General features: G+C 39.9%; 2 protein-coding genes and 1 long non-coding RNA gene across 4 annotated transcripts; 1 reads left to right on the top strand and 2 right to left on the bottom strand.

Moving 5' to 3' along the window:
• Positions 1-7,387: 7,387 nt before the first annotated feature.
• Positions 7,388-91,300, top strand: LOC129397471 (uncharacterized). The gene is made up of 2 exons (XR_010111470.1): positions 7,388-8,526; positions 90,290-91,300. It is a non-coding gene; the product is annotated as an uncharacterized LOC129397471 (long non-coding RNA).
• Positions 91,301-96,566: 5,266 nt separating this feature from the next.
• Positions 96,567-100,456, bottom strand: RPL22L1 (ribosomal protein L22 like 1). 2 transcript variants are annotated; one of them, XM_003831927.5, is made up of 4 exons: positions 100,311-100,456; positions 98,579-98,671; positions 98,294-98,415; positions 96,567-96,827 (listed from the first exon to the last, which is right to left on the bottom strand). In XM_003831927.5, the coding sequence occupies exons 1-4, from the start codon at positions 100,317-100,319 to the stop codon at positions 96,683-96,685; spliced, it is 369 nt and encodes a 122-aa protein (XP_003831975.1). In that variant the 5' UTR covers positions 100,320-100,456; the 3' UTR covers positions 96,567-96,682. The 2 variants fall into 2 exon arrangements, with proteins under 2 accessions (XP_003831975.1, XP_008955554.1); XM_008957306.3 differs by having other exon boundaries at positions 98,579-98,668; positions 100,311-100,439.
• Positions 100,457-115,796: 15,340 nt separating this feature from the next.
• EIF5A2 (eukaryotic translation initiation factor 5A2) lies at positions 115,797-132,536 on the bottom strand. Its single transcript, XM_003831926.5, has 5 exons — positions 132,352-132,536; positions 131,446-131,645; positions 130,793-130,897; positions 118,087-118,218; positions 115,797-117,212 (listed from the first exon to the last, which is right to left on the bottom strand). Exons 2-5 carry the CDS (start codon positions 131,608-131,610, stop codon positions 117,153-117,155), a joined length of 462 nt encoding a protein of 153 aa, XP_003831974.1. The 5' UTR covers positions 131,611-131,645; positions 132,352-132,536; the 3' UTR covers positions 115,797-117,152.
• Between the last annotated feature and the right edge of the window lie 11,643 nt (positions 132,537-144,179).

The following is a 144,179-nucleotide window of genomic DNA, read 5'->3' on the forward strand; positions in this document are numbered from 1 at the left end:
TATTAGTAATTATAATGACATAATGCAGGTAGAAGTACAGGCTTCAGAGTCAGATGTGGGTTTAAATCTAGACTTTAAATAATCTGAATCTCATCTGAAAAATGAGGATAATGGGGTTGTCGTGGGTGAGGACTTAATGAGATAGTGTACGAAAGCCCTCAGCAAGTGCCTAGGCCATAACAGGTACTCAATAACTCTTGAAAATTAAGGATTGAAGAGTCAGAGTTAAAACTGAGATTAAAAAGTCTTTCAGAACCCAAATCTCGTACATTGTAAAGGATTGTAAAGGAAATCTCAATTCTACCTGTGGCTTTTCTTTGGTCTAGACAAGATTATAAATTGTATAAGTTTGCTTTGCAGTTTGGGCCTCTATATAGAAAACAATTGTAATGAACCTTCACCGGTTCCTATTTACAGAAATTAGACACTCCATTCCCCCACCCAGATTTTAAAATGATTTTCATGTGGGATGTCACCCCATGTGATCTCATGCTGGCCAGATGAAAGACAGCAGGTGTAGGCCCTGGTGAACCAACCTGGTTAGGGATGCAGCCTAGACACTGGGACTTTAAAATCTCTCTCCTCTAATGATTCTAATAATAAGCAGCCCAGTTTGAGACCTCTGATGTAGGGAGGGCACAGAGCATAACTCTGATGTTTGTTAGCTGTGTGGCCTTGGAAAGTCATAGCACCTCTCTGAGCCTTTGTTCTTTTATCTATAAATTGATATCATAACCACCCTGCAGCACTGCTGCAAGATTAGAGATAATATGTGTTTTAAAATGTCAGTCAAATAGCAGTTTCAATATATAATTGCTACTTTAAAAGTTTTATTGAGATGCAGTTTTCATACAAAAAGTCACCTGTTTTAAATATACAATTTGATGAGTTTTGACAAGCATAGTCTTATAATTACCCCTCAGTTGAGATATAGGCAGTCCTTGCTTGGCACAGTAGCACGGGATAGTAAAAGTGACCATGCAATCTGAGACCACGCAAAGCCAAGTTAATACATAATGAGGAAAATTTCAACTGGTCTCTGACTTACAAACATTTTTGTCAAAACATTCAAAACACTCATGTCAGTGAATTGAGAAATAAAAAGTAGTAAAGCAAATGTTTATTTAGTACACTGTAATTTAAAACATTAGAAACACTGAGAATTAAAGAATTTTATTTATTTGTGAAAAGCTTTTGAAGAGCAGCAGGAGCAGTGCTTGCCTCCTTCTTGTCCTGTAACCTATTTTTTTTTTTTTTTTTTGAGACAGAGTCTCACTCTGTCACCCAGGCTGGCATGCAATGGCACGATCTCAGACCACTACAACCTCCGCCTCCCAGGTTCAAGCAATTCTCCTGCCTCAGCCTCCCGATCCCAAGTAGCTGGCATTACAGGCACCTGCCACCACGCCCAGCTAATTTTTGTATTTTTTTAGTAGAGATGGGTTTCACCATGTTGGTCAGGCTGGTCTTGAACTCCTGACCTCAGGTGATCCATCGGCCTCAGCATCCCAAAGTGCTGGGATTACATGCATGAGTCACCACACCTGGACTGTCCTGTAACCTATTATACAAAGTGAGCATCTTTCCCATGCCTTGGTGAATTGCCAGACTCCTTTCTAGGTCTGGATCTGCTTCCAAACATTGTATCTTTTGTATTTTCAAGGTCATGAAATAGCTCTCTGAGAATGCCTTTTATGTGAAGTCTGTTTTTTACAAATATCAACTTTACTTCTTCCGGGACATCGTCATCTTTTTCATCACAACTACTTTCCTCATTGATGTCAATAAGCTCACCTTTTCTAAATTCCTCTGGCTGCAGATCTAGAGTCTCTCAAACAGCCAGCTATTTCTTTTAGAACATCATTTACATTCAATTCTAATTTCATGTCCAGCATTATCACTTTTCATTTATTTGCTGTTATTTCATCTCTGTTGGCCAATTCCCTCTTTTGATTAGCTCATTTTTGTAAAATGTCATATGGATTTTATCACTGGGACACAAGCAGTCAACAGAGAGATATGCTTTGTTGTCTGCAAGTCACATGGATATCAAGTGTGCTGTGACCAACAGATTTTGATCAGTCACAGACGGGATGTGGCCAGTCACTGATCATGTGTACATCTGTTATTTACACAACAATTTGCAGACTGAAGAGCTAGCAGCAGAATTTGTACTTTATGCAATTACAGTTAAGAGAACTGTGGCAACTGAAATTTGGAACTATGTTGTTGGGGAACTCATGTTTTTCAACCAAACTATGATAAACTGAAATTTGGGCATATGGAAAACATGCAAAGCAAAAACTGCCTGTATTGAACTTTTCCAATGCCCCGAATAGCTCCCTGCTGCCTGTTTACAGTTGGTCCCTTGCCTCACCCCCAGGCCCTGGCAAACACTGATCTGCATTCTGTTACTATAGTTTTGCCTTTTCTAGAATCCCTTACACATAGAATCAAACAGTATGATGTCTTTTGAGTCTGGCTTCTTTCATTTAGCATGACACTCTTCAGATTCATTCATTTTGGACATATTTGATGGCTATTTTTCTCTCTTTTCTTTTACATCACTATACTTATCTCTCATCTTAAATACAAAATACAATAAAACAACAAACAAACTTCCTTTGATTATACACAGCCTCCCTCCAGCCCAGCCACTCCTGTCTCCCCTTCCTAGGCAAACTTTTAAAAATAGTCATCTCTTCACTCTCTCCTCCCCTCTTTCTTCAACCCACTGCATTTTGGTTTCAGTCCCCGCCACACCTCTAAAACTACCCTTAACAAGATCACAAACAACTCCCTTTTTGCTGTATTCAATGGTCACTTCACCTTTTCCTTTTCTTACCCCTTTGGCCACACTTGTCACCATTAAGCACTCCTCCTTTAAGTCTCCTGACTCTCTTCCTCCCTCTCTGGCATCTCCTTCTCAGCCCCCCTTGCAAGGTTCCTTTCCTTTCTCATGAGTGCTCCTTGAAGGGTAGTCTAGGACTTCTGCTGTGCTCACTCTGCAGCTCTTCCCCGGACAACCTCAACTATCCTCGTGGTTTTCTCCAGCTCTGATGTCTTTCCTGAATTCCAGGCAAGTGTATAATACTATCTAATAGAATCTGTATTTGAATATGTCAAAGCTACCTCAGAATCATATAGTCAAATCAAACTCATCATTTCAATATCTGCCACCCAGACAAAATTACAGTCCCTCCACCTGTGTTTCCAAGTTTAGTGAATGGTCTCAGTATCATCTCATTTGTCCAAACTAAAAACCTAGATTTCTCTCTTTCCCTTACTCCCAATCCCCCATAGTCAGTAAATCACCTAGACTAGTCAATGCTCCCTCCAAAATCTCAGGAATCGATATACTTCTCCCCATTTCCGTTCACACTACCCCCACTCTAGCCACCATTATATCTCCCATTGACTACTTTGCCATAATCTACTTTCAACACGGAGTGATTTGCTAAGGCACACATCTGATCTTTCACTTCCTGTTTAAAATTATTTAGTACGTCCTCTCCCAAGCTCCTCAGCAAGAAAGGCCTTCCATGCCTAGGCTCCTATCACATTCCCTGGCCCCAGCCCACCACCTCAAACTTTACAGAAAATCAATAACTTTGTAAGTCAGCCACTTGGGTGAGATCATCTGACCCTCTGTCCACTGGGTCCTAAACAGCAGAAACTAGGAATATAATGAAGAGGGAGGTTCTTGGCCATGTCCCACAGGCTAGATCTTGGCAGGTGGCTGACCTCCTGTTTGCTTTCTGCTTCAGAGGAAAGGATAAGTCTCAGCCCAGAAGGCAGAAGAGCTGTGTTCAGATGGTGACATAACTTTCAAGGAAAGAAAAAGGCAAGACAATGGGAAGAGAAAGGGAACTCAGAGGCCCCATGCTGGAGGTACAGGCCTCAAGTGAATCAACAGGGCCTTCCTCACTCTCTTCTTTGTACCACCTGACAGCCCCATAACCTGAAGGACCTGATCAAAGGGCTCCTGATGAGGACAAGAATATTACTGATCTGATATTTTCTCATAATAATGCACAGAATCTTTTTAATCAGCCAGCTTGGGTTTAGAGTAGGGATCAGAGAGCCCATGAGACAAACACCACTCCCTTCCCAGCTATCTGAATCAAAACAAGGACTTGAGATCTGAACGTGAGCTGGGACCATGGGGTTCAGTTTATCATTGAGTGTTTACTTTCCTGGGTTCATTTCTCCTTCACATATCATGCCCCAATTCCTCTTCTCTGAGCAGAATTATCTCCTCTTTGTGGTGGAGGCTCAATTACTGGCAGAATCCCTGCAGAGACAGCAAGATGGTCTTTCCAGTGTTGAGTTAACCAGGAATAAACACACATTCTTGTCTTCTGCAAATCAGAGGCACCAAAACAATTGTTTTTTAAAGAATTTGGTTGCTATTTCCAAGAAAACATTTCAAAAAAGATTTAATTGTAGGAAAAAATGAGAATTGAATTGTACTTCCTAACACTTGCCTTATAGCTTCATACTGCTTTAATTTTAAATTACATATGAAGGGACACAAGAGGTATTATAGAGCCTATTCTGCTCTGTGGTACCTATTCCAAGACCAAACTACCTAGGACTTGAAGGAAGTCAGAGCAACAAATGGTGCTCCTGAGCAAAGGTGATTTCCTTCTGAATGAACTCAGAAGGAACTAGACAGGGCTAGGGTCATCAAGAGGACCTTAGACATCACCTAACCCATCTCACATTTCACATTAAGTTTCCTTACTTATGGTTGGTAAGGTCAGGTGACTTGCTCATGATAATACAGTTAGGCTAATGTCAAAGCCAAGAATTAAAACCTGGTCTGACTCTGGAATAACATCTTTCCAACAATAGCACATGTGGCTCAGCAACAGTCCAGAGTCTCCTTCCTCACCTCTACACCCAGATAACAGACTCATCTCATGCTGGAATTTGCAAACTGCTTTTGAATAACCAGTAGGCATGATCCTATCATCCTCAGCTTACAGAGCACGGTAGTGTGGTTTCCTTCTCGTTACAGGGTGTCAGGGTGGAGTGGGGTGCAGAGGACTTCACCACAGACCACGCAGTGAGTCAGGGACTGAGACAACTCCCCAGTTCCCAGCTCCCTGATTTTTCTTTCTGTTTCTGAGTCAACTGAGCTGGTCAGCCTCCCACACTGTAAACACCACACAGAGCAGGAAAACAATGAAGCTGCTTATTTAGAAAAGACCTGCTTCCCTGCTGAGTGTCACTACATGTCTCTTTTTATGCACTTGAACAGTCTGTTCCTGCGGTTGACTGCTAGGAAGACAGACAAGAGGATGACTGTGAAATGGCCCACTTACAGGGTCTTGGTCCACATATTTACTGACAAAATAAGCCCACCAAAGTCTCAGGTGAGAGCATAAGTGAGCAACAGAGCTGAAATTGACGCCTTGCGCCAAGGTCCAAATCATTAGGACCATTTAGCCAAGTGTGCCTTTATTAGATCATGCCATGTGACACACTCAGGAAATAAGCATTACCTCTGCCCCAGAAAAAATACCTGCCATCTTCCTGGACAAAATGAAACCTCAAAGTTACAAGGTAGACATGAATGAGGGAAAAATTCACCTCCCCTTACTCTTCTCCTTAGGCAGTGCCATTTATTTATTTACTTATTTTCTGTGATGGAGTCTCGCTCTGTCGCCCAGGCTGGAGTGCAGGGGTGCAATCTCAGCTCACTGCAACCTCCACCTCCCGGGTTCAAGCGAGTCTCCTGCCTCAGCCTCCTGAGTAGCTGGGATTACAGGTATGTGCCACTACGCCCTGCTAATTTTTGTATTTTTAGTAGAGACAGGGTTTTGCCATGTTGGCCAGGCTCGTCTCGAACTCCTGACCTCAAGTGATCCACCCGCCTCAGCCTCCCAAAGTGTTAGGATTACAGGTGTGAGCCACTGCGCTGGTCCAGGCAGTGCTTTTTAAACTGTAGTGAGCATGTCTTCAAAATGCAGAGATTTAGGCCTCACTACTAGAAGGAGGCAGGTCTAGGGGAGGGCAGGAGGCCTGGGCATGTGCATTTCTAACAAGCACTCTAGGACCATACTGCTCCATCTCTACTGCTGCCACCAGGTGGCACCTAAAAGGGTGCTGCTTATATTGACGTGTCTCCCCTTCCAGACAAGCCTGGAACATTTAAACAAGACTGTGCTAAAGGCCTTGTAATGAAAATTAAAAGTAAATAAACACAGAACAGCTTACAACTAAGTAATCTGGTTTACAAGAGGTAGTTTTCCCACCTTTAGTGTGGAGTGCACTTCAGGGAGTCTTCCCAGGCAGACTCCAGGCTGTCCATGCAAGACGACATTTTTTACCACCCAGGTGGACATGCCCTCATGTATATGGAGACACCTTGAAATCCGGACCCAGCAGAGAAAAGCTTAGGAGAAGGTTAGAGTTCCCTCCCTGGGCTGCCAAGCAGACCACCTTCTGATTTTCACTGTCCTGTCTGTGAAACTACTCATCTCTTTCCTCAGCAACTGATTCTAGAAAAATCTAAATTGGTCAGGGAAAAAGATACAATGCCCTAAATGCTCATGGTTTTACCTCATCCAGTACCATATCTGGATAAACCTCAATTCCAGAAACTAAAAATAGGAGGGAATTTGGGAGGGCTGGTGGTAGCCGGCGTCAGTTCCTCTCAACTCATTCCCAACTAGTCTTGGTGATTTGAGAGGCAGCAGCTTGTGAACTAGGCCAGGTTCGATACTTCAACTTAGGATGTGTTATTCAACCAGTAATTTTTGGAGCACCCGCTATGCCCTAGATCCCATGCTAGGCATTGTAAGTACCGTAAAACAATGAACAACACAGACTGCCACCTCTGTCTTCCTGCCTCCCCCAAATCTGCCTCCCTCTGAAAGTGAGGCTTAAATCTCTGCATTTTGAGGACGTGCTCACTACAGTTTGAGAAACAGAGCTCTGCAGAGAAGACAACTAAAGCAAATCTATATTTCATTGGATGGTTAACAGGCCACATCTGGGCCCACATAGCATGTTAAATAAACATCGAGGCATTTCCAACAAAAATATAGATTTCTAACGTCTCTTTAAAAATAAGAAAAGATGGCAAAAGTAGGCTTGTAGTCCCAAATGGCAACACTTGCCTGGAGCTGAGACAATGACTGTCTATTTAGAAAAGATGCACTCTACAATTTGCTACTCTCCACTACTCTGAATTGTCTCATATAGAGTCAGTTTCACCTGTCTGATTTATCAATCTTGCACCTGAACGTATTTGAGTTGAAGACTCTTGTGTAGAACTATCTAGAAGAGGACCTAGTCTGGAGACATTAGGGATGAATGGGGATTTCCAGGCGATGAGGGGCAGGAAAGGGAGGGTGGGAATGTGAGGCGGCGGAAGCAGCAGATGGAAAGGCTCAGAGATGAGCCTCAGCGCAAGGGGACAGGTGTGTTTAAGGAAGGTAAAATGTTGCTCACAGCCGGAGCTCTAAGCGGGAGGTAAGAGATGGAGCTGGAAAGGTTAGGCAAGGAATAAATCATATTTAAAATGTTGGACTTTGGCTGGGTGTGGTGCCTCATGCTGTAATCCCAGCACTTTGAGAGGTCAAGGCGGACAAATCACCTGAGATCAGGAGTTTGAGACCAACCTGGCAAACATGGCGAAACCCCATCTCTACTAAAAATCCAAAAAATTAGCCGGGCATGGTGGGGTGCACTGGTAGTCCCAGCTACTCAAGAGGCTGAGACAGGAGAATCGCTTGAACCCGGGATGCGGAGGTTGCAGTGAGCAGAGATCATACCACTGCACTCCAGTCTGGGCGACAGAGCGAAACTCCATCTCAAAAAAAGAAAAAAAAAGCTGGACTTTATCCCAAGTTACTCAGAGCAAGACACTGAAGGGTTTCAGCTGGGATAATGACTCTCATCTGATTGGTATTGGAAGGCTACTCAGGCTGCTGTATGGAGAGTGGATTGGAGGAGGCAAGATTGACTTGAGAGCAGATATTTTAGGACATTCATGAGCAGCCCCCCTGTACAGAGGCCATTCAGGAATGCTGAAGGACTGTGCTGCATCTTTTCTTCCTGTGAGTCCCTACACCAAGTGTATAGCAGAATCCTGGACACAGAGCAGGTGCTCGAGGAAGGGTTCTGACTCAGACCTCGGGCAGAAACAATGGCAGAAACGTCTCAGTCCAGTGGTCATCTGTCTTTGCACAAAGAGGATGCTCAGGACTTGCATAGAAATGTTACATTTTCTTCTTGATGCTATCGGAGGGGTAAATTTTAAAAAATAATTTAAAAAATGTAGCCATTCTAAAGCTAATGACCTTCTTTGCCAGCTGTTCAACTCATCTTTGATTTGAGGGAAAGCCATGTCTGTCTCAGGCATGACATTCCCGAGAGAGAGCTTCCAAGTCATCCTCAGACGTCCATCAAGTTTAAGGAAAAGGCATAAAAATACTGCAGGCTAATGAGAAGTGAAAGAGGCATACACAATGTGCAAATAAAGCAGAAAATGATACAGACATCTAGAATAAGGTAAGATTTTCTATATCTGGTAGTGGAGAGGGGAATATTTCCAAAGAAACTTTGTGTTTTTCAGCCTGCTACAACAGATTGGTCTGGAGGTGTAGATCCATTAAAGTAAAATTGATTTAGAGAGAGAAAATACTGTTCATTTCAAAACTATCCCAACCCCACCTCCACCAAAGTCTCAAATCTCAGCGTGGGAGAAACCCATTAGAATTCCACTTTGTAGTGCTAGAGTGGTCTGCTTAGATTTCATCTACTGGAATATTTACTTTGGATAAAATGCAAGTTCTTTGTAGCAGTCTGGGGGAATTACAATAGATGAAACAAGAAAAGAATTTTGAAGATGAGCCCAAACCCCAAGTGGGATGTTTCAGTGTTCAATTAATTGACTCTCCCACATCCACACTCCCCTTTGCTTAATCTTGGGTCATTGGTTTTTTATTCTAGGGTCTCAAAGCTCTTTTCAAGCAGATGTTTTTCTGCTCAAGTTATTGCAGAGATAAAATGAGTTGCAGCTAGTCAAATTAAAACATCCACTTGCCTGTTGGGAGTGAGTGGCGAGGGTTGCAGCCCATAGAATAGAGCTCCCAGATGGCTTTGACCTGTATGCAACTGGCTAGTATCCTTCAAGAATTCCTACCCATCTAAAGGCTTACAGTGTCTGAAAGGCCATTGCCCTTGGTCATTCACACCCAGGTATTAGGAGTTCTTCCTCATTTACCACAAGAGGAAAGAAATTAGTCTGCCAGGAAGCATCTGGTGGTCTACAAACCAAGGAGTGCCCAGGTTGGTTCTGATGTTTATTCTTTTAGCTGAAGAACACTGATCATAGGCCTAATACCCCAGCACCCATCTTGTGTGCTTGAAACCAATAGAGTGAATCCTGAAAACATCAGTAAAGCTCCCAGAGGAAGCCCTACCCTAATTTTCATTCAATAAATACTTAAGGACCTTCCGCTATGTTGCAGAGGATGGCTGTTCTGGGGACCAGCAAATCCCTGTTCACACAGAGCTTGCCTTTTAGCATGGAGAAAATAGACAATAAACAAGTAACAACATAATAAGTAGTACTACTTATTATGCAGTGATAAGTGCTAGACAAGAAGAATAAAGGGCAAGAATAAAGACAAGGGGTCAGAGGTAGTCAGGAAAGGCCTCCCTGGCAAGCTGACCTTGAGCAGAGGAAAAGGGGAGCAAGGGAGCAAGCCAGAGTCTGCTGGAAGAGCATTCTGGGGATAAGGAATGGCAAGGACGAAAGTCCTGAGAGAACAGAGAATGTGACTCCTGTCATCCTATTATACAGTCTGTGGAACATAGACTCCTTCCACTGGCAAATTAGAAAATGGTTTACCTTTTTTCTTTCTTTTCTCTTCCTTCATTTTCCTTATTTATTTTCACATTTTCTCTCCCCCGTTTCTTCCTTCCTTTCTCCCTGGTCCAAATCTTTGTTTACTGAATCAGCCTCTCCAACTACTTTGCTCTGGGATACGAGCATTAAAGATGATAAACCTCAAATGCTTTTGTGGCAGGACAAGTTTCCCTTTTCTGGTGACTACTGAGGATAAGAATTAGGAGGAAGGCTTTAAGGTTGAGAGAGAAACAGACATTCATTGATCACAATAAGATTTGTAGCTGTTCTGATAGGAAATGTGTTTGTAGGGATTCTCTCTTATGTCAGGATCTGAAGAAGCATGTCCCCACTTCCTAGTCCCTGTGGAGCAGAAGATGGCTGATGTGCTATACTAAGTGGAAAGCTGGTCATGAAATGACCTAAAAGGGCTTGGGGACTGTGTGTATGTGTGTGTGCATGTGCATGTCTGTGTGTGCGCATGTGTGTGCGTGTGTGTGTGTGTATGTAGTGGGGGAAAGAGGTTGGAGCAAGGAAGATAGTGCAGGTAAAACGAGCTCTGCTGACTGAGGGCTTAGCCACAGGGGGCCCCTAAGAGTCTAGGGTTAAGTTCCTGTGTCTGTGGATGGATCTGAGAACAAGATAGATGGAATAAAAAAGCCATCTCTGAACCTCCACAACCCTCCCCTACTTTACACCAAGCCCCATACCAATTCCTTGTTGACTTAGTATTATGTAAGTAGGAATATATCCCTTGAGCCCAAAGAATTGAATTCAGAGTTTTAGAATTCTGAGTATTCGCTTGACTCACCCCACTATAACCTTTCTTGTGACTTATAGTACCACCCTTTCATTCAGTGTTAAGGAAGATAGTGTATGGGTTGCACCCTTTAAAAATGCTTTAGTTTACATAAGCAAGTCAACCCAGAAACTGGTACCCTTGTTTTCCCAGAATAAAGAATGATGAGAGCTTTTTGTTATTTTTCTACTCTCAGCTTTTTTCTATCTTTCTTCACCTGCAAAGTTTTTCATTTAAATCCACTTATAACTCCCTTAGCATTTGTTAGTTAAATATGCAACATCATTGTCCCTCCTTAATGCCAGCCTAAAACATAATTCTATTCATTTGAAAGAATGGCATGATGCTGAGTTTAAGGGCATCAACTGAGTTTTATTCTACATCTTTACAACCTAATTGCCTAGTCCTATTTCACCCCTCAGCCTCTTAGCCATCAGCTCACACACACACAAAAATCACTGTAGAATTTTTTGGTATTCATTCAAGGCATTGAGCGATACCATGGATTATTATTAGGGACACCTGTGGTGGTACATTCATCTAGGGTCTTTCCTGCAGTGTATAAACTGATTAACACAGAGAATTATCAGGTCAAGCCTTGGGAAATCCTTTGTTAACCCTGGATATAGGGCATCCCTGTATTGCCAGATGAGATATAATTATTACATGTTGAATGTCAGGATGTTCCACCTAACTCTGGCATATTTGGATTGCTCAAAATTTCCCTTATTTGCTCTATTTCAGTACAAGACCTATCCCTTAGCTGAAATAATCCTTATCTACATGAGCATTGATTATCACCTTTCAGTCTTATCATTTTTTTTTTTTTTAAGACAAAGTCTCGCCCTGTCACCCAGGCTGGAGTGCACTGGCGTGATCTCAACTCACTGCAACCTCCACCTCCCTGGTTCAAGCAATTCTCCGGGTTCAGCCTCCTGAGTAGCTGGGACTACAAGCATGAGCCACCACGCCTGGCTAATTTTTGTATTTTTAGTAGGGACAGGGTTTCATCATGTTGGCCAGGCTGGTCTTGAACTCCTGACCTCAGGTGATCTGCCTGCCTCAGCTTCCCAAAATGCTGGGATTACAGGCGTGAGCCACTGCACCATGCCCAGTCTTATCTCTACTAAGTTAAATTACCACTGTTCTGGCCATCTTATTTTCTAACTATTTATGCACCTTGAATACCTCCTTCCTGGGCCCTCCACATTGAATTCAGTTTGCTGTGATGCATAGCCTACCTTATGATTATGTGCCCTAGATAACAGGATGCAGGTCAATTGATCACATAGTCAACTGATCACAGGATGCAGGTCAATTGATCACATAGTCAATAGTACCATGTGCCAAGAACCTCAGAGGCAAGTAGACATGTAGTTGGTCAATTTATTGTGCCTAACCCAAACCTCTGATTGCCAAAGTGGTTCGAAAGAATGCTTTTGTATTGGTGTGAGAGGATGTGACTGCTCCCATAGTGGGAACAGCCTCTTCCCTGGGATACATGTAAGAACTGCAGGATGGCTTTCTCTTTCAAATTGCACATCTGTTTACTACTACACATCTGCCATGGCAGACCCCACTACATCCATACCCATTGGGAATTGCTTTGTATAATGACTGATGTTATAGACAGGAATTTGTTACATATATAAAGCATCTAGGGTTCGACAAGAGGTTGGAAGTCTTGGGCTTAAGATATGGGCCCAGAATACAGATTAAGGAAACAGGTTGGTTTCACTCTCACTCCCAAGGAGTTCCAGTGGATTCCACTGAACTACTCTTTCTTGAGGCTCCACCAAATGAATTAAAGCCCATCAAGTTCAAACTAGCTAGTTGCCCAGAGGAATCCCCAGATATAAAGTTCATATGAAGATATGAAGTTCAGCTGTGTTCAGAAAAGATCTTTCAAGAACACTCTAGCCCCAGGGTCCATTGCAAATCCAATCTAACCCTCTTAGGTACAACAATAAGATCAGAGATAAGGTGTGCAACTGTTCTGGTATGCCCAGGACTGAGGGGGTTCCTGGGATGCATGACTTTCAGTACTAAACTTGGGAAATTTCTGGGCAAATCAGGATGAATTAATCTCCCTATCCAAGACTGTAATTATGTAAACGGTAAGCTTTGGTGCTGCCCTTCCATTCTCAGTGCTATAACAGCAACAGAGAGACGCATACTTGCCTATAGATATGGAGAGCCATGGTACTCATGTGTAAACCACATATATTCTGATGCATATTTCATTAAAAAAAACAACTTAAGATATCTTCTGCAAATACTTGGAACTCAATCAGTGACATTCCAAAATTAGCTTTAAGTGATAAAATTTTATGTAATTATGACAACCATCTCTAAAATAAGTGATTAAGTGCTTCAATTACAAAAAGGAATGGTCTGAAAACAAATCTCTCAGGAATTATAAATATCCTCTATGATATTGGCCAAATTACAAGCTCATGATTCTTGTTTTTAGATTTTTTGCCAACAAAGGTTGCTTAGCAACAGTCAGCCATCTCTTTTCTCTCATCAGTTTTCTCTTTTTTCCTCTCCCACCTTTGCTATTGCATACTAAAGAGAAGGAAAGCCACTGCTCTGTGATGACCTCCTCTTCTCAGTTTATAAACATAAAAATGAGAGTTTCTAAGCGTAACAATTACTAATGTTTGTACCAAGGTTTGTACAGTCTGAAGGATGTGTTCCTGAAAGAAGCTGCATCTGACAGTGCCTTAACTCGTTAAAACCCATATAAGAGTAAGAGGGGTTAATGAGCCAAGCACCATGGAAGGGCCATTGCTTAGTCTGGTATCTTTGTGCACCAGAATCTTGATCTAGTTAACAGCTGGTGAAGAGGGATGGAAACTAACACTGTTGAGGACCAACTTTGTTCCATCCTTCAATTAGGTGCTAATTTAATTGGGCTCCTTGTATTATACCTGGCTTAGCTCAAGGAGGTGTTGGGGGTTTTTTAGGGGAGGGGCCAGTAAGAAAGGAGTTAGGAAGGAGACAGAGATCATGATTCCAGGAGCAGGGGCCACAGCAGAACCTGGCCTCATGGGGCCTGGAACCATATCCTGGTCATTTCCAGGGGCCTCGGCTGTGATACTGAACCTATTTATCCTCTAGTGCTCTGCCTTCACTTAACTCCACTGCATCAAGAATGCAATCCCATTTACAATAGCCACCAAAAGAATAAAATACCTAGGAATACAACTAACCAGGAAGGTGAAAGTTTACTATAATGAGAATTACAAAACACTGTTCAAGGAAATCAGAGGGAACACAAACAAATGGAAAAATATTCCATGCTCATGGATAGAAAGAATGAATATTTTGGACATACTGCCCAAAGCAATTTACAGATTCAGTGCTATTCCTATCAAATTCCTAATAACAGTCTTCAAAGAACTAGAAAAAAACTATTTTAAAATTCACATAGAATCAAAAAAGAGCCCGAATAGCCAAGACAATCCTAAATAAAAACAACAGAGCTGGAAGCATCACATTACCCAACTTCAAACTATACTACAAGGCTACAGTAACCAAAACACCATGGTACTGGTACAAAAACAAACACATAGACCAATGAAACAGAATACAGAACCCAGAAATAATGACACACACTTACAAGCATGTACTCCTTGTTATGTGTGTGTTTGGGATGGAATATGTATCTGAGCTTGGGGAACCTATTTTGAAGATTTTGAGATGAGGCTTTTTAGGGATGGAATATCAAGAAATGGCACAAAGTTTCAGAGATACTATTCAATGGCAAAGAAAGACTCTAGAAAATTCCTAAATGGCAGTCTGAATACAGCAGCCTTTCTCTTTACAGCATTAGAGAATCAGGAGAAGCCCAGCATGGACTGGCAGAGGTGCCCAAAGTGGCTGCTTTGTGGGGGAACATATCACTGTCATCAGTCAAGGGATCCTCCCAATGCTATTTTCCAACTGACGGATCTCTGCAAGTATTAGCCAAATATAATGCCTTCATGAATAAAGGGTTTAGCATTGCTTTGAATCTAAAGAACAAGGTACTGTGGATTCAGCCAGGGGACATTCTGGAATAGATGGAGAGCTGAAAACAATAATCTAGCAGATATTTAGCTATTATCTCAGAAGGAACTTGGGAACTATGGCTCAGAGACCATGAGAGTAAACACTGTGAATGTTTTTTTAAAGCTTCATAGCCTCTTCATAGTTCATTTTTAACCCCTTTTTTTTCTTACAATCTCCTAAAGACAAGGATGTTATAATGAAACAAACTGTGCATTTGCAGGAGGGATAAAAAGCCAAGCATCCTGAGGGGTTTGGGAAACCCAAAGCCAGGAATATCACAGAGAAGAGTGGAGGGTGGCAGCTTCGAAACTCCCAAAGAGAAGGGATATAGACAGCCTGTTCCTGAGACATGACTCTAGGACTTGGTAATAGAAACACCTGAGGAGTTCTCCAGTGTAGGTGGCAATGTTTGTTGTCTCCTGATAACTCATACCCAATATCCTTTTCCCATACTGGGAGAATCATATTCTGTTCCATGACCTCCCAGGGATAGATATTGATTAAACTAAGCTAATCAGAGTGGTCCCATTTCCCTTGTCACTGATTAACTTACTGTTGTGTTTGTCCTGGCCAATGAGATGTTTGCGTGTGGAATGTTACTAAAGAGCATCTGGGAAAGTTTTTCTTCTAGCTCTTAAAAACATGCATACAAAAAGAAATACACCTTCTTTTTTTATGGAGTGTTGCATCTTCATGTGGTCTGGTCCCATGGTGAACATCTTAGAAACATGAAGAAAGTAAGTGTGAAGAATATGCCAGAATAGCAGAGCAGAAAAGTGTAAGGAAGCTAGGTCCCTGCTGACATTACTGATTTGACGTATGTGCATGTGGAATCCCAAAACAAAAGAAAGGAACAAAAAAGTATTAGTAGAAACAATGGCATATTTTTTTTTTCTAAATTTGGTAAAAGGCATAAATTTACAGATTCAAGAAGCTCAATGAATCCAAGCACAACTGTTGCAAAATATACTACATTTAAGCGCATCAAAGTCAAAATATAGAAAGCGAAGGTAAGGAGAATTATCTTGAAAGCAGCCAGAGAAAGCAACTCATTATGTACAGAGAAACAAAGACATGAATTACCATTGACTTCTCACTGGAAACAGTGGAGGCCAGAAGACAGTAGAATGTCTTTAAAAGCGTGACAGAATGGAACTGTAAACCTAGAATTTTATATTTAAAACAATAGAACTGGGCATGGTGGTTCACACCTGTAATCCCAGCACTTTAGGAGACCAAGGTGGGAGGGTTGCTTGAGCCCAAGAGCTCCAGACCAGCCTGGACAACATAGGAAGACCCTGTCTCTACAAAAAAATTTAAATAATTAGCCAGGAGTGCTGTAGCCCCAGCTATTCGGGAGGCTGAAGTGGGAAAATCATCTGAGCCTGAAAGGTTGAGGTCGCAGTGAACCATGATCAAGATACCATTCCAGGCTGGGTGACAGAGAGAGACCTTGAGAAAAGAAATAAGGGGAAGAAAAGAAGAGAGAAAGAAAGAAAAGAAAGAAGAAAGAGAGAGAGAAAGAAAGGAAAGAAGAAAAGAAAGAGAGAGAGAAAGAAAGAAAGGAAGAAAGAGAAAGAAAGGAAGGAAGAAAGGAAGGAAGGATCCTTCAGGAATGAGGATGGTAGAATTGTTAAAAGATAAATGAGTACAGAGAGAATTAGTTGCCATCATACCTGTACCATGAAAAAATTCTAAAGGAAATTCTTTTTTTTCCCACCCAGTAGTTTAAGGAGGAAATTCTTCAGACTAAAAGAAAATCATGCTGTATAGAACCTCAGATATTCAGGAAGGAGAACACTTTCAAACTGATTTTATGAGTTCAGCATAATGTTAATTAACACCTGAAAAAGAAATCACACACACACACACACACAAATACAAGCCAAAATCATTTGTTCATAGCACAAAAATCCTTAACAAAATTTAGCAAATAGAATCTAGTGATATATAAAAAGGATGACACATTATGACAAAGTTGGCTTTATAGGAAATCAAGTTTGGTTAAACACTCAAAAGTCCATCAACAAATTCAGTATATCAACAGGAGAAAGGAGAAGAACATTGTCATCTAAATAGACACAGAGAAAACATTTGACAGAATTCACCACTCATTCATAATTGTTTTTAAACCTAACAAATAAGGAGTAAACATCTTTCAATCTAATAAAGAACATCTAAGAAAAACCTACGACTAATATTATACTAATGTTGAGGTACTGTATCTTTTCCCTTTAAAATCAGGAATAAGCATGTATATTCATCCACTTCTGTTCCATACTGTCCTGGCAATCCTGGGTAATGCAACAAAATAAGCAAAAGAATTAAAAGGCATAGAAATTATAACAGAATGAAGACAGTTATCTTTATTTACAGATAACATGACTGCTTATAGAAAATACTCAGGATCTACAGAAACATTAATAGAACTAACAAGTTAATTTAGCCATATCACAGGACACAAAATCAATATACAAAAATAAATCATATTTTTACAAAACAATGGCAAACAATTTGAAAATAAAATTTCAAACAATACTATTTACAATAGTATAGAAACGTAAATGTAAGATTTGGAAATAAATGTAACAAAACATGGACATAATCTTTACACTAAAAACTCAAGCCATTGATGTGAGAAATTAAAGATTTAAATAAATGGGAAAATGCCAGGTTCATGGGTTATAAGACTCGATATTTTGAGATGTTAATCATTCCTAAATTGATTTATGGATTCATGCATCTTGAATCAGAATTCCACCAGATTTTAGGTAGAAATGAATAAACTGATATTTAAGTTTGTATGGAAGTGCAAAGAAGACCAAAGCCAAATGGAATAAGAAGAATGAGGTTGGAGGACTCACACTACTTGACTTCAGGACTTGCTATATACCACAGTAATCAAAAGTTTGTTACTCATATACGTAAGGAAAGATAACTAGATCAATGGAACAGAGTAAAGAATTCAAAAATAAACCCACACATATATAGTCATTGGATTTTCAACAAAGCCGCCAAAGCAATCCAATGAGAAAAGGAAAATCTTTTCAACAAATGATTACTGAATAACTGAATATGCAATATGGAAAGAAAGAAAGTTCAACTTCTAGCTCACACGATTCACAGAAAAATAATTCAAGGTGGATCATTCCCCTAAACATCAAAGTTAAAACTATAAAACTTCTAAAAGGACACAGGAAGCAAAAATCATAAAACAAAAAATTTAAACTTCTGCTTATCAAAATATATTAATAAAATGAATAGACAAATCATAGACTGAAAGAGAATATTAGCAAAACGTATTTAAAAGAAGACTACTATCTGGAATATAAAAAGAAGTCATACAATTCAGGAATAAAATGACAACCCAGTAAAAAATTAGGGATTAGTACATAGGCATTTTGGGATGGAGTGGGGGGTTGGGGGAAGGGGAACATGATGGCATTATGTACTAATCCCTAATTTTTTACTGGGTTGTTTGTCAATGGGCAAAACATTTGAAAAAAAAATGCAGAAGAAAAATATGCAAATCAATAGGGCTGAAAGTCACCAGTCATCATGGAAATGCAGATTAAAGCCACAATAAAACATCACTAATATTCACTAGAATGTCTAAAACAGACATTTGCAAATGTTGACAAGGATGTGGCATAACATAACCAGAACTCTCATACATTGTTGACGAGAATATAAAATTTTATAGTCACTTTGGGGGAAATTTGGGCAATTTTTTAAAAAGTTAAACATACATCTTCCCTATGATTAGCAATTAATTCGACTGTTGACTATTTACCTGTGGTAGGCAGCATAATGCCACCATGTGCCCCCTTCACCCCCACTCCATCCCAAGATGCCTATGTACCAATCCCTAAGACCTCTGTTGCATGGCAAAGGGGAGTTAAGGTTGCTAATCAGCTGACCTTAAATTAGGGAGATTATCCTTGATTATCCGGGTGGGCCCAGTGTAATCACAAGGTCCTTAAAAGTGGAAGAGGGAGGCAAAAGTATTAGGGTATGAGGGCAATGTCATTAGAGAAGAAACATCAAAGAGATGCAATGTTGCTGGCTTTGAAGATGGAGAAAGGAGGCCACTAGCCAAGGATGTGGGCAGCCTCTGGAAGCTGGGAAAGACAAGGGAATGGATTCTCCCCCCAGGGCCTCCAGAAAGGAGCACAGCCCTGCCAACACCTTGGTCTTAGCCCAGTGAGAGCCCTGTTGAATTTCTAACCTGCAGAATTGTAAGTTAATACGTTCATATGATAAACTGCTAAGTTTGTGGTAATTTGTTGCATCAGCAATAGAAAGCTAAGCTAATACAGTAACAAAGAGAAGGCCTGGAATGGTGGCTCACACGTGTAACCCCAGCACTTTGGGAGGCTGAGGCAGGCGGGTCGCTTGAGTCCAGGAGTTTGAGACCAGCCTGGCCAACATGGCAAAACCCCGTTTCTATAAAAAATATAAAAATCAGCCAGGCATGGTGGTGCACGCCTGTAGTCCCAGCTATTCAGGAGGCTGAGGCAGGAGGAACGCTTGAGGCTGAGAGGCAGAGGTTGCAGTGTGCTTAGATCACATCAGTGTACTCTAGCCTGGGCAACACAGACCGTATCTCAAAACAAAACAAAACCAACCAAACAAAAACAAACAACAAACAAACCAAAACCAAAGAGAAATGGAAACGTACGTCCCCCAAAAAAATTGTTCAAAAGTGCTCTTAACAGTTTTATTCTTACAGCCCAAACCTGGAAATAGTCTGGATCCCCATTAATAGGATAATGGATAAACAAACTATAGTATGTTCATATAATGAAACATTGCTCCCCAATAAGAAGGAATAAACTATATACATGCAACAACATGGATGAGCTCACAAACATTCTGAATAAAAACACTGAATACATATTGTATGATTCTTTTTATATGGAGTTCTAGAACAGGCAAAGCCACTCTAGGGTGAAAAAAATAAAGAGAGTGGTTGTCTCTTAACTGGAAAGTAACCTAGGGAACTTTCTGGGATGAAGGTAATAGTCTATATCTTAATTAAAATTTCAGGTACGTACGTGTATGTACTTGTGAAATCTCGTGAAATGAGTTTTGCACTTCGTTGTGGATTGAATTATGTTCTCCCAAAAGTTATTTAAAGTCCTAACTTCTGGTACCTGTAACTATGATCTTATTTAGAAATACAGTCTTTGCAGATGTAATCAAATTCAGATAAGGACATGCTGGACTAGGGCGAGCCCTAGCTCCAATGACTGGTGACATTACAAGGAGGCCATGTAAAGCCTCAGGGATACAGAGACACATGGGAATACCATGTGATGACAGAGACAGATATTGGAGTGATCCAGCTGCAAGCCAAGGAACACTGAGAATTATGGGCAACAACCAGAAGCCAGGAGAGAGAACAGGCATAGAACAGATTATCCCTCAGAGCCTCCAGGAGAAACCAGCCTTGCCAACACCTTGATTTCAGACTTCTGGCCTGCACAACTAGGAGAGAATAAATTTCTTTTTTTGTTTGTTTTTGGTTTTGTTTTTTTGAGACAGAGTTTTGTTCTTGTCACCCAGGCTGGAGTGCAATGGCACGATCTTGGCTCACCGCAACCTCTACCTCCCAGGTTCAAGCAATTCTCCTGCCTCAGCCTCCCAAGTAGCTGGGATTACACGTGCCCGCCATCACACCCAGCTAATTTTTGTATTTTTGGTAGAGACAGGGTTTCACCACGTTGGCCAGGCTGGTCTCGAACTCCTGACCTCAGGTGATCCACCTGCCTCGGCCTCCCAAAGTGCTAGTATTACAGGTGTGAGCCACCATGCCAGGCCAAATTTCTGTTGTTTTAAGCCATCCAGTTTGTGGAAATTAGTTATGGCAGCCCTAGGAAATTATAATACACACTTAAACTTGTGCATTTCACTACCTACACATTTTACCTAAAAAAAAAGAACCAGAAGAATTGAACTCTAGTTTATAATATGTATGTGAAGCATTTAGTAGTTAAGTGCCTGAAACTTAGTTTGAATTGTTGAAACTAAATGGTGGACATATGAGTGTTTAATTCTTTTAGGTTTTCTATATATTTGAATATTTTCATAATAAAATATTGGGGAAATAATTGTAAACCTTGACAACCTAAAGGGCGGTAAAATAAATTTAGAGAGTAAGTAAGCATTTTTTTTAATGGGATAGAATAGACTAAAACAGAACACATAAAAGTGTTTTTGAATGAAAGTTAAATTTTAATTATACATAATACACATGCATGTATGTATGTACTGGATCATGATGTAAAATTATTTTTTTACTGAGGATCAAGTCAAAACCACTTAAAAAAATCTGCCTTAGTCTCACAGGTTTCCCAACATCTCACCTTTTCCTTTCCACCAACAGTTTTATACCCACACCTAATCTATGCATCATCTGCACAGATTCAGGGCTCTTGCTATGAAAATGCTTCCATATCCATCTCTCTTTGACCTATTATCATAGTTAATGAAGCACATTTTCCTAAAACGATGAGTTGCTTCCAGGGAAATTCACAGGGCTCTTTGTAAGCTCTATTTATGCCTTCAAAATCCCAGGGTAGCATTTAGTAATTTTCTGCATCAGGACACTAAATGGAAACTTAGAAGAATCAGTAAAACTATAAACAGATGTTCTTCCTTTGTCATTTTTTTTTTAAGGCATAGCCAAAGTAAGCTAGCTCCTCAATAAAAAGTTTAGCTGTAAACACTACAGCTAGAGATTAATTCAGTCCATAAAGTATGTGAATTCATAGTTACTGTCATCATTCATATTTAATAATAGCATAAGTGAGTCTTAAAGACGCTAATTAAATTAGAAATAGCTATTTTGATCCACTATAATGTTATGTGTAAGTTCTCAATAATGTAATGAGTGTTCAACTGAGTTCAACCAAAACTTATTGAACTTCAACTACATGTCAGGCACAATACTATAAGTGCAGAAGATACAATAGTAGTGAAGACTGGGCCCAGTCCTTGAGGAATTCACAGTGTAGGAGAACAGACACATAAATAGTTCATTTTAAGAGTCAGGTATATATACGCAGGGTTCTAGAGGTGTGCAGGTGTCAGGCCAAGCTGGAGCATACAACATCTGAATCAAGTCTTGAAGAATATACAGAACTTATTTAGGGGAAAAGGATCTGGATAGGCAGGATGTGTTTCTGATTGCCTTTTAAAGATGGTGGTTCTGTCTAATTGTGGAGATTTTATTTTGCTGAATGGAGTTTGCAAGCTCAGGGCCAGAGCTGAATTGCTCCAGACAATAGAGTCTCAGCCATGTGCTGTCTATCTCTCAGGCTGTCCATCTCTACTTTCCTTTCTTCTATCAAACACTTGCCCCCTCTCTCAAATATTGGACAAATGTTTAAAGACTATCAGTTTGAAGACTTGACAAATCAATACTCGACCTAAGTTGTTCAGCTATTTTGTTATACTCTGAAATTAGCATGATACAGAATAAGCAAATAGAAACATTAGCAAGAAGGGGTGGTGGCAAAGACCAGGCAGAATTAGAATGCAGCACCACTCTGTGGATCAGAGAACAGTAAGGAGGAAAATTCAAGTATTGGAGAGAGGGGGGCAACTACCTCAAAGAATTGCCAAGAACCCCAAGGCAGACCAGGAAACTCTTGGGTACTGAAAGACAAGAGGGGGATTTGTCTTCTAATAATGACGCTGAGTGAGGGTTCAAGAGTCAAAAACTGTTCCTTAAAACCAATATGGGCTAGGGAAACAATGCTTGTATTTTTACCTCTAGGACCAAGAACTACTTAAAACCTTATAAAGACATATATTGAGAACTTTGGACAGTCTGTCTTGAGAAGGAGAGGTTAGGGTGGGTTAGGGATAAAGAATGTCACATAACTAAAAGTCCTCTAGCTCCTATTAAATCTTAAAGATTTAGTGCAGCCACTTCTCCCTCCAGAAGGACAGATTGAAGAATGTGTGCAGGAGTATGCTTTTCCAAATGGTGAAAAATCAGAACCATTGTTGACAGATTTCTAATACATCCCTGGTGGAAGACAGATGGGAACAAAAGTGAAGTACCAGTTGACCTTAGTAACAGGACAATACAGTAAAGGGGAGGCCCAAGGAGGGGAGGCCAAGCAAGGACAGCCCAATCACTGTCTCTATGGGGAGGATTCTCTGAAGTCCAGGAAAGGCACACAGCATTGGCCGCAGACATCGTCTCAAATGGATGACAGTGGCCAGAAATAGAGTCTCACCAAATTTATAAAACATCATTTATAAAGGTCTGACCAATGTTTATAAAACATGCTGGAGCAAAGGAGGTTGTTTCAGCAGTAGCAAGCTACAGAAGACCATCAACTGGGGACTGGTAGGAAAATGGATCCAAGCCTAAAGAAAAGGCAAACAGGCGACTCCAGGTCTTTTCAATGTCATATTGGAGTATTGTCTAACAGCCCCATTGAGGCTTATTTAATACTCTGGCTCATAGGCTGGCCACATGTTTTTGTAAATAAAGCTTTGTTGGAACACAGCCACATTCATTTCTTTGTATATTATCTATAGCTGCTTTGGGGCTACTACAAGAGAGTTGAGTAGATGCAACACAGACTGAATGGCCTGCAGGCCTACAATATTTACTGTCTAGCTCCTTAGGAAAAACTTCCCAACCTCTGCTCTAGGGGAATGCACTTTTGCTTGACTTAGTTTTTGCTATTGATTAGAGGGCAGATTTTGTGAAGCTATGTGTTAATATGCAGAAGATTAATATGTTGCAGATGATTTCTGTCTAGTAAAAAAGATAACCCTAGAATTTGTTTTATTTCTTTGTAGAATATTAACCAGTTTTATAATCAATCTAGCAATTTTATCCTAATATTATTTCTTCAATACCTATATATACTTAATCTCTGGAGTATTTTGACATAAACTTTTCATTTTAGAACAGTTGTGGAGTTACAGAATTATTGCAAGGATAGTAGAGATTCTCCACATACACCAAATCCAATTTCTCCTATTATAGAAAACTTCCATTAGTATGGGACATGTATCATAATTAATGCCCCAGTATTGATATATTACTAACACCCATGCTTTATTCAGATTTTCCCAGTTTTTCTCTAATATCCTCTTTCCTCTTCCAGGATCCTATCCAGGATACATTGCATTTAGTAGTCATGTCTCCATAGACACCTCAATTACGACGGTTTCTCAAACACTTCTTGTTTTTTATGACCTTTATAACTCTGAGGAATACTGGTCAGGCTTTTTGTAGATGTCCTTCAATTAGAATTTGCCTAATGTTTTTCTTATGATTAGGCTGGGATTATGAGTTTGGGGGAAGACCATGGAGATGAAGTGCCATTTTCACTGTATCATATCCAGAGTACATAATATCAATAACACTTATTACTGTTGATGTTAACTTTGATCACTTGGCTTGTAGCAGTATTAGTCTGGTTTCACCACTGTAAAGTTACTCGCCACTCTGCTGCAGCTCCTGTCCATACTGTACTCTTTGGAACGTCATGTGTATACATTACCTGCACTTAAGGAGTAAGGAGTTTTGCTCCATCTCCTTAGGTACTAAAAATGTACATGAATTATTTGGAATTCTTCTGCAGATGTGATTTATCTATTTTCCCCTAATTAATTATTTGTTCAATCATTTATTTTATTTTTTATTTTTTGGAGACAGAATCTTGCTCTGTCACCCAGGCTGGAGTGCAGCGGCACAACCTCGGCTCACTGCAACCTGCACCTCCTGGGTTCAAGTGATTCTCCTGCCTCAGCCTCATAAGTAGCTGGGACTACAGGCGTGCGCCACCACGCCCAGCTAATTTTTGTATTTTTAGTAAAGATGGGGTTTCATGATATTGGCCAGGCTGGTCTCGAACTCCTGACCCCAAGTGATCTGCTCACCTCGGCCCCCTAAAGTGCTGAGATTACAGGTGTGAGCCACTGCTCCCAGACTATTTGTTCAATCATTTATTTATGTCCATATGCATTCATGGATATTTATTTATACTTTGGGTTATAATTCAATACTACTTTATTTATGTTGCTCAGATTTTTCCAACTTTGGCCACTGGGAGCTCTTTTAGTTGACTTCTGTGTCCCTTTAACATATTGTCATCATTGTGGGTTTTTATATTTGAGCATTTTTTGACGTTCTGACATTACAAGATGCTCTAGGCACATATTGTGTATTTCTGGCTCTATGCCTAGAAGCAGCTATTTCTCCAAGGAGAACTAGTTCCTTTTATGGGAGAATGCTATTGGAAACCAATATCTGGGTGCAAGGTATGTTCATTGCTATTGGGGTGTCATTGCTTTTAGGCCTTCTCAGCTGCCAGAGCAAAGACATATATGTGTGTACATATTGCCTTGTGTATATACTTCCTTGTGTATATATACACATCTACACATATTCCTATATGTAACCGTGAGTATCTATGTTAAGCCAAACATAAGTTCATATTGATATCTCCAACTTAATCTATTATCACAAGGATCATCTTTGCTTCCTTCCCTTTTAACCTCTCATTGCATCAACAAGAAACCTGGATCACATCATCTTCCATTCATTTGCTTAATTATTCAGTTTCAGTATACATGTATACTGGTTTGAGAATTGTTATCCTCTAACTCTGTAGGGGGAAAATGGTTATCAACTAGCATACTGTCCTTATGTATAGTTAATTTTACCCTTAGTTTTACAGACTCTACTCATTTCCAAAGTTACTTAGATCAGCACTCTAAGTAACCTCCTTAAATGAAGTGGCTTCCTATACTTAAATAGAGTTAGATTGTTTTGTTATGCTCTATATTCCATCCTGGGATCCTCTGACTTTCTAAAGTTTTTAAAAACTTGTATACATAAAGGTTTACTTTTTGTGTTATAAACTTCTATGAGTTTTGATAAATGCTCATGCTCGCCTTGGCAGCACACATACTAAAATTGGAATGATAAATGCTTTATAACCTTCATTCACAATTACAGTATCATATAGAATAGTTTTGCCTTCCCAAAAATTTACCTATACTTTGCCTGTTCAAACCTCCTGGCCCTACTCACCCACCCTCTGCTGAACACCTGGAAACCACTGACCTTTTACCATTGCTATGGCTTTTTCCTTTTCCATAATGTCATAAAGTTGAAATAATATACAACCTTTTCAGACTGGCTTTTTTCACTTAGCAATATTCATCGAAGAATTATCTATGTTTTTGCATAGCTTGCTAGCTTGTTCCTTTTTATCACTAAATGATATTCCATTGAATAGATGTACCACAGTTTGTTCATTTGCCTACTGAAAGACATCATTATTGCTTCCAGTTTGGGGGGAATTATAAGTAAAACTGGTATAAACATTCTCATGAAGGTTTTTGTATGGACATACATTTTCAAATCATTGAGTAAATACCGAATAACGTGGTTACTGGATCATATGGTAGGACAATTTTTAGTTTGTAGGCAACAGCCAACCTGCCTTCTAAGGTTGCTGTATCAATTTGCATTCCAACCAGCAATGAGTGAGAGCTCCTGTTACTCTGTTAGTAGTTTTTGTTTGGTTTTGTTTTAGCTATTCTGATTGGTATGCAGTGACTTCTCATTGTTGTTTAATTTGAAATTCCTTAATAACAAATAATGTAGAGCATCTTTATATATACATATTTGCCACCTATGTATCTTCTCTGGTGAGTTGTCTGATGAGGCCTTTTGTCTATTTTTAAATTGGATTGTTATTTTCTTATTATGTATTCTGGATGCAGATATTTTATCTGATATGTGCTTTGCATATCAGATGAGTCTGAGACTTGTCTAATTTTCTTAATGGGTATTTTGCAGAACAGAAATTTTTGTTTTTAAGAAAGTTCATCTTTTTGTTTTTGCATTACTATTGGTGTTGTATCTAAAAATTCACCACCAAACCCAAGGCTGTATAAATTGTCTCCTATTTTTTTCAAGGAGTTTTATACCTATGCATTTTGCATTTATGTTTATGATGAATTTTGAGTTGATGTTTGTGAAAAGTGTAAGGTGTGTGTTTGAGTTCCTTGCTTGCATATGGACACTCAATTGTCCCAGCACCATTTGTTGGAAAGACTATTCTTTTTCCATTGTATTGCCTTTGCTTCTTTGTCAAAAATCAGTTGACTATATTTGTGTGGGTCTATTTCTGGGCCCTGTAGTCTGTTTGACTGATCCTTGGGTCTATTCTTTTGCTAATACCATGCCAAAAAAGCAAAATAACTGTAACAAAATATGTCCACAACCTTTATGTTTTGTGTTGTAAAGTTCTATGAGTTTTGACAATTTGTATTCGCTATTGCAATATCATACAGAATAATTTTGCCACCCTAATAAAGTACTTGTACTTTGCTTACTTAAACCTCAACACCCCCCACCCTACACCTACCTGAATATTCTGGATAAGACCTAAATCAGTAGAGACATATAACATGTTCATGGATTAGATAACATAATTATTGTTATTATGTCAAATTTTTCTAAATTGATGTAAAGATTCAGTGCATACCTAATCAAAATACCAGTGTACTTTTGTGCTGAAAGTGATCACCTTAGTCTAAAATTTATATGGAAATGTCAAGAACATAAGATATCCAAAACAATCTTGAAAAAGAAGAACAAAGTTGAAGTATTCACACTTCATCATTGTAAAACTTAGTACAAAGGTACAATAATCAAGACAGTGTTGGAATAAGGATGAAATTGAGAGTTCAGAAATAATCTTTGCATTTATGATCAATTGATTTTAAATAAGGATGCCAAGACCATTCAATAAGACTAGTCTTTTCAATAAATGGTGCTGGGAAAACTGGATATCTACACACAAAACAGTAAAGTCAGACCCCTACCTCACAACATATACAAAATAACTCAAAATGGATAATACAAATAAATGTAACCACTAAAACAATAAAAGCCTTAGAGGAAAATGTAGAAGTAAATTTATATTTTCTGATTTCAGGTTAGGCAATGGTTTGTTAAATATGAGACCAAAAGCACAAGTAACAGCAAAATAGATAAATTGTACTTCATCAAAATTAAAAATGTTTGTGTTTCAATGGACGACGTCAAGAAAGTGAAAAGTCAATTCAGGCAAAAACCCCAAACAGGGACAACATTAAATGTTGGCAAGGATGTGAAGCAACAGGAATTCTCATTTTTCTAGTTTTTTACATAATGAGACATACTTTTACCAGCAATTGTGCTCTTGGTGTTTATCCGAAAGGGTTTGTATTGGTCCATTCTCATGCTGCTAAGAAGAAATACCCAAGACTGAGTATTTTATAAAGGGAAGAGGTTTAATTGACTTATAGTTCAGCATGGCTGGGAAGGCCTCAAGAAACTTACAATCATGGCTGAAGGGGAAGCAAACACGTCCTTCTTTGCATGATGGCAGGAAGAAGTGCTGAGTAAAATAGGGGAAAGCCCCTTATAAAACCATCGTATCTCATGAGAACTCACTCACTATCACGAGAACAGTGTGAGGGTAACCCCCACCATGATTAAATTACCTCCCCCTGGGTCCCTCCCTCAACACGTGGGGATTAGGGGAACTACAATTCAAGATGAGATTTGGGTGGGGACACAGCAAAACCATATCAGGGTTGAAAACTTATGTCCATGTACACACAAAAAAAGACAAGCCCACGTGGATGTTTATAGCAGCTTTAGTCATAATCGTCAAAATTTGGAAGAAACCAGGATGATTTTCAGTATGTAAATGGACAAATAAACTGTGATGCAGACAATGAAATATTATGAGTGCTAAAAAGAAATGAGCTATTAGCCATTAAAAGATGTAGGGGAAACTTAAATGTATGTCATTAGGCAAAAGAAACAAAACTTAAAAGGCTACAGACTGTATGATTCCAGCTGTATTACATTCTGAAAAAGGAAAACTATGATGGCAGTAAAAAAAAATCAGTGGTTGCTAGGGGTTGAGAGGGAGAAGGGATGAATAAGTGAAGCACAGAGGATTTTCAAGTCAGTGAAAATATTCTATATTGGTGGATACATGTCATTATACATTCGTCCAAACCCATAGAATGCACAACACCAAGAGTGAACCCTAATGTAAACTACAGACTTTGGGTGTTAATGATGTGTCTATGTAGATTTATAAATTGTAACAAATGTACCACTTGGTATGGGATGTCGATAGTAAGAAAAGCTGTGGATGTGGGCACAGGGGTTATATGGGACATCTCTAATTTCTGCACAATTTTCCTCTGAACCTAAAAAAGCTATAAGCAATTGTCTATTTTTTAATGAAGATCAACCCAAGAATGGGAGGAAATATTTGAAAATCATATATCTGATAAGAAACTTATTTCTAAAATATATAAAGAACTCTTACAACTCAATAATGGAGACAAATGGCCTATTTAAAAGTAGACAAGTAATTTGAATAGACATCTTTCCAAAGAAGACCCACAAGTGGCCACTATGTATATGCAAAGATGCTTATCATCATTAGTCATTAGGTAAATACAAATCTAAATAAGACACCACTTCACATCCGCTAGGATGGCTACACTAAAAAGGACAGACAATAACAAGTGTTGGTGAGAATGTGGAAAAATTGAAACCCTCATACCTTGCTGTAAAATGATACAGCAGTTTTGGACAATAGTTTGGCAATTCCTCAAATGTTAAACAGAAAATTATCATATGACCTAGAAATTCCACACGTGGGTATATACCCAATATAATTAAAAATAGGTGTTCAAACAAAAAAGTATGCACTAATGATCACAGAAACACTATCCACAACAGCAAAAGGTAAAAACAAACCAAGTGTCCATCAACTGATGAATGTAAAAACAAAACATTGTATTTTCATACAATAAAACATTATTCAGCAATAAAAAGAGACAAAATACGGACACATGCTACAATATGGATAAACCTTGAAAACATTATGCTGATTGAAAGATGTCAGACACAAAGGCCACATATTGTTTAATTCCATTGATATGAAATGTCCAGAATAGGAAAATCCAAAGAAACAGAAAACAGATTAGTGGATGTGAGGAGTTAGATGGAGGGGAGAATAGGGAATGACAGCTAATGTGCAGTTTCTTTGAAGGGAGATCAAAGTGTTCTGAAATTAGATAATGTTGAAGGTTGAACAACTCTGTATATATACTAAAAACCTCTGACTTTTACATCATAAAAGGGTGAATCTTGTGATATATGACTTTTGTGTCAATAAGGTCATTATAAAAATTATATCTTTGGGCTCACAAAAATTCAATAGCTAGAGTGTGATGATAGCTTAGTAAACTATTCCAGGGGTTCCACAGGATTATAAGCCCACTTTCCATTTCTAGGAATATGTATATTGATAAGTAAATCAGATAAATGCTTGATTTGTGTTTTAAGGCAAACAAATTGAGAGTCAACAGCCCTGTTCCCCAACAACTTCACAAAGATTATTGGGTCTGTTGTTTGGCAAAACTTACATACATTTTCCTTATAGAAGAAGTTCTTTAGACAGATACTCTAGAGCTAAATGTACAGAAGAATTAAATTCTGGCTTATTTCCTAAAATTCTATGGGAAATTTAAATGACCAGCTTGCAGAATAGCTAATTCAAAAACTTCTTAATCTGTACTGAGCATAAAGCCATAAAACACTGGCAAATTAGGTGAAAATCTCCTCTCCACTGTATCTTTTATTCAGGAACATAATTTATTGCCTGATAAGCCATATGTATGATCTGATCACCTTATCAACTGCCTTTATTTTTATTTATTTTATTCAATAGGTTTTTGGATAACAGGTGGTGTTTGGTTACATAACTAAGTTCTTTAGTGGTGATTTCTGAGATTTTGGTGCACCCATTACCTGAGCAGTGTACACTGTACCCAATGTGTAGTCTTTTACTCATCAGCCCCTTCCTATCCTTTCCCCAGAGTCCCCAAAGTCCATTGTATCATTCCTATGCTTTTGCATCCTCACAACTTAGCTCCCACTTATGAATGAGAACATATGATGTTTAGTTTTCCATTCCTGAGTTACTTTACTTAGAATAAGGGTCTCCATTTCCATCAAGGTTGCAGCAAATGCCATTATTTCTTTCCTTTTTATGGCTGAGTAGTATTCCATGGTATACCACAATTTCTTTATTCACTCGCTGATTGATGGGCATTGGACGGGTTCCACATTTTTGCAATTGTGAATTGTGCTGCTATAAACATGCGTATGGAAGTATGTTTTTTGTATAATGACTTCTTTTCCTCTGGGTAGATACCCAGTAGTGGGATTGCTGGATCAAATGGTGGTTCTACTTTTAGTTCTTTAAGGAATCTCCACATTGTTTTCCACAGTGTTTGTACTAGTTTACATTCCCACCAGCAGTTTTGATTATGGTCATTCTTTATCAACTGCCTTTAAAAACAATTTCAGATGGAATGTCTATCCACAGTTTGTATCTATTCACTCCACTCTCTCACTTCTTGTTGCTAGGATACCACTTACTGAAATATTAAAAATTTATTTTTAATCAAGTTTTTATTCTACATGGCCTTAGGAAAAGAAAAAAAGCAAGGTCCATGCACACATAAAACAGTTTCCAGAATGACTTTGAATCTTTGGTAGTAATTCTAAAGTCTTCTTTTTTTAGTTTAGGAATTGAAAAAGCTGACTTTATAATTAAAATTGCAAGTTTTCACTTTGTGTATTAATTTGTCTAAGTGAAAGGGGAGGTCATATCACAGAAACCTTTCCTTCCTTCTAAAATGGCTGATTCATTTTGTCTGTCAAAGACAAAGTCTCCAGGGTACAGAAAAGGTCTTCCTTCAGAGACGATTCATCTTCATAGCCCTTATTTCTTAGGGCTCTCAAGTTTAAAACTAGAAACTGGAACAGTCTACTTTCCTGACTTCTAAAAGTTACAGAGATTAGAGTGTAAAAAAAAGTTGTTATTATTCTACTTATTTTTATTCCAATTAATTTAATTCAGTAATGTGTATTAAACACCCTCTATGCACAATTCACTGTACTAATCAATGCTGAGAGTGTTAAGATGAATGTGTGACAGTCACTGTCTTCAAGATGGTCATAACCTAGTGAGGAAATGGACAATACCCAGTACCAGTCTCCAAGGGAGCAGTTCTCCAAGGGAGCAGTTCTCCAAGGGAACTAAGTTACTCCAGGCCCAGGGGATAGAGTTCCAGCACTTACTCTGGGGTCTGCAGAAACACAGGTCTAGAGCCTGCATTGGTTGGGTGTGAACAATATGCAGCATCCAGTAGGGTACCAGATTAGCACCGGAAATGGTTACCACACGAAGGAAGACAATGTGTGAGAAAATTCATAGGTCGGGGCTCAGTTGGGCATTCCTAGGTGGTGCCTATGGTCTCTGCCCTGGACACTGAAGAGGGCTCAGAAGGGTGGACATTAACCCAAACCTGACCTGAGGTAGGCTGATCAGTACCATGGGGCAGGTTTATTTTCTGGGGGAGAGGGTGGAGTTTGAAAACGCTTTGTAAGCAGTATGGCAGTTGAGCTGGGTTCTAAGGACTGGTGAGACTTCATTAATCTGAGGTTACTAGAGGTAACATACAAAGTACAAAGAAGAGGTAACAAAATACGACGGTGGGAGGATGCTGCTGTATTAAAGAAATGCTGATGCTGGTTGACAAGGAGTGTAAAAGACACACGACTGTGGGGTGAGGAGACAGTGGAGAGGGAGCTAAAGCTGGCATCTTGGGCCAGATTAAGAAGGGCTTTGGAATGCCATGCAACATAATTTGGACTTTATTCTGTATGTGCAATGAGGGTCTATCCAGGGTTGTTGAATAATGCAATGTTATGAAATATTGCCTTTTATTAATAAGCTGACTTATCAACTTGGCTTAGCAATATTTTTAAGGGATTTGTTTCTAAACTTGTCCTAGTTATTCTCCATTTTCCCCCTCAGATCCATTCTTCACCTTCTGTCTCCTACTCTGTGCCATAGGAGGCTTACTTCACCCAGGATCCCTTGGCCTCTGCCTTCCAGTAGAGTGGCTATTGGGAGGCACCAGCAGGATATTGGAGGTCCAGAAGAGACAGAGAGGGATGTGTTTGGTCAGTGGCTGTGTTTCTCCATAGAGCTTCAGTTCTTGTAAACTGTCCCCCACTTTCTGCAGCTCCAGCTCTCACAGAGGTCTAGTAACGGCTTCCTTCTCTTGCCCCTTCCTGGCATTCCTCTTTTGCTAATCACCGGAGGCCTTACCATCCTTTATTATTTCCCTTAATCCTGCTGTTTACGGGGGTGGTGTCCCAAAGATCACCCCCAGCTTAGATGATTCACTAAGAGGACTCACATGACTTAACATATTGTTGTACTCATGGCTAAAATTGATTGCAGTGAAAAGATACACAGTAAATCAGCAAAGATAAAAGACACATGGGGTGATGTTGGGGGAAGCCAGGCACAAGCTCCAAGAATCTTCTCCCATTGGAATTGCACAGCACATGCTAAATTCTTCCAGCAATGAGTTGTGACAACATGCATAAAATGTTGTCTTCCAGAAAAGTTCATTGAGACTTAGCACCCAGGGTTTTCACATACCAAAATTCCAAACTCCCAGAAGGGAAGCAGATTTTCAGTGTAAACCACATTGTTTGCATAAATAGTTTAGGCACTGTGAGCTATTCCTATCAGGAAATATTGGGGAGGCCCAGCGTGGTGGCTCACACCTGTAATCCCAGCACTTTGGGAGGTGGAGGTGGGTGGATCATGAGGTCAGGAGTTCAAGACCAGCCTGGCCAAGACGGTGAAACCTCGTCTCTACTAAAAATACAAAAATTTGCCGGGCGTGATGACAGGCGCCTGTAATCCCAGCTACTCGGGAGGCTGAGTAACGAATTGCTTGAATCCAGGAGGTGGAAGTTGCAGTGAGCTGAGATCGCGCCACTGCACTCCATCCTGGGCAACAGAGCGAGACTCCGTCTCAAAAAAAAAAAAAAAAGGTGGGACTGCTCACCCATCAGTTTGCTAGTCTGAGTGCAACTTAAAGAAAAAGGCAGATCACAAGACTCAGGGAAATAATCACTGCCCTCACTCTGTATGACCTATCTGTAGTTTAAATTCTGTTCCCTGAAGGACAACTGTTTTCTACATTATATGGACAAATGCCCTCACATTGATACTGAGGGACCTGTCATTTTTTGAAGGTTTGCAAGTTTTGCAGGGTCTTCTTGGGAGTCAGCTATGCCTCTGCCCTTTAAATCTCTGCCTCCCATCCCAATTTGCGAAAACTAAAGTCTTTCGTTCACAAACGAACTACATGTTCCTTATTTTTGATAAAACAGCTGCATGCCAAACATGATTCCTTTCATCTCCTATACATTACAGTAGAGATTTAAAGTCTACTCACTGATGTGTTTTAATGGTGCTAAGAAAAATTTCTCAGATGAATAATCCAAAGCTTGCTAACATTTCTGTTAGAGAATGGGAATGGGGAACAATTTTCTTCCTTCCTTTAAAATCTTGCCCAGTGACCAGAAAAGTCCATTTCAATTCAAATTCAATCTCAGATGACTTTTTTTCTTTACATTTAGCTAAAGCTAAATGTAAATTAGTTCAACCTTTGATCATCTTGAAGGTAGGTAAATAAATAAATAAATAAATAAATCACATTTAAATTTTCCTTTTCTGCTTTAAAGGCTTAATGCACAGAATATTTTCCCTACTTCTTTTAAAAGTAACTAAAATGGCCTCTTTATCAAAAATCTAACTAGCTTCCCCAAAAGTCATCATCTTTTTCTTTCTACTTTGTTTTTTTAACCACATGTTGTTATGACAATCACCCACTCTATTTTAAACAAGCTTTGCAGTGCAAATGTGATGATTTACTGAGGAACAAGAAAGCTGTTTGGTCCTTTGAGCTGAAAAAGGGTGCCATGTTTATGGTCTGTAGATCAAAGCCAGAGCACTAGATTAGGAGTCAGGAGACAGTTCAGACATCTATCAGCCATGTGACCCTCTGGGTTCCAGCCTCCTCCTCAGCTGAGAGGGAGCCAGGCTTGTCTAAGGTCACCTTCAGCCCAGAAGATCTATAATTCCATATGCTAAGCCCTTCATCCTGGAGGAAATCTACAGAAAGTTCCATGAAGGCTCAGTCTGCAGTGCTTCTATCATAGAAGCAGCAGTTTTCCTCCCTCTTGCTCTGCAAGCGAGAAGTAAAAGCACAGTGAGATGCATGTAGAACAAGATCATTTCACTACATGTAGGAGAATGAAACTGGATTATCGTCTCTCACCTTATGCAAAAATCAACTCAAGATGGATTAAGGACTTAAACCTAAGACCTGAAACTATTAAAAATTCTAGAAGATAACATTGGAAAAAACCCTTCTAGACATTGGCTTAGGCAAGGATTTCATGACCAAGAACCTAAAAGCAAATGCAATAAAAACAAAGGTAAATAGCTGGGACCTAATTAAACTGAAGAGCTTTTACACGGCAAAAGGAACAGTCAGCAGAGTAAACAGACAACCCACAGAGTAGGAGAAAATCTTTACAATCTATACATTTGACAAAGGACTAATATCCAGAATTTACAACAAATCAGTGAGAAACTCAAATAAATCAGTAAGGAAAAAAAATCTCATCAAAAAGTGGGCTGAGGACATGAATAGACAATTCTCAAAAGAAGATATACAAATGGCCAACAAACATATGAAAAAATGTTCAACATCACTAATGATCAGGGAAATGCAAATGAAAACCACAATGCGATACTACCTTACTCCTGCAAAAATGATCATAATCAAAAAATAAAAAAGCAGTAGATGTTGGCGTGGATGCAGTGAACAGGGAATACTTCTACACTGCTGGTGAGAATGTAAACTAGTAGAGCTGCTATGGAAAACAGTGTGGAGATTCCTTAAAGAACTAAAAGTAGAACTACCATTTGATCCAGCAATCCCACTACTGTGTATCTACCCAGAGGAACAGAAGTCATTATTTGAAAAAGATACTTGCACATGCATGTTTATAGCAGCACAATTCACAATTGCAAAAATATGGAAGCAGCCCAAATGCCCATTAATCAACAAGTGGATAAAGAAACTGTAATATATATATATGATGGAATATTATGCAGCCATTAAAAAGGAATGAATTAACAGCATTTGCAGTAACCAGGATGAGATTGGAGACTATTATTTTAAGTGGAGTAACTCAAGAATGGAAAATCAAACATCGTAAGTTCTCACTGATATGTGGGAGCTTAGCTATGAGGATGTAAAAGCATAAGAATGATGCAATGAACTTTGGGGACTTAGGGGGAAGAGTGGGAGGGGGTGAGGGAAGGAAGACTACAAATATGGTGAAGTGTATACTGCTCAGGTGATGGGCCCACCAAAATCTCACAAATCACCGCTAAAGAACTTACTCATGTAACCAAATACCACCTCTACCCCAATAACTTATAGAAAAATGAAATAAAAATAAAAAGAGTTTTGCAGTACTGTGAAATACTGGAGAAACATCAACAGTGTTTCCTACTATTACCTATGTAAATAATACCAGGGAAGTGTGCATTTCTGAAAGAGATAGCCCAATGACTTCAGAATAATGAATGGTAAAATGATGAGATTTATTGCCAAGTATTTCTTTTTAATTTTCTTTCTTTTTTCTTTCTTTCTTTCTTTTTTTTTTTTTTTGAGACAGAGTCTTGCTCTGTCATCCAGGCTGGAGTGCAGTGGTGTGATCTCAGCTCAGCCTCCACCTCCCGGGTTCAAGCAATTCTCCTGCCTCAGCCTCCTGAGTAGCTGGGGTTACAGGCACATGCCGCCATGCCCACTGCTTTTTGTATTTTTAGTAGAGACAAGGTTTCACCATGTTGGCCAGGATGGTCTTGATCTCTTCACCTTGTGATCCACCCACCTGGGCCTCCCAGAGTGCTGGGATTACAGGCGTGAGCCACTGCGCCTGGCCTATTGCCAAGTATTTCAAAGTACCCTGAATAAGTCAAGATATCTTATATAGGGTGAAGGTCAAGTGATGTCTCCTAGCTGAGTCAACTGCCCCTAGAACTGAAGAGTTTTCCCTCAAGCATTTAGATGAGAGTAAATCAACAGAAAACTTGAAATCTCTCTCTCCCAAGCAAAGGCTTAGGGTATTGATAAGACACTGGGGAAGGCAAGGACAGACCTCAAATGGCACTTATTCCCAATTATAGTCCTTTCTGGCACTGCAGGTGTTCCTGTGATTAATATGTATTTTTTACCAACGTCCTTCAAGGAACAACTCTGGGAGAGGCTCTGTGGAGGAAGCACATAGCATGAGCCTTCAGTCAAAATAGGTGCAACGTAAACAGTTCAATGCTGGAGAAAAACTTTGTTGACTTGCCAAGTATCACTGAGCTGAGGACAGTGTGCTCCACATGGTGACATATAAGTAATAAACTCCCACAGCTGAGAGATTAGTCTTTGCTTCTTTCTTCCCTGATGAACAAAGATAGATTGTTATTTAAATTCCTGAGGAATGAAAACCTTTGGCTATTCTGTGAGTTCCTCCTCTGGAGAAACTGAAGCCAATGGCCAGTGGCAAATTTGGCTCTGAGCCTGAATTTGGAACACCTCTGCGATGCATAAATACTGAACAAAATATGCAGAAACCATATTCCATGCTCACCTTGGCCCCAGACAGACATCACATAAACACCTGAGTCTTCGCTGAAACTCAGGGAAGAAGATAGAATAGAGAGGAGAGGAAACTCCACCAGAATGAAGAGCTATTTTCCTGGTTACATCAGGCTGTGGTGAGCTGCAGACCAGTAGCTTAATCATTTCAAACCTCATTTACTCCATTTCAAAAATGGAGACACTAATTTGTGATACCAGTCTAACTCCACAGAGAAATTCTCCAAAGAATATTAAATAAGAGACATCTATAAAGTAGACCAATTATCCTACAGTCAAGATAAAAAAAACTTTAGAAGTACAGTCAGTGTCCTCCAGTTAGCCATGAAAAATTCACTGGGGCTCCTGCAGTGTGACCTTGGACTCCAGCTGTATTCTTTCAAGAGGGTACCTTTGACTCCACAGTTGACTTTCCTGCCGTTCAGTGTCTTCTTCACTGTTTCTCATCTCTGTGCCCTGTTGCAAATAACTCATTCAAGCCATGGATCTCTTTTCTTGTATCCTTATAACTTCCCCTGGCAGATACCCTGCAACGTGTTGCCAAAGGCGTCTGCCTTTTCTTCATCAAGGTGTTTCTCCATTTTTCAGTGACTATTTCCTTGGCAATCACATGCACACACACATACACACAAACTCACACAAAAAATAACTGTCTCCAACCTCTACTATAGGTTTAAAAAAACCTTTTGGCCGGGCGCGGTGGCTCACGCCTGTAATCCCAGCACTTTGGGAGGCTGAGGCGGGCGGATCACGAGGTCAGGAGATCGACACCATCCTGGCTAACATGGTGAAACCCCATCTCTGCTAAAAATACAAAAAAATTAGCCAAGCGTGGTGGCGGGTGCCTGTAGTCCCAGCTACTCGGGAGGCTGAGGCAGGAGAATTGCGTGAACCCTGGAGGCGGAGCTTGCAGTGAGCCGAGATCGTGCCACTGCACTCCAGCCTAGGTGACAGAGCGAGACTCTGTCTCAAAAAAAAAAAAAAAAAAAGACTTTTAAAATAAATGTTAGTGGGGAGACAAATTATCTTAGTGAGGTGGTGGTGGGATTTGTTATTGTGATGACATTCCCAAACTATAGATCTTAGGAAGAGAACAAAATTAAATCAGAGTGTCTGATATGGTTTGGCTATGGCCCCACCCAGTTCTCATCTTGAGTTGTAATTCCCATAATCCCCACATGTTGTGGGAGCGACCCGGTGGGAGGCAATTGAATCACGGGGGTGATTTCCTCCATGCTGTTCTCATGATAGTGAGGGAGTTCTCATGAGATCTGATGGTTTTACAAATGTCTGGTATTTCCCCTGCTGGCACTCATTCTCTCTCTTGCTGCCCTGTGAAGAGGTGCCTTCCACCATGATTATAAGTTTCCCAAGGGCTCCCCAGCCATGTGGAACTGTGAATCAATTAAACCTCATGTCTTTATAAATTACCCAGTCTTGGGTATTTCTTCATAGCAGTGTGAGAACAAACTAATACAGTGTCTCTGTAGCAAATTAACAAATTGAAAAAGTAAACAAAAACAAAAAAACCTATATTTAATCTAGTGGGGAAGAAAAGAAGCCATGTGCATAAATCACTAGCCCTTTTTCAAGTGCAGTGTCTTGGAGGATCCTAGAGACAGACTTCCTGTGTTCAAACCCTGGTTCTGCTATGTATCAGTCTTGTGGCCTTGGGCAAGTTATTTAACCTCTCTAGGCCTCAATTTCCATCTACAGATAATGTAAAGTACTAGTATTAATCCATAGGCTTATTTTAAGGGTTAAATAGAATAACATATTCAGGACACACATATATGCCTGGCACATAATAAACACTTGTACATATTAGTTATTATTAAGGTGAATTGGGTTTGAGAGATTGGTTTGTTTAAACAAAGATAATTAAAAGCTACTTGAAGGTAGAATAAAAGAGCTGTATGTTTGTGAGGTATTATGGGCTTAACAAAGTGCCTGGCACCGAGTAAAAAGAACAAAGATATTATAACTACCATGACATAGCCAAAAACTCAGTTGGCTGGAAGAGAGTGCTAAAAAGCTCTGTCCCTTATGAGCACAGCTGCGGGACTGCAAGGGCGTACGGTTGAGAGTGCGCGATAGGTGAGCGAATTATGTCAACCATATAAAACCTACCTTCGCTAATGGTAGGACAACAATATTGTTCTAGTTTGCAAAGATCAGCATATTCTCCAGACAGAGAACACTGCTAAAAAGACAGTAGCATAATGCATCTCTCTGGAATACACACATACAACCCTCTCCTCCACGTCCCAACCAAGGTAATCAAGTTCTTTCATTGTAAAGAGTGCAATGAAAATGCCAGAGGCATCATCAAATTGTGAATCATATAATGCCAAAAGGTACTCAGGGATGACCTCACCTAGCCCCATTTGTGGGAGGAGGAAATGGGGGTGGGTGGAGGTTGCTGACAGAACAGTTGTCCCGAGGCCACACAGCCAGTGATCGGCAGAGCTGGACTAAGAAGACTTACTGATTCTAACTCTTCGCTGTGCTACACTGTCTCCCATTCCCACACCCATCTCCACCCACCTCAAAATCTTAAACCAGATGGCAAATCCAGCTTCTCCGGGACCCCTAGAAGATACTCCTTCTCTGAGCTGTCACATCCTCGGGGCCTTCTAACGCCTTGTTCACTGCTGCCACCTAGGGAATTTCAGTGAGTTTTCCTCCTTAGGCTGTTGCCTTAGGTGCTCAACAATGGCCATGCACCTCTGTCCTATTCAAGGCCTATCTCCTTAATTAATCATCCAAGTCACTTCATGCTCAGCTCACCAATTAGCAGAGCTATTCACAGTGCAGGCATTCAGATGATACACATCTGACCTTGCTGATGAACACAACTTTTTGTTTGTTCTTTGAAATATTGTTAGGGAACTACTCAAATGCTTTTGGTTTAAAAATATTACTCCAATAATACTGACTAGTTGCTAAGTTCTAGTTTAATATCTGATTCTTTTCAAGGTGCTGGTGAGAAGGAGCTCATCTACTTCATCCCCAGCATTGCAAGCAGGAGAATATCAGACCTATTTACTCAGGTTCAATGTGTCCAGATCTATTAACTGAAGTTCAGTGTTAGTCATACTTCCACTTTCCCCTGACCACTCCCTCTTTCCTCATTTTATAGCCAGATGCTAGCGTTTAGCAATAAAGTAGCCATTCATTCCCTCAACCTTAATTACTTGATAGTATCCATTGAAACAGAAACACACATGAACTAAATCCCTAGTGATTAAGTCCATTGCTTGACCATAAAAATGATAAAACAGACTCCTGACAAACAATAACAGTCCAGGTTGACTTCCTATGCAATTAAAACCAGACTCCTGGAATTTCCAATTCAAGAACAGAATACATGGAAATAATCAGAGTTGATTATTTTTCTAAGCAGGGAAGGTTAGAAAGCTTCCTGTTTTAGAATGTAAGCACTCTTTTCCAGCTTCATCATTATACCATGCCACATAAAGATATGACTATACCCCTTTTCGCTATTCTTTCAGTTTTTAAAGATCTGATTAGTAGTACTATAGCCCTGAGTATTTCTCCATAGATTCAATTATCTCCCTATGCACAGTATAGCATAGTGGTTTAAATACTTGGGCTTAGGGGTAATTAGACCTAGGTTCCAATCCAGGCTCTACTTGGATGTGTAATCTTGCAAAAATTTCTTAACATTCCTAAGCTTCAGGTGCCTCATCTATGAAATGGCAGTAAAAATACTAACTTCATGGTAAATTTTCTGTGAGAATTGAAGATATAAAGGTTTGGTGTTGAGCACATTGCTTGGCCTATAGTAAGTAATCAGTAAAAGTTAGCTGGTATTGTAATTATCATCATCATCATTCATATAACCATTGCCAATGTAAGATCCTCAATTACAAGGAGAAGCCAGAGAAAAGGGAAGGAGATTTCAAGTAGTTCTGGTAGACAGTGGCTTTGTAGCTAGGACTAAAAAATACATTCGATTTTAACTCAGAATGCCTGAATTTAAATCCCAGATCTATATGAAGGTACTTAGCTTCTCTGGTCCTCAGTTTCCTTATCTGTAAAATGGAGGTGGTAATAGCAACTGGCAGATTGTTGTAAAAATTAAATGAGATAATGACACTGAACGTTTCAAGCCCAACACCTGCCCCAATGGCAGGCAAACTTTCTTGCTTTTGCCTAATGAATATTTTAGGGCCCTTGCCCATGGTCTAACTTCTGCTTCTGACTGTCACCTCCTGCAGATGAGATGAGGGTGGCAAATCTGGATGCAGGACGCTCTGGGAGAACCTGGCAATCACACTTTCAATCTTTTGATCCGATAATCCCAAATACAAAGAAGAAGGCCCTCAGCAGTTCTCTACTAGGTATAAAAGGGAAGAAAGCCAGTTACAATGGCTGGAAGACCTTAGAGGAAAGGAGGCCCCGGGAACATGGGGACTAACAGCAAATCCTGGTACTGGCCACAAGCCACAAATTTGTGTAGGGGTAGGGAAGAGGATAGGGGATGGCTGGAGCCTGAGACCTGGTGTTTCCTATGATCAGTGCACCTAGCTTGATGACTTATGTTCTTCTAGCTTTTGGCAGCCTAGACTGGAATGTCACTGAAATTTAAAAGCTCCCTGAAATATAGGCAGCATTTTCTCTCCAGCTGTATTTTGAAAAGATGACACAATTTGGATGCAACCTTGTTTTCCAACCTGAAGCAATATTCAGACAGTGTGTTGATGTTTTTAAGTCAGTAGGTGTGTCTGTTTAGTATGTGTGTGCATGCGCGTAAAACGCTCTCCTTCGTGATGCAAAACATGCCCTTTTTCTAATGCCCACGAAAGAAAGTTATCTTAAAGTGAACAATTATTTGTTTGGGATATCACACTCCAGAACTCTCCACCAGCTGGTCTATTGGGCCCGCTAGCTTCACAGAAGTCAAGGCCAGGTTAATGCATACTATATTATTAGCGAAATAACTAGGTCTTTAACACCTCTCCCTCCAAAAAACAAACACACAAAACAGCTTTAACTTTCATCCCTCTCCAATACCACACTGAATGCCCCACCCTAAGCCATAGCCCTATAACCTCCTCCTCCCCTCTCCTCTTCTGAATGAGAAACCATGAGTGCCCCCTAGTGGTTCAATGGCCGTAATTGCACTCCCCAGCTTTTTGTTTGCCTAATTACTAAGTTTTACCAGCAGGGTTGCGGCCAAGTTCAAGTGTCAAGTTCAAGAACATTTTTTGTACTGCCATGTGGTGATTCTGTTGCAGCTAATAAACAGCTTAAAAGTCTTTGGGTCTGTGAAGCATAATCTCAGCTTTTTCTGTTTGGCAGATCTTCTTAGGTTCTCCTTGGTTCTGCACAGCTGATAATGTGAGAGGGGTTGCTGGTCTCCTCTTGCCGCAACCCCCACCCCAGGCCTTCTCACTCCCAAAACCTACCAAAACCTACCAAGCTGCCTCTTTGAATCTGCTGGCGTGGTAAGGGGAATGGTGTGGCGCATATGAAAGAGATTGTCCCAAATGGGCAGAACCTTGGGACCCCAGCAAAATCCTGTGTTTAAGTTCTGGCCCAATTGCCAAAGTTCATCCCCAGTTCTTGTTTCAGACTAGCTCAGAAATTCGTCTCATTGATCCCTTTAAGGGCTTTTGTATGCGACTCTGCCACATCAAGAAAATAGCTCTACTACCACCCACTCAGAATATTTGCAGAATTTGCTTTCTTGAGATACGATCATAGCAAAAGCCATGCAGGAATCCCCACTTACCACGGAGGTCCATTTCCAGACATCTCATTGTGACCCCACTCCTCTGATAGCTGCAGACTCAGTCCCCAGAGGAGGAGCTCCTTGAGGCAGGGGTTGAAACATTTTTATAAATTATTATCCCCAGCATGTGGCACAGGGCCCAACATGTAGTAGGTGATCACAAAATTTTTTGTCAGGGAAAGTGTTAAAGTACTGAACTACTCTCCCAGTCCCCAAGCCCATTCTGATGTTAAACTCCTAATTCCCAATGTGACTGTTTTTGGAGTTCAAGCCTTTAGGGAGGTAATTAAGATTAAGTGAGGTCCTAAGGGTTGGTCTATAATCTGAAGGACTGGGGTTCTTATAGGAAGGAGAAGAGACACCAGAAATTTCTTTCCTTGCGTGCTCACAGAAAAAGGGTTATGTGAGGACACAGGAATAAAGTGGCTGTCTACAAAGAACAGGAAGAGAGGCCTTACCAGAAACCAACCTGATCACACCATGATCTTGGACTTCCAACCTCCAGAACTGTGAGAAAACACATTTCTGTTGTTTAAGCCATCCAGTCTATGGTATTTTGTTAATGGCAGCCCTAGCAAACTAATACAGAAAGGGAAGCTCTTTAATGAGATTCCTGCAACCAGACCATGGCACAGTTCTAAATTCCAAAGGAGGGAGGACAGACACTAACACGTGTTGAGAGCTGACGGATGTGACAGCACTGAAGCAGCTGTTCCTGGAAATTCACCAGTTGTCTTCTGATCTAAAAACACTCCTGGGGAAGCTCGTGAATACCCACGGGTGAAGTGTTTTCCCCTGTACTATTCCCCCCACTAGCCCTTCCCCAGTGCCTGGCTTTCAGTGATCTCTGGGTATGTGAACTCGAAACCAGCATTTCAGTAGGGAAGATGTAGTCAGGCAGAAGAACGTGCTCCTGTCTACCGAAGTGATGCTCCTAAATGTCTCCATGAATGTCTATGAGTACCCAGGAATGAATGTTGTGTTTCTCATCCTGCATTGGATTTTACAGCCTTCATTAAATTTTGACCAACAAAATTGAGTGAGAAAAATCAGGCTTCCTGCAAGGAATGAGCTAAAACCAGTGTCGGGTTCTCACTGTGAACCTTGCATTTCCCTTTAATAACAGACATCAGACCACCTGCAAAAACATTACGTCTCACTAAGCCAGGTAAGAGTGAAACTAGAGAAAAGTAGAGGAAATGCCTTAAGTCAAAGTTTTGATTTGTAAATCTTAGAGGAGGACATGAAGCCCATGGATAAGCAATAGACTGGAAGAGTACAAAATGATACAAGAGGCCGTTTGCCTACCCCAGAGGAACAGATCCCCTGCGTAGAAAAGAATAGCACTGAGGAAGGGCTTTATGTCCTACCCATTCCTCCTCTAGCCCCCAGCCATTCTTAGAGAAGGGAGAGGTGGCAAAAAAAACTCGTAAGAAAGTTTGAGATATCTAAGAATAGAAGCTTTGGGGCATGTGACTGAAGTTCAGGAGGGCAGCAGCCATTATGCAGCTTCCCCAAATGTAACTTAAAGAATGGCTGCAAAGACTATCCAGGCAGACAAGGCTGAGGTGATCTCATGGAGTTCCCTGGGAGGCTCATGGAGCAGCCAGTTATTTCCCAGAGGGGCTTAGAAGTCTAGAGAGAGAGCCCAGCCCAAAAAAGCTTAGTCTGTTCAGCCAATTCCCTTGGTGACCTAATGGGAATCAGAGCACACTAGCAAGGACAATGTCAGTGATGAAGGCTACAGGGACTTTATGCCCTCCGTGGCCTCTCTCTATTCAGTCCAGTGCCACCTGAAAGCTTCTTGGAATTTACCTGCAATGCTGGATAAAGAATTGGGGTCCTACGTTAGCTGTCCCCAGAACCACCATACACAGAAATGCATACTATTCACTGCACAGGGACCCCTAGCTTAAGAAGCAGGTGTAGGCAGAAGTCTAGTTTGTGTTGGCGTGGGGCTGCACCCTCCTGGAAGGGGATCTTTTTCTAATTTGCACAATGATGCCATAGGTTAGTGGCAGCTTGACTGAGCAAAACTTGATTTGACAGAGGTCCCTCTGAACTGACTGAAAAGTTTTCACCACAAGCAGATTGAGGAACTAAGTAGAAATTAAGTTGGGGTATGAAAGAATAAAGTTAATGTCTCTTGCACATCTGAGTCTGTGGCCTGAGATTTGTGACCACTATAAAGAAAAATATGAAGAAACCAACTCCTCCTCAAAAGAATGCATCTCTCTCTCTCGCTGTGTCTCTCTCTCTCTCTCTGTCTGTCTCTCTCTCTCTCTCTCTCTGGATGGCCTCACTTTCTTGCCCAGGCTGGAGTAAAGTGGCGTGATCACAGCTCACTGCAGCTTCCATCTCCTGGGTTCAAGCAATCCTCCCAACTCCCAGCTTCCCGAGTAGCTGGGACTACAGACACAGCACCACATCTGGCTAACTTTTTTTTGTAGAGATGGGGTTTTGCCATGTTGCCCTGGTCTTGAATTCCTGGACTCAAGCCATCCACCTGCTTCGCCTTCCAAAGTGCTGGGATTATAGGCCTGAGCCATTGGACCCAGCTCAATTTTTATAATGATTAATATTTTGGTATATTTTCTTCCAGTCTTTTTCTGTATGCATTTTTCCATAGTTAATAACACATAGAACCTACAACTTGGTATCATGAATTTTCTGCTTAAAACTGTATCACAGGGGAAATCATGTAGACCAGGGGTCGCCAACCCCCGGGCCGAGGACTTTTACCAGTCTGTGGCCTGTTAGGAACCACACGGCACAGCAGGAGGTGAGCGGCAGGCAAGCTTCATCTGTATTTACAGTCACTCCCGTGGCTCATATTACCACCTGAGCTCCGCCTCCTGTCAGATCAGCAGCGGCATTAGATTTTCATAGAGCAGGAGCTCTACTGTGAACTGTGCATGGGAGGGATCTAGGTTGTGTGCTCCTTATGAGAATCTAATGCCTCATGAACTGAGGTGGGACAGTTTCATCCTGAAACAATCCCCCATCTGCCTCTCCATCCGTCGAAAAATTATCTTCCATGAAACCAGTCCCTGGTGCCAAAAAGTTTGGGCACCACTGACATAGATGGTAGATCTTGACCTCATCTGTATTTTTGAAACATCTGAGTTACTTACACAAGTGCTATGCCCCATGGCCACATCCCAGAGCAATAGAATGCCACCATTAACATGCCAAACTTAACCAAACTTAACATGCCACCAGAATCACTAACTTAAGGCACAGATGTATTCAGAGTTGAGAAGTTGCCTGAGGACTGAATCTTTGAGACTCCTTACTCAGATAGGTACAAATATTAATGTGATGTAAATCACGTGGGGATGGTGCTCAAATGCTGATGCTGATTCAGCAGCGCTAGGGCCTGAGATTCTACATTTCTCACATGCTCGAAGTTGATGTTGCTGGCCAGTGGGAGGACTGCATTTTGAGTACCATGGGCTCAGAGGTCCAGAAGATGAAAAAGCGCAGAAAGATAATTTCTACTAAATTTCTACTAAATTTCTACTAAAGCATTTTCCAAGTCATTACAAACTATTTTTTAACTATTGTTTTTAATATTTAGATATTTCATAGAATAAATAGACCATATTTTTTCTCTTAAACATTTCCTACTGTTGGCCATTTAAATTGTTTTCAATTTTGCTGTTGTAACTAGGGAAGGAGAAAACTCTTTGTGCATACTTCTTTGTCCTCAACTTTTAAATGAGAAACGAATAAAGGAAAATGATGAGTAGTGGAGCAGGCCCCAGAGTAACACACCCCTGAAGGCCTGACTTCCCTTCCAACATGTGCCAGTGTTACTATGTCCTCAGGCAAGCTAAGCAATGTTTCTTCACCTCAGTTTTCTTTGCTGCAAAATGGGCTTTTTCTTTTCTCATATCCTTGAAATAAAGGGCGTTCATAAAATTATCTGCAACTCAGAACTCCCTCTGTGGAGCTACCGTGTTATTTTTTGTCACAGCTCAGGGACAATGACCAGGTATGCCAATGGCAATTGCAGGGGCCACCCTCCCCCAAAGCCAACCCAATACAGAACTGCTGATGCCACAGTCATAAACAAACCCTAGGATGTGGCCCACCCTTCAGTGTTTGGATTTCAGTGCCAGGGGTAAGAAATATGAAAGACATGGAAAGAAACAGCTGCGTTCCAAGACACTCCTTCAGATAAAGTTTCCTTTAAAACATTTTTACCATTCTTCATCAATATTTATAAAGAGATGAATAGATACAGCCACATTCCTCCTGGGCTATGTCTCAGACACACCTATAATATCTGATCAAAATACAACTATTGTTTGTTGGTTCGGGGAGCACTTTTATTGGCAAGCTTCTTTGAAAATGAGGAGCCAAGTCAGCCCCATGTAGCAAAAAAAAAAATCAAAATCAGTTACATGAGTACAAAAAGATGGATGTAATTTTTTAACGGCAACATGATGTGGCAGAAAGAGCATGGAATTTAGAGTCCTGGATGTGATTCTCAAATTGGTCTCTTGCTGCTAGAGACTCAGAGCAAGTTAATTCACCACTTTGAGCTTCAGTTTCTTCTTCGGGGGGGTATGATGAAAGTTATTATAAACACAGAGAGAGTCAGCTTTTCTAGAAAGAGTTCATTGATGTATCTGGCCTCTCAAGCAGGCAGAATGTTAGTTAATACTTGCCAACCTGTTGAGGTATCATGGACCCTTAAGGTTTCATCCAGTATTCATGGTTTAATCTTTGGGAAACACCATGAAGGACACCTAGCTTCTAAATAAGTCTCCCACTAGGTCCCACATGGCAACTGGAATTCCCAAATGACTTCCCTTTTGGGTTAAGGGGGTGATTCTCAGTGTGAAGAGACCACCAGACAGGCTTTGTGTGAGCAACATGGCTGTTTATTTCACTTGGGTGCAGGCAGGCTGAGTTCAAAAAGAGAGTCAGAGAAAGGAGATAAGGATGGGGCCGTTTTATAGGATTTGGGTAGATAAAGGAAAATTACAGTCAAAGGGGGGTTCTCTGGCAGGCAGAGTGGGGGTCACAAGGTGCTCAGTAGGGGAGCTTTTGAGCCAGGATGAGCCAGGAGAAGGAATTTCACAAGACAATGTCATCAGTTAAGGCAGGAACAGGCCATTTTCACTTCTTTTGTGGTGGAATGTCATCAGTTAAGGCAGGAACCAGCCATCTGGGTGTGTACCTGCAGGTCACAGGGGATATGATGGCTTAGCTTGGGCTCAGAGGCCTGACATTCCTGTCTTCTTATGTTAATAAGAAAAATAAAATGAAATAGTGGTAAAGTGTTGGGGTGGTGAAAATTTTTGGGGGTGGTGTGGAGAGATAATGGGCGATGTTTCTCAGGGCTGCTGCAAGCGGTATTAGAGGCAGCGTGGGAACCTAGAGTGGGAGAGATTAAGCTGAAGGAAGATTTTGTGGTAAGGGGTGATATCATGGGGTTGTTAGAAGAAACATTTGTCATGTAGAATTATTGGAGATGGCCTGGATACAGTTTTGCATGAATTGAAAAACTAAATGGAATAAGAGAAGGAGAAAAACAGGTATAAAAGGCCTAAGAATTGGGAGGACCCAGGACATCTGATTAGAGAGTGCCTAAGGAGATTCAGCATAGTCCTGCCAGCAAAGATTATTTACTTCAAGAGTTTACAGTGGCGGTTTGGGGATAGCACCAGGAGATATCAGCTGTGATGGCTTGGAGAAACAGTGTAAACCGGCAGTGTAAACAAGAGCAGGGCATGTACGAGTAGTTGAGAACAGTGAATAGGAGTGTGACTAGACAGAAGATAGTAGGGATGACAAGTTTTTTGGGGGCACAGTCTAAGTTGGTCTGGTGTCTGGAATGAGACTGGGGCCTAATAAAAAGGAGTGTGCATACAGGAGCTCAAATGGGCTGTACCTTGTAGCATTCTGAGGACAGGTCTGACTTCTGAGAAGGGAAAGTGGTAAAAGTATTCTCCAGTCCTTTTTAAGTTGGTGGCTGAGCTTGGTGAGGTGTGTTTTTAAAAGATCTTTAGTCCGTTCTACTTTTCTTGAAGACGGAGGACCATAAGGGATATAAAGGTTTCACTGAATACTAAGAGCCTGAAAAACTGCTTGTCTGATTTGACTAATAAAGGCTGGTCTGTTATCAGACTGTATAGAGGTGGGAAGGCTAAACCGAGGAATTATGTCTGACAGAAGGGAAGAAATGACTGCAGTGGCCTTCACAGACCCTGTAGGAAAGGCCTCTACCTATCCAGTGAAAGTGTCTACCTAGACTAAGAGGTATTTTAGTTATCTGACTCGGGGCATGTTGAGTAAAGCTAATTTGCCAGTCCTGGGTGGGGGCAAATCCTCGAGCTTGATGTGTAGGGAAGGGAGGGGGCCTGAATAATCCCTGAGGAGTAGTAGAATAGCAGATGGAACACTGAGAAGTTATTTCCTTGAGGATAGATTTCCACAATGGAAAGGAAATGAGAGGTTTTAAGAGGCGGGCTAGTGACTTGTACTATAGCATAGCCTGCCTTTGCTGGTGTGTGGTGATTAGGCCTGGTGGAACTGCCGTCAATAAACCAGTGTGATCAGGGTGAGAAACAGGGAAGAAGGAAATGTGGGGAAATGGGGTGAACATCAGGTGGATCAGAGCGATGCAGCCATGAGGGTCAAGTGTGGTATCAGCAATACTGTGGGAGGCCGGATTGAAGTCTGGGCCAGGAACAATGGTAATTGTGGGAGACTCAACAAAGAGTGAGTACTGCTGAAGGAGCTGGGGAGCAGAAAGTGTATGTGTCAGGTGTGAGGAAGAAAATAGATTTTGGAAATTGTGAGAGCTGTAGAGAGTGAATTGAGCATAGTTTGTGACTTTAAGGGCCTCTAAAAGTATTAGGGCGGCAGCAACCGCTGCACAGAGACATGATGGCTAGCCTGAAATAGTAAAGTCAAGTTGTTTGAACAAAAAGGCTACAGGACGCGATCCCGGTCCTTGTGTAAGAATTCTGACTGCACAGCCCTGCACTTCGGCTGTGTGTAATGAAAAGGGTTGGGATGAGTCAGGGAGAGCTAGAGTGGGGGCAGTCTCTAAAGCTGTCTTCAAGGAACGGAAAGAGGAGTGGGGAAAGGATTTAGGATCTATGGGGTCAGCTAGGTTTCCTTTTGTGAGTTTATATAATGGTTTTGTTAGGATGGCAAAACCAGGTATCTAAAGGTGAAAATATCCAACCATGCCCAGGAAGGAAAGGAGTTGTTATTTTGTAGAAGGGGTTGGGGTTTGAGAGATTAGTCCAACACAATCAGCAGGGAGAGCACGTGTATTTTTATGAAGAATTATGCCAAGGTAGGTAACGGATGGAGAAGAAATTTGAGCTTTGGAGAGGGATACCCGATATCCTTTGGAGAATAAATGCTGAAGGAGCAGAAGTGTGTCTTGTTGAGAAGATTCAAAGGAGGGGCTACAAAGAAGAAGGTCATCAATATATTGAATAAGGTGAGAAGCGGAGGGGTAGAAAGAAAGTAAATCATGAGAAAGAGCTTGGCTGAAGTAATGAAGGCTGTCCCTGAAACCTTGCGGCAGCACAGCCCAGGTAAGCTGCTGGGACTGATGGGTGTCAGGGTCAGTCCAGGTGAAAGCAAAGAGAGGCTGGGATGAGGGGTGAAGGGAAATAGTGAAAAAAGCATCTTTAAGATCAAGAATGGAATAGTGAGTTGTGGAGGAAGGTATTGAGGACAAAAGAGTGTACGGGTTGGGCACCGCAGGGTGGATAGGCAAAACAATTTGGGTGATAAGGCGCAGATCCTGAACTAACCTGTAAGACTTGTCCGGTTTTAGGACAGGTAAAATGGGGGAATTGTAAGGAGAGTTTATAGGTTTTAGAAGCCCATGCTGTAGCAGGCGAGTGATAACAGGCTTTAATCCTTTTAAAGCGTGCTATGGGATGGGATATTGGTGTTGAGCGGGGTAAGGGTGATTAGGTTTTAATGGGATGGTAATGGGCATGTGATCGGTTGCCAGGGAAGGAGTAGAGATGTCCCATACTTGTGGGTTAAGGTGGGGGGATATGAGAGGAAGACGCGAAGGAGGCTTTGGGTTGGGGAGAAGCACGGCAATGAGATGTAGCTGTAGTCCAGGAATAGTCAGGGAAGCAGATAATTTGGTTAAAATATCTCAGCCTAATAAGGGAACTGGGCAGGTGGGGATAACTAAAAAGGAGTGCTTAAAAGAATATTGTCTAAGTTGGCACCAGAGTTGGGGAGTTTTAACAGGTTTAAAAGCCTGGCCATCAATACCCACAACAGTTATGGAAGCAAGGGAAACAGGCCTTTGAAAATAAGGTAATGTGGGGTGGGTAGCCTCCGTATTGATTAAGAAGGGGACGGACTTACTTTCCACTGTGAGAGTTACCCAGAGTGTCTGTAATGGTCTTGTAGGCTTCGAGGCGATCTGGCAGTGTCAGTCTTCAGCTGCTAAGCCAAGATCTGGGAAGCCGTCAGTCAGAGAGCCTTGGGCCAGAGTTCCAGGGGCTCTGGGATTGGCTGCCAGGTGAGTTGAACAGTCCAGTTTCCAGTGGGGTCCCGCACAGATGGGACATGGCTTAGGAGGAATCCCGGGCTGTGGGCATTCCTTGGCCTGGTGTCCAGATTTCTGACACTTATAGCAAGCTCCTGGGGAAGGCGGTTCTGGAGGAACACCTGGCCACTGCAGTTTAGGCGTTTGGAAGTTCTTGTGTGCTGGAGATGTGGCTGGGGTTTGTCTCACAGTGGAGGCAAGGAATTGGAACTCGGAAATATGTTGCTACTTGGCTGCCTCTATTATTGTACACCTTGAAGGTGAGGTTAATTAAGTCTTATTGTGGGGTTTCAGGGCTGGAATTTAATTTTTGGAGTTTTATTTAATGTCAGGAGCAGATTGGGTAATAAAATGTATATTGAGAATAAGACGGCCTTTTGACCTTTCAGGGTCTAGGGCTGTAAAGCGTCTCAGGGTTGCTGCCGAACAAGCCATGAACTGGGCTGGGTTTTTCATATTTGATGAAAGAGCCTAAACACTCACTGATTTGGGAGAGGTCTGATGAAGAAAAAGGAGCATTAACCTTGACTATGCCTTTAGCTTCAGCCACCTTTTTAAGAGTAAATTGCTGGGCAGGTGGGGGAGGGCTACTCACGGAACGAAACTGTAAACCGGACCAGGTGTGAGGAGGGGAGGTGATAAAAAGATTATAGGGTGGAGGAGCGGAGGCTGAGGAAGAATTGGGACCTAGCTCGGCCTGGCAAGGAGCAGCCTGGGGAGGAGGGGAGAGGTCAGATGGGTCTGTAGAAAAGGAAGATTAGAGAGACTCAGTGATGCTTCGGGTTGGGACTGAGGGGACAGGCGGGAGGGAACAAAGGAAGATTTGGGATGAGTTGCACTGGGCACAGAGACCAGGAAGGGACTGATGTGTAAAAGAATGCCTGGACGTCAGGCACCTCAGACCGTTTGCCTATTTTACGACAAGAATTATTTAGATCTTGCAGGATGGAAAAATTGAAAGTGCTGTTTTCTGGCTATTTGGAACTACTGTCAAGTTTGTATTGGGGTCAAGTGGCATTGCAGAAGAAAATAAGGCATTTAGGTTTTAGGTCAGGTGTGAGTTGAAGAGGATTTAAGTTTTTGAGAACACAGGCTAAGGGAGAAGAAGGAGGAATGGAAGGTGGAAGGTTGCCCATAGTGAAGGAAGCAAGCACAGAGAAAAGAGAGAGTGGAGACACGGAGGGAAGGAGTTCGGGGGTTCTTACCCTCCAGAAAAGCAGGAAAGGGGTCAGGGTGCAGAGATATGAGGTCAGGGCATGGAAATAAGGGATCAGGAGACAGAGATATAAGAGGTTGGGGAGCGGAAATAAGGGATCAGGGCACAGAGATATAAGAGGTCGGGGCACAGAAATAAGGGATCGGGGCACAGAGATATGAGGTTGGGGTACTTGCCTCTCCACCAGAAAAGCAGGACTTGCCACTAAGGGTGAAGGAGAAGGGGTTGGGGGTTTCTTGCCCCCCAGAAAGGCGGAGAAGGGGTAGAGACATGGAGAGAAGGGGTTGGGGTACTTGCCCCTCCCCTAGAAAAGCGGGACTTGCCGCTAAGGGTGAAGGACCAAGGCAGGCGTCCTTGCGTGGTCTGACACCTCTGAAACGTGGGTGAATAATCAGAGAGGTGTCCCTGCAATGATTAAACAGCAAGGGAAGGCTGCCTTCCCAGTCCGTGACCAGCACCGGAGTTTTGGGTCCACAGATAAAACGTGTCTCCTTTGTCTCTACCAGAAAATGAAAGGAATTGAAATTAAGAGAAGGGAGAGACTGAAGAGTGGAAAGAAGAAAGTAGTTGAGGGATAGTGAGAGAGGTTGGAGAAGAGAGTAAGAAGAGGCCACTTACCCGATCTAAAATTGGTGAGATGTTCCTTGGGCTGGTGGGTCTGAGGACCTGAGGTCGTAGGTGGATCTTTTTCACGGAGCAAACAGCAGGAGGACAGGGGATTGATCTCCCAAGGGAGGTCCCCCGATCTGAGTCATGGCACCAAATTTCATGCGAGTCTGTGTGAAGAAATCACCAAACAGGCTTTGTGTGAGCAATAAAGCTTTTAATCACCTGGGTGCAGGCTGGCTGAGTCCGAAAAGAGAGTCAGAGAAGGGAGATAGGGGTGGGGCCATTTTATAGGATTTGGGTAGATAAAGGAAAATTACAGTCAAATGGGGGTTCTCTGGCTGGCAGAGTGGGGGTCACAAGGTGCTCAGTAGGGGACCTTCTGAGCCAGGATGAGCCAGGAGAAGGAATTTCACAAGACAGTGTCGTCAGTTAAGGCAGAAACAGGCCATTTTCACTTCTTCTGTGGTGGAATGTCATCAGTTAAGGCAGGAACTGGCCATCTGGGTGTGTACGTGCAGGTCACAGGGGATATGATGGCTTAGCTTGGGCTCAGAGGCCTGACAAATTCACCATTTTGAGCTTCAGTTTCTTCTTCGGGAGGGTATTATGAAAGTTATTATAAACAGAGAAAATCAGAGCTTTTCTAGAAAGAGTTCATTGATTTATCTGGCCTCTCAAGCAGGCAGAATGTTAGTTAATACTTGCCAACCTGTTGAGGTATCATGGACCCTTAAGGTTTCATCCAGTATTCATGGTTTAATCTTTGGGAAACATCATGAAGGACACCTAGCTTCTAAATAAGTCTCCCACTAGGTCCCACATGACAACTATAATTCCCAAATGACTTCCCTTTTGGGTTAAGGGGGTGGTTCTCATCCCTCACTTACATAAGAATTGCCTGGGCTACTCGAGAGGCTGAGGCAGGAGAATTGCTTGAACTTGGGAGGCAGAGGTTGCAGGTTGCAGTGAGCCGAGATTGCACCACTGCACTCCAGCCTGGGCGACAGAGCAAGACTCCATCTCAAAAAAAATGAATTGCCTGGGAAGAATTTTTTAAATGCCAATGCCCAGCCTTCCCTTCAACAAAGGCCATGCTTCAGTATTGTGTACAAATCTCCCAGGTGACCCTATTATATGGCCTGAGCTCAGAACCACTGAGTTTGGTCTTAAGACACTAATTGAAAATCCACGGCTGGTAAACCTGTAAGCCGTTTTTCTTAAAATGACCCTTGTTTCAAGAAATGTATCAGTTTAGCCACTCAGTTCCTTGGGAGTGCACCACGGGGACATAAATGGGTGATTCTGGACATGCAGATGATGTACAACAGAGAAAACCCCAGAGCACTATAGAAGCACTGTGGCCCTACACCAAGTCTGAGAAAAGGAAGAGGTAACAGTGATAATAAACTCATTCATCAGCAACGTCACCATCAACTACCATTTACAGAGTCACTAGTAGTTGCCAAGTACTGTATACCAAGCATTTCACATTTTATTTTTATACTCATGTGGAGACTGGAGACAGGGTAGGGGTAGTAGGTGTGGAGTAGTGAGACGGTACAACTTTTCTGGAAAACAATTTGGCAAGATGGGTTAAGAGCCCACAAAATGTTCATATTCTTTGGCCAAGGAGTTGTCACTTCAAGTGACTGTCCCATGGAAAGGGCCACAAATGCAGGTGGTGGTTTTGTTCACAAAGACGGCCATCACAGCATGGATTATATTAGTAAGTACTGGGACTAACCTAAATATCCAACAAATGAAGGGTGATTACATGCATATTACTACCTTACACACTGGAGTATAGAATGTGACCATGAAAGATGTTTTCCTCTATGAATAAATTTTATAACAAGGAAAATTTACATAACAAAATATTAAGTAAAATAAAGCAAGACATAAAGTAGTATCTACAGTGCAATTCAAAGTTCCAAGAATGGCATATATCTGTAAAACTTGTTACATTACAAAGTTGGTTGCAGCTGGCAAGACTCCATTTGTATCCATATGGTCTTCAGAAAACACCCTTCAAATGGTTAAAAAGTATATTGCTGGCCAGGCGTGGTGGCTCACGCCTGTAATCCCAGCACTCTGGGAGGCCGAGGCGGGTGGATCAAGAGGTCAGGAGATAGAGACCATCCTAGCTAACACGGTGAAACCCCGTCTCTACTAAAAATAGAAAAAATTAGCCAGGCATGGTGGTGGGCGCCTGTAGTCCCAGCTACTCGGGAGGCTGAGGCAGGAGAATGGCGTGAACCCGGGAGGCGGAGCTTGCAGTCAGCCGAGATTGTGCCACTGCTCTCCAGCCTGGGCGACAGAGCAAGACTCTGTCTCAAAAAAAAAAAAAAGTATATTACCAGTCAGGCACGGTGGCTCACGCCTGTAATCCCAGCACTGTGGGAGGCCAAGGTGGGTGGATGACCTGAGGTCAGGAGGTCGGGACCAGCCTGGCCAACTTGGCGAAACTCCATCTCTACTAAAAATACAAAAAATTCAGACGGGCGTGGTGATGGGTGCCTGTAGTCCCAGCTACTTGGGAGGTTGAGGTAGGAGAATTGCTTGAACCCAGGACGTGGAGGTTGCAGTGAGCTGAGATTGTGCCATAGTACTCCAGCCTTGGCAACAGAGCAAGACTCTGTTGTTTTTGTTTGTTTGTTTGTTTTTTAAAAAAGGTATATAGCCAAAGTTTTTTTAAGAGCAAGCATCTTAATTGATCATGTTGTGCTGCTCTGGAGTCATCCCTGTTTTAGTTCGTGTACTAAGGCTTGACTACACATTCCCCCGCCTCCAAATAAAGCCAGGCAGGGAGGCAGATGTAAATAGTCAGCGGAAATGGAAAACAAATGACAACCGATTTGTAATACAACAAAAATATTTGTTTCACAAGTTTTTCTCACTACTGGAATCAGGTTTCTCCCTGGGTGTGAAAAGATGAAGAACTGAGAAAGAAGGAAAGATGAGCAGAGGGGAAACCAAAAGGAAGTGGAGAATGTGGGAGGGGGTAAATCAAATAGAATTACAATTCCGCCTGTGGAAGGAATTCCAAATCTCCCAGTCTATGGCAGAATCTGGTTTTTCCTCACACAGCCAGCTTTGCTTTGAGGTTGTTGCTCATTTGCTGTCACTTTGCTTCACTGTCCTAGGGGGAGCCTAGCCCAAACTAACCCCACACATTTGTACTGGGGGCGGGGGGAGATGGGGGCACATTCTCCTGTTGTCACTTTCTTTTTCTCATCCCTAATCCCAAAGCCAAGGCTTACCCGGTCTTCTGGCCACCTAGATCCTTCCTGTCTCCTTAGCTTAGGACAAGGCTCCAGTTCCAGGTCAGACAGTCCAAGCCTATTCCAATCAGAGGTGGCTTTTTTGTTTAAAAAAAAAAAGTTTAAAAAGAGGGGGGAGGTGGAGAGGGAGGATGCCATCTATTAGCATAGTCATACTTTTATCATCCAGTGATTGAGAACATATAGAATGACCAAAGCTACCATATATTCAAAATGGATATTTTTAAAATTACATTTTAGGAATCATAACAGCATCCACAGACTTTTGAAAAATGAAATAGGTGGGGCATTTTGTTCATGTAGCCTATAGACAATGCTTGGCATTTAAAAGGTTTCAAAGACAGGTCAGTACTCTACCTGTGTAGCACCTTCATCTCTATCTAGCCTACTTTCTCACAGTCTGGAAATGAGATCAGCCCTTGTGTTCCTATCCTGCCCCTCTTTGTGAGCTTATGAGTAACCCAAAAGGACACCAAAGGGAGAAGGACGTTAACATTTACTGAACCTGCACTGAATGCCAGGCACTGTGCTGTGAAATAGTTACACTTACCTCCATTTTATAGGTGAGAACAGTGAGGCTGGAGATATTAAGCTAGTAAATGGTAGAACTGGGATTTTGTGACATCAGAGACCTCTTACAATGCAACCCGCTTAAATTGTCTAATGTGTTACCTTCCTGAATAAAATAGCCTTTGTCCTAAGGAAGAAGTTGGGCACCTTAGCAGAACTATTTTTCAATTCACACCACAGACATGGGTATCTAGCTTCTGGGCCTGCTCATTGCAGGCTTATTGGGCTGTTGATTCGGGCTATTTTTATGATATATACATGACATGCCATATAGTAATAATATATATGATAGTGATATAATAGAGAATAATACTATGACAAGTATGATATATCATAAAAATAGGAGACATACTTTAATTCTACAGTCTGGAAAGGTAGAATTCAATGAGGGCAACTTACCTAAAATTATGGAAAAGCAAACCTCAAAAAATAAAGAAATTATTGATCCTGTGTCAGGTTGCTGTGCATTTGAATGCTGAAATTGCTCTGTAAGTATTTCAGAGGCAGGCAGGTGATTTTTAGTCTAAAAACCAACTGGTTAAGTTAAATTGGACTCTGTGGTTCTTTGAGAATACCAACACTGTTTAAATATTTCCTGTAATCCAGATGTTTAACTCCTTGCTCAAATCTCTTTGATCAAGGTGAATCCACCTAGGAACATTACAAAATGCAGCCTTTCTTATGACGTTTTTATTGAATATATTTTTTCATCATATCCTGAAGTCACCTCCTGGTGACTTGACTCTTAGTATAATAGCTCTCTTGTTTCAAGACAGATCATATGTACATTTAAATGACTTATACGAGTTTATAAAAATTGCTTAAATGATCCAACTCTCTTCTCTAGCATTAAGAGGTACCACTATTCTCCAGCTTTTGGAACCAATTTTGTGTTTAATGGTTAAAGAACTATTATAGCCTGTAAGGAACCCAGTGCTTTCTACAATTTTTATATTATTTTCACGCTCACTTATCACCTCTCACTCCAAACCTCCACTCCTGGTCTCATTTCCATCCCCTCTACTTTTTGCATCACTGCTCTTATCAGCTGCTATCCTCTTCACTATCACTTTGTTCCCATTACAGACACACTACTTTCTTTCTCATTCTCCGGGACATTTCTGTTTTGTATAATAAACTTTTACTGAATGTTTGGAGGCAACAAAGAAGAATCATAGTACAAATTTTAAAATAACTAAAAATTAAATATGCAACATCAGTGTTCTTGAATTTCCTTGGGCATCTTGATAATGCCTTCCTAGCTGGCTTTCTTGGCATCTGTTGAAATGGAATGGAGAGAATGAGTCTAAATAAAGCCATCACCACTACTCTAAGACCAATTTTGTGTTCCTTATCAATCCTAGAACCCATGTGACCCAGACTCACATGGTATTACAATGAAAGAGACAGTTCAGGAGTAAAAATCACTTCAATCTCTGATTGTGTCTGTTGAAGGCTATGAAAGACATTTAGTCCATAGTCTACTGAACCTTTCTTCTCTCTTCTCCTCCTGACCTTCTGCAGTGATTCCAGATCCTCTTACTCTCTACTCTACTCTCAATTCACCCCCAAGGCTCTTTGCAATGCCTAGCCTAAGCTGATTTTTAATCTATTTCCTTTTCTTTTAACATTAATTTACAGCAATTTAGCCTCTCAGGCTTCCTGTATTTTCTGTTTCGCCTAATTGGAGGTTTCAACATATTAGAAAAGAACCTGGGAGCTGACTGTTAAGCCAAAATCTTTCCCCAGTGAGAAAGGGAAGGGGAAGAGGAGAAGAAACAGGGAGGGAGGAGACATTTGAACACTGATCATTCCTGTCCCTATTATGCATTAATGGACTTCTCTGCTATAGTCCAGTAGACAAGCCGTCCTTAGGAGTTAGGAACATGGTAATGGCCTGTTAGGAAAGCAGTATCCAAACTGTCTCTATCTAGTGGTGGAAGTTTATAGAGCAGGAGTTCCCAAAGTGTGGTCCCTGGACCAGCAGCATCAGCATTGCCTAGGAACTTAGAAATGCAAACTGTCAGATCCCTTTCCAGACCTACTGAATCAGACACTGGAGCTGGAGCCCAGCACTCTGTTTTAACAAACCCTCCGGATGATTTGGAAGCAGCTAAAGTTTGAGAAACACTACCCTGGACTTCTCCAGGCTAAGAAGCCCATTGAGCTGGATTTGGGCTTGGGATCTGCCTTTTTCTTCCTCTGTGACCTCTGACACATCACTTAACCTCCGTGAGTCTGAGAGGAGATCTCACTGGAGGACTTTCTGCTGCAGAATCCCAGAGCTCCTCATGTCAAAGGCTAGCCCCTGACAAGGTTCTCTTTTTTTATTTCTACCCTCAGCGACTCAACCTGCTTTTTCTCTCGCTGTGTCTTTGGGAAGCTGCCATCATTTGCTCTGTCCCCAAGTCTGGACCCCATTTTAATAATAATAATAATAACAACAGCAACAACAGTTCCCATCTCTCTTGGTGATAGTTACTGGATACCCCTAAGAGCATGGTTTATATTCCTGAAGTTAGGGCTCACGAATGCCACCTTCCCTAGTCACCCCCCAAATGAATTACTCAGTTTGTCCACTAATAAATGTATATTAGATGAACAGCTTACAGAATTAATTTTAGTTCTTCCCTCCAAATGGTCAAAATGATTGTTTGCGTGTGTAGATACAGCTTGAACAGACAGCTTGAACTTCTCCAGACTTTGGCTTCAAAGGCTCATTCCATTTCGTTGGGCTGGTATTAATCGTGCCTTTTTATTTTTATATTTCTGATGTGTTGACATTTTCAGGCCTTGCTGACCCTGGAGGGACTACCCCTCCCAAGGTTAGCTAATTACTAGAGAAAGCAGACAATTAGCTTGTGAATGCGCCTTTTACATACAAACCAACCAATCCAGAGCCCAAATCCACAAACACCTCCTTTATTGAACTCTCTCAGGATTCTTACACTCTGGGACCTGCCCTAATCACCCCAGGGCCAGCTACAAGACAGCTTGACACAGCTCCCGTACCCCAGAGCTCATTGAAAGTGCTCAAATTTGCCACGAACCTGCCTACTCAGCCTCGCCTGGTCCTTCCTGTGAAAACCACAATCGAGGCTCTTGCCTGTGTTTTCCTGCTTCCTCTGCCTCTTGAATGCTTCCCTATGTGGCCCTGTGCAACCTGCCACGCCTCTTGTTTCTAGGGATCTGTGAGCATAAAAACTTCTTCCTTCAGGACAGTCGTGTCCGTGTCTACGTTTCTGACTATACCTGGTTAACAACAAATCCTTTCTATCCTTAAAACAGGCACACACTGTTGAACTGGCAGTCCCAGGATCCACATAGTCAGCTTGCTCTTGGCCAATAGTGGGTTCAAATTCACTACTGGTATGCAAGCGCACTCTGAAAATCATCACTGTGGAACTGGGTAAAGCACTTTCCCATACAGAAATTGTTAGGTAAGTGGCTAACCTGTAAATAGAACAGTGCCCCAGCAAGGCCCACAATGTTTCTATTTTAAATACATCTCTCTTTACTCGTGTCACTTCCTAACCTCTCCTTTTTTTTTTTTTTTCCAGCATGCTCTTATTAATTATGTGTTAGAATCCTGAGCAGCAAGTTCTTTCATTTTAAGTCATTAAAAACTTGCTCTAGGAGTGCTGTGATTGGGAAGTAGAGCCTTTACACTTTACCCATTAGTGCCCACACAGAAGAATTTTGGTGGAATGGAGAATTGCTTCTGCCTGGCTTCTGATTTTGCTGGCTCAGGGCTTTCAGGAGAGGGTGGCAATCAATCTTGATCAACATGGGACACATCCCTAGATGCTTCAATGAGCCAGAAGCCACAAAAGGAGAAGAAGGAGGTGGTTTGCCGGTTGTGGTGGCTCACGCCTGTAATCTCGCTACCTTTTTTAAAAAAATTATTTATGTATTTATTTTTGGGATGGAGTCTCGCTCTGTCACCCAGCTTGGAATGCAGGGGCACAATCTCGGCTCACTGCAACATCCACCTCTTGGGTTCAAGCAATTCTCCTGCCTCAGCCTCCTGAGTAGCTGGGACTACAGGTGTGCACCACCACACCCTGCCAATTTTTTTGTATTTTTAGTAGAGATGAGGTTTTGCCATGTGGGCCAGGCTGGTCTCAAACTCCTGATCTCAAGTGATCCGCCCACCTCAGCCTCCCAAAATGCTGGGATTACAGACATGAGCCACTGCACCCAGCCTAATCCTGGCACTTTGGGAGGCTGAGGAGGGAGGATCATTTGAGCCCAGGAGTTCAAGACCAGCCTGGGCAACATAGTGAGACTCTGTCTCTAATAAAGAAGAAGAAGAAAAAAGAAAGAGAAAGAGAAATAGGAAGGATAAGAAGAAGGAGGAGGATTCTAGAGAGCAGAGAGGTGCTCTGGTACTGACCCTTCTGTGTGCTGGAAGGACGAAAGGCAAGAAGCAGAAAGCTATCTCCATGCCCTGGAAATGTGCTCAGCAGAAAGTATTTGGTTACCTAAACCAATGCTTCCTGAACGTTAATGTGCATATGAATGACCTGAAGCTTTTATTAAAATGTATATTTTAGACTCAGCGGGTCTGTGGTGGGCCTGAGTTTCTGCATTTCTAACAAGTGACCAGGTTATGCTGATCCTGCTGATGCACAGACCACATGTTGAGTAGCAAAGACCTAACTACTCCATTTGTGAGGTCCTTGGCTAAGAGGAGGAACTGTAATAACACAAGAGACTAATTAGCTGGGAGTAACAGTAAGCATTTCTGCTGAGTGTTATCATCAACCTCAACAGTGTAAGTTAAGTTAAAATATTATCTTAATTTGGAGTCTGTTTGTTTTCACTTTTTTCGGAAAACAAAATATTTTAAGTGGTATGTGTGTGTTATTGTTTTGTGCATGAGCATATGTTATATTTTCCCTTTCTTAGCCAAGTTTTTGCTTAAGTACAAAACTACTTCCTAGGGAGCATGACATGGGGGGATAAGCAATACTCCTCACCATGGCAGTGGTTCAGAGGCAGAGCACAGAGTTGAGAACCAGACAAGGCCATGAAAAGGCATGGAGGAATCTTTACCCATCAGTGCTTCCTAGCCTGTGCCAAGCTGTCTTCCAAGATCTCATCTTGACCAGTCCTTCTCAGACTTGTTTCAGAGGCTGAGTGCTCAGAAATCACGATACTCCCTGCAAGACACAATGGGTAAAATGCTGGTATACGTATGTAATGATGATACAACTTCACTGACAGAAAATATGGCTCTAATAAGTGAATGTAACAAAATAACACCTACCTCTAAGTCCTTTTGGAAATGAACCTGAGTTTCATTATTGGTAAAATGAAGGTAATAACCCCTATCTCACAGAGAGAGACCGCTGATCCTTCAGTTCGAATCAAAGATATGCCAAAGATTTTTGCTTCTAGTGCTTGTGTAGCAATCACCGTAAGACAAATAGCACAGCAAGCAGGACTTCACTGTTACTGGCTGCCGTTTATTTAGCATCTATCATACACCAGATACTATGCTAAGGGCCTTACGAACCTCTCATTAAACATGACAAGAACTCATTTAGGAAAACATTTTTCTCTATTCTAACAATGAGAAACGCTGAGATGGTGGTATCTTGCTAGCTCGCTAGAAATTTACCTTTTTTATCAAGAAATTAAGATGTAGCTTTTGACCAGACACATCCCCATAGCAGTATTTCTTAATCTTTTTTTTTGTGTGTGTCACAATCCCTCTGAAAATCCACCGAAGGCCATAAACCTTCCCAGAAAAATGCACATAAGCAAACACAGCACTTTGTATTCAACTTCAGTGGGCTCATGGGCCCCAAGAAAGGACACGGTGCTGCTGAGTGGAAGACGAGGAGGGCTTTAATAGTCTTCAGGCTGAACTTGAGCTGTCCTTTCAAGCACTGATCTGAAATGTTTTCCTTAGCCATTTTCCTGACTATTATATTTTTCAAATATTTATATTGATAAAAGATTAAACAAACCCTAAAATGTCAAAAATATTCTTTGGCAACAGGGAGCCTATAGAGTTTCCCCCCCTTTTTTTTTAAACCATCAGTCATCAAAAAGACTTTCTATTCTGAATAGACAATACCAGTTCAGATTAGCAAACAACCCAGAGAATACTTGTTTCTCTTTCTTAGTATCTGAATGAAACAAGATACTTAACACAAAACAATATTGTTGCTCCCTCCTGGTTTCTTAACATAAGAAGAGACTTGAGCTGTTGACAAAAAATACAGAGGTGAGAAATATAGTTGGTTTCTATAACCCCCAAATATGAAGATAAAAAATGTGGGAGGTAGGAGGAAGGAAGAAAGGGAGGGAGGAAAGAGAAATAAGAAAGAAGCAACCAGATATTTACATTTAGACTAATTTGAAATGGACTTTTATTATACATCTTGTAGATCCACATGTGCTCTCTGGACCAACAAAGTGTGCTTGTTGGACCAGCAGCATCAATATCTCCTGGGAACTTACTAAAATGCAGATTCTCAGGCTCCACCCCAGGCCTTTTGTATCAGAAACTCTGGGGGCGAGACATAGCAGTCTGGTTTCTTTTTTTCTTTTCCTACATAAGTTTATTTCCTAAAGACTCAATGTTTTAGAGTAGTTTTAGGTTCATAGCAAAATTGAGAGGAAGGTACAGAGATTTCCTATATACCCATTGCCCCTACAAATGCATAGCCTCTCCCATTATCAACATCCCCCACCAGAGTGGTACATTTGTTACAATGGATGAACCTACATGAACAGATGATTATCACCCAAAGTCCATACATTACATTAAGGGCTCACTCTTGCTATTGTACATTCTATTGGTTTGGACAAATGTCTAATGACATGTATCCACCATTGTAGTATTATATAGAATAGTTTCACTGCTCTGAAATTCCTCTGTGCTCTGCCTACTTATCCCTCTCTCCCCTTTACCCTTAGCAACCACTGATCCTTTTACTGTCTCCATAGTTTGTCTTTTCTAGAATTTCCTATAGTCGTAACTATACAGACTGTAGCCATTTCAGATTGGCTTCTTTCACTTAGTAATATGCACTTAAGTTTTCTCCAAGTCTTTTTATGGCTTAACATTAGGTTGGTGCAAAAGTAATTGTGGGTTTTGCCGTTAACCATGTAAATAATGTCAAACATCGCGATTACTTTTGCACCAACCTGATAGCTCATTTGAATGGAATGATATTCCACTGTCTGCATCTACTGCAGTTTATTTGTCCATTCACCTGCTGAAGGGCATCTTGGTTACTTCCAAATTTTAGCAATTATAAAAAAACTGCTATAAACATTCATATGCAGGTTTCTGTCTAGACATAAGTTTTTAACTCCTTTAGGTAAATACCAGGGAGCATGATTGCTAGATTGCATGGTAAGAGTACACTTAGTTTTGTAAAAATTTGGCAAATTGTCTTCCAAAGTGGCTGTACCATTTTGCATTGCCATCAGCAATAAATGAGAGTTTTTGTTGCTCCACATCCTCACCAGCATTTGGTGTTCTGGATTTTGGCCATTCTCATAGATGTGTTGTGTTCAGCAGTCTGTTTTAACAAGCCCTCAAGGTGATTCTGGTGCACTAAACATTGAAAACCATGACTGTGGACAGATCTTCTCTCATAGAAGTAGCCCTCCCAGCTGGTCCTGATTCAATCCGCTGACCTTGTAATGAAACAGAATAAAGAGGAGGACAATGGGGAGGAAAGCAGTGTTTATTGAGCGACCACAACATGCCAGGCACTGTATCATTATAATTTCATTTTATTCTTCCATAGAAGCTAAGAATTTTTTACTCTTGTCCCCATTTTAAAGATTTTTTGAAATGAGATTCCAAGCCATAGTAATGTTTAAGCTTACAGACCTACTAAGTAGTGAGTTCACATTAGGGAATTTGAAAAGTACAAAAGTTATAAAGAAGAATATAGGAATTACCCACAACCCCATTCAAAACAACATTATTATTTAGTGTAAGTCCTCACAGTATTTTTTTTTTTTCCTGTGTAAAACTCCTTTGGATTTCAGGCTGCTCTGTGGTCTCTCATAGAATTTAGGCTCCAGAGTGGGTCCTTTGCTCTGAGATCTGAAGACCTAGGAACTAATGCCTCCACCTTCAGCTTTGTTCTAATCTCTCCTAAAAGCAAGTATCTAGATCCTTTTATTCTCCCTACATCCCTACATTTGATAATATACAGAAGCAAGAGCTTAGTAAATCAAACAAGTGAGCTGAAGTAGATGCTGAAAGTTGACCTAAAACAAACTGGGAGCTAAGACTCTACTCCAAGACAGAACAGAAATGGACTTGGAGCCAGATATAGAACAAGTTATTTATGCTCAGTTCTCTAGGAAAAGGATGGAGGCTTGTTCTGAGATGTGTGCATCTTGTGCTGGGGGCTGGAGGGAGCTGCTGTTCCTGGAACACTCTGCAAGTGTCTGTTCTGGGAGGGGCATCATGGTCTCTGCATCCCAAGCCAGGCATATTGTGCATCAGAGTCAACGAATGGAAGTCATCAGAATTCTGGATGACACTCTGTGATGTTTGGATGGTTCTCTACTTAACCCCCTGTGGAGGCTGCTGTGTATCTGTTTCATGCCAGACTCAGAGAAAATAGTAAAGATAAAAGACAGAAGGCTTATAGCTGTTTTCATAAAGTGTTTGTTTTCCTTGCTGTTAAGACCACTTGTCCAAGTGAATCATTTGGGGTTATATTTTACTAAAGCACCTCAAAAAAAGCCAAAATGTTTTTAGAATCTATAGCTGTGGGTGATCCAAACATAATGAGCTTCCTCCTTCTGAAAAAAAAAACAAAAAACAAAAAACAAAAAACAGAAAGAAAAAAGGAAAGCCTAGGTTTTTTTTCCTCCAACCCTGCCTCTGAGTTTGAAACCTACAAGCAATTGCTGCCCCTCCCTCCCAAACCCTTAGTTTTTACCCAACGTAAAATGAAAATGAAGATAACGTGGAAGGATTTCATGACAGAGATGTGTCATATTCAGGCTGTGGATAATTGAAATTTACGATTAACAATTTTGTCAGAAGAATGCCTTTTAGTCCCCAGGGTCCTTTATTGTGTATGCTAATAGGACAATTTAGGATAAAGACAAGGAGTGGGTTCTAAAGAGAAAAGCTTCATTATGTAAGTTAAGGAGTAATACAACGTATTCACTAATGAGAAGTTTTAACATATTTTACTTATCTACATTTGAACAGACAATACATTCATATAGTTCAAAACTCAGGCTGGGTGCATTGGCTCACGCCTGTAATCGCAGCAGTTTAGGAGGCCAAGGCAGGTGGATCACCTGAGGTCAGGGGTTTGAGACCAGCCTGGTCAACATGATGAAACCCCATCACTACTTAAGAAAAAAAAAAAATTAGCCAGGCATGGTGGTGCGCACCTGTCATCCCAGATACTCGGGAGGCTGGGGCAGGAGAATCGCTTGAACCTGGGAGGTGGAGGTTGCAGTGAGTCGAGATCACACCACTGCACTCCAGCCCGGCGACAGAGGGAGACTCTGTCTTAAAAACAAACAAACAAACAAACAAACAAACAAACAAAAACACCAAACTGTATGAAAGGATAGGGAATGAAAAGAACCCTTTCACATCCTTGTTCTTCACCCCCAGCTTTCCTGAGGCCATGAGAGCTACCAGAGTGTTTGGTATGCTGTCAGATGTGTGCTATGGATAAACCAGCAACACACACATATTCTTCTACTCTGTTTTTTAATGCAAATGGCAACATTCACTACACTTTGTTCTATGCCTTGTTTCTACACCTGAGGATGTCTCTTAAATGTTTTTGTTTCAATATATAGAGAACTTCCACGTACATGAGCCCTACCTTAGAATCATCCCCCATAGTAGAGGTTTCTCTTTTTTTTTTTTTTTTTTTTTTTGAGACGGAGTCTCGCTCTGTCGCCCAGGCTGGAGTACAGTGGCGAGATCTCGGCTCACTGCAAGCTCCGCCTCCCGGGTTCACTCCATTCTCCTGCCTCAGCCTCCAGTAGCTGGGACTACAGGCGCCCGCCACGACGCCCGGCTAATTTTTTGTATTTTTAGTAGAGACAGGGTTTCACCGTGTTAGCCAGGATGGTCTTGATCTCCTGACCTCGTGATCCGCCCGCCTTGGCCTCCCAAAGTGCTGGGATTACAGGCGTGAGCCACCGCGCCCGGCCGGTTTCTCTTCTTTTATTGTTTTCTGCCTCTGCTTTCATTGTAAGCCTTCTTTAGTATTCATCTTTTATTTCATCCGGCTTAAAGGAAGAAGACCAGATCTTTGGGCAGTAGGGACCCTAAGCTTTGAAGAACTCTAGTGATAGCAGGTCAGAAGAAAATTCCTGAGATTGGGAGCTTGCACCTTTCTGAAGAAACAGACATGGAACAGGATGTAAGGAGAAAGGAGTAGGGACGAGACAGGAAATGGAATCAAGAAGAAAGACAAAGGCAATGGGAAAGAACCAGGCATTTGCAATAATATAGATAATTTGGGTGACTGAACTAGTAAAAACCTGTTTTTCTGTGTGAGAAGTCTGTGTTAAATGTATAGAGGCAGCTAATATATTAGAGCAGTAGAGAGGAATTATGCTGATGTACAGACTGAAATGTACATGGTTAGCTCTAGAAATTAATATAGTCTCTATAGATGTGACTGTACCAACGTACAGTTCTAATGGCTGATTTGGAAAATAAAATCAAAATGATTAAAAATGTACCTGAGGCCAGATGCAGTGGCTTACACCTGCAATCCCAGCATTTTGGGAGGCTGAAGTGGGAGGATCGTTGAGGCCAGGAGTTCAAGACCAGCCTGGGCTACATAGTGAGACCTCATCTCTACCAAAAAAAAAAAAAAAAAAAAAAATGCCCACAAAAAACACCCACAGTATAAAATTGCCCATAAACTCCAATTATTTTAAGGAAACAATAATGAACAAAGTTGTCACATCATTTACAACAGCAAAAATTTAGAAACATCTAAATATCCAATGTAGTGGGTTAATGTAGTAAATTATTGTGTATCCATAAACTGAAATACTATCAGCTATAAAATATGTGTTTACAGGTATGGGAGAATGTTCTCCATACATTTCTAAATTAAAAGAATAATTATACAGCTAAAAGGCTACTCTGTATATCTATTTTATTGATTTAATTTCTTTTCTTTTTTTTTTTATTTTTACAAACAGGGTCTCACTGTGTTGCCCAGGCTGGAGTGTAGTGGCATGATTATCACTCACTGTGACCTTGAACTCCTGGGCTCAAGTGATCCTCCCACCTCAGCCTCCCAAGTAGCTAGGACTACAGGAGTGCACCACCACGCCCACACCTAGCTATTTTTTTTTTTTTTTGTAGTGATGGGGGTCTTTCTATGTTGCCCAGGCTGATCTTGAACTCTTAGCCTCAAACAATCCTCCTGGGATTATAGGCGTGAGTCACCATGCCCTGTCTATATATTTATTTTAGTATATTAATAATAGCAAATGTTTATTGAGATTCACCATTTACCAGAAGCTCTTTGCGGTGTTTTAAACTCATTAAAACTTACAATCCATAAATTAGGAGCTACAATAATTTCCAATTTGCCCACAAGAAAACTAAGGCACAGAGCAGTTGAGCAACTTGAGTAATAGTTGGCACGTGGAAGGGCTGCATCTTTGACCCTGCTTTTCTAGCTATAGAGCCAGGTCCACATGTGATAATGCCTACCTGTGTAGTGAAAAACCTAGGTAACAAAATAGAATTTGGTTTTTGAACAGTGACCAATGGGGGGGATAATGTATCTCTGCATGGGAAGAAGTTATCCTCGGTGGGGGACTGAGGAGGTGGGTGTGAGGGGATTTTGCCTGTGTTGCAATGGTTTATTTCTGATAAGCCTAATATGGAGAACTAAAATCAAGGGTAAAAAACTAAATTTAAGGAGACCTGGAAAGGACCAAAATGAATCAACTTAGTATCTTAAAGATGATATAATCACAAAATATGCCATGAAAGCATTCAGATTTTTTAAAACAACAAACAACATGCAAGTGTTAATAAATCTGAACTTGCAGTGATCTGCTGTTTATTCATATGATAATTTCTTTAGTTTAAAATGATTGCTTAGGATTCATTTTATAAGTGTGCTCTCCTCAAGCACTTTAAACTAAAATATTAAAAATAAAAGAGTAAAATGAGGCTGTTACAGACAAAACAAAGTCCAAAAACATCCCAATATTCAGCTTACATATTGAATAACTGTGTGGGAAGACATTGGCCATCTTTTGTAACTTGTCCTTGGAAGTGCTTTCAAAACCACTTTCATTATTAAGTATTCCACGTTGTTTTTAACAAGATTATTTCACCTACACTATTTACCATACTTGTCACCAAATGATTATGTTTCCAGAAGTTCAACCTCACTGAAAATGATGACAATTTGTCACCACAGAGGATATTTTAGTAAATGGACTTCAGTTTTCAAGATTCAAAGCAATATTTCCATAATATATTTAGTTATGTCAATATTGTTGGAATATGTATATCTTTCTAACATGGCTCCTGACAAATTCTGACATTTTTGTTTAAAAACAAAGCTAGTTACATTGTCAGAGGTATTTGAATCAGAGCAACTCCATCTTGAATAGGGGCTGAGCGAAATAAGGCTAACACCTGCTGGGCTGCATTCCCAGTAAGTTAAGGCATACTTAGTCACAGGATGAGATGGACAGTCAGCACAAGATACCGGTCATAAAGACCTTTCTGATGAAACAGAGTGCAGTAAAGAAGCTGGCCAAAACCCACCAAAACCAAGATGGTAATGAGAGTGACCTCCAGTTGTCCTCACTGCTACACTCCCACCAGCACCATGACAGTTTACAAATGCCATGGCAACATCAGGAAGTTACCCTATGTGGTCTAAAAAGGGGAGGCATGAATACTACACCCCTTGTTTAGCGTATAATCAAGAAATAATCATAAAAATGGGCAACCAGCAGCCCCTAGAGCTGCTCTTCCTATGGAATAGCCAGTCTTTTATTCCTTTACTTTCCTAATAAACTTGCTTTTACTTTACTGTATGGACTCACTCCAAATTCTTTCCTGCATGAAATCCAAGAACCCTCTAGGGTCTGGATCAGGACCCCTTTTTGGTAAGAACATTGCTTTATGTAACTTCGTGTGTGTGTGTGTGTGTGTGTGTGTGTGTGTGTGTGTCATACATTGAGCTACATTTATGTACTCATATCCAGAATTTATGTTAAGGCATATGGGCACAGTACTCCTTAAAGTACAATAAACACTATTTACCCCCTCATTGCGTAATGGCCTGGAGCCTAGAGCAAACTAAAATAAACTACACTAATTTTTCAGTTGTATGTTAAAACCTTAAATTCACCACATAAATATCCCAAAACCAACTCAGAGCAGTAAGCTGATGGCTGGATAGAAAGCACAATCAGAGGGATTATTCTGAGGGAGCAGGGGAAACGTGTTTCTTGACCTTCTGTTCTGAAAGGCTTCTTTTCATCTGGTTTCAATTCTCTTGTTTGTGCACCTTGCCATATTTATTATTGAATTCCTGGTTTCTTCTTGTTTTATGTTCCATGTTCCAATGATTTATGAGAAATTGCTGATCTAGATGTTATCTTTGGCATTCAAAGAGTGCACAGAGCCCCTTAAGAATGCTGAGAGAATAAATGTGTTTTGAGCTGCACAATACCCAAGCTGAACAGATGTCCATCAATTCATGAAAAATGCCAGCTGAAGATGCTTTAATAAGATGCATTTTTCTTCAACACAGCAGCAGCAAGAATGTTTTCAAAATCGCAGATAATTTTCCCTCTTTGGTAGATGATTGTGGTTAGAAATGATAAGACTTGGTTCTAAAATATTCATATGAGAAAAACTCTGGTCAAAGATAGATTTTTTTTTTTTAGCTCAGAATAAAGTGGCACATTTTTTACATCAGGGAATTGTCTTGTTAGGTTGACTAAGAAATGGAATATGCTAATGACATTTCAGTTAATTTCTAAACATCTCCATGAAGATGATCTAGTTTATAAGTGAGTAGGGGGTGAGAATTTCTTTAATGGTGACCAGTTTTTTTCTTGCTTAACTAAGTGAAAACTAATTAGCAAGTCAAATGTGCTCAGAAGAAGTCATCTAATTAGATAAATTTTACAGACTAATCAAAGTAGTTAGGGAATTTTCCCTAGACTTCCTTCTCTCCACTATAGGAGGTTAAACACATCCCCAGAAAACATTGCCCTTACCAAACTTTATCATCCTATGCAAGTCTTTCTGTAATCAAACTTGCCAAAATATTATATCCAATACCCTAATGCAGACATGTATGCAGATTCCTTCATGGGCTTAGTGTTCCGTGAATTTTCCCATAGAATTTAATAATTTTTAAGAAGGAGATGTGTCAATATATCAAGTCCTAATTATTTAAAATTACATTCTTCATTCATTTCTATCTTATTTTTCAGAGTTAAATCAGAAAAGTAACACACAGAATAAAGAAAACATGTAAAGAGGTTAAGAAAAACTATAATAAACAGTGTACTTGCCATAAAAGGTGTATAATAATAGGAGAAAAGATGTCTTTTTATTTCATGACAATAAGAGAGAGAATAGATACCTTCACCTGTTTCATCACACACATGAATCAGCTATGATGGAACACCTAGAGTAGTCAATACTTTTCTTGTTAGATAGTTAAACAAATTTGGCAAGCAAGTAAAGATTATCTTAATAAATCAAATGTTCATTTCTGCAATTCCAAATACTGAAATCACTGCGTATCTAAGGAATAATATAAAAGACTGTAGGGTTCCTCTGTAAATTTCAAGAATTAAAGGATATATATGTACATATATCTCAATCTTGGCTAAGGACCAATTTTTTATTTTCAGGGTTGTCCTTATAGAGCTCATCAACTTAGTTTCCAAAACCCAAATGTTAAATATTCTATGGTGTAAAATGTTTATATCTAGATGGTGAGATTAAGTATGGTTTTCAATTTCTTCTTTAGGCGTTCCCATTTTATATTTTTAAAAAACTAGTCAAGTATGGTTGTGGGAGGAGACAATGTTACTCAGCTTAACAATAACCCAGCACCCTAAGACCAACTATTTTGTATTGTTTTTATAGTGTTTATTTTTATAGTGCTTATTACTTTTATAACTAGGAGGAAGGATATTGAAAAGAAAATCCTGGGCTATCAAACACACATGGAAGTGCACAATGATGAGTTTTGAGACAGATTTTCACGAGGATGGCTTCTTACCTACTCTACGTTCTGGGATTCAGAAACTTAGCCATAAATGTAATCCTGTATCCATCTAAGTTAGGTACCTAGATGTATTTTCTAAGAATTTTGTTAAAAAGTTTGATTAAGAACTGATCCCACATTAAGAAGTGATTTATGATAAAGTTAATAAACATTTGAGCCAAGCCCCAAAGCAAAACAGCAACTATATAGTTTACAAACACTACTATATTCCCCCAAAACTGTTTACTCTAGGATACAGATGAATGATCCACCATAAATGGTTATAGAAACTCCTATGGAAGCCCTGGTCCTGTCCAGATTTTTGTATTCTCTCATAACCTAGTTCAGTATCATCCACAGCTACCTCTGTATGCACAATGGACCGTATCACATGGCAGTCTTGAGTCCTCACGATAGCACTTGATTTCTTTATATTGTACTTGAATCCTTAGTATTTCTGTCTCCAATTGTCTAAATCTCAGACTTTAAGAAACAATGTCTTCTTTAACTTTGTTGCTAATTGCCAGCTACTTCAATCTTTAAATGCTGTATCACAGACCTTTGCAAATGTAACACTGTTCAAATGCTATAAATGTCCACTCTTGTTCCCTGTTACAAAATACCTCCTTCTCTCTCAGACAATGGATGTAGAGAGATTTTTAGACCTCCTTGATTTTCCAGGCAGTGGACTGTTTTCATTTATAATGAAGATAGAAGCTATTACTCCTTCTTTGCAAACTGACTCTGTTTTAGCCTAATGCCAGTAAGAACTTAGGCCTCCACACCATTTTTACATAAGAAACACAATCATTGTCAGCATTTTGAGATTTTAAAAAATAGACTTTATTAAAAATTTCAAAGACGAAACACAGAAGAGGTCTTACATCACATATCCTCATCAAATTGTTTCAAACATCCTCATCAGAGCTAACTATCCTCCCCCGACTCTCCAACTTTGCTGCCAGCTGGGGTTTTCCTTGTCCCCTTCAACCCTCATAGAGCCCCCAGCCCCACTGATTCCTTTTCCTCCCTCCAGTCTATCACCTGCAGCCTGCATAATTATACACCCAGTTATCAGCAAATTAAACTTCTTTAAAAAGTGAAGGGGGTTAGGAATAACAATGTTATTTTCCTCTATTCCATTCACATTAAGTGCTCACAACAAGCCTTTGTGATAGGTTTCATCACCCCAAGTTTGCATTAAAGAATGTCCGGAGTACAAGCCAAGGTTCTCTTCAGAGTTTCATTCTAAACTATTATATCATGTCATTTCCTCATACAGTCATAAGACATCTGTCTAACCCTCACATAAATGGATGCAAAATGCACAAACATCAAAATTCAGATAGCTATAGATACAGGGATGGTTTCCAAAATTCAGACAGCTATAGATAACAGGGATGGTTTCCATAATTCAAGACAGGAAATAACCACAGAATTGGTTTTGTTTGTCTTTTTGTTTTAATAATGAAGGAGAATATCTCAATGTAAAATCCAACTTTGGAAGTTGCCTCTTTCAAAAAAAAAAAAATTAGGACAGCTTATCTATCCCATCTATCAGAGTCACATTGAAAAAACAATTTTCAGGCATCAGATATTTATGCAGAGTAACATAGAATGAAATATTCTTAACCCCCAGCATTTATAAAGATGCATGCAGCAGCAGATAAACTGTGTGGTGGGGCCACGGAAGTAGAAATACAGTTAGTAAAGATTCTGTAGTTTAAAATTTGCTCTTGAGAACTGCAAAAAGAGAAAGTGAGAGAAATCTACATTGTTATTATTATTCTTTATCAAAGGAGGGAACCGTGACTTGCCTGAGTTGTGAACAACTATGGGATTTGGAAGGATAATAATGAATGAACCTGAGTGAAGGAAAAATGGGGGCCAATTGCAGTTATGGGGAAATATTAGTGAAATGAGTCCTGACATAAACTCTCAATGTCTTCCCTGCATCATACTCCTAGTTGTGTTCTACATCCTTGCATAAAACAAAAAAGAGATTCCTTTTTCTTACCTTTGAACAGAGGAAAGGGTTGCCAAAGCAAAATCTAGGTATGGTATGGCGAGAAGAAAAATGGCATGTGCTCTTTGGAGATGAAAAGGGCTGTAAAGGCACTGGAGGTGGAAGTTCCTAGGAAACTATCCACAGGAATGAGACTACACACATGTTTTGACTCACCTTAGGTGGAGAAAGAAACCATTCTCCCATATGCAGTTGAATTGTAAGGAGTGTATCAGTCAGTATCGGCTAGATTTTGCTGCATAAACAAACAACTTAAAAAAAATCTCAGGAGCTTAAAATGACAGATGTTAATGTCTTGCTCACACTTATATATCCATTGCAGATTGGCAAGGATGTTCTGCTCACTGTAATGTCTTAGGGACCCAAGCTGATGGAATCTTCATTTCAACATGTGCTTCCACAATCACCAAGGCATGAAAAGATAAAGTGGTAAAACATACACTAGCTCTTAAAGTTTCCACACAGAAGTGACCTGTGTCACTTTACTCTCACATTTCAATGGCCAAAGCAAGCCAAATGCCCACAGTTAACTTTAAAGGGAGTTGAGAATGTGCAGTCTCGTGTCCAGAAAGAGGAAAAGTAGGATATTTGAGATCAGATCCAGTGACTACCACAAGGAACTGCAATGCTAAGTTAATAAGGGAGGGCTAGCAGGTTGTCCTCCCTCAATTTCTCTGCTTCCAAAGTTCACAAAGGCTGTCCATGTGCCTCCATGCAATGTATCAGCCATTTTGATTTAGTTTCACTATGGATTTCACCATTCAGTAATGAAGAGGGATTAGAATTAACATCAGAAACTCTCTGTACTTGTAATTCTATGTTCGTTAAAAGCCACAGATCAATACTGGGTTCAGTAAACTGCATAATTCATTACAAAGGTAAATTTAGCCATTTTCAGGTAATGCTCTTAGCCATCTTGAAATAAAAATCTCAAGTAAGAGAGTCATATGAAAAACTAAAGAAAAGGATCACCTTATTTAGGTACCTGACAATTGCAAGCAAGACTCATTTTAATACACTGCTAATGAGACTATAATCTGACACAATCCTTTTGGGAAAAAATGCCACACTATGTATCAAGAGCCTTAAATTATTCCTCATTCTTTTACCTCACAATTCAATGATTGGAAATCTATCCTAGAGAACCCTAAGTGTTTAAAAACCCAACATGATGTTCACTGCCAGACTGTTTATAGTAGTAAATAATTTAAAGTAGTTTAAATGTTCCACGACAGAGGAATGATTTAAGCAAATTATGGTAAATCTACATAAGGGACCTATTGAAAGTTGTGTTTGTTGGGAAAATGATAACATTATAATATTAGCTTAAAAATACAAAATTACAAGATTTTGTAATTATAACAAAATTTATAATTTGCAACAAAAATATAAAATTATTCATATACTGTAGTCAAATATGTGTTAAATGTATCTATATCATATAATATATATTTTTGTACATATTTTGACATCCATTATGGATAGACCATTTCATACAATGGCACTAAACAGACCTGTTTCCCTTTTGATACGATGCATTTTATACATGCGTGACCAAAGGACTACTATTATTTTTTAATTAACAAGACAGATCACCACAAACTTGTTGAGAGCACAAGGGTATAATAAGATTTTGAGTTGATTTTAGAAAGTTGGAATATATAGGCAAAATGCATGCATGCATGTGTGTGTGTGTGTCTGTGTGTTTGTGTGTGTGTGTGTTTCTTTGTAAAAGAAAAAGAGAATATTAGGGAAAACGCATTTTTCAAAGTTATTAGAATAAACTGATTTGATATAAAGGGACTTAGCAGAAAAAAACCTAGTGAACACATTGTAAAGACTGAGACTGTTTTGGAGCATAATTCTTGGGTGTATATTAACTGCAGAGAGGTAATCCTATATATTAAGCTTTTAATGTACTAATGCATACAAGACTAATGCTAGTTGTTTTAGAATAATAATAATAATGTTTGAGAAATGGCTACAATGGAAAAATTCTGAAGGGAATTGAGGTGATTGAAACTGGAAATAGAAATCTGAGGAGAAAACCAATACGTATTTAATGAAGTAAAAGGCATATTTGTGAGAATGTTGGTAAGCAGTGCTTTAATGGTCATCAACATTGATTCAACATTGTTTCTATAACATGTACTGAAAGCAGACAGATTTCAGACAAATTAGAGAGCATTTTCCAGGCCAAGTGCGGTGGCTCACGCCTGTAATCCCGGCACTTTGGGAGGCTGAGGCGGGCGGATCGCCTGAGGTTGGGAGTTCAAGACCAGCCTGACCAACATGAAGAAACCCCGTCTCTACTAAAAATGCAAAATTAGCCGGGCGTGGTGGCAGGCACCTGTAATCCCAGCTACTTGGGAGGCTGAGGCAGGAGAATCCCTTGAACCTGGGAGGCGGAGGTTGCAGTGAGCTGAGCTTGCACCACTACACTCCAGCCTAGGTGACAGAGTGAGACTGTCTCAAAAAAAAAAAAAAAAAAAAAAGCACTTCCTAGGTAGCAAAGTAACAACATTCTGGGATATAATGTGAAGACATTTGGGGAGTCTTCTTTCTCAGGGTTTGTTTGGCTTGAAGGAAAGAAAAAATGGCCACCTATCTTTTGGGGTCTGTGGTGACTTTCCTTTGGAGGAGGACGATGGTTTCTCCTTTAGTTCTTTCAGTTTGGACTGTAGGTTCCTTGTCTCCCTTATTCTTTCCCTGACTTCTTTGAAGACAGCAAAAATTAAGAGACTCATTTTCTTTTTTTTAACTTTCAGTTCTGGAATACATGTGCAGAACATGCAGGTTTGTTACATAGGTATACATGTGTCATAGTGGTTTGCTGCACCTATCAACCCATCACCTAGGTTTTAAGCCCCGCATGCATTAGGTATCTGTCCTAATGCTCTCCCTCTCCTTGCCTCCCACTCTCTGACAGGCCCTGGTGTGTGATGTTACCCTCCCTATGTCCATGTGTAAGAGACTCTTTTAAAAAAGAAATAGATGGTTATTTCCAGTCCTACTAATGATAATGAAGTAATTTTGAAATTTTAAAAATTTCTTACAGCACTCTCGGAAATAACTTCTTGCATATTTATTTTTCTTGCTTACAAAGGTAGAAATTTATTATAGGCCCACAATCTCTTTTCCAAAAGTATTGGAGACAAATATATTTTAGAATTCCATGCTTTTTTATTCTAAAAAGGTAATATGGTACAAATATCAAGGATTATGTAACATTCCCAGTGGAATCTGGAGCAGTACCCATTACTGAAAACATTAATACATATAATGTACAGTGATACATATAAACATTCACACAAAGTAAAGATGATAAATAGCCTCACCTCTAGGTTACATTTTGCCATAAAATAGTTACAAAAATCTTAGGTTTTTAGATAGGGTTGCAAGATAAAATACGGACTGCTCAGTTAAATTTGAATTTCAGATAAACAACAAAGAATTTTTATCATTGTGGTTGCTTTTGTTTTTTGTGGTGGTGGTGGTGGTGTAGGAACAAGTAATTTTTTAGTATATGCCCCAAACATTGCATGAAACACACTTATACTAAAAAAAAAAAAAAAAATACATATTCAGGCCAGGTGTGGTGGCTCACGCTTGTAATTCTAGGGCTTTAGGAAGCTGAGGTGGGAGGATCACTTGAGGCCAGGAGTTCAAGATGAACCTGGGAAAAATAGGGAGACCCTGTCTCTACAAAACACACACACACACATGCACACAAAATGTTTATGTAGAATTCAAGTTTAACTGAATGTCTGTTTTTTTTTTTAATTTGTGAAATGTGCCTCTTTTAATTTGAAACTGCAAATAAAAGATTGTAGACTCGTATTTAAAAATATCCTAATTGAAATACTATTAAGGGCTACTATTCCAGGAGTCGAGTTTGATTTGGGCCTTTTTGAAGGGAAATACAGAAAACAAAGTTTTATTAAGTATGTTTATGTCCACACAGTATGTGAGATATAAAGCCTGTGCAAAGCCAAACAGATGAACAACTCAAGATATTTAAAGAGTTAGAAATAACATGGCTATTTTAAAAACAATTTATATCATGCATTTTAATAATGGTTCTTTCCTGTTTCACTGGAAAATTCATCATCTATAAAATATCCCTTTTAGAAAGTTATAAGAAGTCTCCTTAACAAAGATATAGCTCCATCTAATGGGAAAAATATCAAATTACAGCCTATCATGCAGCTAGGAATTAATCCAATATTTCTATGAGTGCTAATAATAATTATATGTGTATGTAGTTTATACACACACATACACAAATACTGGATGTGTTTCTGTGCTTCTCCTTTTCTGCAGCCAGATAGGATCTAAAAGTTCCTTCAAGAGCTGCTCTTTTCCTTGGATTGAACTAATGTAAATGTATTTTTATTTTTATATTTTAGAGACGGGGTCTTGCTCTGTTGCTCAGGCTGGAGTTCAGTGGTGCAATCATGGCTCACTGCAGCCTCAAACTCCTAGGCTCAAGTGATCCTCCCACCTCAGCCCCCCATGTAGCTGGGACTAAAGCACGCACCACCATGCCAGGCTAATTTTTGTATCTTTTGTAGAGACAGGGTTTCACCATGTTGTCCAGGCTGGTCTCAAACTCCTGGGCTCGAGTGATCTTCCCATCCTGACCTGCCAAAGTGTTGGGATTACAGGCATCAGCCATCATGCTCGGCTATTTTTATTTTTATAGTTCTTTCAAGAGCATCTCTTTTCCTTGGATTAGACGAATATAAATATATTTTTATTACATATAACCACCCACACCCTAAGCTCATTCCCACCCTATTAATCTACAAAATGTAACCTTAAGAGTGTTTAATTTTCTGCCCTTGAAAATCATGGCCTCTTCAAACGTGGAAAGGACATTAGAGATTATCCAACTTGTGGTTCTCTACCCTGGCTAAGTATTAGAATCATCTGGGAAAGTTAACAAAAATACCCCTGCCTGAAACCACCAACATAAATTCTTTTTTAACTGGTCTGGGTAAGTCCTGGGCTTGGGTATTACGTAAAAGCTCTCCCAGGAGATTCTAATGTGCAGGTGATTCTAATCCCCCAGCTGACTTTAACGTGCAGCCAGGGTTAGGCCCTGGTGAATTTTAAGACAGCCAACATATTTTACGATAGAGGAAACCAAGCCCCACTGAAGAGAAGTGATTCTATAACTAGAATGTTAGAGTCTCTGACATGTAAGAAATCACAATTCTTAGAAATAGATAAGAAAACACAATCATCATAGTGTTCTTGCCCATCCTTTCTTTTATGTAAAACTTTCTTCTATGAAGATACAGCAGGAAAATGTCTATTTCAAAACTCAAACTCAATGACATCAAATCAGAGATATGAATTGTCCTCACTTCTGAGAATCTGACCTCCAGGTTCAAATTATAGTCTATTTTATCTCCATTTTTCTTTCACCCCTCTCTCCATTTCATCATCAAATCCTGTTGGTACTTTTTGTAAGCTCAATGACAGCAGAGCGTGGGTCTATCTTGTTCACTGCTGCAGTCCTAGCCCTGAGCATCATGTTGGCTCATGGCAAGCACTCTATACGTATATGCAAAATTAAGCAAATGAAGTCAGGTTCTCTTGCATCCATCCACTCCTTCATCTCAAGACTAAACCCTCAATTCCTCCTGCCTGGGTAAACATTCAAGTCTCTTTGCTAATTTTCTTTGATGATTTCCTAGGGTTTCCCCCACACCAGACATCAGTCTCTTTCAACTAATATATTTTACATGTTACTTTCAGCCTTCATCATTTCATTCCCCAACATACACATCTCTGTTTCAATTTCTTCCTTACTCTCACTCCACTCTAATTTTTCAAACTTTTCCTCCAATGTTCCCATACCCTTCCACTCATGCCATGTACTATAGCTCTATTTCCTCCTGCTCATACCTTTCTGCTTTGAAGAAGTGGAAAAAACAGGCTGTGGAATCAGACCAATTGCAAGTGGTTCCAATTCCAGCTTTGCTATTTAGTCATTCTGAGTCTCAATTACTTCATTTATAAAATGTATCAGTAGAAAATAAGATAATATATTTAAAGCACCTGGTGCTACATCTTGTGCATAGTACTGAACCAACCCTTTATAGTCTCTCTGTCAGCACCACACAATCTTGATTACTATAGCCATTTTTCACACCATTTAGAAGAGAAAAGCTTTAATTCTAGAAGTACTTAAGTAGACATTCCGCTATACTAATTTTATAAACAAATAAGCTGTGTCTTCCTTGTTTAAGGTATTTGAGTAAGAACAGTTATAATCAAAGGTCAATTTATCCTGAATTTATTTTAAAGATACCTCCCTCTTGAGGGCATTACTATATATGACTCAGTATACTGTGAACTTGAGCACCGTGATATATATATTACTGGGTGGAAATGGAGGTAAACTAGTACAGACATCTTGGAGGACAATTTGGCAACATCTATTAACATTTAAAAACCCATGAGCATAAAGACTGTACAAAAACTGTACAAAAACTGTAAACTGCCTAAATTTCCAGCACTAAGTGACCAGGCAAATAACACACAGTAAAACACACAATAAAATAACATGTTACTACTAAAAATTGAAAAATCTATATATACTTACATGGATTATATCCAAGACATATCTGCATAGACATACTTGTACACACATAAAATAAAAATACCTTCAGATGAATGCTGGTAATAGTCATTGTCTTTGAGAGAAGAAACGGGTCAGTAGGCTTCAGGGAAAGGAAGGAATACTTTTCACTGTGTACTCTTTTACAATAGAAACTGATTTTTAAACCACCTATATGCATTATATATACATATATAATATTTAAATTATATATAAAATTTTTGAAATAGGACTTACACATAGAAAGTGAACAAATCATAAGTGTTAAGAACATCTTTTTAATAAAGTTAACATACCCACCTACAAAACACTCATATCAAGGAGAAAAGCATTACCAGTATATGTTTACAGGAAAATTCTGGTATTATTTTACCTTTACTACTTCAGTATGTATATCAAAACAAACCAAAAAATAACAGTAATATCATAATCACACTGAGTAAAATGAACCATAGTTAGGTTTTAGAATATGTAATGCTTATATTTTTTAATACCCAGTTCATGTTCAATTATCTTTGCTTATCTCAAAAATATCTATTTGCATTTGGTTTGTTTGGATCATTTTCCAAAAAGTCCCCATATTACATATGGTGATTTTTCTCTTAAATCTCTTTTGTTCTATAACTGGCCCACCCTCTTCTGTTAATGCTATTTCTTTGTCATTGGAGAAACTGGTCATTTATCTTGTAGAATCTCTTACATTCTGAAATGGCTGATTAAATCCTCCTGGTATCATTTAATATGTTCTTTACCCACTGCATCTTTTGTAAACCATCAGTTAGATCTAGAAACTCGTATGCTTTCTTGAGTTGGTAAATAAAAGTACTCTATGATCCACTACATTTGAGCAAAGCTACATATTTGGGGGAACCGATGCATGGAAAGTCACAAAGACCTGAAAAATTCCCAAAGTAAAAAGATGTTTAGTTTGCTTAACTGTCCATTTCCCATGTGTTATTTTGTTGTTACTGTACTACTTATTATGTTCACATGGAACTACAGTCCTGTTTTATGCACTCTGATAAACACTGGAGCAAAAGATCTGTATGGTCTTCTCAAAATCCTATGACTTTTCATGGTATGAGACATATTGGCTGGGCACAATGGCTCACTCCTGTAATCCCAGCACTTTGGGAGGCTGAGGCAGGAGGATCCTTGAGCCCACAAGTTCAAGACCAACCTGGGGGATATAGCGAGACCTCATCTCTACAAAAAAAAAAAAAAAAGAGAGAGAGAGAATAAAAATTAGCTGGGTTTCATGGCACATACTTGTAGTCCCAGCTACTTGGGAGGCTGGGGTGGGAAGATCCTTGAGTCCAGGAAGTGAAGGCTGCAGTGAACTGTGATCTGCACTCTAGCCTGAGTGAGACAGCGAGACCCTGTTTCAAAAAAAAAAAAGAGAGACAGAAAGAGACATACTGCAGATGCTCATAAAAGTTCGCTGATTGATTGATTAATCCAGCAGTCACGTGTTGTGTTTCCTATTTATAGTGTACTGTACTCGAAACCACTATTCCTGTCCTTAAGAAATAAGATTGAGTTGATAAATCAGCATGTGTTCAGGCAATAAACTCACATGCTTATTTAAAGCATATGGCAGTTTAAAAAAAAAAAAATCCGCTGTATGTGTTGTGGATTTATGGAGTGGCCTGTTGGGTTTCATGAGGAAAGCTCCAAAAGAGAGGTCAGCCTTGGAGTACATCAACAAGCATTCACAGCAAGTCAGACCTGGAAACACACACACACACACACACACACACACAGAGCGAGAGAGAGAGAGAGACAGAGAGAGAGAGAAACAGAAATCTGCTGGTTTAATCTCTTAATTTATAGAAAACAGGAAGCCTAAGGACAGGAAAGGATTCTTATAGCTGATGAGACCCAGACATTCCTGCTGGTAAGCTTAGCGCACTCCCTTAGTAGGTCCAATTCAAGATTATTTTTTTGTAGGTAAACTGTTTTGTTTTGTTTTCTCTTCCCTCTGGAAGCTTTTGGGATTTTCTTTTTATCCTTTGGAGTACTGAAACTTCTTCAGGAAGTTATGAGCTTTTCCCTTCACCCTACCTGGCCTACCTCGCAATATGAGGATCCAGATTTTCTTGGGCGGAGGGAAACTTTCTTCTGCTACTTGCATATCTGTCCTGGGTCACTTGTTTTAATTTGTTCATTCCAATCATTTTCTTTGATACTGTTGGTTCTACTCATTTTGAGTGAACCTTGGTTGCCTTTCTACATTTATGAATGAAAGGTAATGTTACTAATTATCTGACTTGGGATTCTTTTGTAGTTATATGGATTTGCTTACCCAGAGAGGCACACAGAGATAAATTTGACCTGGTTTTTAGCCTCGAAGTATTTACAGTCTAGTGAGGGAGGAAAACAAATAAACCAAAAATTCTGTCAAAGTGTCAGAATGTTTATGATATAGCTTAAACAAAAAGGCAGTGGTATTAGTTTGTGTACCAGGGAATTCCAAGGTGTGTACCTCCTCCAACTTCAATAGGCTGCCTCTGGCTTCTCTGGGGTTGGCCTTGAAATGAGCAGGGTCTGGGAGGCAAAAGGAAGGGACAGAAAAGGTCTGTCTCCACCACTACAGTTCGGTGATGTGGCTTTCTGGGCTTGAAGGAAGTTCAAGGCTTCTTCTTTCTCTTGAAGTATACATTTCTGGATTTCTCAAAGGTTTATCACAGAGAATCTTTTGCTGCAACATTCGTGACATAAGCAATGCCATTTCTCAGGATCTTCACTCACTACCTGTAGCTCCTGAGCATGTGGTGGTCCCTTATACACAGACTCTTTCTGTTTGGGGTCCCACTTCTCTCCCAAGCAGTCGTCCTAGGTGAACAAGAACTCAACCCAAGCCTGGTCCTTCCCCGTGCACTACATCTGTGGACTACGTCTGGTCCAGAGGAAGCACCTGTGCCTCCTTGTAGCTATGGAAATGTACCACTCATTGCTCTCCCGTAGGCAAACTGCTCCAGCCACTGCCTTTGCCTTAGTTTTTCTCAAGGATGAGTCAAATGCCTAAAAGTCTTCAATTTCTCATGTGTCCTGGAAGTAGGAAATGAACTAAGTCTTAGAAAACTGGAGCTGGAGCACCTCCTTTGTAAGCTCTGCATAGATTTGGAATGTGGGAATATTTGGCACCTTAATTTTGTTCTCAGTTCTTGGAGTCTCAGCTGAAATAGGAGAGAAAAAGTCTCATTGGAAAAGTCTGTTTCATACCTCAATGAAAAGTACAGGGGTGATGAAATAAGGAATCTTCCATGCTGTTTCTTGAAGGCAGTAGGCCATCTCCTGTGACTGGCCTTCTTACAATAAAACTGTGTGTCAGAGAGCCCTCTGTTAAGCCAGTTTGTGGTTCTCCAGAAGAGGAAAAAAGAAGCTTGGTTCTCTTCAAAAGCTAGATTATTCTTAGGCTTGGTTCTCCTAAGGAGCCAGCTGAATGTGCATCACTGTGAGAAAAGATTGCCTGGCAGGGAGAAATTTAGAAACATTTTTTTACACTAAAGCATTTACAGAGCATGAGCATTGAAGCCAGAGAGATCTGAATTTAAATTCCAATTTGGAACTTATTAGCTGTGTGGCCGTAGACCGACTGTTTAGCACTCTAAGCCCTTGGTTTTCTGATTTGTAAAAGGGGACTAATAACTAGCTTGAAGGGTAGCTGTGGAAATTAAATGAGATGTAGTATGTAAAGATTCCAAAACAGATGCCTTCGATGAGTAGTAGCCACTATCACCATTCCTCCTCAGCCTGGAATTCTCTCCCTCTTCTTCTCTGCCCCATCAATTCCCATTCTTCCTTAAAGAGAAGTCAGGGTAAGCCACCTCCTCCAGAAGGCCTTCTTGGATTCCTTTTCCCACTCATTATGGTATTGGTGCTTCTAAAGCATTTTGTAATATCTCTATTACTGCATGAACCACACTTACCTAAAGTCATTTGTACCCACATTTGCTCCCCTCATTAGAACTGGGATTTCCTTGAGTGCAGAGAGTATATATAACTCACCCATCATCTCCCATGACTGCGACTGCCAAGGCAGAAATCATTGACCATATATTTGTGACATGTATGGAATCTGTAATTCACACCTCCCCATCTCAGAGAAATAGGGAGAGAGGAGTTGCAGTGTTCCCTCCCTTGGGAGAAAACATATCTATTCCATCATAATTGAGATAGCAGATCATGATTCCCAGTTTGGCTCATTAACTCATAGGATTTTAGGACAGAAAAAAAAAGCCTTATCATGGGGGAAGTATGTTACTCTCAAGAAGCTTGTGTGTATCATGAGGTCAGGAGACCGAGACCATCCTGGCCAACCTGGTGAAACCCTATCTCTACTAAAATACAAAAAATTAGCCAGGTGTGGTGGTGTGGGCCTGTAATCCCAGCTACTCAGGAGGCTGAGGCAGGAGAATCGCTTGAACCTGGAAGGCGGAAGTTGCAGTGAGCCGAGATTGCACCACTGCACCCCAGCCTGGCGACACAGCAAGACACAGTCTCAAAAAAAAAAAAAAAAAAAAAAGGTATATCCAATATTATGAGTTTATAGTGGGAAAATTATCCCAAAAATCTTACTTTGTTTTGTTTCAGAATAGAAAGCCCCAAAATACCTTGGTTGGTGGGGATATTTATGCATCAGTCATATCACAGGGTGGTAATTGGAACTGGGAACAAGGAACATGAGAAATATCTGTGTTTATCAAAAGGAAGCAGGTGTTACTAAAGCCTGAGAAATGCTGACCTATTTTTAACCACTTCTTTATATACAGAAGGGGAAACTGAGGCCCAGAGGGTGAAGAGATGTGTCCAAGGTCACAAAGCTAGTAGGCAACAGAGAGGCAGGATGTGTGACATGGCCCCGTGTGTGGGAGGAGCACTGGGTGAGGAGTGAGAGGTGGGTGCCATGGTGTGACCATGGGCAAGCCAGTAAACCTGAGACCTGGTTTTCTCATCTGAAAAATGGGAAGATAATATTGTGCCACAGAGGGCTGTTAAGGGATCAAAAGAAAAGAGAAAGCCATTTGTAAATGCAACACCTTGTTTAAAACTGGCCTTCCTGGCATTTTAATCATCCAGCTTGTAAAAGAGCACACACTGAAGCTATATATCTAGACTCCAGTCCCTTCAGCATGACCACATACAAGGGTTTCCAGACAGTAAGTAGGAAAACCTATGCTAAGCAAAACTTCCTGGGAACTTTTTCATCAGGGGTAATGGTATAGGTGGGTAGTCACATGGGAAAAAGGTATAATTGGATCCACTTCTCAAATTGTAAACCAGGATAAATTCCAAATAGAATAGAGACCTACATTTTTTTAAGATGAAAATATGTAAGTACTAGCAGAAAACATAAATGAATTCTTGATAATGGGGAAAGCTTTTCTAACCATGGCAATAAGAAAAAAGTTAATTGATTTAATTACATAAAAATAAAAATAATGCTTCTATAGCAACAACTACAACAAAACAAAATGAAAACTAGTAATAAAACAAAAGAAAAATAGCAGCTGGGTATGGTGGCTCACACCTGCAATAATAGCACTTTGGGAGGCTCAGGCAGGAGGATTGTTTGAACTCAGGAATTCAAGACCAGCCTGAGCAATATAGCAAGACCCCATCTCTACCCAAATTTTTTAAAAAATGAGCCAGGTAGTGGTGTGTGCCTGTAGTCTCAGCTACTCAGGAGACTGAGGTGGAAGGATGGCTTGAATCTACGAAGTCAAGGACGCAGTGAGCCATGATCCAGCCTAGGCAACAGAGCAAGGCCTTGTCTCAAAAAAAAAGTTAAAAAACAAAAATACCATAAGTAGGGGAAAAAGACAAATGAGAAACTGAAAAAAGAAATTGTAATTTACATCACACACAAGGAGTTAATAGCCTTAACATAGAGGGAGCTTCTAAAAGTAAAAAATTAAAAATAAAAACAAGAATTCCACAGATATATATTAGAGATATAAACAGGCAGCTCACAGAGAAAGATATGCAAATGACCCTTATTGACATTCAACCTCACTCACAAATACAATGCAAAGGAAAATTACCCTGAAAACCAGGTCTCACCTGTCAGTTAAGCCTCAAATTGGACAAGGTTATCTCTTGGTGTGTCTACAGGAAAACAGATTTCACAGATTGCTGGTGGGAAGGCTAGTGGGAGAGCAAAATGCTACAACCCCTGTAAAGGGAAATTCAGCAATATCTAGAAATTACACATTCATTTATCTTTTGACCTATAAGTCTCAGGTTTAGAACTCCTCTCTAGGGGCTGGGCACGGTGGCTCATACCTGTAATCCCAGCACTTTGGGAGGCCAAGGCGGGTGGATCACAGGTTCAGGAGTTTGAGGCCAGCCTGGCCAATATAGTGAAACCCCTTCTCTACTAAAAATACAAAAATTAGCCGGGCGTGGTGGCAGGAGCTGGTAGTCCCAGCTACCCAGGAGGCTGAGGCAGGAGAATTGCTTGAACCCAGGAGGCAGAGGTTGCAGTGAACTGAGATTGTACCACTGCACTCCAGCCTGGGTAACAGAGCGAGACTCTGTCTCAAAAAAAAAAAAAAAAAAAAAAAAAAAAAGACAGAGAAACTAGACTTTTCTAAATATACTTTGTTTTGTAGATTGGACTTTAGAATCCTGTAAATATTTTACAGAATTATAAAACACAAAGTGGGCTTAAGCAAACTTTTTAATCAAAAGCAAAATGAAACAAATGACTGTGTATCAAGCTTGTTCTACGCCCACACAGAGATGAATCATTTCTAGTGACTTTAAAACACGAAACTTTGTTCATTTCTAGTGGGAAATACCATAAGGACAAAAAGAACTGCAAAACAATCTTAAGCTGTAATGTCATTATATTATAGGTAGTTTTGTTGGTATTATTTTATTGAAACTATTATGTGTATATTGTGAGATAAAGCAAATGAGCATTTGTGTTGGTGTCATTGAGAACTGGAACTTTCAGCATGGGAAAAAAGAGATATGGTCATACAATTGATGACATAAAAACTCTTTTATCCTGATTTTGAATTGGAAGCATCAGAATAAACATATCATTTCCTCTTAAGAACAAAAATGTATTCCTTCACTCTGTCCACTCAAAAGGCCTAGAAACAAACACCAGCCCAGTAATGACAAGCATCTCCAGCACGTAGAAAATAGTCCAGAGCTCCTTGTAGAAATGGATGACTCCTGGCCAGGCACACTGGCTGACCCCTGTAATCCCAGCATTTGGGAGGCCAAGGTAGGAGGATCACTTGAAGTCAGGAGTTCAAGACCAGCCTGGCCAACATGGCGAAACCGCGTCTCTACTAAAAATAACAAAAGTTAGCCAGGCATGGTGGCACATGCCTGTAGTCCCAGATACTCAGGAGGCTGAGGCAGGAGAATCACTTGAACCTGGGAGGCGGAGGTTGCAGTGAGCCAAGATCGCGCCACTGCACTTAGCCTGGGTGATAGAGCAAGACTCTGTCTCAAAAAAACAAACAAACAAACAACAACAGCAAAAAAACGGATGACTCCAGATCTGAGGCAGGAAATTTGGAAGAGCCTAGCACATCCTATTATACCAGAAACCAAATAAGCAATAAAATCCAAATAAGATCATGCCAAAAGGATACAAGAGTCAACCTGAAGAGGCTCCTATTGGCTCAGTATGAGACCATTTGCATATTAGTAAGTGTAACTACCAAAACTAATAAAACAAAAGAACTGCCAGACTGCCCGAAGAAACCTACAAAGGGGCCTCTTATAGTGACTTCAGTTTTATGGGATAATTGTAATGCTTCCAAAGCTGTTGTGCTCCAAAGTCTAGCCACGGGTATTGCTATTGATTGGGCTCCAAAAGGGCATTATTCGCAAGATTGCTCCGGCAAAAATACCTCATGCTCAGAGTTTATTTATTTATTAGATTATATGGAGAATGGATGGCAGTCTTACAGGCTGAGACAATGGGTGTCTCCTTACCCATTCAAATGGATGGATGGATGCAGGCATTGCTCCTCCTAGACCAAAAATGATTCATCCCTTTGTTACCCCAGAACATCCTGAACTATGGAAATTAGCTGCAGCCTTGACAGGAATAAGGATATGGAACACTACCTATCAACTCCTTCATACTAATACCAAAACACCCACATTCAACATCACCTTCATATCTGAACGGGTGATACCCATCAGCAGCTGTGTCAAACCCCCTTACATGCTGTTGGTTGGAAATATAATTATTATTCCTAATACACAAACTATACAATGTGATAACTGTAAGCTGTTCACGTGCATTGATGCTACTTTTAATCCCACTACAAGTATTCTCTTAGTTAGGGCTGGAGAGGGGGTATGGATACCAGTTTCTTTACATCGTCCATGGGAATCTTCCCCCTCTATTCACACAGTCAATGAAGTTCTTAAAGGTATCCTCAAAAGAACAAAGAGATTTATTTTTACTCTTAATGCAGTCCTTGCAGGACTAATTGCGGTTACTGCAACAGCAGCAACTGCTGGAGTTGCCATCCACAATTCTGTTCAAACTGCTCACTATGTTGAAGCATGGCAAAAAAACTCCTCCAGACTTTGGAATTCTCAGGCTCAAATCGATCAAAAATTAGCTAATCAAATTAATGATCTCCGCCAAAGTGTAACCTGGCTGGGAGATAAAGTTATGAACTTGGAACACTGTATGCAATTATAGTGTGATTGGAATACTTCTGATTATTGCATAACGCCTTATGCTTATAATCAAGATCAACATAGCTGGGAAAAGGTCTCAAGACATTTAAAAGCCTGTGATGATAACTTAACCTTGGATATTTCACAACTTAAAGAGCAATTCTTTGAGACTTCACAAGCCCATTTATCCACTGTTCCTGGCTCAGATATTTTTCAAGGCATAACTAAACAATTATCTGATTTTATTCCCTTCAAATGGCTCAAACCCTTCGGAGGATCATTGTTGTTACTGGCATTATTAATATTGGTATGCTTATGTAGTCTCCTTTTAGTCTGCAGATGCCTCTAAGGAGTCCGAAACCAAGTCCGAAGTCAACGACAAGCAATGATGGCGATGGCGATCCTAGTTAATAAAAAGGGGGGAGATGTGGGCGGCTAGCCACCCAGGTGCCGAGGCAAGAGACCGAGGACATGAGCTGTTCCAGTATAATAAAATATAAAACAAGAATAGTTATACCAGATATAGATCTTAGATATGATTATATATGAATATAATTAATCATTAGTTTGTGGCAATTACTCTTTATTCCAATATTATAATAATCCTCGCTCTATAATCATAACCTAGGAAAAACCAGGCCATACAGAGATAGGAGCTGAGGGGACATGGTGAGGAGTGACCAGAAGACAAGAGTGCAAGCCTTCTGTTATGCCCAGACAGGGCCACCAGAAGGGCTCCTTGGTCTAGCGGTGATGCCAGTGTCTGGGAAGATGCCCGTTGCCAGGCGGACCGAGGTCTAGCGGTAGCGTAAGTGTCAAGGGAAAACACCCGCTACTTAGCAGACCGGGAAAGGGAGTCTCCCTTTCCCCGGGGGAGTTTAGAAAAGGCTCTACTCCTCCACCTCTTGTGGAGGGCCTGACATCAGTCAGGCTCGCCCACAGTTATCCAGAGGCCTAACCGTCTCCCTGTGATGCTGTGCTTCAGTGGTCACGCTCCTAGTCCGCCTTCATGTTCCATCCTGTACACCTGGCTCTGCCTTCTAGATAGCAGTAGCAAATTAGTGAAAGTACTAAAAGTCTCTGATATGCATAAATAACGGCGTAAGCTGTCTTTCTCTTTGTCTCCTCTCTCTCTCTGCCTCGGCTGCCAGGCAGGGAAGGGCCCCCTGTCCAGTGGACACGTGACCCACGTGACCTTACCTATCGTTGGAGATCACTCACACTCTTTACCCTGCCCCTTTTGCTTTGTATCCAATAAATAGCGCAGCCTGGCATTCGGGGCCACTACCGGTCTCCGCGCATTGGTGGTAGTGGTCCCCCGGGCCCAGCTGTCTTTTCTTTTATCTCTTTGTCTTGCGTCTTTATTTCTACACTCTCTCATCTCCGCACACAGGGACAGACCCACCGACCCTGTGGGGCTGGTCCCTGCAAGTAAGAGTAACTACAATGGATTAGAATATAACATATCTTTTTCATCATAGGTTCAATATGATACTAAAACAAAGAAACTGAAACAAAACCAAATAACAAAAATAAAACCCTCACTGATCACCTTTAGAGAATATCTGATTGGGAATTAACTTGAAAAATTATAATATAGAGGAAAAGAAGCAAGCATTTATCCTATCTTTCTTATGTGAACTGTACCTCAGGGTTGATGAGAAGTACCTCTTTATAGGGGTATTCTAGTTACTAAGTGAAAAAGGAATGATAGAGTATTACCATTGGGCAACATTTAGGGAAACAATGATCTAGGCAATGGTCATCAATGGCTGCTAACACGACAGAAGAGGAAACTAGACATTACATACTTCTTAATAGATATGCACAATGGCACTTTTAAGTATTCAGGTAAAAAAATATCACTTGAATCTGATATTGATCAAACTTCTAGATCTGATCATCAATTTTTAGGAAATACAGTGGACAGAGGACCACATTAAATGACACTATGCGGAGGGGAATTATGAAAATCTGAATTGAGAAAATTCTACAGGACAAATGACCTAGTGTGATAAACAAAGAAATTGGGATGGGGGAGTAGAGAGAAATAGACTGAGAGCAAACTTTTTTTTTTTTTTTTTTTTTTTTGAGACAGTCTTGCGCTGTTGCCGAGGCTGCGGAGGGCAAACTTTTAAAGGAGGTTTAAGAGACATTTAATTGCAACTGTGGACCTTATTACAACTGTGCTTTGTACAAAGCTAAAAATTACCAGATATTTGGGGAAATTTAAGCACTGAGTGGGCATTGGGTAATACAGGAAATTATTGTTAATTTGTTATAGGTGTGATAATGGTATGGCAGTTATGTTTAAAGAGTCCTTATCTTTTAGACACTACATTTAGAGATGTAAGCGTAAGTTTATAGAATAAATGATAAAATGTTGGGAACTTGCTTCAAAATAATCTGGGGACGTGGGAGTAGAAGGAATATAGATTAAACACATTTTTTCTACTTACATATGTAATTGAAATGTTTCATAATAAAAAGTTAAAAATAAATAAAAACCATAAAAAGTTAAAAACACAACAAAAATTTGCCCAGCTCTTGCAGAGACTGCAAGGCAAGAAAATCTAAGAATCTCTCAGCCCTTCAGAATAAAGTCAGCTTCACGACTGTGAAGTCACATTCTCAAAATGGATAGTCTGATTGAGATTAAGAGATTCTCTGCATTCTCATTCCTTCTTGTCATAGACTAACGAAATACTTCATTGTAATCTAAAATATATCAGATCATGACATTTCTCTGCTCAAGTCTATATGTAGCTCCCCAGTACTTTATATGTACCCAGAAAAACAGCTGATGCCCTTGTAATAGCCTACAGAACTCTCCCTACTTGATATCCCCTCAGTGGTAGCCAGCCCCCAAGATGGCCCCTCAAAATGATCCCCACCTCCTGGTATTTGTTATTCTCTTCCAAGACTGGTCTATGTGATCAGTAAAATAAAGAAAAGGTGATGACATGTTACTTCTGAGATTCGCTTATAGACACTGTGGCTTCCATCTTGGTTTCTTTCTTCCTCCTCGGATCACTTGCTCTGGGGGAAACCAGCTGTCATGTCATCAGCAGTGTCATACAGAGGCCACATAGCAAGAATTTCAGAGAACTGAATTCTCCTGCCAACAGCCCTGTCAGTGTGCATGGAGGCTGATCTTCCAGCTTCAGTCAAGCCACTTTTTTTAAAGGGTTGGATGGTAAATAGTTCGAGCTTTGCAGGCCATGTGGTTTATATTGCAACTATTCAACTTTTCCATCATACACAACATGAAAATTAACGTGTTCCCAGAAAATCTTATTTACAAAAACAGGCAGTAGTTTGCTAACTCTCCCATGACTTCAATGCAGGCTCATCTTGATTGCCACCTCATGAAACCCTGAACCAGAGCTATGCAGATAAGCTGCTCCAATTGCTTAGCCTCAGGAAATGTGAGATATATTTCTTTCAAGTTGCTACACTTTAGTGTAATCGATAACTCATATACCATCATCCCACTCTCCACACCCCATGTATACCTCTTTTTACTTCTCTAATCTCTACTCTCCACCATTCATTCAGCTCAGGTCATAGAGGCCTCCTTGTTGTTCCTTGATTATACCAGGGGTGCTCGTGCCTTCGGGCCTTTGCACTTGCTATTCTCTATGCCTGAAGTACTTCTCCCCAAAACATCTACTTGGTTAGATTCAGTATCTCCTTTAGGTCTTTACTCAAATGAGCCTTTCTCAGTAAAGTGAGGAGGGGAATAGTGAGGATGTTCCCTCATCCTACTTATAAATGTAACACACCTTCCTTCCTACATTCCCTATTTCCTTTATTTTTCTTCATAACATTTACCACCATGTAACATACACTTTATTTATTTTATTGTCTGTCTTCCTCCACTGGATTGTAATCTTCATGAAGGCAGGAGTTTCCATTTTGTTTACTTCAGTATCCAAAACAGTACCTAGCCTGCAGTAGCCCTCAATAAATTTTATTATTTAACAAACCTCCCAACAGCTTAAAGGCATGAATATCTTACTTGACATAATATACTCAGTCCCTGGCACATAATAAATATTAAATGCTAAATTAGCTTTCAAGAATTTTAAACATGTGAATATCAGATGTGTTTTTGAAAGATCACTCTAGGAAAAGAATGGAGGAAGCAATTGGTGTTTGTCAATACTTGATTCTCATTTGCTCTCTTTCAGAATATTCAGCTCTTCAGAATAAAGTCAGCTTCACGACTGTGAAGTCACATTCTCAAAATGCATAGTCTGATTAAGAGATTCTCTGCATTCTCATTCCTTCTTGTCATAGACTAACGAAATACTTCACTGTAATCTAAACTAGATCAGATCATGACATTTCTGTCAGGCAATTTCACCCATCCTCACTGTTCATTACTTCCTAAATGCAATTTAACCTTAAAATTTGCATTGTCCCTGTCCGATTTCCCAAAGCTACCCTCTTTCTCAACTTTGGGTTGCATAACTTACTGTGTGACTTTGGACGAATTACTTAACTCTATGTTCCTCAGTTTCCCTAGCTGCCAATGTGGATATTAATACTTATCTCAAAAGAATGTTATGATGATAAATGAGTCAATTCATGTAAAATACTGAGAACAGATCCGGTGCGGTGGCTCACACCTGTAATCCCAGCACTTTGGGAGGCCGAGACAGGTGGATCACTTGAGTCAGGATTTCAAGACCAGCCTAGCCAACATGGTGAAATCCCATCTCTACTAAAAAAATACAAAAGTTAGCTGGGCGTGGGGTAGGCACCTGTAATCCCAGCTACTCGGGAGACTGAGGCAGGATTATCACTTGAGCCTAGGAGGTGGAGGTTGCAGTGAGCCGTGATCATGCCACTGCACTCCAGCCTGGGCAACGAAGTGAGACTCCGTCTCAAAAAACAAAACAACAAAAAATCCATTCTCCACAATACAGTCTGATCTTTTTCAAAATGCATATCTCATCAGGTCACGTTACTTTCATTACAAGCTCCCATTGCCCTCAAGATGAAAACATGGACTTCAGTCCTGCATTGGCTAGCTTCTACTTTTCCAGATTATCCTCATGATCACATCTATTCCAGAATGTACTCTGGCCAACCAGACTCCCAATGCCCTGAGAACTTCAGAAGTGCTCCTCCCTCTGTCTGGAACGCCCTACTTTCCCCTTCCCAGATACTGCCTACCTTCCCTGTTCTACAAAGTGCTCACAAACTTCATTTGCCTTCCCAGATGAAATTCCTTTTATTAAGCCCTCCCTTTTGTAGCAGTAAATTTGTTCACATGTGATTTGATCAGTTTCCGTCATAATACTAACACAGAAGAGCAGGCTGGGTGTTTTTACTCATCACGTACATCCTCAATGCTCTGCAGCGGTGCACAGTAGCAGGTACCTGGTTAACTATTTGTGAAAAACATGAAAAATGGGAACAATGGGGCAGAGCCAAGTTAGGAAGTTCAGTCATCCAAGAACCAAGGAGTTGCTGCACTGAGGTATTGCACAACGATGATGGGGGCACTTAAATTTTTAGGAAAATGAATTAAAACACTGAATTAAACAATAATTTCAAGCAATTCCCAAACCAATTAATGCATAGATTAGGTTGTAACTGTCCAGATATGTTTGGCAACACATTTCTATTAGCATCAAGACTCATCTAAGTACCTGAAGTAGTGGCACCACCATCAGGCTCAGCAGTACAAAAAGGCACATCATTCTTGTCCTCCCTAATCTCCTGCAGTATGGATTCTGCCAAACCATTTCGATTAGAGCTTTCAAAGGCCAGTTTATTCGGGAGAAAGGGTCCATCCACTTGTAAGTTTCAATAGACAACCAACACTCCGGTGTTGGAGTAGGGGCTTTTGAGAAAGAGATGAGGATGCTCTGAGACAAGATTCCAACCGAGTGAAATAATTTTTTCAGACAAGGACCACAGTAGATTCTGTAGCTGAGTTGAGATTTGGTTTTGAGTTTCTGGTGCCTACAAAGCAGGCGGTTAGGGCTTTCTAATAAGCAGTTTAACATTGGTTTACAGCAGGCCTCACACCCAGAGTCTTTGGGCTAACTATAAGAGCAAACTACAGAGCAACTTATATGTAAGAACTGTTCTAAGCACTTGAGATTACATTTACAAACTATTAAAAACAGTATTTGAGATTGTCAAGACAATCATATACATTTTATACAGCTATATAAAAAATTGTTCTACAGTAAGATTTCCTGGCCGGGCATGGTGGCTCACAGCTATAATCAGCAGTTTGGGAAGCTGAGGTGGGTAGATCACTTGAGGTCAGGAGTTTGAAACCAGCCTGGCCAACATGGCCAAACCCTACTCTACTAAAAGTACAAAAAATTAGCCGGGCATGGTGGCTCACACCTGTAATTCCAGCTATTTCGGAAGCTGAGTCACTGCACTCCAGCCTGGGTGACAGAACGAGAGTGTCTAAAAAAAAGATTTCCTATATAACGCTACTTTTACCTGAGTACGTAAAAGATTTTGGAAATCGTGGGAAAAAATTATACCAGCTATAAGCTATTTAAATACTGTTGATAGTTATCAGAGGGAAATCAAAATCATATAAACAGCATACTCAAAAAAATGAGACAAAAGTTCAAGAGTATAATATTTTTTATTCACTGATAAACTAAAAGCCAATTTCTTGGTATTTCTCATGTATACTTCATTTATTTTATTAATAAGCAAAGCCCTGTAAGGGGAGCCTTTGCCTAGTCCTCCGACTCTGATTCATCTTCATCTTGACTAATCTGGAAGTAACGAAGTTCGTAGGTCTCCTTGTCAGATGCAACCACTCGAAGCCAATCACGAAGATTGTTCTTCTTAAGGTATTTCTTGGTAAGGTATTTCAAATACCTTTAAAATAAAAACGTAAAATACAATTCCTACTATGTAAAGGTTTACTATACGAAAAATATACATCATCATATTCATCTTTTCTGTACCTAGCTTCCTCCAAAATATTTCATCCTTCCATTCACAGGATGTATTGTGTAAGACTGTTAGGGTAGCATCCTCTTGTCATACTGCCACGCTATACATTGTGCAAGATTGTTAGGGTAGCATTCTCTTGTCAAACTGCCACAGCCAAATTATTTAAGCAATATGATTTCACTCTTCAAATATATTATCTGTGTATATATATATGTGAAAACGTTAACACCTCGTTCACCACTATTAAGCCCCCTAGCTCCCAATCCCACCCCGGCTCAACAGGCAACCTATTAATAATAGGGTTAAACCCATACTATGCTCATTAAGTCTCAACTTCTCTGAAAATTCTTGGGCTCTCTCTACATCTAATGTAACTAGAGTTGTATTTTACAGTAATTATCTGATTATCTGTAAGATCCTTGATTTATAGCTACTACATTTTTATCTCTGAATCCTTAGTGATTATAATCTCAGTTAACATGTACTGCAACCACTTTAGTCCAAGCCATCATTGTCTCTCACTGAAATTAGCTCTTACATCTTCAGTTTCCACCAGATGTATCACCCTAGTCTTTTTCAGCCACAATAAACAATTGCTTCCCATTACACATCCCACGGCTTTCAAGATCTGCTCCCCAGACACCCTCCAATCTCATGCATTCCTCCCAGAACACTATACCCCAGACACACTGGCTTTGTTACTATTACTTTAATCTGCCAGGCTTCTGGTTCATCCTGCCTGTAACAACTGCAAGGCTCACTTCTGCATTTCATTTCCTGACCAACTTACCAACGTACCCAAAAACTCTGCAACTAGTTTTATGCCCTTACAGCACTTATCACTGCTTGATTAATTCCATTTCACTCTCTTCTCCACTAGAAGTTTCTTGGTGGTTGGTAAACTGCCTGCTTGGTTCACTGTTGGGTTACCCAGTCCTGTGCTGCCCATGTAGTATTTAATATTTGGTGAATAAATTCAACAAATAAAAACTGGCAGCAAGATGTTAAGACTTTGACTTTGATTGGCTACCTCTACTGAATAAATAACTTGAGACAATCCTCCTATGTACACATTAGACATGTTTCTTGCAACATACTCAAATACTAAAGTACTCAGCATTAAAGGTTATATACAACTTGGATTTACAGGGCGTATAATTTACTGGACTGGGACTGTGGACACAACTGGCTCATATTCTAGCAATAAATGACACTTACAACTAGACTCAGCAATTGGCACTCATTTACTGAATTTCCCATTTATGTAGGCCTTTAGTCTAAAGTTCATATTTATTCTTGCATATAAACAGAATACATGTAATAACTACATATTCTATGAAATATTCCAAAACTACTATAATTTTATTAAAATTTGCAAAAGTACCAACCTTTTAGAGAACTGTTTCTCAGAAACAACTGTGATTTTATTCTTGAAGCGTTCAATGTGAACAACATTCCCGAGATTTCCAGTTTTGCCATTGACTTTAACCTTCTCCCGTAGAAATTGCTCCTATTTTAAAACAGAAAAAATGCAAAACTAGGGAAGAGAACCCTAGATATTCACTAGGGAAGGTACCCTAGGAATAGAGCTTAGGTTATTATCAAATACTATATATTTAAACCATTATCAATAACTCTGATTATAAAAATAAGCCGAGTAGAATGATACTTACAAAATTTCCAGAATCAAAAATTCCATCTTCTACTGGATGAGTAAGGTCCAAATTAAACCTCCAGGTTGACCTCTTGGGCTTCTTGTCTTTCTGCTACATAAATGAGAAATAATTATGTAGCTATATAAAACAATTTATTCAATTTATATAAACAATTTTAAAGTTTGTACCAATGCAATCTGTACAATGTACTGTTAGGTTACATATACAGAAATGTAACAATAAATAAAAAAACACCACCACTACCCACGCCGGGGTTGATTTGAACCTCTAACCAAGTCCTAATATGTTCAAGTTGTCAAAAAGTTACGGACTTTCATTGTTTTCTATACTACCAATGATCAATTTTAAATTATCGTGCTTTTCTGCCACCCCACTGCAGATGGGAATAGATTAGTACACTGCCTAGCCCAAGCTCAGTTAAGTGCCAGAGGTGCGGTCCCAGCACTTTGGGAGGCTGAGGCAGGAGGATCACGTGAGGTCAGGAGTTCGAGGCCAGCCTGGCCAACATGGTGAAACCCCATCTCTAGTAAAAATACAAAAATTAGCCAGGTGTGGTGGTGCATGCTTATAATCCTAGCTATTCAGGAGGCTGAGTGGGGAGGATTGCTTGAACCTGGGAGGCGGAGGTTGCAGTGAGCCTGATCATGCCACTACACTCCCCGACCTGGGCAACAGACTCTGTCTCAAAAAAAAAAAAACCCAAAAACCAACACCGTGGAACTTAAATTTTCCATATCCAAACCTTTTATACCAAGACCATATAATATGGCTACATAAGCAAAATGTTACTGTGGCCAGCAACCATGTACATTCACTGTAATATGAACAAACAAATCTGTATTTATCAGACTATAACCTCCAATTTAGATTCACCCAAGTGGCTACCAAGTATTACACCTTAGTTTGCTTTCTCAGGTAGCACGGTAACATGTGCCAAAAGATAATTACTCAGTTGGCGCAGAAGTTAATTTGGGAGACACAAACAATTTCTGTCTAATGGAACAGATAACCCTATAGGGTTTATGGCCATGCTGGGCATTACCCAGTTTTGTAGCTAGCCCAGCAATTTTATCCTAACTTTATTTGTAAATTGCGCATATATATCTAGCTTTTCAGATATTCTTAGGAACATTTTAACATCTTACTGGTTCCCTTACTAATGACTTAAGTAAAATATCTGAAGCACGTTTATTTCACATTGCTGGAATCTAGACTTATACTTTTCTAAAAAATTACTTCACCGAGAAACTTCTTCCCCAACTGAAAGTTCTCAAAAACTTGTGATGTCGGCCATCGCGGGAGCTGAGCGCCTAGGAGCTCCCTCTGGCCTGGCAAAGGTCGTCAGACCGGCCCGATTACCCACCTTTCCCCTACCCAGTGCTGAGTGGCAAAAGCATTATCAGGCGCGAGATAGTAAAGAAATGGCTCAGATTGCAGTACCACCAGCCCATTTACAGTTGTGCCTCCCTCTTTCCCGCGTGTCCAAAACCACCCATCCTAAACCAATTCCGGGCCCAGCTCCAACTCCACTAGACCTCATGGCAGCTGCCAGGGAGTCTCGAAAAACAATTCAGGATCCTCGCGTCTTGGTTGTGTTTCTGACCCAGACTCCACTACTCCCCTCCCTTTATCTTGACTGAGACGTCTCCACTCGACAGATGCAAAAATCGTTACAGCAGAAATCGTTAAATTGCCGCACAACACTCCCACCAAGTCACCGCTCACTCACCGGCGCCATCTTGCGAGTCGGCCGCGAGAGCAGAGAGGAAGCTACGGCCGCGCGGTCTGTATTTATATCAAAGCGTGCTGCGTCACGCGCTGAGAGCGTCAGATTGTCGCCTCCCGGAAAAGAAAGCGGGAGGAGCGCTGAGGCCGGTAACCCAGGAAACCAGTGCGCGCCCGACGAGAGTAGGCCATCGGCTTTCCGCGGGCGCACGCGGGTGGCTGTGGTTGAACTGACGACTCTCGGGTTTCCGCTCCTGGCTGTACAAGCCGATTAATTGCAGTGGCCTCTACAGTTACCTAGTGGCTGCTCCCGGATACGGACGCACGCGAGGGATGCAGGAGTCATCTTTCACTAATCACCGGAATCCCCTTTCCAATCAGGGCAAGGCAGTGTCTCAGGTTGCTTTGGGATCTCATCTTTTATTGCAGTTATAATCCTCCAGCGAAAAAGTTATTTGTTTGTGTTTTGTCTGTGAGCCTCGTTTTCTAAATGACTGTTGAGGGAAATTGGTGCTTCGGGGACCAGGTCCTCGGGAAAAAAAAGCATGTATATATATGCTTACACGCCCACGCCTGTAATCCCAGCACTTTGGGAGGCCGAGGCCGGAGAATCTCTTGAGCCCAGGAGTTCGAGACCACCCTTGGCAGCATAGGCATAGGGAGAACCCGTCTCTACAAACAATTTTTAAAAAATTGGCCCGCGTGGTGGTGCGCGTCTGTACTCCCAGCCACTCGGGAGGCTGAGGCAGGAGCATCGCTTTACCTTGAGAGGCGGAAGTTGCAGTGAGTCGAGATCGCGCCACTGCACTCCAGCCTGGGTAACAGTGAGACTGTCTCAAAGGGAAAAACACGTAGTGCTTGCTTCTTGTTCATTCGTTTGGTATAATTTATCATGGGTTTTACAGTTAATCCCAGGTGTCTTGATTTCCATCCAAAATGCTCCCAGTTAAAATTCAATGAATGTTTACTGTGACCTAACTATCAGTATGTACAAGACACACGAGGGTGGAAGTGTCTTGCTGACAAAAGGAAAAAGTAGCTTTTGAGCTTTGAGGGATTGTAAATTGACATCAGATCCGAAAAGTGGCATGCTGAACCGCTTGGGTTTAGCAGTAATATGTTTTCGTGGAGATGAAATTATCATACCTAGGGGTAGGGGTAAGGGATGGGGTGGACTTTGTTGTTAATTTGAAGAATGACCCCAGAAAGTAAGAACTGTTCGTGGCCTTTATGCCAGCAAGTAGTTATCGTGGAAACTATGCTTTAATAGAGCATATGACTTGTAGAGTCTGAAGAGAGGCCCTGAATTCCTAGAAGAAATCCATTTCAACAAGATTTTTTAGTTGTCTGCCTTAAGAGCTACAATCATCACATTTCTTTTTCCAAACATTAAAGGGAACAATTGGCATTTCCTCCTCAAGGGCTGCCTAAGCTGAGGGGCAGAAATGATTCTATTTTGCTTGTCTTTAGCAGTCTTCCATGTCTTGACAATAAACTCCTTAAGCACTATTAAGCCATTTGTACAAGGAGGATATGAAAACATACCTGTTTCACAAGAACTAGTAATCACCAAATAACTATTAGAAACTGTAATGGGGGAAAAATGTTTGTCAATTAGAAAAAAATCCAAGAATATTAGCGAGAAATGTGCAGATGGGAAGACTAAAAGTTGTAAATAATTCAGTTCTTCCCAAACTGTGCGTGTGCACACGTATATAGTAACACAATGCTAGTCAATACCCTATAGTTATTTTTTAAAAATTTGACAGCTAATTAAAAAAAATTTTAACATTTATTTTAGATTCAGAGGGTACATGTACAGTTTTGTTACATGAATATATATAGTGATGGTGGGGTTGGGGTGCGATTGATCCCTTCACCCAGGTAGTGAAAATAGTACCCAATAATTAGATTTTCAACCCTTCCCCCCTTCTAGTATTCCCAGTGTCTATTTTTGCCATCTTCATGTCCATGAGTATCCATCCAATGTTTAGTTCCCACTTATAAGTGAGAAGTACAGTATTTGATTTTCTGTTCCTGCATTAATTCGCCTAGGATAATGGCCTCCAGCTGCAGCCATGTTGCTGCAAAGTATGTGATTTCGTTCTTTATGGCTTGTGTTGACAGCTAATTCTAAAACGTATGACACAATAAATGTCTGAAAAGAGCCAAGACACTCTAGACCAATGAAAGGGAGTGTGCCTTTCCAGCTCTTCCAATATAAGATATAATAGATGATAGATACGTATTTAATATATTATAAACTTCAGTCATTGGATCTACATGATGCTGAAGCCTTAGTAAACGGATCAGTAAGCAAAAAAAAAAAAAAAAAAAACACAGAAAAACCCCTCCATATGTAACTACCTTACAAATGGCTAAAATATAGTTTTATTTTTATGTATGCATTTATTTATTTTTTAGAGACATAGTCTTGCTCTGTCGCCTAGGCTGGAGTGCAGTGGCGCAATCTCAGCTCACTGCAACCTCCGCCTCCCTGGTTCAAGCATTTCTCCTGCTTCAGCCTCCCAAGTAGCTGGGATTACAGGCGCTCACCACCAGGTATGGCTAATTTTTCTATTTTTACTAGGGATTTCGCCATGTTGACCAGACTGGTTTCGAACTCTTGGCCTCAACTGATCCGCCCACCTTGGCCTCCCAAAGTGCTGGGGTTACAGGTGTGAGCCATTTTGCCCGGCCTAAAATACAGTTTTATAAATAATTTTTTAATGTATGGTTGAGCTGGTGGAAAAGTAAAATAATTTTTAGGGGCAGAAATGACAAGCAATGATCATACATGTTTGGAACTTGAATTAGCTCTGCTCAGATAGCATGAAAAAGCTCCAAACTGAATATGTAGTTTAAAGTGTGCTTGTATTATTAACACCAGACAGAAGCAAGGGCAAATACTCTCTGGAGAAATGCATTTTAGATCCAGGTACAAATAATTCCCTGAGATGAGCTTCAAGGAATATGAGCTGACAGGTTTTGTTTTGTTTTGTTTTGTTGAGATGGAGTCTTGTTCTGTCACCAGGCTGGAGTGCAGTGGCAAGATCTCAGCTCACTGCAACTTCTGCCTCCAGGGTTCAAGTGATTCTCCTGCCTCAGCCTCTCAAGTAGCTGGGACTACAGGTGCACCACCATGCCAACTAATTTTTGTATTTTTAGTAGAGACGGGGTTTCACCATGTTGGCCAGGATGGTCTCAATCTCTTGACCTCGTGATCTGCCCGCCTTGGCTTACCAAAGTGCTGGGATTACAGGTGTGAGCCACCGTGCCCGGCAGAGCTGACAGTTTTTTAAAATCATGAAAATACAGGAAAACAAGCCACCATGGATGAAAATCAACATCAAAAACCTATGAAATCAGACTCACAGAGACTTTATATGTTGGAATTATGAAATGCAGAATATAAAATAAGTATTTGTAGTATATGCAAAAACTAAAAGTATTTAGGATATGATAAGGAAGTCAGAGACAATCAAAATTGATCAGATTTTTTTTTGAAAAACAGCAAAAGGAGACCAGGCACGGTGGCTCAAGCCTGTAATCCCAGCAGTTTGGGAGGCTGAGGTAGGCACATCACTTGAGGTTAGGAGTTCAAGACCACCCTGGCCAACATGGAGAAACCCCCGTCTCTAGTAAAAATACAAAAATTAGCTGGGTGTGGTGGTGATGCCTGTAGTCTCAACTACTTGGGAAGCTGAGGCAGGAGAATCACTTGAACTGGGGAGGTGGAGGTTGCAGTGAGCTGAGATCATACCACTACACTCCAGCCTGGGCAACAGAGCAAGACTCCGCCTCAAAACAACAACAACAACAACAACAACAAAAAAAAACAAAAGAGAACATTTAGACATTAAAAAGAGAAAAACTGAAATTAGAAAAAGTAGATGAGTTAAACAAGAGAGTAAACAGCTGAAGAGAAATCAGTGAGTGGGAAATTACTTAGAATGCAACGTGGAAAAGCAAATAGATGTAAGGTATAAAAAACAGGTTAAGAGACCAGGATGTCAGAATAAAAGTTTTCTGGATATGTCAACCAGGAGATCCAGAAGGATGTAATAGAGACAATGGGGAAATGGCAAAATCTAGAGAGATAATGGCCGAATTTCCAGATACAGGAATCCCCAAGAGGGATAATTTTAAAGAAATGCACACCTATATACATTGTAGTGAAACTTCAAAACACAAAGACAAAGTCATTTCAAAAGCACCCAGAGAAGGAAAAGACAAAATATTTACTAAATGACTTATACTAATAGCTGACTTTCCATCTGCAACAATGGAAGCCAGAGGCAAAGGAGTATTATCTGCAGAGCACTGTGAGAAAATAACTGTCTACCTAGAGCTACAAAAAACAAAACAAAACCAAGAATACATTTCAAGAGTAAAGATGCATTGACGACATTTTTAGGCCACAAAGCTGAAAGTTTGCCATCAAGAGCTCTTCAGTAAAGGAATTCTGAAAGATATACTTTAGGAAGAAGGAAAATGACCCTAGAAAGAAGGCCTATATGTCAAAAGAAATGGTGAGCAAAGAAAATAGCAAACTTGTGAGTAAATCTAAACAACTACTAACTGTAGACAATAGTAATAATTATATCTAATTTGTGGGTTCATGGAACTTTTTAAAAAAACTCAATATCATAGGCAGATTATGTACTGTTAGTGTTGTATTTCTTCATCTTGGTGATATTTACATGGGTATGTTTACTTTGTGAAGACTCATTAAGCTGTAAATTATAATCTGTTTATTTTTTCTGTATATATGTTATAATTCAATTAATAGTAATAATATAGGATAAACTACCACTTGCCAATATATGGCAAATTAGATAAAATGAGCAAATTCCTAGAAAAATACAATTTATCAGAATGTACACAAGAAGAAATAGAATATCTGAATAGTCCTATATCTTTTAAATAAATTGCATTTGTAATTAAAACCTTCCCACAAAAAGACCATAGGCAGATTATATACTGTTCATGTTTTAGCAGTGAATTCTACCAAACAATTGAGGAAGAAACAATGCCAGTTGTAACAATTTTATGCCAAAACTCACATTCTGCCAGTTTACCTTTTAATTCAGGGCAGGGGAGAATTTATCTACAGCTTCCTGTCCCCTGCTGATAAATGTTTGTCTTTGGCTTGTTAACTCCCTTGCATTTTTAGGTTGTAAATATATAAGTGGGTATTGGTAGGGAGGTTCCCACAGGTGTCCCATGCTTCATGTCAGAGAAGCCATGGGGTAGAAGGTGAAATATATGCGGGGAGGTGCTGTCAAGTTACGCCTGCATGAAACTGGTTGCTACTCCTTTGTTTCTTTTGATTGGACGGTTTAGTGCATTCTATATTACTACATGAGAGATTCCAGAAGAATTAAGCCTCGGTTGTCCCCAGCACATTTCTGTTTGCTTTTGTTCTTTCCAAGTTTCATTTTTCCCAGTTTCTTCTGTTACCTGAGATCACTTCCTAAATAAATCAACTACATGCAGCCAATAGGCTAAGAAACCAATTTACAAACTCTCTGGGAATATTAGAGACATTCATCAACTTTTTAATGAGGCCAGCATAACTTTGATATTAAAACCTGACAAGGACATTTTGAGAAAGGAAAATTATACCCCAGTCTTATTCATGAATATATATATATATTCTATATATATGTGTATATACACAACATACTACAGTCACAGATAAATATTTAGCAAACCATATCTAACAATATATCATTAGATTATTTACAATCATTCATAAATATATCCATAATGTAAGTATCTGTGTATTTTGAGCTATGAAAAAATGCTATGACATTTAGGCAAATAGTACTCTAAATAGAATTCTCTGTTGTGGTCCTTTTATATGTCATACATCTTGTCTTTCTGCAGCTCTGTATCTGTCCTGGGTTTGTGCATCACACAAGGTTTCTTATAGGAGCAGATGGTTCACCTTATTCTGTAGTGTTGTCTTTTGGAAGACCTCAGCTCTGCTAACAGCACAAAGGATCACACTGTAATGTAGAAAGTAGACAATGTGTGCATCTCTGAAATATACTTGTTATTAAAACTCATCTATTTTCTTTTTCATTTTCTTTTTTTCTTTTCTTTTCTTTTTTTTTTGAGATGGAGTGTCACTCTGTCAGCCAGGGTGGTTGGAGTGCAGTGGTGCAATCTCGGCTCACTGCAACTTCTGCCTCCCAGGTTCAAGTGATTCTCCTGCCTCAGCCTCCTGAGTACCTGGGATTACAGGTGTGCGCCACCATGCCCGGCTAATTTTTGTATTTTTAGTAGAGACGAAGTTTCACCATGTTGGTCAGGCTGGTCTCGAACTCCTGACCTCGTGATCCACCTGCCTCAGCCTCCCAAAGAGCTCATCTATTTTCTAGAAGCTGATTTGAAAAAAAAAAAAAGAGAAGTCTCTAAATTACCCTTTACCCAAACTTCCAGTCATCAAAGTTACCACTGTTTAAGTATTGTAAAAAAATATATATAGATTTTGTATGTGTAGCAAACAGCATTCTATTTGTTTCTGTGCCATGTGCTACAAAGTGGAGCGTGTTGAGCATCATGAGGCATTGCACTACCATTTCTGGGAAAATATACTTTAATGACATTGAAGTGCAAACAGTCTCATGGACGCAAACTGTGCAGCTTTGGCTAAGAATGGGCTGAAGCCCTGTGCAAACAACAATGAGATACTGAGGACAATCTTAAAAGTACTGAAGAATATTGCTTTTAAAATCCCAAACCTATGTATAGTTCTTTGTTATATACTCATTAATGAAAGCTAAGGGGACCAGGGAAGGGAAATAGGGACTTAAGTTACTGCTGCTTGCCTTTTCTTTACTAATTGGATTCAAGAGCATTAAAAACTATGATTAAAACGTGTACGCTTGCTTCATTGCATCTTTTCTCTCAATGTGTATTTAGGAAAACCTAAGTTATTTGTTTTTATTATTTTTAACAAATTGCTGTTTCATCCAAGTAATATTTTCTTGTTGTATAGTGCCACAGGAATTCTGAACATTGATCAGTCTTTAAAATGAAAACAAGTATCTTTTTTCATTGCTTCATTTTATTACTTGTTATTTTCAGCATATTGGATGGATATTTAGATTATCCCTTTTTTCACTATTATAAACAATGTTTTGAGGAATTTTTTTTTTTTTTTTTTGAGACGGAGTCTCGCTCTGTTGCCCAGGCTGGAGTGCAGTGGCTCAATCTCGGCTCACTGCAAGCTCCGCCTCCCAGGTTCATGCCATTCTCCTGCCTCAGCCTCCCAAGTGGCTGGGACTACAGGCATGCACCACCATGCCCAGCTAATTTTTGTATTTTTAGTAGAGATGGGGTGTCACCATGTTGGCCAGGCTGGTCTTGAACTCCTGATGACCTCAAGTGATCTGCCTGCCTTGGCCTCCCAAAGTGTTGGGGTGTGAGCCATTGCGCCCAGCCAGAACTTTCTTAATTAACAAAATTATCTTACGTGAAAAGAAATGTTCATGCAAGAAAATATAGAGAAACCAAAAATATAATGCATAAAAATATCTAAAACCCCACTTGCTCAGAAATAGCTATTAAATGCTTTGGAGATGTGCATGTCTGTAAACATGTCTGTGTGCATCTGTCTATCTACTTACATCTGTATCTATCTATTATCTATCTATCTATCTCCTTTAGATGACATAAATTTATAAAGATTGGATGGTACTATATATACTTTTTGAGTTCAAAAAATTTTATTTAGAAGTAATTTAAATGTTATAAAAGATTGTAAAAACAGTTCAAAGCACACACACACACACACCCTCCCTTCATCCAGATTTTTACTTATTTTGTCCCACTTATTTGTTCTCTGTCTCACCAACACATATACCTCTTTTATTGTGTCTAGACTTCCAACCAGTTTTGTTAAAGCCAGGTTACAGCGGAAGTCACTCATGTTTTCTTCTAGGACTTGTATAGTTTTATTGCTTTCATTTAGATCTCTGCTTCATTTGTAGTTTATTCATATGTATGTTGTATGGAATTCATCTTATTTTTCTAGTTGTCCTAAAACAATTAATGTATGTCAATCTTTGCCCAGTGATTTGCAATACTATCTTGATCATATATTAAATTTCTATGTGTATCTGGATCTATTCTGGATTTTCTATACTATTCCATTGATGTGTCTATTCACTTGCCAGTACCTCACTGTTTTGATATAGAGGCTTTGTAATATGTTTTAGTTTCTGGTAATGCTAGTCCCCACTCAGCTCTGTCTTTTCATTATTTTCCTAGTGATTCTTGCATATTCATTTTTCCATATGAACTTTATTAACAACTTGTTTAACTTCATTTAAAAAAACTTGATATTTTTATTAAGACTGTATTAAAATTATAAATTAAATTAGGTAGAACTATCATCTTACTAACTAGCTATCAACCAAGAATATGGAATTTGTTCAGGTCAACTCTGTCTCTTGAGAGTGCTTTATAGTTATCTTTGTAGAGGCTTTGAACATTTTCCTTTCATTATGTATTCTAATTGGTTATTATTTGTATATATAAAGCTATTTATTTTTGCATGTTAATTTTATTTCCTGCTACCTTGATGAATAACTTTATTGTTTGAGTTAGCTTTATCATTATCTGGGATTTTCCAGATATACTATCAGATCATCTGAAAACAGAAAATAGTCTTTTCTTTTATTCTTACAATTTTAATATGTCTGTTTCCTATTGTCCAATTGTACTGGCTAATACTTCCAAAACAATAGGTGTCAAGATATTGAGCATTGTTGTCTAGTTCTTGACCTTAGTGAGACTGCCTTTAGCATTTCTCCACCAAGGAAAAGGCTAGATTTTGGAATCTTATGCAAAGACACACACACATATATATGCACATATTTATACATATATATACATACACATACATAGCTAATGTTAGGTGTACCATGTTAACATACATAAACATAAATTCATTTACATCAAATAAGTATTCATACATCTTCTATTTTCTAAAGAGATGTTTTAAGAATGGATCTTTACCCAAGTTTTTTTTTCAGTATGTATGCAGAACATCATATGTTTTTTCAATTTATTTGTTTATTTGAAACAGTGTCTTGCTGTCTCACCCAGAGTGGAGTGCAGGCGCAATCACAGCTCACTCTAGCCTCCACCCCCTGGGCTCCAGTGATCATCCCACCTCAGCCTCCTGAGTAGCTGAGACTACCGGTGCCCTCCACCACATCTGGCTAATTTTATTTTTTTATAGAGAAGGGGTTTCGCTATGTTGCCCAAGTTGGTCTCAAATCCTGGGCTCAAGCCATCCATCCGCTTCGGATTACAGGCATTAGCCACCATGCCCAGCCTTATTTTTTCCCTTTAGGCCTATTAATATAGAAAATGCGATGAAAAGATTTCCCAATATATTAATATATGTCCTATGATAGTGAGCTATATTAAGAGATTTTCTAATATTGAACCATTCTTACATTTCTGATAGACACTCCATGTAGACATAGTGTATTACTTTCTTCACGTGGTGTTTGAGTCTAAAAACTAGTATTATATTAGGATTTTTGCGTCAATATATTTTTTGTTATTTTTAACAGGTTTAGTATCAATGTTTGCTTCCTAAAAAGAATTTAGATTATTTTCCCTGTTCTGAAACATTGTACATAACGTTAGGACCATATGGTCTCTAAAAGTTTGGTAACATTCTCCTGTGAAACCATTTGGACCTGGTTTTGTTTGGTTGGTTTCTTTGTGGGAACAGCAACCCCAGCTTGGTTTCTTTGTGGGAACAGCAACCCCAGCTTGGTTTCTTTGTGGGACAGTTTCTTGACAACTTTCTGTAGTTCTATTAAAATTACTGTTTAAGCTTTCTATCTTTACTGAGGTCAATTTTAATAAACATATTTTCCTAAGAAACTATATCATCTAGGTTTTCAAATTTATGTGCAGAGATTTGCAGTTTTTATTTCCTCTGCATTAGTTATTCCTTGTCATTTCTCATTTTTTATATTTGTGCTTTATTAAATAATAGCTAATGATCGATCTATTTTGTTAATTTTTCAAAGAACTAGTATTTAATCTAATTTGCTATTTTTCTTACTTATTAATTTCTGCTTTTGTTATTGTTACTTCCTCCTGTGTGCTTCCTTTTGGTTTATTTTTCTAGCTGTTTGATTTACTATTTATTTATGTTGATTCTGTCATTTTTATTTATATAGATGGTAGGGCAATGAATTTTCCTGATAATACTTTTACATGGATTCTGATATATAGTATTTTCATTATCTTTCAGGAATTCCTTAATTTTTGTATTTCCCCTTTCATTGTACCCTGCATAATAGGTTTTAAATTTCTAGTTAGAAAGACCTTTTTATTTTCTAGTTTTGTTTTTAATTTCACTTGGGACTGGTAACAGTGTTTTTAATATTTCTGCTTTATAGAAGCTACTGCTATTTTCTTTGTGCTCTAAATATCCTTTTTTTTTTGGTGAAAGTTCTATTTGCCTTGGAAAGAAAATCTCTAACATCAGGATGGTAATATTTGATATATATGCAAAAGATTTACCTCATTGATTTATAGCAATTAAAATGAGCTACAGTGACAGCCCCATTAAGTGAAACTCACATAATTATGAAGGAAAAATGCAGACACACTATGAGTGTTAGTTGATGAACTTCTCTTCTCCCTTAGAATCTGTCTGTTGGGGATCTGGTGGCAACCAAGGTTGCCGGGCCTTTTTGGCTTTCTTGGGCACTAGACTACAAGTCATTGTTGTCCTGGGAAGTGTCCCCAGGTGTAGCCAAAAATTATTTTAACTGGATTCAGAAAAAATCTCTCAAATTGGACAATGGATTGATATAACCTTGTAGGTAGGTCCTTTTGAACCAATACACACCCAGTGGTTGTAACTGATATGACTGCAAGTATTGTGGGAAACAGATACTGTAAGTTCCCAGTGGACTGCATAAGTTAAACAGGCAGTATGGTTTCCAAATACGCAGTTCCACAGAAAGGCATTCTATTTGGATAGAATGTTTAATGATTTAATGATGGGGGGTGGGGGAAGGATAAGATGCAGATAAATTGTAAGAGACAAAACTCTTAATTATCCCTTTTCAGTCTTCGTTTTCCCTCCTATGCCTCCCTCTGGGTAACTGGGCTACCCAATTTGCAAATGGCAAAAAGGAGTGGGGATACAGGCTAGAAGACTTTAACTGGTACTTCTTTTACTGCCCAACTTTGCGTTGTGGATCTGGTAGATTATGGATATTTGTAATGATCATAGATACAAGGTGACAACTGCCATGGTATCTCTGGCATGGCTCACCTGTTGGGGAGCAAGAGGGATGTTCTAGAATGGTACAGTGTATAAGGAAGAAACCACTGAGCCACCTAGAAATGAACATGTCCAGTTGGTGTGGATTAGACATGGTGAGGATTGGCAAAAGGGTGAAGCGTTTGCTTCAGGGAATTATCACACCACTCATGTTGTGGAAAGGGAACAGCAACCCCAGCTTGTAGGAAAGAAACACCTCACACCCTGGGAAATCAGGGGTGAGGGAAGTAGCACTGCCCTCTCCTACATTAAATATCTCTGGAAGGACACATAGGAAGGGGATGAAGAGGGGAAAATGTCTTTAGTCTTTTGTACCTGCTGAATTTTGAACCAAGTGACTATTTTATATAGTTTAAAAAACATTAAACACTTAAAAATAAAATTGTACCTAAACCTCAAACTAAAATTTAGAAATTAATAGTCCCAGTCATAATGCGAGGGCACTACGTAAGGACCTAGAATATAAAAGTACTCAATAAAAACAAGTTAGATTTTCTTTTAAAGTGACATACACTTAAGTCATACAATTTTTGGGTATGAAATTGTTTTAAAGATGTATATGTACAAGAATAGTGCAAGCTGTTAAGTTAACTTTATTTTTATTTAATACAACTGATGAAGTTAACAGACAAATATATTTTAATGATATCACAAAGTTATAATTGTTAAGGTATTATCTATATTTAAAGGTTTTTTTAAGTCAAAGACTTAACATTTGAATTTTAACTATTTTTGAAATGTAAAATGCACAATTAGTAATACCCATACTACATATTTTAGAATTTTAAAGTTTTAGCGAAAACATATGAGTTTCTGCAGGTAAAAGCAATAGTTCTCCTGTATCTAAGAAAAAAAAATGTATTACTAAAAAAGTGCCACTGAATTTAGACAATGCTAAACTGTTTCCTTTTTGGGGAGGAAGACAAAAGTACATAACAGTATAGAACTAGTCATTTTCATTATACTAGTATAGAACTAGTAATTTGCATATTATGCTTTGTAACAAGCACAAGAGTGCTTATTTATAGTAGATATTAACCACAATAAATAACTCCTCAAAAAAGATCACAACTATGATGTGTGACAAGCTGTTCAGTCATTGCTGAAAATAGTCCAGAGTTTTTTAAAAAGTGCAATCTTGAACTAAGATAAACTCAAGTCTATCAATACCAAGAAACAGTTTTAGGGACTTCATATAAATACAATAACCTGTCTTTTTTTTTTTTTTTTTTGTAAAATAGGTTTCTACCTGTTCTAAGGAGGGGAATAGTGGTAGATGGCAAAGTTTGGCAACAAGTATGTTTCTAGCAGGTGAAAGCCTGGTATGCATTGCCATAAAGTGCATCTTTTACATAAAGAAAACATGCTTATTAGATGTATACAGTACTTTTCAGGCACTTGACCTCACTTGGTAGCTAAGTTGGTGTTCAGATGTTTGTTTAATGGAAAAACATTAAATTACATATTGGCTTCAAGCCATGTTCCCATAGAACATCTGTGTTTCATAAGCTAAATCCAAATGTTCCCTGCTAAAATCAAATAATGATGCCATATACCCAATTCAGAGAAAAAATTTAATAGATTAAATAGATTGAATTGTCTCAATTTTTAAGGTTTTCCACCATAAATTTTTCTTAAATCTTTGTTGCCTGTTACTTGTCTGAATGTTAGCAGGAAAAAAAGGCTTGAAAACTATGAAATATTATGCCTAACTGACGTTAAAATGAGAGCTGCTGATCAGTACAATATACTGTTCATGGAAATATGCTTATATTTTCACTCTTACACTGCTTAAGAGCCATATTTTCTCATAGTAAATGCGTTCCTAGTTCATATTATAGAATTCAGTATGTAAACATTTCAGTGTACCCAAAAAAGCAGTATGAATTTATCTATTATCCCTAAATATGTTTGGTGAACCTCTACATCAATGCCTGGCTCCAAAACTATCTCTGGGGTCCATGCCAAAGGAATGCTTTCAGATGTATCCTAAGGATAGGATTCTAAGATGAGACTGCCAAAATCTATTCTAAAATGAAAAAAATATGGCAAGATTCCAGTATGGATGCTACTGTTTCCATTTTTTTCTTGACTATTTAGCATGTAGTTTAAGTGTGTTGACATTAAGGATTTTTTTATATGCATGTATCACAGTTATTACAATTTGGGAAAATTCTGCCAATATATTTTCAGGCAATTAGCTTTAAAATAATGAAATTTCAGCTTTTAGCACAAATAGCCCTGAGAACAATGCATTCAAATTACAGCTCAACTAGAAATGTTCGAATTGAGAAACCTTAAAGTACAAAAACAAGTTGTGGAAAGTTGTAAATTAAAAAAAAAAAAGTTACCAACAGTTGAGGCACCAACAGACTACAATACTTTTAAGAGTTGGGAGTTTGGAAAAAAGAACTAACATATAAAGCTATGTGCACACATGTGCACACACAAATTGTGTTGTAATGAAAAATTGTGTCTCCAAATTTTACAGCCTAATCATTTTATTGCAGTATCTCCTATTATAGATATCATGCTCTGATGCAGGAGAGTTTTGGTAATTAACATAAAGCGCTGGTACAGAGACTTGTATCATTAAGGGAAACAGAGTCAAGAGCTTGGTTAGCAACAGTTTCTTCAAGTGACTGAGCCCCTGGAAGGGAGCATGAAAAAAAATCATAATTATGTTTATGATGCAAATGCTAAGTCAAAGTAGCAATGATATGATCTATGTTGTAGCAAATAAGGTATAACAAAGTCTTCACAGTATAAATAAAATATTCTAAAAAGAAACAAATATTCAACCTGTTAATAAATTGGTGAAATGTATACAGATAAAAATGGCTTATCACTGTACAATGATATCAACATGACAGTCCACATTCTATACATGGTAACTCGTGATTTTTAACATTTGCTACAAAAAAGTACAACAAATATTGGGAATCAACTTTAACATTTCTGATGTCTAAAAAGAATGAAGTCACTTCTGTTCTATGTTAAAAAATACATGTTCCCTGCTTCCTTTTAATATAATTTATAAAGCTTTACTAAATATTTTGTTCTAGAGAAACATCTATTGACTTATGTGAAAATAAAGTCCCATATCTTTAAAATCTATACCTATATATCGAGTATTTACACTTCATATATTACTTAAAATGAAAATATTTATGCATAAATAGCGTTTGCCATTCAAAGTATGAAGATAGAGATGCATTATTATAATTTGTACACCCTTAATTTGTACACAATTGAAAATATATTTATGTGAAATTTTACAAGTTAGGAAGAACAGGGGCATGCTAATTGAGAGTTAATAGAATCATAACACCAGCATGGTTAAGAGGGGCCATATGAATGACCTGCAAGCAGCACAGATTAATAATTTTCTGGAATTCCTATGAGTTACAATGCCAACCAGTAGCAATTAAGATACACATTACAGAGTACTAAGAAACTAGAGCAGTATGTAGTAGGTACTTAAATAGAATACTGGAAAGAATGTAGCCTAATTTTAATTGTGCTTTAGATGGGCAAAAGCTAAAATGTTATAGGAAAAACGACTAACTACTACCTCACTATTTCTTGTGCTTTAGAAATTTCCTTTGTATTTCTCTTAAAGTATCTTGCTTCTTCCCCAAATCGGTTTGCTGAGGCTAAGACGATATTTAAAAGTGTGTACAAATTAAGCAACTAAAACTTCGGATCTTCTGTTACTAATGCTATTTCCAGTCACTGATTAGATCAGTTACATCATCATATATGATATACTTTCCTTTAGAAGATAGGAACAAAGGGCTTTTTAGAGGTCAAGGCATGATGGGAGAGGTCTAAGAGCCAGTCTTAGAGAATTAAGGTATTTCTGAGATAGTGATTTTGTTCTATGTTTTGCTCCAATATGATGATTGTTACTGGGTCAAAGGTCCTCACAAACCCTGTAATAATGTCTAAAATTCTGGAAATAATATACATATGACTCAAAAGATGAAATAGAAATGCAGTGGTGTCACCTAAAATACCTTTTAAAATAATTCAGTTTATAGAATTATTTGCTAGTTATATTTCACACCAGCAACTGAATTAAGTCACACAACAATCAGAAAAAATGCATATACTTAAAATAACTTAAATAATAATATTCATATAAAGTAATGCTGCTTCCATGATTCACTTTATTCACTTTAGGAAAAAAAGGACATAAAATTAACAAAAATTCCAAATCAATTTAAGGAATTCTCAGTTTTTGTTTAATAAATACATTAATGTCAAAAAATCTACTTAGAAATGGTTGGAAAGGGGCCAGGTGTGGTGGCTCATGCCTGTAATCCCAGCACTTTCAGAGGCTGAGGCAGGTGGATCACCTGAGGTCAGGAGTTCAAGACCAGCCTAGACAACATGGTGAAACCCCATCTCTACTAAAAAATACAAAAAAAATTAGCTGGGCGTGGTGGCGTGCACCTGTAGTCCCAGCTACTTGGGAGGCTGAGGCAGGAGAATTGCTTGAACCCGGGTGGCAGAGGTTGCAGTGAGCCGAGACTGCACCACTGCACTCCAGCCTGGCTGATGGAGTGAGACTCAGTCTCAAAAAAAAAAAAAAAAGAAAAAGTTGGAAAGGAGTATTTACTGATAAATATTAATATTTATTCAACATAGTTGGAAAACAAGCATTGCATAGTATCCTGTAAAGCAGTTCACTCCCTTTAAACGTTGGGGGCAAAGTTAAAAGCAAAAACAACTGAGAAACAACTTTTCATTTTTATGCTGACTTACAAAGTCCTCACATAAAAACTTACAGATTTAATCAACCCTCTTTGCCACTGTCTTTTGTGTCTTCCTTATAATCTTACTTGCTAACTTTCACCCAACAGTTCAGTGCCCTTCTGCCAACCATAAGAAGGGACTAAAACCACCATATAAGATTACATCAAGTTTGCCAACAATTTGGTAAATAGTATGACCAAAGTAATCACATGGTTGCATGTGGCCACCAAAATAACTGACAGTTTTTGATAACATGATTTTTGTTTAAGGATTTGTGTTTGCCCTACACAGGCTGAAAGTGCAACAATTCCAATATATAATCAGTTCATTTTATATTAAATCTGTAATTAATGCAGAGCAGTTCAACTTAAATGTGGTACTTCAATACCACTTTATGCTACATTGTTTGATTTAAAACCCTGGTTTATCATTTAACTAAAACACAGGAATGATTTGCTCAGACAAATCACATCTGCTGAAGCTATCTTGTTTGTTTCTTGGACTGACATACTGAAAACCACAGGAATATTATAGGAAACATACCTACAAAATTCAAAAAAAATTATACATATTGATAATTTTTTAAAAATTATCAATTGCTTGCAAAACTAACCCAGCACAATCTGAAAACAATTAAAAAAAGAAATGAGGTTGCTTATGAAGGCTATAGCTTTGGTGACAACTTAGAACCAAATTAGATCTGCAGTTGATTCAGACCTAAACAGTGTTCATGCCTGATGTTTCCATTTATTTGCAGGGTTTTATGGCTACAGCATATTCTTCACTCATTGCACACATGACAGACACCTAGAAGGAAAAAAGCAGGCAAAAGGTTATTCAGAAGACAATACATATAGAAGATATAATTAGTTCCTCATATATTGTATATTTGTGGATATTTTGTACATATGGACTTCTGAAAGGAGTATTCCAAAACAAGCTACTTTCTTTACAGTTTTCTAAAGCAGAATTTCTCAAAGAGTGGTTTGTAAGACAACTTCCAGGGAACAGGAAAAATAACTATAAATGTTTGAACACTTACCACACGTTACATTTCTGAAAGTTGTAACAAAGACAGTAAATCTCCTTCACTCTTTAACATTCCACTAGCATCATTTCTTACCTGTAAGAATAGCTCAGGGCTGGGCGCCTTGCTCAGGCCTGTAATCCCAGCACTTTTGGGAGGCCAAGGTGGGCGGATCACCTGAGGTCAGGAGTTCAAGACCAGCTTGGCCAACATGCTGAAACACAATCTTTACTAAAAATACAAAAATTAGCCAGATGTGGTGGCACGTGCCTGCAATCCCAGCTACTCAGGAGGCTGAGGGGAGAATCGCTTGAACCTGGGACGCGGAGGTTGCAATGAGCTTAGATCACACCACTGCACTCCAGCCTGGGTGACAGAGGGAGACTCCGTCTCAAAAAAAAAAAAAAAGTCAGGTGCAGAGCTTCAAAACAAATTTGGGTTTGAGAGGAATGTTGATGTAGCAAAAATGAACTTTGATACTTTCTTTGATAATGAGTCTCTAAGGGTTTTACGGAAAACCTGCCTGAGAGATCATTTTCAACATTTTAGCAGTATTTTTAAACCACATTCCATATGTAGTATTTTATGTTAACTAGTTGAGGTCAAAGTTTTTATAAAATGGTTTTCAAAAATAATCCTTCTCTAAGTCTTTACCTGTACATCTTCACCTGCATTGTATTTTCCCTCTATTTCTTTGCCTAGTTCACCTTCTGGCAGTTTAAGATCCTCACGAACTTCACCAGTTTCTGTCAGCAGGGAAAGGTAACCATCTTGAATGCATATCAGCTATTAGAAGAAATTATATCATTTGTGCTGATTAGATTATATCCACTTCTTTGTAATGCTTACATAGTTAAATTGCAATTGATATTAATTCATATAAGTACACAGTAATACATTAATATTCTTGGTATTTAAAATGCTAAAAATATAAAAAATACAAAATATGTACAGAATGGAAATATAAGTTTACTCCTCCCGGTACTTCCCATACCCAATCTCTGCCTTGTTAAACAGTTTAGGTTTCTTTACAGTGTATTCCATTTATATTCACAAAATAAATATAGTTGCTGTTTTTTTTTTTTTTTTTAATCAAAATGGGATATTGGGCCAAGTGCGGTGGCTCATGCCTGTAATCCCAGCACTTTGGGAGGCCGAGGTGGGCGGATCATGAGGTCAGGAGATTGAGACCATCCTGGCTAACACAGTGAAACCTCGTCTCCACTAAAAATATAAAAAATTAGCCAGGTGTGGTGGCAGGCACCTGTAGTCCCAGCTACTTGGGAGGCTGAGGCAGGAGAATGGCATGAACCCAGGAGGTGGAGCTTGCAGTGAGCCAAGATCGTGCCCCTGCACTCCAGCCTGGGCGACAGAGCGAGACTCTGTCTCAAAAAAAAAAAAAAAAAAAAAAAAGAGATATTGTAAGTACTTTACAGTGAGCTGTTTTGACTTAATAATATGTCTTATAAATACTTTCTAAGCAGAAAATATAAACCTACCTTAGTTAACTACCACATATCTGCATGGACATACTATAACTGATTTAACCAATTTCACATTACTGGGCATAAAAGTTATTTTTGCTATTACAAACAATGCATTTTCTAATTTGAGTATGAACAAAATTAAGTGGAAAACTTTTGGTCTTCAGCCAACAACAACAACAACAACAAAATCCACTAGTGTATGGATAACATTAGTGAAAAAAAAAAAACCCAGTTGTCAACCCAACCTGCAAAAAAGCATGGTTTTGATACCACTGAACTTCTTTTACTACAGGAATGAGGAAACAACCAACCTCCACTCATTTATTCTATTAATAAAAGCATGTACACTATTAGTATGCCTAGAATCCTAACATGTTTTATAAAAGGCTACCATCCAGAATACCAGCTGCTAGTATCTACAAAAGGAGTCACAGACAATGGTCCTTGAACCCCTGTAACCACTATGATATAACCCAGGTGTATCGTTGGGATGGCTCTCCTCCACATACACCATCTACCAAAACTGACTATGGCTCTCCACAGAAACTCCATCTACCACAGGAAATTTGAGTTTTTATATGTCTAGAAATCTCAAAAATAAGAAATCCTACAGAGCTACAACAAAGACTTTTAACTAACCTCTTAGACCCTCAAATATTTGTGAGGTGGCTGGTAGAGAAGTGGGAGCAAGGAGGTTGAGGTAGAAGTGTAACTTTTTAAAAAATATATATATTTTTAAAGATGGGCGTCTCATTATATTACCTAGGCTGGCCTCGAACTCCTGGGGTCAAGTGAGCCTCTGCTTTAGCCTTCCAAGGAGCTGGGAGTATAGGTGTGCACCAATGCACCTAGCTTGAAGTGTAATTTTTAAACAACCACAACATTCCAAGGCAAATCTTTCTGATTTCTGTTCTTTTAGCAATTCCTTAAAGCAGAGCTTGTCTATTTCAAGAGTTAAATGTTCCTACTGTGCCACTAGTGACTGAAACACAGAAGCCAGATAATAATACTGATATTTTGAAAATGATGTATGTAATGGAGTTATTTTATTTTTTAAGAGTTAAGAATCATAAACTGTGGAATGAAATATATAAAGCATTTCAGATGTACAAATATATAAAACATCTAGTAAAACAATGCATTTACAAACATTAAACATCTTATTAAGATAAATTGCTACATTAAATACAATTAGTTTTCAAAAATAAAACTAAGCTACAAAAAACAAAAATAATGAGAACGAATTATTTAATCTTTGATATGGTTTGGCTCTGTGTCCCCACCCAAATCTCATCTTGAATTGTAATCCCCACATGTTGAGGGAGGGACCTGGTGGGAGGCAATTGGATCATGGGGTCAGTCTCCGCAATGCTGTTGTCATGATAGTGAGTGAGTTCTCTTCAAAGTGTTTAGCAGTTCCCCCCTCACTTGCTGTATCTCCTGCTGCCATGTAAGATGTGCCTTGCTTCCCCTTCGCCTTCTGCCATGGTTCCTGAGGCCTCCATAGCCATGTGGAACTGTGACTCAATTAAATCTCTTTTCTTTATAAATTACCCAGTCTCAGGTAGTTCTTTATAGCAGTGTGAAAAAGGACTAATACAGAAAATTGGTACCAGGAGTTTGGGCCACTGCTATAAAGATGCCTGAAAATAAGGAAACAACTTTGGAACTGGGTAACAGGCAGAGACTGCAACAGTTTAGAGGGCTCAGAAGAAAGAAAGATGAGGGAGAGTTTGAAACTTCCTAGAGACTTGTTGAATGGATTTGAACTAAATGCTGACAATGATATGGACAGTGAAGTCCAGGCTGAGGTGGTTTCAGATGGAGATGAGGAACTCACTGGGAACTGGAACAAAGGTCACTCCTGCCGTGCTTTAGCAAAGAGACTGGCAGCATTTTGCCCTGCCCTAGAGATCTGTGGAACTATGAACTTGAGAGAGATGATTTAGGTTACCTGGCATAAGAAATTTCTAAGCAGCAAAGTGTGCAAGAGGTAACCTGGCTTTTTTTGAAAGCGTACAGTCATATGCATTCATGAAGAGATGATCTGAAACTGGAGCTCATGTTTAAAAGGGAAGCATAGCATAGAAGTTTGAAAAACGTATAGCCTGACCATGTAGTAGAAAAGAAAAATCCATTTTCTGGGAAGAAATTCAAGCCAGCTGCAGAAATTTGCATAAGTTACAAGGAGCTGAATATTAATAGCCAAGACAATGGGGAAAATGTCTCCAGGGCATTCCAGATATCTTCATGGCATCCCCTCCCAACACAGGTCCAGAGGCCTAGGAGGGAAAAATGGTTTCGTGGGCCAGGCCCAGGGCCCTGCTGCTCTGTATAGCCTTGGGACTTGGTGCCCTGTGTCCCAGCCACTCCAGCTCCAGCTGTGGCTAAAAGGGGCCAAGGTACAGCTTGGGCTGTTGCTTCAGAGAGTGTAAGCCCTAATCCTTGGTGGCTTCCATGTGGTGTTGGGCCTGCAGGTACACAGAAGGCAAGAGTTGAGGTTTGGGAGCCTCCGCCTAGATTTCAGAGGATGTATGAAATGCCTGGAGGTCCAAGCAGAAGTCTGCTGCAGGGGCAGAGCCCTCATGGAGAACCTCTGCTAGGGCAGTGTGGAAGGGAAATGTCAGGTTAGATCCCCCACACAGAGTCCCCACTGGGACACTGCCTAGTGGAGCTGTGAGAAGGGGGGTCACCGTCTTCTAGATTCCAGAATGGTGTACCATGTGCCTGGAAAAGCCACAGGCACTCAATATCAACCAGTGAAAGCAGCTGCAGAGGCTGTACCCTGTAGAGCCACAGGGGTGGAGCTGCCCAAGACCTTGGGAGCCTACCTTTTGGATCAGTGTGCCCTGGATGTAAGACATGGAGTCAAAGGAGATTATTTTGGAGCTTTAAGACTGAATGGCTGCCCTGCTAGGTTTCGTACTTGTATGGGACCTGTAGCTCCTTTGTTTTGGCCAATTTCTCCCATTTGAAATAACAGTATTTACCCAATGCCTGTATCCTCATTGTTTCTAGGAAGTAACTGACTTGCTTTTCATTTTACAGGCCCATAGGTGGAAGGGACTTCCCTTGTTTCAGATGAGACTTTGGACTTGGACTTTTGGGTTAATGCTGGAATGAGTTAAGACTTTCAGGGACTGTTGAGAAGGCAAGATTGTGTTTTGAAATGTGAGAACATGAGATTTGGAAGGGGCCAGGGACAGAATAATATGATTTGGCTCTGTGTCCTCACCCAAATCTCATCTTGAATTATAATCCCCACATGTCAAGGGAGGGACCTGGTAGGAGGTGATTGGATCATGGGGGCAGTTTCCCTCATGCTGTTGTCATGATAGTAAGTGAGTTCTCATGAGGTCTGATGGCTTAAAAGTGTTTGACAGATCCCCCCTGCTTGCTGTCTCTCCTGCTGCCATATAAAACATGCCTTGTTTCCCTTTCACCTTCCTCCATGATTGTAAGTTTCCTGAGGCCTCCCCAGCCATGTGGAACTGTGAATCAGTTAAATCTCTTTTCTTTATAAGTTACCCAGTTTCAGGTAGTTCTTTATAGCAGTGTGAAAATGGACTAATACAATCTTTTAAATTGAATTATTTATTAAAAAATCTTAAGTTCTATAGAAAAGTTGCAATAATGCAATGAAATCCCATATCCTTTACCTAGATATATCCATTGTTCACATTTAATCACATGTGCACTATTTTCTCTATGTATACATCCTATATATATATATCATATACATTCTTATTATTTTTACAGAACTATTGAGAGTAAGTTCCAAAGATCATGATTCTTCAGCAATAAATACTTCAGTGCAACAGCCATGACTTTTCAGCAATTAAAACTTCAGTGTATTTTTCTCAAGAACAAGGATATACTCTTAGATAACAACAATTTATTTTTCAAAATCAGGGAATTTAATATTGATAACCTATTATTCAATATATAGTACATATTTAAATTTGCCAATTGTCCTAGTATTGTCCTTGATAGCAACTTATTTCCCTAACTCCAGGGTCATACCTTGTATTTATCTGGCTATCATGTCAGTTTAGTCTCTTAATTCTAACAGTTTCCCCCACCCTTTAACTCTCATGGCATCTTTTTGTTTTTTGGGGGGTTTGGTTTTTGTGAGACCAGGTCTTGCTCTTTCATGCAGGCAGGAGTGTGGTGGCATGATCATGACTCACTGCAGCCTCAACCTCCAGGGCTCAAGTGATCCACCCAACTCAGCCTCCCGAGTTACTGGGACCATAGGCATACAACCACTATGCCTGTTTGGTTTATTTTTTATTTTTATTTTTTTTAATTTTTATTTTTTGTAGATACAGGGTCTTCCTGTGTTGCCCAGGCTGGTCTCAAACTCCTGGGGGTTCACTGTTTTATAGAATATTCCTCAGTTTGTGTTTGTCTCACTGTTTCCTCATGATTAAGGTAATGCATTTTTGAAAGGAATACTATACAAATGATGTGCCCTCAGAGTATCCTATCAGGAGGCAAATGTCAATTTGTCCCATTACAAGTGATGCCAACTTTGATACGCTGACTAAGGTAGTTATCTGCCAGATTTTTCCACTCCAAAGTTACACTTTCCCCCTTTGTAATTTGCAAGCTTTAAGAAAAAATAAAAAGCCAACAGTGTCATCGTCAAGTCCCCAAGCATATTTTTGTCCAAATGTTTCTATCTTCTCTCAAAGGCCTCTCTGACTCCATAGAGTTGGAAGGTGGGGATGGTAAGGAAATTGTTGTAAGTATCTTCTAGTCCTTTACCTTTAAACAAACCTACTGATTTGATCACTTTTAGATGTTTTTGAACAATTTTTTTTTTTTGGTAGAAAGTAATTATTGTTAGTAGCAAGCAGGGAGACAGCAGAGGTGAGGGTCAAAAAACTTTAGAGATGTTAGGCATGTGGAGGCGTACCAAGCTCCCGAGCAGTATATAAGGTTATAATGCTATCAGAATGTGGTATTTTTGGCTGGGTGCGGTGGCTCACACCTGTAATCCTAGCACTTTGGGAGGCCAAGGCAGGCGGATCATTTGAGGTCAGGAGTTCGAGACCAACCTGGCCAATATGGCAAAACCTTGTCTCTACTAAAAATACAAAAATTAGCCAGATGTGATGGCACCTGGAGTCCCAGCTACTTGGGAGGCTGAGGCAGGAGCATCACTTGAACCCAGGAAGCAGAGGTTATAGTGAGCTGAGATCACACCACTGCACTCCAGCCTGGGTGGCAGAGCAAGACTCCATCTCAAAAAAAAAAAAAAAAAAGAATGGGGTATTTTTTATTTCCTACTAAAATATTCTAGGGCTCCTTGGATAATTCCAGGTCCAGATCAGGAAGTGTGTAAGATGAACCTGGAGAAGCTGTTGTACTAAAAAGCAAGGAGCTATCAAGGAGAATTAAAATTAGGCCCATGTCAAAGGGACTCAAGAGCTAACTTGAATAAGCTCCCACTGGCCAAGATGGAACAATGTGAGAATAAATAAGGACACTAACAACAATGGATTGAAACACAAATATGTTTAAATGCTCGAGTTTATAATGAAAAAAATGTGTTTCATCATCTTTAGTGGATACTAGGAACCAATTTATTTTATAAACTGTACCTTAAAGGGAAAGAGTCAAATACACCCACCCCCGCTACACACACAGACACTGGTACTGTCTCTTAAGGCAAACAAACAAACAAAAATTGATGAAGGGAAGTTTCTTTTTATAGAAGTATTCTGGCTAAGAGAAACAAATGAAGGAATGACAGATAATAAATTTTGTCTCCTCCAATTAATAGATTGAGGCAGTATTCACATATCTGATAATATCACAAAAGGAGAAACAATCAGACTTATTTACCTAATGATTGCATAGAACATTATGGAGTAGTCCTGTTAAGGAAAGAAAGGAAGAAAATAAAAATCTGAACTGAATCTGATTAAGACTCTACATCTTACTACCAAGTTTCAGGAAACACAAGGGACAGAGGAACATGTTAAAAAACAAGGAAATGCAATTAGCAAAATCCATACAGTGGGAAAGTCTACAGAAGGAATGATCCAGTGTCTTTGTCAAAAAATTGCAGAGACAGAATTAATCACACTGGTAATTGTTGAAGCTGAGTGACAGGTACACAGGATTCATTATACTATACTTTGAAAATTTCCACAATAAAAAGTGAAACAAAAAATGCTATAGCATATATGAATTCTAGAATGAGCACTGTAACCACTAAGTGCTGGGAGGCACAGTAAGCTAAGGAAGCAAAACATGATCTAAAAGGGAGTGTGGGGAGAGTTAATGACTGCAGATTCTGTCTTAGATGTAGTCAGAATAGGAAAGAACACTGAAAAGGGGGAATTATTGGGAAACTATTTTGCCTGCATTTGTACTACTGTGGATATACTGATATACAACAGAAGGCTGGAGAAGGTATATTATCCCTACGGGTGCCTTCTTTTTTTTTTTTTGAGATGGAGTCTAGCTCTGTCGCCAGGCTGGAGTGCAGTGGCGCGATCTTGGCTCACTGCAACCTCCACCTCCCTGGTGGTCTCGAACTCCTGATCTCGTGATCCGCCCGCCTCGGCCTCCCAAAGTGCTGGGATTACCGGTGTGAGCCACAGTGCCTGGACAGGTGCCTTCTTAGTTCTAATTTCTGAATTTAATTTTGTTTCTCAATCTATTTCAAAACAACCAGACTTGTTTAGGTAACACCTATTCCTTTTTATTTCTTCCTTCTTTTCCCCCAGAGTGTAGCACTCTTGTGCTACTTCCTTAGAGTTGCTGGTCCCTGAATGCTTGATCACTATTATTATACAGTGATCTGAGAGACTGAATGCTTGATCACTATTATTATACAGCCTAAGCAAATAACACCACCATAACCTGACCCATCAAGCCACACAACTGGGAAGGCACAGCAGCTCTCCATCATTGAGTGGAAGTAGCATATATGAGATCAGCTTGAGAAGGACCTAAAGGTACAAACAAGTTGTATAAGAAGTGGCTCAGACTCAGAAAACACTTTGTCTTACCACACTGACACTTCTCCTTCAACTGATACCAATGACTAGATGGACAGTTGCCTATGACCAGCTGACTGAGAAAGGAAAATATTCACAATGGTTTCTAGATGGTTATGCATTATATGATGACACCATTCAGGGGTCAACCTGAAAGTGGGTTTGGGAAGAACTTCAAGCACTGGACCTGAAAGAAGACAGAACCAGAAGTGTGGATTTGCACTGATTATGAGCTAATGTGTGAATGCCATTCAGCTTTTTTTTTTTTTTTTTTTTTTTTTTTGAGACCGAGTCTTGCTCTGTCACCAGGCTACAGTGCAGTGGTGTGATCTTGGCTCACTGCAACTTCCACCTCCCAGGTTCAATTGATTCTCCTGCCTCAGCCTCCCAAGTAGCTGGGGTTACAGGTGCCTGCCACCACACCCAGCTAATTTTTGTATTTTTTGTAGAGATGTACAGAAGCCTTCCTTTTTTTTTTTTTTTTTTTTTTTGAGATGGAGTCTGCTCTGTTGCCCAGGCTGGAGTGCAATGGTGGGATCTTAGCTCACTGCAACCTCCGCCTCCCAGGTTCAAGTGATTCTCTTGCCTCAGCCTCCTGAATAGCTGGGATTACAGGCATGCACCACCACGCCTGGCTAATTTTTGTATTTATTAGAGACGGGGTTTCACCATGTTGGCCAGGATGGTCTCGATCTCTTGACCTCGTGATCTGCTCGCCTTGGCCTCCCAAAGTGCTGGGATTACAGGCGTGAGCCACTGTGCCTGGCCTCAGCTTCTTTTTGTAGCTTCTCTCGTCTTTGCTCAGTGGGATCAACGACACAGGCTTTCTCTCACCAAGACTGATCTGACTACAGCCACTACTGAAAACCTCACAGAAACAGGACAGTCTTGATATGGCAGAAGAAGAACACAGAACAGAAGAACAAGAAGTCTTAATATGTTTCCCAGAACAGCTGGCCACCTGACTGTACCCCTTCCATCATGAAACAGGCAGCAATTTTTTCTTATTGCAATAGTTTTACTCTACATATGGATTTGCCTTTCTTGCCTGCAGTGCTTCTGCTAAAATCTCATCTCAATTTACAGAATGCCTCATTCCTGTCATAGTATCTCACATTGCATCACTTCTGACTAGAAAACTAATTTTACAGGCAAAGTAACAAGGCAGTGCAACACCCAGATAATTCGCTGGCTCACGTACCCTATCATTCCAAAACAGCTTGCCTCTGTGGATCGGCCTAGTGAAGACTCAAATATGGCACCTGCTGAATGGTACTTTGTCGGCCTGGAGTGCTGTTTTTTGCAGGTTACAATATATTTCAATATATGATGCTATTTTTCCTATAGGCAGAATACACAGGTCTAGGAACTAAAGTTAGTGGCTCTTCTCATGATTACCCTTAATGATCCTGTAACAAATATTTGCTTCTAGTCCTCGCAATATTGGGCCCTATTGCTTTAGAGGTTTTCTATTTCCAAAGAAAGACTGCTTCCATCTGAGAACACAAGGATTCCCATGAAACAGGTAAAAATTATAAAAAGACTTTAAGCTCAAGGAATTCAATTAACATATCTAAACATTCAAATAATATACTACTTATTTGAATTCAATTAACATATCTCAGCATTCAAATGATATACTACTTATTTGAATTCAATTAACATATCTCAACATTCAAATAATATACTACTTATTTGAAGAATATACTAGGATTTAATAGTCACAGTTTTGGCAATTCACTAATAATCCAAAGGTCTACAATATATACTTTATGTGTCTATAGTAATTAGTCTTCCTTCTGGAAAATGGTTTTCAAATGACAGGTAAAACTGTGGTAAATGCAGAAACGGCATTTAACTTGTGGTGAGGTTCATATCAACACAGAACTTTCTAAAGAAATATGATTCCAGAGAGTGCTAAAGTCTGAATAAGCATTTCTGTATGAATTTGGGGATTCCCAAAGGTCTATCTGGATGCATTTATAATTTTCAACATCACTCAGTCCCGGACATCTATAACTACTTTTGGGAGAAGTAATGTAAATGAGCAATTCTAATCCAAGCTAATCTTGAAAGAGAAGTTAGGAGACAATTTTTCTTTCATTCTGAACTTATTTTAAAACACATAAAACTATAAATATTAATACGTTTTGTTTCCTGTTTACTTTTTAATTATTATAATGAAAAGAATACATATTTCTCTTTAGCCAACTGCCGAACTGGCACTCAAAATATTGAATTCAGCAAACATAAAGGATTACACACGCCAAATAATGAGTAGATATTTAATCAAGGCACTTGGTTAGGTAAGTGAAGACCACCATAGCACAATAAATATAAATAGAAAGGCCCACAGAACTTTTGTTTTTGAGACAGGGTCCCACTCTGTCGCCCAGGCTAGAGTGCAGTGGAGTGATCACAGCTTAGTGCAGCCTTGACCTCCCAAGGCTCAAGTGATCCTCCCACCTCAGTCTCTGGGTCTGCTGGGACTACAGCTGTGTACACCACCATGCCTCGCTAATTTTTTTTTTTTTTTTTTTGCTGTATTTTGTAAAGATGGCATCTCACCACATTGCCCAGGTTGGAGAACTAGTTTTTTAAAAAATTAACAGAAATAAGTTATTTTTCTATGCTGACTTGAAAATGAAGAGCAGAGAAATAATGAATACTTTCTATGCCAGGCGTTGTTGTATTAACTAATTAAACCTCAAAATGATCCCATGAGGCATTATTATTTATGTCTCTGCTTTATAAAGAAAGAAATGGAAGCAAAACAGGTTAAGTAACTTGTCAACCAAGGTCACACAGCTATTAAGTGCCAAAGTAAGACTAGGACCAGGCCTGCCTGGCTTAAATCATCCTCTTATCCACTTTGCAGTGCGGAGTACATACCAAGGGTTGGGACAAGGGTGAAGTAAGACACTTGTCTCGGGTGCAAAATTAAAGAAGGCACCAAAAAAACCTCAGTGATCAGATAGGCATTTTAATGCAATATTTTAAAAAATTAGAATTAATGCAAAAATCCTATGATAAAATACCAAAATTCTAAATAAAGATGGGATCAGAATTAATTTTCTTTGCGCCTTGAGCTCCTATATGGCTTGTCATTGTTACTAGTTCTGTCTTTATTTAAAATTTTGTGCCTGAGGCAAGAGCCTCCCTCACTTCATTTGCCTCATCCTAGTCTAGGACCCAAACCAAATTTTTCCTTTAAGTCTTGAGCTCCAATCAATGACTGGCTAACCTTATCATAGTATAATAGTAATTATCTGAACTGCTGATACCATCTTTCTGAAACATGCAACAGGCAAAAGCATTCTATATTGAATGAATATTACTGAATATAATTAATATTGAATAGTCAAAGCTTTCATACTTTAAGACGAAAAGAGAAACCCAATTTTGACAACATTCTATGCTCAACTTTAGCCTGCTGTACTATCTCTACCACATTCAGTAATCACATATACATTTAACAAATATTTTTCGAGCACCTACTATGTACCACATCAAATTTGGTGCTCCAACAATAATGAAATGATTAAGTAGAATTTTTACATAGGAAAAGGGGGAAACAGAACAGCACTTTTTGGTACGTATCTACTTATGGAGTTCTTAATGGGGTACATTTTCTCATTTAATCCTCCTATTATCACTATTTTGTAGATGAGAAAACAGGCTTAGAAAGGTTGTATAACTTGTCCAAAATCATCCAACTAGAAAGTGACAGAACTAGATCCAAACCCAGATCTACCTGGTTAAAAAAACCCACTTGCAAGACAACTCAAATTTCTACAAAGACTTCAAAGCAACCTAGAAAACATTTATGACAAGTAGGAAAGTGAAAATATAAAAGTGTTTACTAGATTAAAACCACAAAAAAGTATGTTTGCATGTGGACAAACAGCAAAAGGAAATCATTGCGTAAGTGCAGCTGATAGCAACATTAAAAGAAATTTATACAATACAACAAAGGGTACAGAAAAAAATCAGTTTAAGTGGGATAAAACAAATACCAGTGTCAACTTTGTATTTTTCACTATGTAAAATGAGCAGAAATGAGTTTGATATATGGTATGCTTGATACAGAAATTGAAGACTTTCAAGAAAAGCTTTAGTTGTAAGTACTCTGAGCTTCCACATCCTATAAGGTCAATTATTTTGTTATCATCAATACTTCAAACAACAAAATGCTATCATTAAATATGACCTACCCAAATGTATAACTGGAACTAAAACTTGAAATTTACATACATAATTTAGCAAAAGGTCATAGCATGGTCACTAAATATAATTTAACCAATTATATAGTTTTTGTGTTTTCTTCACTATACTCAGTGACCATGTACTTTATCCTTTATATTTATGGCTTTCAACTTATTTCTCTACTTAAGAATGTCAAGTTCTGACTAACATTCATTAATGCAAAAACTTGGTAGGAACATGAATTTCAGTAGTTTCTTGAATGTCTCAGGTCTGATCAGTGAAAAGAAACAAAACATCCAGGAGGGATGTTTTAAATTAGAACAAGAAATATTTTACAACAGAGAGAATAGTACTTTTACTAAACATTGGACTTAACTGCAATATGCAGTCACTTGGCCTGAGGAACACTAATAAGTATTTGACTTTTTAAAAAATGCAAGAATGTGAAAAAAATAGCAAACTAGCAATAATCCTAGAAAAGTACATGTGTTAAACATCACTATTTCTCCAATTTCTAAGATAGCTGGTGCCTAATAATTGGTTAGAAAAACCTACAAAACTACTCTTGGGTTTTGTCAAATTATTACTGATAGTACAAAGTATTTGCACCTTGAAGAAACAAGCAACATTCTAAAGAAAATCAGTACTTACTTGATAATCATTTCTCTTAATATTTGGAACATCCATGTTGTGAGTAGAAGGACAAATATCTTCATATTTTTTGCCCGTGAAAATATCAATTCCAACAAGGTGAACCTAACAGAGGAGAACAGGAAACCTGTTTAATCTCTGCCAAGTATATCACTCATTACACACACAAGAGCACAATACCAATGCTGATTACGACAGATTCTTTTTCTCCTCCTTCCAAGGTCATCTAATTTTACTTAAAAAAAAATGTAGTGGTCTTACAATTAAGAGGCAGTAAACAACTAAACAGTATCACGACATGTCAAGACCCAATATAGACCAGTGATTCAATTATGAGATTACACAAGAAAAATAAAGTGTAGATTTCTTAGAATTGCTAGAACAGGTTTTCTCATCTGTAAACTAAATAGATCTTATAGGTCACTAGGATTCAGGAAAGTTTCAGTTCCCAGTTAATGAACATTGTAAGGGCCCAAGAAGGGAATGCTACCTTTAAGTATTCAACGTAATAACTGATTACCCAGTAATTGTGGGAAGGAAAAAATAGTGCTTATTACAAAATTTTAAGTATAGAAATCTCATGATCTGTAACGGAATGCAAATGATCAAAGTCCCAACGCCGAAGCCAAAGCCTGATCTGCAAGGGTACTTACCTTGGCATGACCATGCTTTCCAGTTTTGGAAGTTGACATCTCCACTATTTTGCATGGTCGTCCTTTGAGCACCACGAAGCCGTTTTTGCGCAAGGCCGAGCACTGCATAGGGTAAGTGCTGGAAGCCCCGGCATCTCCAGTAGTGAAATCAATTTCGTCTGCCATGGTGGGCCGGGGAGATGGTAGTTTTTCCGTGGGAACTACACAAAAAGTTTGTGTTTGCTTTTTAACAACGGGTATGTAGGCAGGGAAACGTCTCATTTCGGACAAGTTATGTGCCAAGCATCATGGGCCCGTTATTTCTGCATGTAAGGAACACCCACCCTAGACTAGTGGCCACTTTCTAACTCTGGCCTCTACAAACTTTTCCAACTATTGCTTGGGGAGGTGGGATGAGAAGTCGCAGAGGAGCTCGCTGAGGGTGGGGACACCCGCCCTGGGCGCTCCTCCGTGCTGGAAACAGCAGGTTGCGGCCCCCATCGCCCCACCGCAGAAGCCGGCGACCTTCCCCCGCCGCCCAGCCCTCGGCCGCCGCCCCGAACCCTACTGCGGGGGACCCAGCCCAGGCCGCAGGTCCCCGCGAAGGATGCGGGGTAACAGAACCTGGCCAGCAGCACCCGGCCCTCTGCTAGCTGGCGCGCACCCCGCCCTCCACCCTTCAACGCCGCCGCCGCGGCCGCACAGGCGCCCCCTGTTCTGCCGGCATCCAGGGCTCAGCTCGGCCCGGCCCGGCCCGGCCCCACTAGGGCCTGAGCCCCGGCGGGTCCCGCGCTCGCCTCTGTTCCCCCATCCATTCTCCTTCTTTCTCTCGGTCAGCGCTCGGTTCTGGGCGCCTTCCCCGGCCCTGCCTCGCTCTGGCCCCATCCCCACCAGCTTTTCCCCACCAGCTTTTCCCCAGGTCTTCACCTTTCAGCTGGCAAAGAGCGCCTTTCGTCTGCGCACCCGCGCTGGTCCCCTACAGCAGCGGCGCCGGCGGCGGCGGTGGCGGCCGCGGCAGTTCCAGGAGACGGGGCGGGGCCGCCACACTTTCCACACCCCAGCCTCCCCGCCCTTACCCGCCCCCACTCAGCCCTATTTCCGGGATAGGCCCCGGAGCGTCACAGGCACCGCCCTCTCGGGCTACCATTGGCTACCGGATTCCCGAGGCTCCGCCCAGTCACGTGAAGAGCGCCCTGGCAACCCCACGTGCTGCGGATTAGTGCACTTCCGGCGTGGAGCGCACTTTCAGCAGTCTGGTTGCCGAGGGTGAGCTCGCTGGCAGAGGAACTTGCGCCTTCCAACTCTTAGGTTTGTTGCGTTCGGGTCGCAGTCGACTTTAATGGGAACCAAGCAAGGCACCCAATGGCCCCTGCCATCAGGTGCGTGGCAGTTATCACATGACGATCGTCAGAACTCGCGAGGCGCGCAGATTCAGCGAGTGCCAGTGTGGCTGGCTGTGAAGCGAACTTTGGGTTCGAGCTTCTGGTTCAGCTTGCAGCCTTTCTTGGGGTTCGAACCTCTTCCTGGTCCTTAAAGAAGAATTCAGGTGCAGTATTTTATTACCCAGCTCGGCACCGCAGGTCCTGAGGACCCCCCATTCACCCCTTGGTGAGATTTTTGGCAGCGACTGCCGCCGGATGCCCCTGTAGAGTCAGCACTGCTCCCTGGGGTGGGAACTCCCGAAGCGTCCGCCAGCTAACAAGCCAGCAGTGAAATGAATTAACCCACTTCTCACACCAAAGGCTGTTGGGAAGTTGTGGAGGCGAAGGGTGTCTGACTCCTACGGCATTGTGGGTCCAGAGAGGTGTTCTGCTGACTCATCCATTCTTTCCTCCTGGCATTGGCATTCCTTAGAGTTTGGGGTTTAACCCTGGCACATTAGAACACTTGGATGGTCTTCAAAATTGACCTAGAGCTTGTAGACTGCCATAGAAAGGTTCTTAAAAGAGATGTGCTCCCCCTTCACAGTTTCATTTCGCAACCTACCGCAGTATCCTATCTTGGGGAGGTGATCTAGGAAATTATTTCCCATCCCACACCCGCATTTATGTGGTAACTTTGATTTCCTATTGCTGTCTCATGAATAATCCCATATCTCACATTCCTGTATGACTCTACAGTTTACACATATCTTTCAAACATGTCCAATTTAACTTTCGCAATAAGTTACTGCCCTCTCATGTACTGAATTCAGCCTCTAGCTAATATACAAAGGAGCCATTACAGCAGTGGCTCATGCCTGTAATCCCAGCACGTTGGGAGGCTGAGGCAGGTGGGTTCCCTGAGCTCAGGAGTTCGAGATCAGCCTGGGCAGCATCGTGAAACCCCGTCTCTACCGAAAATATGAAAACTTAGCTGGGCATGTTGCTGTGCACCTGTGGTCCCAGCTACTAGGGAGGTTGAGGTGGGAGGATCACTTGAGCCTGGGAGGTGGAGACTGCAGTGAGCCGAGATCCGGTCACTGTACTCCAACCTGGCTGACAGAGTGAGACCACCCCCCCCACACCCAACACCCCAAAAAGAAAGAGCCAGATTAGAATCTCGGTTCATTAGCTCTTTCTGCTTTTCCTTATACCTCCTAACTTTTCCGTATTGTTTTTACAATGATCGCTAATAGTATTTAGTATTTATATAGGCAGGTAGTGTACTAAATTTTTGATGTGCATTATTCCTTTGTTTGTCACTGCTGCTTTCTATTTTTAACCTTGTTAAGTTATTCATATAAAGGAAAATTTGTCCCTTTTCTTTTTATGAGTTTTGAAAAACATATCTTGATCATCTGCTATGATCAAGATATGGAATATTTCCCTCATTCCAAAAGTTTTCTAGTGGCTTTTTGTTCTCAGTTTCCTCCCTCTACACCCAGCCCCTGGCAAATATTAACAGTACTTTTATAACCTGCATTTTTAGTTACGGAAAAAGGAGAAAAGTTAAGCAATTTGCCCCAGATTACAAAGCTAGTAAGTTGGAAAACCAAGGTTGGAACCTAGGCAGTTTGGTTCCAGAGTCACTGCTCTACCTACCACCATATACTGCATTCACAAAAGATTTGGGTTTGGAATCAAATGACTGAGCATCACTCATTCAATAAATACAGTCAGTTCTCCTGAAGTCAGTAAGAACACTGAATTGGCAAATACTAAACCATTGCTCCTAGGGGAAATACAGGGTTAGGTTCCTCTGAGCCTCTGGGCCACAACATTGGTTAATATGTGATTTTTAGTGTGTTTCCATTTAAAGACACCTGATTTCCTATATATTGTTGGTTCATTAACATTAAACTCATGGCCAACAGCAATGTAATTCATACCTGAAGGTAGCTTATCTAACATATGCTCTCTGTAAGGCACACTGTAGCTTTCTTGTGTTTCGGAACATTAGACAGCTCTTCAGCACAGTGCTTGGGGGCCTTTTGAATGGTGAAATCACCAACAAAAAGCACAACAATGCAAAAACTGGCAATAAATAGACTGAAAAGAATACTGGTTAACAGTTTGACAACTGAAACAAGAAGGCAGAGCATGGCTGAGTTTGACCTCAGCTAAATGTGCGTTAGATGGCACAAGTCTCTGTGCATGTTCACAAATGACTTCAAAAGCACTGCAAGTATTGATTTTAAGATTATAAGTAAATTATGTCAAGTATGCAAATTTGCAAATATGGAATCCAAAAATAATGAAGATTGACTGTGTGTACTTTAGCAGCCTTACCTCTGGTATTACTGTGTTGACCAAGACAGCCTCTGGTTCCTAAGGTGCTTGCAGTCTATTGCAGAAGAGAGTCTAGTAATTTTAAAATATGAAACAAATGCTAGTAAAGAAATAACTATAAGACACTGAAAAAAGGGGCTTATCTAGGCTAGGTGGTGTCCAATTAAAATATGATACAAGCCACATATAGTTTTGAGTTTTCTTTTAGACACATAAAGTTAAAAAATGAAACTAATTTCAATAGTATATTCTGTTTAACTGAATATGTCCAAAATATTATTTCACATGTAACCAATATAAAAATATTACTAAGATATTTTACTTTTTATCCATACTAAGCCTTCAAAATCTGGTGTATTTTACACTTTCAGTACATCTAAATTCAGACTAGCTATAATTCAAGTGCTCAATAACTAGGCATGGTTGGTGGCTATCATACTGGGCATCATAGGTCTAGAAGGTTCAGGAACTGCTTCTCTGGGGGGATATCAGTTTGAGATTTGAAAGACAAATAGAAGTTAGCAATGGAGAGGAGTTTAGAAAGGGCACTTTAGGCAAAGGAAATGGGGTTACAGAGGTGTATTGTGACAGAATCGTGGCACCATTTGTACTGTAAATGGCGTAGTATGATGGTGTGTGCTGTGAAGATGGGTGAATTTGGACTTTCTCCCAAGGGCAATAGAGAAGCATTGAGACAGTACATACAAGAAAATGATAAATTTTTTATTATTTTTAAATTTTTTTAATTAAATTTTTTTTTGAGATGGAGTGTCGCTGTGTCGCTCCAGGCTGGAGTGCAGTGGTGTGATCTCGGCTCATTGCAACCTCCATCTCCCAGGTTCAAGCCATTCTCCTGCCTCAGCCTCCCGAGTAGCTGGGAGTATAGGTGCCTGCCACTACGCCTGGCTAATTTTTTTTTTTTTTTTTTATGTATTTTTAGTAGAAACGGGGTTTCACCATGTTAGCCAGAATGGTCTTAATCTCCTGACCTTGTGATCTGCCTGCCTCAGCCTCCCAAAGTGCTGGGATTACAGGTGTAAGCCACTGTGCCTGGCCTTTTTTTTTTTTTTTTTTTTTTTTTTTAATTTAGACTATTCTAGTTGTGATATGGAGTATTTTTTAGGAGGAGAAAATATTGGAAGTAGGAAATCAATTAGACATAATAATGTTGAACAAACATGATGAATGAGAAGATTGCAGAGTTATAAGGGAAAATGGAAAAAATGTCATAATTAATTGAATGTTAAGGGTCAAAATGGGGAGGCACAGAGTACGAAGAACAGAAAAGAGTCAAATTAAGACTCAACAGTTTATGGTGTAAAAATCTGGGTGAATGGTGGTGAATTTTCATTGAGATAGAAAATAGAGGAGAAACAGCAGTTTGTGAGGAAAGTCGAGTTCACTTTTGGGCAGATCGAGTTTAAGGTTCCTATGGGAAAGGGAACTATCTGAAGTAGAGATACATGTTTATGAATCAGTATATAGGTGATGATTAAAGCTATGAAAGTGGAATATTTAGAGGAAGAATGCACAGTGAAAAAAGAGGAGTGAAAAATAGAGCCCTGTACTATTTAAAGGATCACCAGTGGAAGAGGAGAATGAGAAAGAACATTGTATTTCTTAGGGTTTTTTGGTTGCAAGCAACAGAAAACAGTTCCTACCAATTTAAGTAAAAAGCACGTCTTTATAGGAATGATATGGAATAACTACAGGTTTGAAAGGAAGCCTGAAAGGACAGAAACTGTGCAACTTTAGAGTTTCTGTAGCAAGAACCATTGTATAGTCTCATCTGATGCTGTTAGAATTAACAACCTACAAGTGTTAATACAAAGTCTAAGAGTTAAAGTTCTGGAAGATGAAATTCTGGTTGCTCTAGCGTTCATTTCCTGTCCACCCCTTGACAAGGCGCCTTGCTCCAATAGTCCTGTTTCTACCTCTTGCAAACCAAAAGTATCTGGGACAGATCTCAATCAATTTAGAAAGTTTATTTTGCCAAGGTTAAGGATGCACCTGTGATACAGCTTCAGGCGATCCTAATGACATGTAACCAAGGTGGTCAAGGTACAGCTTGATTTTATACATTTTTTTTTTTTTTTTTTGAGATGGAGTCTCACTCTGTCGCTCAGGCTGGAGTGCAGTGGCATGATCTGGGCTCACTGCAAGCTCCGCCTCCCGGGTTCACACCATTCTCCTGCCTCAGCCTCCCCAGTAGCTGGGACTACAGGCGCTTGCCACCATGCCTGGCTAATGTTTTTGTATTTTTAGTAGAGACGGGGTTTCACCATGTTAGCCAGGATGGTCTCGATCTCCTGACCTTGTGATCCACCCGCCTCGGCCTCCCAAAGTGCTGGGATTACAGGTGTGAGCCACCGCGCCCTGCTGATTTTATACATTTTTGGGAGACTTGAAATGTCAGTCAATACATGTAAGTCGTACATTGTTTCAGTCTGAAAAGACAGGACAGCTCAAAGTCGGGTGGGGTTGGTGGTGGGGTGGGGCTTCCAGGTCATAGGTAGATAAAAGACAAATGGTTGCATTCTTCTGAGTCTTTAATCAACCTTTCACTGAGTACACAATTTACATGTGAGAGGAGTTTAGAGGAATAGTTATTTATGCCTTAGACTGGCTCAGTGAATCTTCATTTTTACATGAACAGTAGGGCCTAGGAAGCAAATAGATAAGTATTTGTCTCAGTTGAGCAGAGGGATGACTTTAAGTTCTGTTTTTTGTCCCTCACCTGTGAGGATAAGCTATCAATTTACTTTGCCAGGGTGAAAATCAGCAGAACTGTTTTAGGGTAAAGATCATGAGGTCCATGAGGAATTTTCTTGGGGGCAAATTGTGAGGGAGGTTTGTAGCTTTTTTATCTTTGTAGCTATCTTATTTAGGAATAAAATGGGAAGCAGGTTTGCCTGATGCAGTTTCCAGCTTGACTTTTCCCTTTTGCTTGGTGAGATTTATTTTCCTTTCACACTCTGCTTTATATAAAGGAGGTTCGACCATGTTGACTTCTTTTTAAATGGAATAGCACTGGATTTAGAATAGCATTAACCAAACCAGCAAACTGTCTGACATAGCTGCACAAAAATACAATGACATATATACCTACATCAGCAAATTAAGCCTGATTTAATTTTATTGATCTGATCTCTACGGTTGAGCACCCTCCGTTTCTAAAATAATTTTAGTATTTTTGACCGTATAAATCAACAAATGCCTGTAACTCATTTTGTGGCCAAACTTTCACTGTCAGGTAGTTTAATTTCAATTTCAGGTAGTTTAATTTGACTTTCAGTCTCCAAATTGGGATTGGATCCTGGCCTAAGTAACAATGAAGGGTGGAGCATAAGGGAATTAATGGCTTCCTCCTCAAGGGAGTGACAGTTTCCTCAGGCAAGGCAGATACAGTTGTTTACAAGAAACACTCCTTGTCAGATTATGTGTTGTTGATAGCGTTTACAGAGGATTTGGAGGTTTGGAGTACTTCAACTTAGAAGTTGAAGTACATAGATGTCCCCATTTTCCTTGTAGAGCTTTCCCTTACCAGTTGCCTAATGTTTACAAATGAGACCAGCAATGCACAGATTCAAACTCTTAAATTTGTTTCAAAGAAATCTTAGCCTTTGAGTCAGTATTTTTTTCTTGTTCTAAGATGAAATTTAGGGAACACATTTCTCATGGTTTAAGTTACCCAATCCTGTCTGAAGTAGTCAGCTCACCCCCAAAGTCCTAAAACTTTTCTCATCCTTTAAACTCTTTAAATTGTTGAGTGGCAGCAGTTACCAGTTTCCTTCAGTTAGAGCTTCATTTTCAGTGGCCATGCAGCCTAAGAGATAATTTGTTGAGCGGTTTCACCACTGCATAACATAGACTACTATGTTCTGCTTTTGTAATTTGAACTTAGAATTAACGATCTTCTATCCCATCTTGGCTCTATCCAATTCTTAATAACCATATTTGCAGGATAATGTATGGGCTACAACTCTCTGGTAGATTAGTTAGGGTTCTTGGTTGCAAGCAAAAGAAACAAATTTTTAAAAAGTTAAGCAAAAAGGGAATTTTACGAAATAGTATGAAGGAGCTGCCACAATTGAGAGAAAGAAGGAAAAACTATGTAGAAAGGAATCAAGCAGCTCTGGGCATCTCGACAGCAAATATGGCTCTCTCGTTGAAACAAAGAAGTTCAAATTGTTTGAGATGATACAGTTGTTTCCTTAGTGGGTGAATGTGTTTTAACTTCGGGAAGGTTAAGAGTTATGTATAGAAATAAAGAAATAGGGTACTCTCAGGGGTTTGATGGTACAAATTTGATTTTTAATTATATGTAATATTAAAGATAATTTAGCATATTCAAGTGACGGTAAGCCTTGAGATTCCAAATTTTAAAATGTATAATTGGGTGATTGGGTTAAACTTGTGGTTTTAAATTGAAGTCTAAGTGCTGTAGTTTGAATGTTCCCTCCAAAACTCATGTTGAAACTTAATCTGCAATGGGACAGTATTAAGAGGTGAGGTTTTTAAGAGGTGATTGGGTCCTGAGGGCAGAAAGATGGATTAATGGGTTAATAGATTAATGGGTTGTCACTGGAGTGGGTTAGTTATCACAGAGTGGGTCTGTTATAAAAGTCAGTTTGGCATGCTCTTTTCCTTTCCATGTGATGCCCTCTACCATGTTATGACACAACAAGAAGGTCCTCACCAGAAGCTAACTGAATGGCAGCACCATACCCTTGGAATTCCCAGAATCCAGAATTGTAAGAAATAAATTAATTTTCTTTAAAAAAAAACCCAATCTCAGGTATTCTGGTATAGCAACAAAAAAACGGACTAAAGACACTAAGTTTTAAAATAATATTGTAACATTTAGAAGATCTTAAGACTCGCCACATTTATGAATTAAATTTATTGTATTTATAAGAGCTGCATTTATACTTGGGAAGGTCTTATTTATTTACCAGACTATTGAGGTACTTTTAAAAAAAGCAATGTATTGAACTTCTAAATACAATATGTACTGTTTAAGAGTGTTTAGGATTGTAATTGGGAACAAGCATTCACTAAAAGCTCACTTAAAATTGATTAAACTTATGTGCTATATTTGTAAGTAGAATGATGAGATTTATAAGTTGAATTTAAGGAAGTCTCCAGAGGGAAATGTAAATCTATTAGAAGGTAGGAAGAACACCTGAAATGGTAAATATATGGGTAAATATAAAATATTATATATTTTTCTTCTAATTTTTTTAAGTCATATGATTGATTAAAAAACTATAACAATACTGTAATCTGGGGTTTATTACATATGTAGATGTAATGCATATCATAACTAGCACAAAAAATGAGAGGTAAGTGAAAGTATATTGTTGCAAGGTTTTTAGATTTCATGTGAAGTTTTCTAATACTGCCTCTAAATAGACTAAAATTAGATAACAATGCATACTATAGTTCTTAGAATAACCATTAAAAGCAATATAAAGAGGAATCACTAAAAAACAAATGAAATAATTAAAATGGAATTCTAAACAATGTTAGATTTACCACCCCCACCTACAAAAAAAAAGCAGGAAAGTATAAACAAAGAAACAAACCAGATGGGGTAAATAGAAAACAAATAACAAATTGATAAATTTAGCCATATCCATAATTACATTAAATATAAATGGATTAAACACTCAAAAGATTGAGATTGTCAAACTAGAGACCACATAAAAGACCCAACTATATGCCATCTATGAGAAACACTTTATAAAGCGTTTTTAAATATAAAATTTCTTGAAAAATACAACATACCAAAATGGACACAAGGTGAAACAAAATCTTAATATTTATTTATCTATTTGAGATGGAGCCTTGCTTTGTCATCTAGGCTGGAGTGCAGTGGCGCGACCTCAGCCCACTGCACCTTCTGCCTCCTGGGTTCAAGCAATAGCCTTGCCTCAGTCTCCTGAGTAGCTGGGATTATAGGTGCCTGCCACCACGCCCTGCTAATTTTGTGTGTGTGTGTGTGTGTGTGTGTGTATATATACACACATATATATACACACATATATATACACATATATACATACACACACATGCACACACACACACACACACACACATATATATATATATAAAATTTTTTTTTTTTTTTTTAGTGGAGACAGGATTTCACCACGTTGTCCAGGCTGGTCTCAAACTCCTGACCTCAAGTGATCCACTTACATCGGCCTACCAAAGTTCTGAGATATGTATGGGGAGGGGTCTAACCTCCTTCTCCTCCTTCTTTGACAGAGTTAACAGCTTTTGTCGGGAAACCTGGAAAGCCCAGGTATCTAAAACTAAAGCTTCCTAAGTGAAGGAGAAATAAGATCCTTTCCAGATAAGCAAATGTTGAGAGGGTTAGTTACCACCAGAGCTGCCTTACGAGAGATCTTGAAAGGATCAGTAAATACAGAAAGGAAAGACCACTACCAGCTAAAACAAAAACACACTTAAATACGCAGAGCAGTGACACTATACAGCACCCACACAAACAAGCAAGCACAATAATCAGCTAACAGCACAATGACAGGATCAAATCCACACATATCAGTACTAACTGATATGGTTTGGCTGTGTCTCCACCCAAGTCTCATCTTGAATTGTAGTTCCCATAATCTCCACGTGTTATGGGAGGGACCTGATGGCAGGTAATTAAATCATGGGGGTGAGTTTTTCTTTCGCTGTTCTCATGATAGTGAACAACTCTCATGTTTTTATAAAGGGCAAATCCCCTGCACATGCTCTCTTGCCTGCCACCATGTAAGATGTGCCTTTGTTCCTCCTTCCCCTTCCACCATGATTGTGAGGCCTCCTCAAACATGTGAAACTGTGAGTCCGTTAAACCTCTTTTTCTTTATGAATTACCCACTCTCAGGTATGCCTTTATTAGCAGTGTGAGAACAGACTAATACGGTAAATTGTTATCAGTAGAGGGGGGTGCTGTTATAAGGATACCTGAAAATGTGGCAGTGACTTTGGAACTGGGTAACAGGCAGAGGCTGGGGCAGTTTGGAGGGCTCAGAAAAAGATAGGGAAATGTAGGAAAGTTTGGAACTTCCTAGAGACTTGTTGAATGGCCTTGACCAAAATGCTGATAGTGATATGGACAATAAAGTCCAGACTTAGGTGGTTTCAGATGGAGATGAGGAACTTGTTGGGAACTGGAGCAAAGGTGACTCTTATTATGCTTTAGCAAAGAGATTGGCAGCATTTTGCCCCTGCCCTAGAGATCTATGGAACTCTGAACCTGAGAGAGATGATTTAGAGTATCTGGAGGAAGAAATTTCTAAACGGCAAAGGGTTCATGAGGAAGCAGAGCATAAAAGTTTGAAAAATTTGCTGCTTGATGATACAGTAGAAAGAAAAACCTACTTTCTGGGGAGAAATTCAAGCCCACTGCAGAAATTTGCATGAGTAATGAGGAGCTGAATGTTAATCATCAAGACAATAGGGAAAATGTCTCCAGGGCATGTCAGAGACCTTCATGGCAGTCCCTTTCATCACAGGCCCAGATGCCTAGGAGGAAAAAATGGTTTCATGTGCTGGGCCCAGGGACCCCCTGCTGTGTGCAGTCTGGGGACTTGGGATGTCCTGAATCCTAGCCACTCCAGCTGTGGTTAAAAGGGGCCAAGGTACAACTTGATCCGTGACTTGACAACGGTGCAAGCCCCAAGTCTTGGCAGCTTCCACGTGGTGTTGAGCCTGTGGGTACACAGAGGTCAACAATTGAGGTTTGGGAACCTCTGCCTATATTTCAGAGGATGTATGGAATGTCCGGGCAGAAGTTTGCTGCAGGGACGGATCCCTCATGGAGAAACTCTGCTAGGGCAGTGTGCAAGGGAAATGTGGTGTCAGAGCCTCCACACAGAGTCCCCACTGGGGCACTGCCTAGAGGAGCTATGAGGCCACCATCCTGCAGACCCCAGAATGGTAGATCCACCAACAGCTTGCACCGTGTGCCTGGAAAAGCCACGGGCACTCAACACTAGCCCATGAAAGCAGCCAGGATGGGGGTCTGTACCCTGCAATACCACAGGAGTGGAACTGCCCAAGGCCTTGGGAACTCACCTCTTGCATCAGTGTGACTTGGATGTGAGACATGGAGTCAAAGGAGATCATTTTGGAGCTTTAAGATTTGACTGCCCTGCTGGATTTTGGACTTGCATGGGGCCTGTAGCCCCTTTGTTTTGGCCAATTTCTCCCATTTGGAATGGGTTTATTTACCCAATGCCTGTACCCTCATTGTATCTAGGAAGTAACTAACTTGCTTTTGATTTTGCAGGCTCATAGGCAGAAGGGACTTGCCTTGTCTCAGATGAGACTTTGAACTTGGATTTTTGGGTTAATGCTGGAATGGGCTAAGACTTTGGGGGACTGTTGGAAAGGCATGATTGGTTTTGAAATGTGAGGACTTGAGATTTGGGAGGGGCCAGGGTTGGATTGCTATGGTTTGGCTCTGTGTCCCCACCCAAATCTTGTCTTCAGTTGTAGCTCCCATAATCCCCATGTGTCATGAGAAGGACTCTGTGGGAGGTAATTAAATCATGGGGGTAGGTTTTTCTTGTGCTGTTCTCATGATAGTGAATAAGTCTCATGACACCTAATGATATTATAAAGGGGAGTTCCCCTGCACACGCTCTTTCCTGCTGCCATGAAAGATGTGCCTTTGCTCCTCCTTCACCTTCCACCATGATTGTGAGGCCTCCCCAGCCACATGGAATGGTGAGTCCATTAAACCTCTTTTTCTTTATAAATTACCCAGTCTCTGGTATGTCTTTATTAATAGTGTGATAACAGGCTCTTAAACTAACCTTGAATGTAACCAGGCTAAATGCCCCACTTAAAAGGCACAGAGTGGCAAGCTGAATAAAAAAAGCAAGACCCAATGGTATGCTGTCTTCAGAGACCCATCTCATATGTAATGACACCCATAGGCTCAAGATAAAGGGATGGAGGAAAATCTACCAAGCAAATGGGAAACAGAAAAAAGCAAGGGTTGCAATCCTAATTTCAGACAAGACA

The sequence above is a fragment of the Pan paniscus genome, chromosome 2, assembly GCF_029289425.2.
Source record: "Pan paniscus chromosome 2, NHGRI_mPanPan1-v2.0_pri, whole genome shotgun sequence".
In the NCBI taxonomy this organism is placed as follows: Eukaryota; Metazoa; Chordata; class Mammalia; order Primates; family Hominidae; genus Pan; species Pan paniscus.

Coding starts and splice junctions, on each gene's coding strand:
- RPL22L1 (XM_003831927.5), bottom strand. Junction 98,416..98,578: donor TTTTTGATTCTGGAAATTTT/GTAAGTATCATT, acceptor GTTTTAAAATAG/GAGCAATTTCTACGGGAGAA. Junction 96,828..98,293: donor GAGAAACAGTTCTCTAAAAG/GTTGGTACTTTT, acceptor TTTATTTTAAAG/GTATTTGAAATACCTTACCA.
- EIF5A2 (XM_003831926.5), bottom strand. CDS start 131,610: ATGGCAGACGAAATTGATTTCACTACTGGAGATGCCGGGGCTTCCAGC. Junction 118,219..130,792: donor TTAAGAGAAATGATTATCAA/GTAAGTACTGAT, acceptor TTCTTCTAATAG/CTGATATGCATTCAAGATGG. Junction 117,213..118,086: donor ATGCAGGTGAAGATGTACAG/GTAAAGACTTAG, acceptor TTTTCCTTCTAG/GTGTCTGTCATGTGTGCAAT.